We start from the raw sequence: 122,115 nt of genomic DNA on the forward strand, positions 1-122,115 counted from the left end.
TTCTTAAATTTTACAATTTTTGAAACTAAACTCTGTATATGATTATCTTAATCGTCCTGTTACTTGTGTAAACATTTTGAAAGTGTTTTTCAATCCAGAAGTATAAAGGCTTTTAAAGCTGATTCTGTTAATAACACATACAAGAATTAATAGCCCAACTTCTTCAAAATCCTAGTTCAGAAATTCACACAATTTGTAAAAATTTTTAAAGTATCTTATTTTCTGAGTGCTGCTTGAAACAACAATTGAATAACTTCTCACCATGTTCCTAAGATGCTCATAAAAAATGAGGGACACAGTAATCACTTCACAGCATATACCTGTATCAAATCATTATGCACACCTTAAACCAATACAATATTACATGTCAATTTTTTTTTTGGTAAAAGTGGGGAAAAAATGAGGATGGAGTGATTGGTTGACTGGTGCTATTTCTCTGTCAACATCAGAGCTGCCAGCCCTGAAGGCTCACTACTGGTTCGGAATCTCTGAATATGTTCCTTTAAGGGTCGTTGCCCTGGGAGTCTCCAATGCATCTAATTGTCTAATAGGGAGAAATCGCTCCTTTGCCAAGGGAAGCGGGGGTGCTGAGGAACCTCATGCAGCATTAATATATCGATCGCCTAAGGAGTTAGAACTGTGTGATTTGCCTGAAATGCCAGAATACAACTTTCTTCAACAAAGACAAGATTTAAAAAATTGGTTCATGGTGAAAACTCTGGAAAATAATAGGACAGAGTCCCAGGGCTACAAAAATGACCCTCAGTTTGATCTGAAAGAAGGCAATTGGTAGACATGGGGGACCTCATTTAATGTAACTGTGGGTGGAAGCATGAAAGATTAGGGAAGGGGAGGGATTCTTCTCATGTATAAATAATAATAATAACAATAATAAATCACTTAGGAAAGTGCGTAATTGCTTGGCATTTAGGTAATTATGCATGCAAATTAGAAGAGCATATGTATATATGAGCAAACAAAACAAAGACAATTGTTAGCACATTCTAGAGCCACCATGACAGTCACACCACCAGTTCCAGCTGCTCAGATGTAAGTACCAGCAGTGACATGGTTTCCAATTGTTTGATGCTCTGCTAGTCATGTGTGGATGCGAGAATGTTTTATTTAGAGTGTATTTTGAATGAAGAAAAATTCTGATGGAGTCTTTTCCAGTGGACTTTATATTCTCCCACACTAAAACAGCATGACATTTAATAAATATAGCCCTAAGTAAGTTTTTAAAATAATTCTCATTCTCAATGTTAATATTAAGTGAGAGCTCTAGAATTCTTCTAACTTTGAAAGAATTGAAAGCTCTTCAAGCCTTCTAAGCAACAAGCAGATGAGAAAAGGAGCAAAGAGAAATGAGTCTCTCCCTCCCTTTTTCCAAAATCTTATGTTAGAAAGTGATATTTTCATAGTAATGTTTTGTACCTGTATCAGTCTGTTGTCTGGAACAGCTTCTGTTCACTCTCAGATTCATATTTCACAGTATTTCAGGAGAAGAGCCTCTATTTTTAGAGCTCCCAATCTCTCTTATTTCTCTTGAGCTTCAAAATGATGACTCTTAGATGGCCACAATGAAAAACCATCATTTCAGGTCTTTGAATTCTGTAAGGGTGAATGGAAATGTTCTCAATTGTTTACAGATTTTTAAAATCAATAAGTGACACGAGAAAATTGAACCTGGAACAGAATGTATGAGTTTAATAAAATAAAAATAATTAAGATACAGTTCCTGCTTCACTGGGTTAGCCATCTAGCGAGGGGAGAAATGTAATGTTAATGAAAAGTGCAGTGAAGAATTAGTTCTAGGTGCCATGGGAAAGGTCTGTTTGGGTAGACTGGGGCTTGAGGGAGGGTGTCATCTGTCAGGGATGACTCACACGGGGAGGGGTCAGGAAAGTCTTCACATGCAAAGTGAGGGGAGCTGAGTTTTTAGAATGAAACTCTTGTCTTTAAAAGGTTTACAATCAAGAAGTTGACAATCTCACTAGAGACTCCAAATTTAAAAATACATGAAAAAATAATGATCAATTTGGTATCAAATTAAAAGCTTTTGGAGAAGTAGGGCAGTAGCTTGGAGAAGGTCCAAAGGGAAGTATAAAGGAAGTAAAGCTGAGCCAAGCCTTAGGATGAGCAGGATGTAGGCAAGCACAGCGCAGGGGATGGGGGAGCACAAGGGCTGAGCAAAGGCAGGGACGCTGAGGAAAGCTACAGACGGGGCTGGGTTTGGAGGGAAAAGAGAGTCATATCAAGATGGGACTTTAGAAGTAGGCCGTCTGGGGATTGATGTAGAAGGTGGTGCGCTGACTCACGGATTACTGATGCTGGAAGTCATATGCTTAAAGCAATACTTCAGGAAAACAAGTCTAGTTTCCTTTTCGAAAAAGGGACTCGGAAGAGCTTAGAGTCTGCTGCAATCCTCCAAGAGGGAGGAGTTGTGAGAAGGGGCAGCAGGAAAGAGCTGGATGGGAAGGGACAGTGTCAGTCACTGTGATGATGAATTATTACATTTGTATTTCATGCTTTTCAGAAGGATGCATCATCATATATGTCATATAAGTAGGTCAAGCAGCTTTATCTCTTCTGATCCATCAGAGAGGCTGAGTGGCTTTTCAAAGGACACAGAGTTAGCAGTTAAGTGGAGCCTGTCTCAGAATCCAGGTTCTCTCACTCCAAATCACTCTAATACAGGATTTGTCAACCTCAGCACCACTGACATTTGGGACCAAGTAATTCTTTGTTGTGGGGAGTTGTAGGGCTTCAGCAGCATCTCTGACCCTACAGTAGATGCCAGTAATACTCACTGTCCCCCAGTGGTGACAGTGAAAAATGTCTCCAGACTTAGTCAAATGTCCCTGGGGACAGCAGAATGGTTGAGAACCACTGCTCTGACAGAGCACACAGTTTAATTTTTGTAACATCTCCTCCTATGCACCAACTAGGCAGACACATGTCATTGCTTCCTCTTGTAAACCTCAGGCTAGTGATACTCAGACACTGAGTCTTTGCAGGATGAAAAGAACGGAAACATCAGGGTCACTGTTTTTGTGATCAATTCATTTTGGAAAAGATGGCTAAAATTTATCTTCAGTGAAAGTTTCTCGCCCTTGCAGCACCCTTTCAAGGTGTCTCACCATGGCACCCCAGTTTCATCCGGAACTTTGGGAATGATCAACGTGATGCTGTAGTCCTAGACCTTTTTTCTGTTGCCGAGAGCCCATTCTGGGCCCTGTGATCTTGCTCTTGGGAAGTGTCCTTCTTGTCCACTGACCTCTTCTTAACTTCCAGTCTCTTCCAAGTCAGTCCCACTCAACTCAGCTTCATGCAACAGCCTTATTTACTATAGGACCTCTGAAACCCTTATTAACGTCACCAAAATTTCCTAGGCAGTTGCAGACTATGAGAGCTCCTTTCCCTTTAACCAAAAACTGATTTTGTCCTCACTACCCAAATTTCCCCCTTGACCAGAAGTGGTGGCCCCTTCTTATGCTGACCTGGCCCCTTTGACCTTGGAGTCCCAGGACGCTTAGGTATTGGCACTCAACTCAGCCTCCACATCCACTTCTAGACCACTTTTCTGGCTTCCTCTCTTCAGTACCCACTTCTTTAAAAGTCCTCTTCTGGACATTCATGTTGCCTTCCCTTTTCATTGTCTATAAACCCATGACACTTGCTTATAGAAAAGGGCCTGGGTCAGACCTCAGTAGAAAAATCTCTCTGAATTCTAATTCTAATAATAATGTACATAAAGTAAATACAGAAAATACCAAAAAGCAGGTAGAATGAGGGAAAGATGAATTGAAATGAAAATAGTTTCTCTTTTTTTGTTTTTTGTCTCCATTTTTCTTTCTTTTCTTTTTTCTTTTTTTTAATTGAAGTACAGTCAGTTACAATGCATCAATTTCTGGTGTACAGCACAGTGTCCCAGTCATGCATATACATACACATATTCGTTTCTATATTCTTTTTCATTAAAGGTTATTGCAAAATATTGAATATAGTTCCCTGTGCTATACAGAAGAAACTTTTTTTAAATATATTTTTATATATCATGAATGACATTTGCAATCTCAAACTCCCAAATTTATCCCGCCCCATCCCCTTCCCTCCATAACCATAAGATTATTTACTATGTGTGTGAGTCTGTTCGTTTTGTAGGTGAGTTAATTAGTGTCCCCTTTTTTCTTTTTTTTTAGATTCCACATATGAGTGATATCATGTGGTGTTTTTCTTTCTCTTTCTTGCTTGCTTCACTTAGAATGACAATCTCCAGGTCCATCCATGTTGCTGCAAATGGCATTATTTTATTCTTTTTTATGGCTGAGTAGTATTCCATTGTATAAATGTACCACAGCTTCTTTATCCAGTCATCTGTTGATGGACATTGAGATTGTTTCCATGTCTTGGCGATTGTAAATAGTGCTGCTGTGAACATTGGGGTGCATGTATCTTTTTGAATTAGAGTTCCCTGTGGATATATGCCCAGGAGTGGGATTGCTGGATCATATGGTAAGTCTATTTTTAGTTTTTTCAGAAATCTCTGTTCTGTTTTCCACAATGGCTGCACCAAACTACATTCCTACCAACCATGTAGGAGGATTCCCTTTTCTCGACACCCTCTCCAGCATTTATCTTTCATGGACTTTTGAACGATGCTCATTCTGACTGGTGTGAGGCGATACCTTATTGTAGTTTTGATTTGCATTTCTCTGATAATTAGTGATATTGAGCATTTTTTCATGTGCCTAACGGACATTTGTATGTCTTCCTAGGAGAATTGCTTGTTTAGGTCTTCTGCCCATTTTTGGATTGGGTTGTTTGGTTGTTATTAAGTTGTGTGAGCTCTTTATATATTCTGGAAATTAAGCCTTTGTCACTCACATAAAATTTGCAAATATTTTCTCCCATTCCATAGGTTGTCATTTTGTTTTGCCATGGTTTCCTTTGCTGTGCAAAAGCTTATGGTTTTAATTAGGTCCCATTTGTTTATTTTGCTCTTATTTCTATCGCCTGGGTAGACTGGCCTAGGAGAACATTGTTAAGATTTATATCAGAGAATATTTTGCCCATGTTTTCTTCTAGGAGGTTTATCATGTCTTGTCTTAAGCCATTTTAAGTTTATTTTTGTGTATGGTGTAAGGGAGTGTTCTAACTTCATTGATTTATATGCTGCTTTCCAGTTTTCCCTGCACCGCTTGTTGAAGAGACTGTCTTTTCTCCATGGTGTATTCTTGCCTCCTTTGTCAAAGATTAATTGACCATAGGCCTATGGATTTATTTCTGGGCTCTCTGTTCTGTTCCATTGGTCCTTATGTCTGCTTTTATGCCAATACCATGTTGTTTGGATTACTGCTGCTTTTTAGTATTGTCTGAAGTCTGGGAGGGTTATTCCTCTAGCTTCATTCTTTTTCTTCAATATTGTTATGGCAATTCTGGGTCTTTTGTGGTTCCATATAAATTTTAAGATTCTTTGTTCTAGTTCTGTGAAAAAGGCCCTGGGTAATTTGGTAGAGATCACATTAAATCTGTAGATTGTCTTGAGCAGTATGATCATTTTAACAATATCCACTTTTCCAACCCAACAGCATGGGATATCTTTCCATTTATTTAAGTCATCTTTAATTTCCTTAATCAATGTTTTGTAGTTTTCCACGTATAATCTTTCACCTCCTTGGTCAGATATATTCCTAAGTATTTTATTGTTTTGGATGCAATTTTAAAAGGGATTGTTTCTTTACTTTCTTTTCCTGCCAATTCATTGTTATTGTAAAGAAATGCCACTGATTTTTGTATGTTAATTTGTATCCTGTTACCTTGTCGAATTCTTTTGTCAGCTCTAGAATTTTTTGTGTGGAGCTTTTAGGATTTTCTATAAAGAGTATCATGTCATCAGCATATAGTGACAATTTTACCTCTTCTTTTCCAATTTGGATCCCTTTTACTTCTTTTTGTTGCCTGATTGCTGTGGCTAGGACTTCCAAGACTGTGTTGAATAGAAGTGGTGAGAGTGGGCAGCCTTGTCTTGTTCCAGATTTTAGTGGGAAGGCTTTCAGCTTTTCACTATTGAGTATTAGGCTGGCTGTGGGTTTGTCATAAACAGCTTTTATTATATTGAAATATGTTCACTGTATACTCACTTTGGTAAGAGTTTTTATCATAAATGGGTGTTGAATATTATTCGATGCTTTTTCTGCATCTATTGAGATGATCATGTGATTTATGTCTTTTGTTGATGTGATGTATGTATCACATTGATTTATTTGCATATGTTGAACCATCCTTTTGTCCCTGGGATGAATCTAACTTGATCATGGTATATGATCCTTTTTATGTGCTGTTGGATTCTGTTTGCTAATATTTTGTTGAGGATTTTTGCATCTATGTTCATCAGTGATACTGGCCTCTAATTTTCTATTTTGGTAGTGTCTTTGGCTGGTTTTAGTAGCCGGGTGATGGTGGCTTCATAGAATGAGTTTGAGAGTACTCCCTCCTTTTCTACCTTTTAGAAGAGTTTTAGGACCAGTATGAGTTCTTTGTATATTTGGTAGAATTCCCCAGTGAAGCTATCTGGTCCTGGACTTTTGTTTGTAGGGAGGTTTTTTATTACCAATTCTATTTCAACCCCACCTCCTCCTGGGAGCCACCCACCAGCAAATATGGTGGATATGGCCGAGCCCCACTTCTCTTCTCCTGAGGACACACCAGCGATGGTGCCACAGGTCTACAGAGACAGAGGCTACGGTGCAGCCGTGTTGCGCCTCTCCCTACGATGCACACCAGCAATGTCGCTTGCTTTCTTTCTTTCCTGTTTTTATGGGGGACCCAGGCTATTCTGTTTTGTATACACTCCCAGCCACAGCCCATGGCACACTCCAGCCCCCTGAGGCTACCTCTGCACAGTCGACCCCAGCCCTCCTCCCATTTCTGGGAGTCCCAGCCCACCCCACCCCCAGCTTGCACCCAGGGTTGGGGATCGCAGTGACCCCTTGGGCAAGTTTCTCTTAGTTCTGTTGGCCAAGGGCTGCTGTGCACTCCTCCAAGCCTCGGGGGATCCCCCTCCATCCCAGCTGACCTCTCCTTTGGTGAGGGAGTCTCCCAACATAACAGCACTATGACTCCTTTGTCACTCTCTCCTCATAGGACAGGTCCCGCACTAAGTTCCTTTTACTTCTTCTTTTTTTCCCTCCTACCAGATTTCTGAGGAATTTTGTCTTCTGAAGAAGGCAATGTTCTGTCAAAGTTCAGCAGGTGTTCTGAGTGAATGGGTGGGTCCATGGCTGTCTCTCTTGGTGTATTTGTGGGAGAGGGTGAGTTAAGAGCATCCTTCTACTCCACCATCTTGGCTGCTCCCAGGTTCTCTTTAATCAGCAAAAATATTCATCCTTTCTCTCAATTAAATGCAGCAAAAATAACTGCCTACCTCCAAAAATTAGTCTAAAATAGATCAATTACCATCAGAACTTCTTCTTTTCTGTCTAGACCATTAGGTACATATCAAAATGCATATTTACTTATGGCTAATAACCATGTTATGTTTCCCTAATATCATTCCAGAATCCCAGCCATCTTTCCCCTTAAATCTCTCAAACTGGCAATCACTCCTTCTAGAAACAGGCTTTCTTTCCTCCACGTCAATCCCTAAGGAAGTGTTGCTCCTTATGGTTATCAGGTCTTACTAGGAACGGCTCCCTCTACCCTCAAGTGGAGATTATATTTGTTCCAACATTCAAAGTCATATGGAGCAAACAGGCTATAAGTCAGAATGGAGCAGCTGTGCCCTGTGTTTACAATGCCTTTGACTTAATGCTGTCTTGTTGGACTAAACTTAAGCTTCACATTTTGAGAAAATTGAGTTTATAACGACATTATGTTTGATATACTGAGTTTACATTTGGATGAGTTCCTAGACGACTGAGGTGAAAAGGGAGAGGTTTACAATTTTATCAACATGGACAATTGAAAAAATTTTTTATTCAACTGAAATTCACAGAACATGAAATTAACCATTTTAAAGTGAACAGTTCAGTGGCGATTAGTACAAACTGTGTTGTACAAATACCACCTTTGTTTAGTTCCAAAACATTTTCAGCACCACAAAGGAAGCCATACCCATTGAAATATGATTTTTAAACCAATCTGGGAAATTATATATGGTTTGCACAGTATTTTCAGTAGGCATTAGGATCTATTTTCTTCCTTTAAAAAAATTTTTTTTCTTGTTTTTCTTTGGGGGGAGTAATTAGGTTTATTTATTTATTTGTTTATTAATTAATTTATTTATTTTAATGGCGGTACTGGGGATTGAACCCAAGACCTGGTGAGTGGTAAGCACCGTCTCTACCACTGAGCTATACCCTCCCCCCGGCTTCCTATCAGTACCTTGTGACACACTTTGTAATACAGGACAGCTTTAGTGAAGTGGGAGTCTAAGTACAACAGAGAGTAACAGAAGAAACCCATCTAGCCTCGGTAACCTGCCCCTCTGGAAAACTGCTGGGTAACATAGATTTATATAGAATGCACTCTTCAAAAAGAGAGCTGTAAGATGTTGGGGCAAATAATTGCTCAAAATGACCAACTGGGAATTTGGAGAAAATTAAACTAAAAAGAGAAACTAGAATTAAGATGTAAAGAGCAGTGCCTGGCACATGGCAGGTGCTCGATAAATATTTATTGAACGAATGTGTGAACAAAGATAACCTTAAATGAATTAATGAATCAACCCAGAATGAATGGGTAGACGCATGTGTTGGAAATGAGTACCGGATGTAAAGAGTAGTGTTTCAAGTGGGCAATGTGATAAGCTGTGAGGAGAAGCACACTGAATGATTAACTGTGTCATTGCAGTTGGACCAGCCTTAAAAACAAATAGAAAAGAGATATAAAGACCCCATCATTTTGTGTTCAAATATTTACACTTCAGGAAAAAAGATAAACATTTCCATAGCTTTTGCTGTCATCATAAAGATTTAAAAGTATGAGGACCCTTTATATCCAGAGAAAACAGCTTTGAAGAAAAAATATTGATTGAATTTCAGTACTTAAGATTTTAAAAAAAGAGGGCCCAGAAGCAGAAGGACATCTATTATTATATAAATTGTTGTTTATAAGCTTGGATTGCTCTTCATGTGGTCATAAGTTTACACGATCATTTCTTAGTCAGTCTTGGGGATACTACTCCTAGTTTATATTTCTTTATATGTCAAGTCATTTTCTCTCCTATGACTATTAGTTGAAGTATGCTGTTAATTTTTAAAAATAGTCTCTCAGGTAAACCCCTTGTGTAGAAAAACATCTAATACATACCATCATGTGATTGTTAGTATTATAACACAGACTTAATTAAAGCACTGGCACGTTTTCATCTACACAACAATTAGTTTAATAGGATCTAGCAAGACCTGGAAGTTACTCTATTCCAAGATAGCACTCATTTCAGCTCAATTATATTCAAGTTAGACAGTCTAACTCAGGGATGATAACGTATGTGGCATATTTTCATCTTCTGCAGGAATATTCTATTAACTGCAGGAAGCCCCTCTGTTGCAGACAATTCTTTCCCACCCACAGGCTCAGCTAGAGGATTTAGCACGCTTCTCAATGCGCATCAGCAATTTTCTGTGTTCTTTCAACTGCTCATATCTAGAAGCTTATGTATCATTATACCGTTTGAAGACACTTGATAGCATTGTACTGTCATCCAACATGTTACTTGACAATTGTCTTAGCCTGTTCAGGCTGCTATGACAAAACACCATAGGCTGGGGACTTTGAAACAACAGAAATTTAGTTCTCGTTGTGCTGGAGTCTGGAAAGTCCAAGATCAAAGTGTCAGCAGACTCAGTGTCTGGTGAGGACCACGTCTTAGTTCATGGACTGCCATCTTCTCTCTGACCCTACAAGGTGGAAAAGTCTAGGGAGCTCTGCAGGGGCCCTTTCCCTGAGCACTAATTCCATTCATGAGGGCTTCACCCTCAGGACTTTATCACCCCGCAAAGGTCCCACCTCCTAATACCATCACATTGGGGCATAGTTTTCAACATATAAATTTTGAGGGGACACAAACTTTAAATTTTTAGCCACAATAACCCTCCAACCATATAAAACAACAAATATAATCAGGGGAAGCAATCAGGGTGCCACAGCAAAGTGACGGCTTGAATCCTGAAGTTTGTGTGGTTTAAGGACTATTTGAGGCACATCCCATGAATTAGAGCAAGTGATGAGTAAAGGCAGAGAAGGACCAAAAGTACTTTAAATATATCCAGATTAAGTTATGGGGGTTAATTGGGGAGGGCTTAATTATTTTGATTTGCTTAAAGTCTTCCAACTAGATGCAAGCTTGGTCCTGGTAATGAATTTAGAAACAAGAAATGAAATTACCAAATTCTACTTTACGGAAATTTGCCTGCTTAAATCACAGTGTAAGTATTGAAGGACCAAGGTCTTGGTTCTATTCTAGTGATTCTAAACAGATAACAATTTTATCTAGTTTACAACCCAGGTTCTTGAATCAAAAAAAAAAAAAAAGAAGAAGAAGAAATCCAAGTATATTAATAAACTTTCTTTAAAATGTACAGAGGGTGTGTATATACATTTATCTAAATCCATCAAATTGTACATCAAAAATATGTGCAGTTTACTGTACAGGAAACATACCACAATAAAGATGTTAAAAAATTGTATAGAGAAAGACACCTTCCTGTTTAGTCTGAGCCACCATTGGATTTGATGTCAGTCTGTATTAATTAACCATAATGGTTCAGTTAATTACAGGTTGCAAAGAGGCTGTTGTGCACCAGCGGATGGGAGAGGAAGATGCAGTTCTCAGTCTTGCTTGTTTCAGGCTGAGTGGGTATTTCTCCCCAGCTTGGAAGGAGCTGAGCTCAGTTTTCTGTATCAGGGTTCTCCTTCACTCTTTCCGTCCCACTTTCCCCACCTTTCCAGGCAATAAAGCAGGGCAGGCATAGAAGAGTCTTCTCTTTTCTTCTCACTTCCCTCATACTTTCCAAGTTACCCAGGTAGCAATCTCCTGGACTCAAAGAGTAAAATCAAGTTTGATAGATTAGTACCATGGAAGCAAACAAATATAAGCCTCCGATTTTAAAGAAGTGAATCTAAGTAGTCATGTAATATATTACTACCTTTGATTTGCTGGCACTTTTCTTAGGAGTTTTTTTCCCTATGTTTATAGTCACAGGGGAAATTGTCCTGTGTTTTTCGGTTTGTGTGTTTGTTTACTGACCCAGTTCTTTCAGGTGTTGCTCTCAGGATCACAATAGGTCCATATAACGCCCTGGGAAATGTTTTACCTCTTTTTTGAGTTTTGGAGCAGAGTGCTGGGTGTTGGTACGAATCTCAGAGTCCACCACGTCCCTCCTTCATCTTTCAGGTGGAGTGGGAACACTGAAAGCCCTTCCGTGAAGATGTGAGATGAAGCATAGAGTTTAGGGCTAGGATGAATAGTAAGTCTGTGTATTGTTTAGTTCCTTGATTTGGCAGGTGTTGGGGGCTTTGTCTGCTAGATTTTGAAATACAGAGCCCACATGTACTGAATTCTGACACAAAAGAACAGGAAGTTTTGTTCCCCTTGCCTTATACGATACTTTAGGTTTCAGAATCATACTTCTGCTGTCTGTCACAGCAGGGCTCAGTGACAATCCAGAAGTCTTTATGAATCTTGCATGATGCTTCTGTTACTCAAAGGGCCATGATACCTCATTATCCTAGGGAGGGCTAATGCAGCCATATGAAGGGATATTATAGAAAATTACTTAATATAATGCCATATATTAGATATAAATGGAATGGGGACATATAAGGATATAAATTAAAATATTTAAAAATACAAGTAGTTATAGTCAGATGATAGATTATTAATACTTCTTTTCTATTTTCAATATATTTTTACACAATGAACATTATTGCGGGGAACTACCATCCCCTCACTTTTCTGTGGGGGAACATCCATGACTGAAGGAACTTCCCATCCTCTCCACCTGATCCTTGCTTATTCCTTCTCAGGGTAGACGGAGGAGGAAGTCATCTGATAAGAGGATGGTAAGGGTATGGAATTCCTCGATCCATGCCTTTTGACTGGATCGGACTGATCTATTAAAAAGCTTGAAGCACTTGATGGGCATTCTCCCTACCAGCTTCCTAGCACCAATTACATCTGCTCCCCAGATCCAGGTCTCCCTGTGGTGCTCTGCCCTAAGGACTGGATGGACTTGAAAGGGGCGGGACTAGTGAGCCCACATGGCTGCAGAACTAAGCCACATTCTTCCATTTGCTTACCAGGAATAAAGCTGAGATTTTGATCTCCATCTGGTTTTTTCCTATGTTTTCTTTTTTCGATTTTCCCCAAGCCCCGATAAATAGGTAGTACTTTTGTAGCCAGAGAAAATGTCACTTTTAAAATAGTCGCCTGCTCTGTGCATGAACATTATTACTGGGTGCCATTTATTGAGCATCGACCTTGTTAACAGCTTTACATACATCCCAGTGAATTTTTAAATAATCGTACACGATTGGTTCTATTATTATCATTTTTATTTCTATAAACATAAAAGAAAAACAAACAAAAAACTAACATTCAGAGAGTTTAAGCTGCTGTTCTAATCTTTGCTCCATAATTGCAGATTCAGGACGAACCATAAAGGGAGTTTCCTACCTAGATGGGCCAAGCTATTCACTGCACAACTAGAAAAGTGAAAACTGAAATAAACAACTGTGTGAACTCCCTGCGCAAACTCCCTTCTCAGAATTTTCCATCTCTTGTTTACTAATAAAGGCCTGTTACTGCATCTTACATTTAAGCCAACTCGTATTTGCTTGTTTAACTGAAAACTCTCACCCAAACCCACCCATAGCCTGCTGTTGGAAGACGAGATACCTCTGTGTAAAACCCAACCCCACAGTCTACAGAGATGATTTGCAATGGCTTACTGGGGGCATAAGTGACTTTAGGTGATAAAAATTCAGACATTCAAGCAAGTATTGTGATCAGCATTTCTCTTGGCTGGATGAACTGTCAAAGAAGGAAAAAAAAAAACCTAAGCTTTCCTCTGGGGATTTGGAAACAGACTGGAGAAAACAGGAGACTATGGGAGATTTTGAAAGATGGTAGCTGTCCATCTAGCTGTTACTATTAAAAATCAAACTGATGAGCGTCTCTAGCCAGGAGGCTGGGCAGGAGGTTGCCAGGTTTACCAGATACCAAGAATGAAACTGGCTGCTTGTAGCTGGCTGAATGAGATCATAAAACAACCCTTTGAGATTTATTTTTACTTTAAAAGCACTAAGTTTAGAGCCCCATAGAAACTGCCTGTATGGTTTCCAGGGCAACCCCAATGCCCTGTAACTTTCTCAGTATAAAACCTCAGTATAGAAATTTCTCAGTCACATGCCCGTTGTGCAGCAGCCCAGGGCTGAAGCATGCCTGGGAGCTGAGGTCCATCCAAGGTGGTCATTCAAGGTTCTGAACACAGCCTCTACTCTGTAACAGAACCCTTCGCTCTGGCCATCTTATGCAGTCTCAGTATTTTGACAATCATCTTTAAGTAGATGACTTCCAAATATACTCCTCCGTCCCTGTTTCAAGATTTTCAAGTCCCACATTTTCCACTTTTGCTGAATATCTCCATGTGGATAAACTGCAGGTGCCTCCAACTCTTTATGTCTAAAACTGAGCTCCTGATCTTTTCATAAGCCAGATGCTTCTCCTATTATCAAAGAGACCATTTCTCCTTTCAGACACTTCTCTTGAAACCTTGCATCATCTTTGTGCCTCTTTCTTTCCTAGCCCTCATATCATGCAGTGAGTTACCCAGTCAAGCCAATATCTCTGGACTCAAACCCTCTTTTCTATTCCCACTCCCCCTGGTTCAGTTCAGGTCCTCCTTCCCCTTTGTCCTGCATCGGTATTCCAACACAGTGATGTCCTTGCCCCCATCCTCGCCCTTCTCTTCCTTATCTGCTGCTGCCAGAATCGTCACCTTAATGTTCAGCTCCAGCTTTACTGCTGTCATTTTTAAGATCTGTATTGACCCCTCACTGCTTACACAGGGGAGTCCTGATTCTTCATTTATAGCCAGGGCTCAGCCTTATTCACTCTTTACATGTCTTGTGCACTACCCCAGTGTTTTTCAATCTTTTTTATTATTGTCCCTGCAAGGGGCCTTTTAAAGTATTTTTTTGTTTCCTTAATCATCCATCTCATGAAAATCTAATGCTGCGAATATGCTGCATATCTGTTTATGTACTGTGTGTATGTCTGAATTTCATTTAAGAAGTAAGATGCTTTTACCCGCCAAGAACCAATGTTTCCTCCACTAGAGGCAATATTACCCCTATTTGGAATGCATACTCTAGCCTAAACACATCATTTACCAATCCCTGAAGATCCCCTGTATTTTCTAGCATCCATTTTACTCACTTGGCCATTAGTCAGAGGAGTTGAGGGATTATGAGAAGATTTCTAGAGTGTACTTCTGCTGTTCAATGCACTGTTTCCCTGGCCTAGAATAGACTCCCACATCTCTTCTCGCTACCCTCCATTTCTTCCTGTTGAAATCTGACCCCTCATGTTGCAACACAAATACCATTTCCTTCCCCTGAACCACTCAGCTGGAACTAACGTCTTCCTTCTGTGCTCTAGAACTTTTTTCACACTTTGATTATGTTATTCTATAGTCATTTTTCTATTTGTGTTATCTCCTCCACTGTATGATAAACTTCCTAAAGACAAGGACTTTCTTTTTCAGTGCTTTCATATAGGAGGCATTATCATACGTTAGTTGAAACCAATTCACTGATACACCAGGAACAAGATAAGAGCCTCCCAGTGCCGACATTAAAAAGTTCCATATGTAACGCCATTTGCAGCAACGTGGATGGCCTTGAAGTATGTCATTCTAAGTGAAGTGAGCCGGAAAGAGAAAGAAAAATACCGCATGGTAGCACTCATATGTGGAATCTAAAAAAAAAAAAAAAAAAAGACAAATGAACTTATACATAAAAGAGAAACAGACTCACAGACATAGAATACAGACTTGTGGTTGCCAGTGCGGGGAGGCAGGAGGGAAGGGTTAAACTGGGAGCTGGAGATTTGCAGATACTGACTGGTACATATAAAATAGATAAACAAGTTTATCCTGTATACCACAGGGAAATACATTCAATATCTTGTAGTAGCTCATGGTGAAAAAGAACATGAAAATGAATATATGTATGTTCCTGTATGACTGAAGCGTTGTGCTGTACACCAGAAATTGACACAACATTGTGAACTGACTATACTTCAATTTAAAAAAAAGTTCCATATGTATGCTGAATAAATGAACACACTAAAAAATAGGAAAAAATGAACATCATATATACGAGACACTCCCAAACCATCATTAATGCAGAGATTACTTATAAAGAAGTTCTGTGTGTTGTACAACATTGTTGAACTGAATTGGTTCTTGCTTCATAGAAATAACAAACAGACACCTACGGAAAGTTATTTGAATGGCTACCTGCCTAGACGTGTCTTAAATAACTGTGATCAAGATGAATAGTGAATCCAGAGGCCAAAACATAAGTTGCCATTTTTGACACATGTTTTTGTTACAGATGCAAAATCTTTATTGGGCTTATTTGCCATTAAAAGCGATGATACCCGTGGACGTACGTTTTAGATGTTAGTAACCATCACCACTACATAAGAAGTGACCAAATTGAGGCTATGGGGCAAGAAAGTTGATCTGACAAAGTTATTTTTGCATGTGGAATGAAGCCAAAAGAAACAAAATGTTTTCTGAAAAAGTCTTGATAACTTTTTAAATGTATATATATATATATATGTGAATGTATTTAGAAGTTCCCATCACATCTTGGAATAACACTTTCTAGGAAAACTGTTTCCGTGGTTTCATAGGATTACATTTTGCTTGAGTCACAGGATTAAGTGTTTTAAAGTGGCACTTTTATTACTTCTCTTTATTAAGATTAGCAAATCTTACGGAAAACTACAAACAGTTTTCCATCCTTTGGGCATCTCTTCTCTTAAAACACCATAAACGGTTTTGTGTTTGTTTCATTTTCCTCAAGTCTGAGCTTGATTTTGTGGGACAGTGAGTTGGGGGCACCTGAGGGATGGGAGACTCAGCAAAGAATTCATTTCCAAGGATACGGTAAATTCAGCCTTGGGGTGGATCTGCCCGCAGCCAGCTGTATCATGACTTCAGCTCTTCCAGGTCTTCTAAGCATAATTCTATTTCCTATAGGCTCTTTATTGAAAAGGAGGATTCGTCGTGAGACTCTCCTTTTCACTCCTTCTACTAGTCAGACTCAAGTTTTGAGAGCAAACAGCAACAGCCAAAACAAATACGCTGGAACCAACACTTAAGCCTTGGCCTCACTTGGGGCCAGAATGACGTAAGGTTGTTGGTTTAACAAGTCCGATGGGGGTGGGGGAGGGGAGAGAGGGAGGGTCGTGGAAGGGCCCGCCCCTTGGAATGGGATTGGTTCCCTTTTTCCCTTCAGCGATTCATTTTGCTTCTCGGTTGGATAGGTTGAGAGAAGTATGTCATTAAGGTGTTGTCAAAATCAGCCCGGTAGGTGTGGGCCGTTCCCTAGGTTTGTGGTTTTAGATTTTCAAAGGGGCGGACTTATCATTGGTTAATGGATCAAGGTCCCGAAACTGGGCTTCGACAGCTTGAAAAATGTCACTGTAACAGGAGGCGCCAAGGAGCTTAAGTGTAACTCACACAGTAGAGAAAATGACGAAAATCCCTCAGGGGTTTGATTTCAGTTTCTTAACTGATGAAGAAGCCAGGAAGATCCTTCAGGTGCTGGAAAGAAATGAGGAGCTCCAGAGGGCAGAGAAGGACAGGATCAGGTACAGAGCTGACGCCTTTCCCCCTGGGTCGGGTCCGCAGAGGCGGGCGTCCGCGGCGCCCCCGGAGCAGGGAGCGCGCGGAGGGAGGCGCAGAGCTTTCCCGCGGCACCTGCGCGGGGCTCGGGGACGCGCGGCATCCGGCCGGAGCGCGCAGCCCGGCAAGGGGGACTCTTCAGTGAGTCTGGCTCTTAAGGACTTCGGGAGGCCTGGCTGGGCTTCCTTCCAGCCACCGCGTTCCAGGCCGGCTTGCCCGCGAGCTCTGGTCGCGCTGTGTGGGGCGCGCCCCTGCCACTGCCGCGGGGGCGCGTTCCTCGGCAAGTTTCTCTCCAGTGGGTCCTGCGGCCGCTGCCCCAGCCCCGGCCGGGACACGTGGGCGGCGATCGGCCGCAGGGGGTCCAGGCTGGGTGGCGGCGCGCTCAGGTGGCTCCCCAGACGTCGCGCGCTTGGGCCAGGCGGGCGGGTGAAATGGGGCAGGGAGCGCAGTCCTGGCCCGCGCGCACCCACGTGCTCAGAGGCCTCCGGCCGGTCCACCCTCGCCCAGTGCACTCCCTCTCTGCCCCAGAGACACCTCTCCACCCCACGCCTGCTGTCAGTGAGGCCCGGGAGAGCTGGCACCTCACTGGCGGTTTAGTGTTTCCCACTGCAAGGGCTGGAGCTCGAGGAACTTGCAAATTGTGTGGAGTGAACCTGGCTGGGACTGGAACGCGTCGGGTGGTTAGAATGTCTGGGTCCCTTTGCGTGTGGTGCTGTGGGTTAGAAGTGGCGGCGGAATTTCGCCTTTGACCTTTCTCCGTAGTATTATAGGTGAGGGATCATTACCAGAGAATGAAATCAAGATAATTGCCTGACATGTCAATTAACCAGTTTTTCTGCTGGGGAAGTTTGGGATAAGTGCTGGAATGAATTAAAGACTTTCTCACCAGTCCTGGAATAAACGCCACTCAAGGCCTTCTCCAGTGGACTGTGGAAGAAAATTCAGGGCGTCACTCTCAGACCAAAAAGTATAGCGTTGATTGGAATTTAGAAAGCCATTTGGTTTGTGGGCAGCTTCTAGGTTTCCACTTCCTTCCAGGCATCCCACTATCCACCTGCACCCCTCGCCGGCCCACCACCCCACCCCCACCACACCTGTCTACCCAGATATGGCTCTTGTGGGGAGAAATGAATACCTGAAGTTTGAGGATGTGTATTTCACACAATCATACTCTGCCTTTAGAAAAATAGGCTCCATCATTTCCTCAAATGGTGCAAAACTGCCTCAGGAGCACAGTCCACGCCCACACACACCCAGGTGTGTACCCACACGTGTGCACGTGCAGTGTACACAGGCACACCCAGCCTTGGGAAGGAGAGCTTTAGAGCTGCATGCAGTTTGTCTTAACACATCCTCCAGGAGGACTAAGAGGCTGTGGTTGCTCGCAATGTGTGTTCTTGGGAGTGTTTTTTGTCTCCGGAGAAGATGGAGCTTCTTAAGTGGATCCAGTATAGTTCAGGGGAAATTGAGGGCAGAATTAGTCAATAGTAGGAGGGAGGGAGGCTTCCACTTGGGATGCTGGCAACATCCTATTAACTTCTCATGAACTGTAGTTCTTAGAAATAGTAATATCATTTATTTTAATTTTCCTTCCAGGGAATTTTGACTTTTTATATTTGACCTGATGCTTGCCTTGTTGTGTAACCCCCCTGGGCTAGGCCTCAGAAGGAAGGCTAAAACACATTTTCTGGTTTCGCGGCCCTCATATCCTAACTGGAGCATCAACAGAAGAAGCCATCATGCTAAGACAAAATCAACGCTGTTAACTATTAAACAAACTATGAAAAATAATTACACCAACAATGTAAGAAAATGTCACCATTAAAATATAAAAATGATTTTAGGAAAGCAGACCCTTGAGCTAAATTACTTCTAGTACTTTATTTTCCCCTGGTTGATTGCTGGGTCCCACCGTCAGATACCCATCACTAGAGAGCAGTTCTGCTCACCGGCAGGTACTGGCGTGAAGAAAAGGCCTGTGATGACGTGTCAGCTTGGCTCTTCTGCTCGTTTTTGGTCATCATATTTTCCTAATCAAAAATCAGGACACATGACTTACCATCTGAGAGTATTACTTGGGAGAAAGTGCAGCAGGCTTGTCTGAAAGCCTCTTGGAGGCCTTTATGCTAAACTGAGAAGCAGCCTCCAGATCTCTCGCTGGGACAGTAAGGGAGGGGGCTGGATGCAGAGGGTTTGAAGGTTTGCTGGTTGGGGCCTGTCTATGATGGCCTTGATCTGTCTGCAAGACAACTCGGAAGACGTAGCCTGCAGTTAGAAATATAGTATCAGGCAAGACCAGAGGTGTTCGGAGATGGGTGTCAACGGCACAAAACTAGTTGAGCTCACCATGCAAGGACCTCTAGGAATGCTCCTGAACACACCGAGCTCTCCCCTGATCCTCCCTCATGGCTCCAGCTTACTGGGAAAGTATTTGCATTAAATATTATAATGTTTCCAACATATAAAGAGTGTATTCAAATGTTTAAGAAAAACACCAAGATTCAAATGGATAAATAGGCAGGAGATAGAAATAAATCTTTCACTCTAGAAGATACCCAAACAGGAAACAAAACATATTGGAAAATAGAAAAGTAATAAACTAGAAACGAAAACAGAAGTAACCTCAAGCTCCCATGTTTAAGCTTTAAAAATAACAGAAAAACTGTGGGTGAGGGTTGGAGTGAAATGGACAGATTCTTCATGGTGGCACTGTAAGTTGAAAATCATCCTTTTGGTGAACAATATGGCAACACCTATAAAGATATAACTTTCCCTTGACCCAGTTGTCCAGTTCTTGGCTATTTCTCACTAGTGGGAGATTGAGGTGGAGAAGATGACCACACCAACATTTATTAAGTGCTGCCTTTTTATGTAATAATAGTAATTACTGTGATAATAATATAGCTAACATTTATTGGTCCCTTACTGTATCCTAGGCACTGTATTAAACATGTTATATGTATATTTAATTATAATTAATCCTCCCAATAACCTCATTAGGTATACACATTAATTTCCATTTCACAGAGAAAGAAACAACTTAAAAATGTTGAGTGTCTTGTCCAAGATAAGCAGCAAAGCTAGAATTCAAATCCAGACCCATCTCAAAGTTACTTCACCCACCATTGAACAGTCCTTGCAACAGTCCCTTGGATGAGTATTGTTAACGACTTTGCACAGAAGGGAAACTGAAATCTAGCAAGATTAAGGAGCTTGCCCAAGGTCACATAGCTCATAAGTGGCAGAGCTAGAATTTGAACCCACATCCATCTGGCTCTAAAACCTATATTCTTTCCACTATACCATATTTTTCCCTGAGGAAACAATTTAATAGAGGAAAAACAAGACATATACTCCTGGGTACTGTGGTATTGCCTTGAATAGCAAAATAGTGGGAAATCAAATCCGAGTAAGAATGGAGTCGTTACAAAGGACCATTATGAAGACATCATTATGTCCCATCCAGTAGGATATTTTAGTTCTGTATTTCTGACTACCTTGGTTGTTCTGTAGACTCCTCAAGCTTATCGCGGATGCAATGGGGGAAAACTGTATGAGGCATTATTCTGTGAAAAAGCAGCACACAAAATAGTACCTAGGTTATTATTTCAGTTTCTTCAGGGCATCTGGGCATGCGCACAGCAACTAGAAGCGAAAAAGCAAAAATCTATGCTTCTCCTTTCCATGAACCGCTAAGGCCTTCCGCAGCTCCTGGCCCATAGTGAGCATCTGGTGAATGTTTGCTGAAAGGCATGAGCTTGCCCTGACAGCTGGGGGCTGGGCTCTGCTGCCCGCAAGCTGGACATCACCAGGAGAGGAAGTCAGACCTGGGGGTAGGGATGCATGGTAACCTGGGCAGGAATGCTGGGCACATGCCACCTCTTGAGGCTGTAGGAAGGCAGATGAGGGGACGGGTGTAGGGTTTCATGGCTTAGAGGAGAGGGACACCATGGATGCAAGGTGCCTGCCTGTATGGGCCCCCTGTAAGTACTAGATGGAGGAATTAATGGTCTGCACTGGCTGGAGTCAGAGGCTTCCGCAGCCCCTAGTTTCTGTCCCCACTTCTCAATCTCTTTTTCTTTCCACCTTCCTCTCAGTCCCCAATACCCTCCTCCCAGCCAAACAGGATTTCTCCCTCCTTTGAACCCTGTAACTCACTATAATCTCTGTGTTACATTTACCCTCTTTTGTCCCGTGAGTCTGGGATCTGAGCTGCAGAAGTACTTGGAGAGTCAGTTAATTATGACTAAATTTCCCATCTGTCAGTTATGGAAAGGAATTTTCCCGGAAGTGTTTACTTGGGTGTGACTTCTCAGGCCTCGCACAGTTGGTAGATCTAGCTGCGGTGAAGAAAAATGGCTAAGAGTTTGAATCACAACTTATTGGTGGGTGAAAAACTCCCCCATACTTCTCTGACACCTTGGAGGAAATATGTATGCAGGCGCGCATGTGTGTATGTGTGTTTGTATACATATGTTCACAAATACTGTAGATAAATAGATAGTATAAAATCTGAAAAGCATCTTCCTTTCTACAAGTCTTTGAAAAACACAGCTACCTACCTGTCACCCCCACCACCCCATCTCATAAATGTAACCGAAATGGAAGGTGCCAAGAAATTATGTCAACTAGTCGGCCACAGAAGTGACACCAATACATCCGAAAGTGCTTATTTTTCCTGTTGCAGAAAATTCATAAAGTGTAAGATGTCACAACACCTGGTGTAATCAAGTTGAAAAACGGCATGCCTGGATTTTGACTATCTTTGCTCAGTGACAAGATTGCAGCCCCGGAAGGCTTTCCAGAGCTTAGCTGTTTTGATTTACACTAGTGTCCTTGAGCTGCGGCTCGGTGCTGAGGGGCACTGTGTATATCAGGGTGGCGAAGTGGGGGTGGAAGCTGCAGCACCCTGTGGAGATTAAAAGCCAGATGCACAAGTCTCCTGCCTCTCCGAGGCTTTCTGCCTGCCCTCTCCTCTCCTAGTTGGTAAATCTGCCTCTGGCTAGGATAGCCTTTCCAGAAACATCAGGCACCTGTTAATTGGGCATTTGCTATGGGCCAGACACTGTGCTGGCCCCGAGAATACAGCAGAGAAATTCTGTCCCAAATGGCTTCAGTTTATGAAAGTTTTTGGTTGGTGTCTACATCCTATAAGATGAAGAGTTCAAGTAAGTGTAGCTTGCCCTCAGGGAGCCCTGTGTGGCTGGGGAAGGGACCCTGAGAACTGCCTGGAGGTCACAGGAGGGTTCCGTTACTGTAACAAGGTATAGGATCAACACCACGGATCTCAGAGTTGTCTGCACTTTTTTGATAACATCCAATTCAGTTAATTCCCTTAAGCCGAGGGGAGCGCTTTCTCTCAGACACACTCTCCTGTCTAGTTACTGTTTTGATTGGTCTCCGTGGCAGGGCATGTGTAATTACTGTAATGTTGCAGTTCCACATCCCAAGGCTGGGGAGCAGTGTTCTTAGGCTTTGTGACATGATTACTCTTTTAGCTTTTAAAGTCTTTCATGTCTGTTCGTTTTATCCTCATCCTAATCTGATAAAGCAAGTATTTTTTTTTAATCTTTTTCAAAAGCGAGTAGCAACAGTAATAATAGCTCACATTCATTGAGCATCTGCCCTGTGCCAAACTCTTCATGTGCGTTACCTCATTTAATTATTTCTCACAACAACTTAATGAATTAAGAGAGACTTTTAATCTGCATCCTACAGAAGAAATTTAGAGGGATAGGTAACCTGACTGAGACGATACTGCTAGGGGACTGGTGAACTCCGCCATCACTTAATCACGGAGCAGCTCTGTCTCCTACAATGAAGTTAAAGTGCCTACCCGCCCATTGCCCACCCAGCCGGTAACAGAGCGAGCACTGACATCTGTTTACTTTAAAGCTCTTGCTATTCACCGACCACGAAAATAAAGCACATGCACTTCTAGGGAGTCATATGCCCAACTAAAAGTTAGGGATGTTATTATTAAGGAAAAGGATCTAATGGATATTGGGAGACCACTATAGGAAAAATTACAGGTAACTGTTTTGGTTTTTAAAGAGGCATATATGAGGGGGAGGGTATAGCTCAGTGGTAGAGCAAGTGCTTAGCATGCACAAGGTCCTGGGTTCAATCCCCAGTATCTCCATTAAATAAATAAATAAACCTAATTACCTCCCCCCGAAAACAATTTTTTTAATTTTTTAAAAAATAAAATTAAAATTAAAAAATAAAGAGGCACATATGCATTTTTTAAGGCTATACTCCAAACTGTTAAGATGGTTGTCTCTTGGATGTGGTATTTAAAGGCATTGTAACCATTTCAGTATTATTTTCTCAAAATTGCCATAGACTATTTTTAAAATAATGACTATTTCTTTTGATCATAAACACATGCAAAATGACTATTTGTTTCCCTTCATAGATATGACTTCTCAAACACTTGTTTTAAAAAATATCTGAATGTCTTCCTGCCCTTTTCTTCATAACATTTTGTAACGTTAATATATTCATGGGGAAGTTGGTTTCAGCACATCAGTCTCAAGTTCCTTGTGATCAAGGATTGTGTTAGGGATGGAAAGCCTCACGCATCTAGTAGGTACTCAGCTCCTAATTAAGTGGACCTTAACTTACTTCCGTGAGGGTGCGCAAAGCAAGGAAGGACGGATCTACGGAAACCACGTGACAGACAAGGTCAGGTTAAGTTTAGTCAGAAGATACGTTTCTTCCTGTTAGTACACTTGGGTTTGAAAACTGAGAACCAGCTGGCTACCTGAGAACCTGGCGTGATTCAGGTCTGCTTTTCTGCAGTCAGTAACTGCACAGGTCATAAAATTGAGAGCCCTGGGCTCACTTCACTCCCCTTCTCAGGAATGTTTCCTTGTTTGCTTTGCCCTTGGTCCTGTTTACAGGTTGTACTCAAAATACCAACTTGGCATATACCACAGGAGCCAGCTTCCCCCTTCCTCTGTGTGTTAGGCTTTCCAATGATGAGAGAGGAATTTTAGAGGCTGCTGTGACCACCAGACTCCCCACTTCCCAAAGAAACGTTGTGCGGTTTTATGTTTATATCAAGTTTGCCTTGGTTTCGGCTTTAAAACAGTGCATGTCATAGCAGTTGAAGGAGGGAGGGGACCGGCGGGGTGAGGAGAGAGTAACTTGGCAACCACTGCTCTGTTCTCCAGGTCAAAAGATCTGCCTCCAGGTGTCAGGAAGGGCCACGCTCCCTCAGAAGGCACTTGGGAAGAACAGGTTCCAGGCCTCTCCCAACTTCTGGTGGTTCCTGGGCACATGGTAGTGTGACTCCAATCTTCACGAGGCAAGCTTCCTGTGTGCATTTCTGCCACTGGTCTCCAAATTTTGCCCTTTTCATAAGGACATTAATCATACTGAATCAGAACCCATCCTCATGTCCTCACTTTAACTTGTTTACCTCTGTAAAGACCCCAACTCCAAATAAGGTCATACTCAGAGGCACTGGGGATTAGGACACCAACATATCTTTCTTGGAGGACACAATTTAACACATAACAGTAAAGCTGATCGATATTTTTAAATAATTGACTGTAAACCGCTATAACAGGAGTCTCTATATTTACTATTCTTTTACATTTCATGATTACAAATGATCTGTTTATACCTTTGCCCATTTGTATTTCAGATTTTATGTTCAGAATGCTTCCTGTCACAAATAACAGATCTAATCATGGCTTTAACAAATTGGGAATACATTTTTCTGACATGACAAGACATTTGGTGGAGCACAAGGGATTTTTAGGGCAATGAAAGTATTCTATAGGATACTATAGTGGTGGCTACATGTCATTATGCATTTGTCAAAACCCATAGAATGTACAACATTAAGAGTGAGCCCTAATATAAATTATGGGCTTTGGTTGATAATAATGTGCCCATGTTGGTTCATCGATTGTACCAAATGTGCCGCACTGATGAGGGACGTTGAGGGTAGGGGAGTATGTATGTGTGAGTAGGGAGGGCTGTGTGTGAACTCTCTATTTTCTGCTCAGTTCTGCTGTGAACCTGAAACTCCTTTAAAAAAAGTAAAGTCTATTGAAAGAAAAAAGAAAAAAAAATGAAAAGGCAAGCTTCAGACTGGAAGAAAATATTCACAAATCATATGCTTAACAAAAGATTTTGTAAAGAACTACAACTCAAAAAAAAAAAAGACATTTGGAAGTAGGCAGTTGCTGGCTGGGTTAGTGGTTTAGGGTGTCAGGATGCAGCAATGAAAGATGGCTGCAGCTGCTCCAAATATCACATCCATGTTCAAGGCAGGAAGAGAGGGGAGAGGGTGGAGCCAACTGTGGCTATTCCTTTTATTATAGAAGTAAAAGCTTTAACAACTGCTGTCCTCGCCTATTTCCTCTTATGTCTCACTGACCAGACCCAGGTCATAAGGCCACCCTTTGCTGCAAGGGTATTGAGAAATCAGATAATAGAATTCAAATGTTGGGCTTAAATTATTCATGATCCATCCCCTGGGACTGCACACTTTGATGCCCACAACAAAACCAGAAAAGAGGGCAACTAGGGAGAATGGAGTCTACGTGGCAAACAGACTCCCTGACACAGAGTCTCGGTGTGGTGTTCTCTTATTGCTTTGTATGTTTCTCTGTACACTAAGGAAATTGACTTTTGTCCTATTTATTACAAATATATTCCTCAGTTTTCAGTTTGCACTTAACTTCTATTCACCTGAGAATAGAGTTTGTTTTCCTTTTTCATTTTAATATAATGAAATGTACCGAGTTTTCTTTTTGTTTTTAAGATGAGAAAGTACTCCCATTTAGAAATTAGTTTAACATTTACCTCTAGTCTTTAAAATATGTTTTAAAATTTAACTTTTCATTAGATCCGATGTATATTTTGCCTACAAGGTAGGATAATTATGGAAGTTGATTCTTTTCCCCCCAAATAGCTAGAAATTGTCCTGGAACCACTTATTTTCATCTGCTGCCGGGGTCCATGATTATTCCTTTTAGAGAAAGGGCTGTGGAACAGCCAGACTATACCACCAACAACAAAGAGCTGATGAGGCAGAGCTTTCATGAAACTTAAGAAGGAAGTTGCAGGGAAAAGGCTTTTGTACAGAGAAGAGTGGTTGTCTGTTATACATATGTTAGTGCACATAGATCGTGGATTGTGTTTCAGTTTTCTTCCTCTTCCCATCTTCGATGCCAGGTAGCAAATCCAGCTGAGGGTAGACTGTTCATCTTGAGATCTCCCCGTCAAGTAACCTGATTGTCTTTTAGATCTGGTTCTTCACCTGGTCAAATCAATACCCTGCTAGGGTGGTATACATTTTTAACTTCTAGCGAAACTAATTTGCTTTAAAAATTACTTAGTCACAGGGATAAGCGATGAACAGAATTACTAGACAAACCAGCAAACAAAATTAAAACCACGCATGTTGTAGATTTAATGTTTACCGCTCCCAGGGGAACAGGGAAGACGCTTCAAGGGGATCATTGCTTATCACTCAGGGTCCCACCAGGAAAACATAAATTACTAGGTATTTAAAACAGAGTGTAGTGCAATGAATTGGTTACATGGGTGATAAAAAGAGGGAGAGAAACCGATCAGGGGACAGCGAGGCAACTGGAGATGGGAGATGGGTGGATAGGCAGCTACAGGAAGCCTGCAGGCAGGGGAGTGCTGGTAACTGACTCTCCTGGAGAAAAAGCCTTGATCTGCAGCATTGGCCAATCTTAAGTGAGCAACAGTTTAACAAGCAGCTCACAACGTTCCTGAATATTTACATATTCTGCTCTTGTAAACCAGTGCAAGCCAGCTCGAACACACTACTGGTTAGAGAGAAAAGGGGAGCAGGTGGTGTTATCCAAGCCATACTGGGTAGGATCCTCCAAGAGGAACTGGGACCGTGGCCTGCCTGCATGGGGTTTAGAGACCTGGGAGAGACAGTCACTGCCAGAAGCTCTGTATGAGGCAGAGGGAGGAGGAGAAGCACCCCGACTTCTCCCTTCTCGCCCTCCAGTGTCCTGCCAGCGCCCGGCTGAAGCCAGCTGGAAGCAGCGAACCGGCTTAAGGGTGGGCGTCAGCTCCCAGTAGCACGGAGCACAGCAGGGAAAGGACAGTTTCTTGTCCTCTTGTCCTCTTGTGTCATCCTTTAGAGACTGCTTTTTCTCACTGCCCAGTCTTCTGTTGCTGAGGCTTTGCTTCCCTGCCAGAAAATTCTCATGAGTTTTCTTTCCAGTTATCCTGTACTATTTACTGTTCATGCCCACTCTGCTCTGTTGTTACCCCAAAAGGGGAAGGGAAAAGACCCCAGTTCTTATCTTACCCGAAAGATAAGAATATAGTCGGGAGACACAGTGCATTGTGCAGCGAAAGATTTTAAAGGATTTATTTAGGAAAGGATTTATTAGGAAAGGAAAAGTACACCTCCAAGAACGGGAGGAAAAGCAGTGGCCTTTGTTTGTCCCTCCTTTTATCCCCTCGCTTAGAGGTGGTCTTTTGATTGATTGACAGTTCTTGACCCTGGAATGCTTAGTGGTGTTTGCCCCCTTTGCACATGTCCTTACCCATGGCGTACCCAGAAAAGCCCACGGTGGGGGCTAAACCCCAATGGTAATTATAACACAATGAGCATCGGCTCATGCCTGGTTAGTTTCTCGCTACTGCGCAGTTGCGTCTGTCGGGTTCTAAGTGGTTTATTGCTGGCACGCGTTTAGAGGAAGTAAAGCCCCTTTATGCTGGAGGCGGGCACAACGCCATCTTCCAGACCATGCTCCCTCTCCTCCACCCATCTGCCCGGTGCCCCCACTTATCTAACTACCTAACACTTTAACAGTTTCTGTCTCTTGCTTCTGCACCTTTTGGGAGTTGTCCTATTCTGCTTTTGCTTTTCTATGCTGCGGCTTCTCCCCATCTTTCTGGACATCCTTCCTATGCCATGGTCTGTCTCCATCATGCCTGCGTGGGTCAGGGTCTTTGGGTGGAGAAGAAGAGTCTTACTCAGGGCACCTTAAACAGAGAGGGCTTTGCAGAAAGGTTACATGTAGACTGGAATTTAAAGGACTTCTTGGGGAACCAAGACCAGTCTAAGGACCAGCTACTCTGCTTGCCTGTCACAGTCCTCACTGTCCTTCTAGGATGCCTTTGATTCCCTGACCTTTCGCTGCTGCATTTTCCAACTAGCTGACTCTTTCCACATTCTCTGTCCAGATTCCAATGCTCACGGCCATTATGCTGGGTCACCTGATGCATCTCTAGCCAGTCTGTGAATGGGCTGCCCTAGGATCAGGCATCCAATCTGTAGCACCTCCCGAGGGAAACTTATTGGTGGATTTTCTAAGCAGGGGCTGTGGACCATCCAGATCAGCTCAAGGTGACATACTGTTGGCATGGCAATCACTGAGAGTCACCTTAACAGGAGGAGATGGCACTTTTATCTGTACTCACCCTGCTTCTCCTCTCTGTATGTCTACCTGTGCCCTAAGATACATTTGATGTGACTGCCTGGCTTCCGTGATGACAAGTCTTGGGCTGCAGTTTCTGCCAAGACCGAGATTCTCAACCCTGGCTGAAATGACAGCCACCTGGAGAACTCTCAGAACTCCCCATGTCGTGCCCCACCCTGACGTTCCAGCTGAATGGGTCTCTGATCAGGCTGGGCATGGGTGTTTTTTAAAACTCCCAGATGACTCTAATATGCAGTAAGGGATCCTGTCCCGGCTTCCTGGGCACTGGGTCGTGACTTCACCTGTCACATCTTTCCTACATGCCACTCCTTTACCTGAGTTGAGAGACCTTTTATTTCTCAGGAAATCCTGTGGTTTGGGAAGGGAGAGCCTGGAGTCCTAGTTAAGGACAGTTGAGAAGGCTATGCCTGGCACAAATGTAACATGTCTTGTTTCTAGTACTTTCCCACTTGGAAGTCGCTTGGCAGGATCAAAAGGACCTTCTGCCCTCGGAGCTGTTTAGTCGGGCAAGTGGAAGAATTGCTTTTCATGTTTTGTCGTTTTTGTTTTATTTTACTGCCCACTAAGTGTGGTTCCACATAAACAGAGATGCTATAAGTATCCAGGAGGTGATTCGACCCTGGCTTTGAACTCGCTTCCTTGAACCAAACCCTGGTTATTCACATTGGCTGTTGAGTGCTCATATTTGATGTGAGAAAATAGGACATGGCTAAAGACGGACAACGTGGAAACCTGGAGAGTTTCTGAAAGGGTGATGCAGCCCGGATTCGCTACAAACTGGTCAAAAGAAAGAGGAGTTAGATCTGCGTCTTTGCTGATTCTGTTATTATTCGGGAATATGTGACTGGTGACTTTTTAAATGTCTGCCGTACTTTAAAGCTTACCATGTTCACTGGATCTTCTCGAATATCCTTTAATGTAGAAAGAGCAGCTATTATGATCCTTACTTTCCCAGATGAGGTATCATTATCCTTATGTCTCTGTTTTCTCAAAATGCCTCAAGACCATAGTAACGCCAGGAGCGGGCGTGAGACTAACGCAGGACTCTTTCCCAGGTGGCACTTGTACAGCGTGTCCTGTGGCTCTGCGGATGTCTGATCCAGAGACAAGATGATGGAGGTGTGTGGCAATGTGTGGATTGGAAGGGACGCTAATTCCTTAGCTTTAAGGGAGTTGGATAGCAGTTGAGAGGACGTGGGAATGGCGATCACAGATTGCTATGATGCACGAGGGTCAGCTCGAGACCCCCTGTGATCTCCATCAGCTCAGCCCCCACAGCCACACCAAATCGGCTCACAGGCTAGGCGAGACCCAAAGGCTGCCCATGGGACCCAGCTTCGTGACAAGACCCCCCTTTCCTGCTGCTGACCGCTTGCTGTTCTTCAGCCCCTCGCTGAGCCTCGCGGAGGTGCTGCTGGGATACAGGCGGGAGCGACCCAGGGACGGAGGGGTCCTGCGGGCAGAGTCCGCAAAGCCTCCGGGGTGGCCTGAGGAGAATCCCGGGGGTCTTAATTAAATCCCCTCAACAGCCAGCATTTTGGTGTAAATTGTGTCAGAGCCCAGACTACAGCAATGTAGGTTTTTTCTTTTTTTCATTTTTAAGCTTTTAAACTGCAGGACTTTTTATAGCCTATTTTAAACATTTCTGTCATGTGTTTTATGTGTGGTCCTCTTCCTTTCTTCCGGATGCCATAAGGTAGATAAGCATGACTTTTGGATCGTCACACTTGAGGGCTGGTCTTGTTAGAGTCCAGACTCCTCCTGCTCTTTGCATAACAGGCCAGTAAATTGGGAGATGAGGTGTTGGGGGCAAAGAATAGCAACTTTATTCAGAAAGCTAGCAGACCGAGGGGATGGCAGACTAATGTCCTGGAGAACCATCCTACCAAAGTCAGAATTTAGGCTCCTTTTATACTGAAAAGGGGAGGGGGTGTGCTTGGTTGTTGCAAACTTCTTGGTGACAGAATTCTTTGTTCTTGGAATTCTTTGTTCTTGCAGCTGTCCACGTGGGTCAGGTCATGGTGTCCCTGTAAATCCTCCAACAAAACAAGTGTTATTTTCTTTTCTGCAACTTGTTATCTTTAGATGAATGGAAAAGTGTTAATATCCTTAAAGGTCAGAGCCTTGAGAATAGGCTCTCCTGTAGATTTCAGGCTAAAGGCAACATTGCTTTATGAAAGGTGTGGAACTAGCAAGACTGAGCCTAGGAAACAGGGCACAGGGTTAAAGCCAAAGGATCAGATCTAATATGGAGTCAGATTTGTTCTTTTCTGTTACAGTATGAGTCTCTGAAGCCCTGCATTAGCACTTGAGCCTGCACTTTGCAGCCCCCTTCAGGATCACCTGAAGGCCAAGTGGGAACGCCGTCTGTTGGAAGTCGTCCCCTAGTAGTGGGTGTTGGGTGCTTCACTCCTTAGGGTAGGCACAGCGCTGTGGCTCAGCAGGGGGACTGAGGACCGTGGTCTTCCCCATGGGGGGGCGTCTGTTATGGAGGATCTGGCCACCCTCCATGTGGCCTGCTTGCTGGTGACTTCTTCCTCAAGGACCTCAGTTTCTTCCCTATTCCCAGCAACCCCCCACCTCGCACCCCACCGAACACGTTCTTAGTTAGTTGTAGGTTAGGCTACGGCAACGGCTCCACCAAAGACAACAGGAAAGGCCAGTAAATTAGGTCACGTCTGTCCACAGCTGTTTAATTGCCTTGCCACTGCCATCCGGGCAACACTCTTTAGAAGGTTTATGAGTAACATGTTCCCTCCAGGGTAGCTGTCTCCACCTTACGAGCCGCACGGACCCCACCCTCACCTAGCTCTGCCTGGCCCTTGGTACACCCAGTTCCACTGAGCTCTGGCTTCCGCCTCTTCCCCAGCTTTTTTCACGTACCCCGCGTGACAACTTGTAACATCTTGCTCTGGGACTCCCAGAGCCTTAAGCAGCAGTTCAAGGGAAACGAAATGATACATAAATGTAAATGTTTTATTACAAACAATTTTCACGTGTCTAAAAGCCAACTAACAGTGTGGTAAATGTCACAATTTCCAAAGAGTGCTGCAAACCAATTCTAGTTTCATCATCCAAGTGATGAGAATACTTTTCTTAGCTCCTCTGAGCTTCATCGCTGAGGTGCTGTGGGCCCTCCTGGGTGGCAGCCCCTAAAGATGGAAGATTCTACCCCTCCAGGAGTCCGGGTCTCTTGGGGAGGTGAGCCCGGCTCCCGCTACCCCTTCGGCTTGGATCTGCCTTCCTTCCGAGGAGGTAGGTTGTCATCAACCATCAAAGTTAAGTTTTGGGGTAGCATTGCAACTTCACCTCTTTCTCTTGGACCTGCCGGTTATGACAAGACCTCCTCCATTTGCAGCATTAGGGCAACTGTCTTTAGAACCTGTCACTGCCTCAGGACCCTCCTGAGAGTGCCTCACAGCATCCGGGGTCAGGGGCTGGCAGTTGGGTACCTCTGTCTTCCTCTTGAGAGTGAAAGCCCCATAAGACAGATTTTTTTTTCCCCAATGTGTTGACTAAACAACACTTCTGTTAAGTAGCAAACACCCATTTATTTCACAAATATACTTGAGAGCCCACCGCAAACCTAGTACCAGAGATACCAAAATGCTCTCCAGTCTCTCAGCGTAGTGCAGGAGATGGATTTGGAAACAATATATTCGCTGTAATGTGGCAGATGATAAGACAGTTACACACAGGGACACGGAGCTTCACTCAACCCTATGTGTGATCTCAGGGAAGACTTGCTGGAGGAGGTGAACTGAGTCTTGAAGGAGGTGTGGGGTGAATAAAGGTGGGACGGGCCTTCCAGACGGAGTGAACAGCATCAGGTAAAGCACAAAGGTGTGAAAGACTGCCAGAGTCGCAGCACCATCAGCAGTGGCTGTCATTAGAAAACAAAGTGAGAGCCAGGGGCCTGCAAGAGAGGGCTTGGTACGACGGGAGGTGAGGAGGAGCCGTTGCAGTGCTCAGCAACAGACTGACAGCATCACATCTGCCTTTTGGGTGGATGCCTCTGGGCGAAAGGTGAAGCCCAAATTAGAAGACGGATATGCTAGGGGTCTTGACTAGGGATGAAGAGAAGCGGAGAGATTCGGGACATATTTGCAGAGTTAAATTAGCAGGATTTGGTGACTGATTGGCTGGAGGAGGAGGAGGATGGAGCATTTATACGAACTCACGTTTCTGGCTTTGATGAGTTTTTGGCATTTGACCTACTGTTTACACCGAATCTGGTAGATTCAAGTGGACGCTACACTTTGTGAGTCCTGAGTGAGGTCATAAATCTGAATGTTAAGAGACATCAATTCCTCCATCAACTTTTTAACATTTAGATACGTTATCTCTTGATAAATATTATCTCTTAGCAATGACGTTCATCTTAGGCCTGTGACCAAGATGGAGCGGGCGGGGGGCGATGAAGGGAGGAATAGGCAGATTTCAAAGCAGAATTCAAAGGGAGATTGAAGCTTGTCCCCTAGCTCCAGATGGCCTGGTAGAGGACTCCTGGGGAGAAGCTGAAAGCAGCCACCTGACAGAGAGGAGGGGACTGAGTGGCCCACAGGAACCACCCCACGGGCAAGCCGAGGTGAACAGCCTGCCAGGCAGCAGGTGCCCAGGCAGCCAGAGGACACTGCGGAGAGCTTCACTTCCTTCCTTTCAGCTTTGGGCTTCTGTCAGGAGCTTTATCTCTCTGCTATTCAAAGCAAAAATAATTAAGACCAACTGATCATTAAAACACCTTTCCCCCCTTCAAAAAAAGGGGAGACATTTCATTTCAAGTGCTGTCTCTCTCCATAAGTGGCGGCACACTGCTCCTCAGCCGCATCCTTCTCTTCGGGGCGGCTCACAGAGCGTATTTCACCTTCAGCAGGGACGGGGGTCCCCCTCTCTTCGCTGTCCCTGCCCACAGCCTAGGGCGTTGGCGATCTTGTCCAGAGTCACTGAAGAGAGAGGCACAGCCATCATTCTACCTTGCGCTACCCAGCACCCATCAGGTAAGCGGCTGGGCACCAGGGTGAAGCCACTGGCAGACCGTTTGGCCCTGGTGTTCCAGAATTTGCCTGAATATGCTGAATGCACACTTCTGGGTTCAGAGCAGCAAGGCTGAGAACGGTATCTTCAGTAAAAGCGATGATAAAAGGGAAAGATACCCCTTTCCGAGTGTACAATGTGGGAGGTGACTTAAATAAATCTCAACATGCTGGGGAACAAGATTAGTGATATTTTCTTTTTTATTAAAATGAGAAATAGTTGACAGATATTTTGAGGACCTACTATTTGTATGGGCTGTGCAAATGGCTATGGTAAATGCAAAGTGTAGAACTCAAGAAACTGACAGTCCACTTGGGCGGACAGGTTGTGAAAATTTGAATACCATTTGAAGGTTGTCCATGACAAAGTACCTAATGGGTGGTACAGACGGTAGGATTTTGGAGTGAGAGAAATGATGGATGGAAGCTGAAATTATTAGGAAAGTCTTCATAAAGAAACTGGCCTTGAAGGGTGGTTGGATGTAGATAAGTGAAAGACGGAAAAGGGGAGGATGACTTCCAACTGTGTCTTATTAATGCGTCCCTTGAATCAGTCTACGTAACACACTTATGGAACTTTAATTACCAGTTGGAATGTGTAAATCTTCAGTTCAGGAAGGTTTTTCATGTCAATATTAGGAACCAAAGTCCTAAAGAAAAATGCTAGCATTTATTTATTGTGGGAAACTGCTGGCTTGCTAGAGCATTTCTCACTTCTGAATACCTTCTTCCTCCTCCCCAGGGGTCCGTTCACCTTCAGTGCCATCTTCTTAATGTTCACTAATTTTAAGCAATCTTCCCCAAAGACAATGAGATTTAGGTTAACTGTTCATTTTTTTTCTGTAAATGATAAATAGTGGAGCATCACAAAATCATTTCTGATAAAATAGAAATTAACTCTGTGTTAAAGGGTTATGTGGCACCTTTATCTATATCTCAGGCTTTCAGTCAAATCTGCTGAAATCAGGGAGCAGTCACCAGCTGTGTGAGTGACAGGCATGAGGCCACAGAAAGACATCTTTAGCTTTCTCTCCAAGCCCTGTTCTTTACCTGAGAACAGAGGCGCCTCCAGAAGAATTACATGATCTTAGTATTGAAACTTCTGTGTATATGTACCTTAGTATCGAAATTTCTGTGTATATGTTCCAAAGAATTGAGAGAACTTCACAGTTTCTGGGGCTCTTATTTATAACCCAATGACCAGAGCAGTATTGAAAACATGAATAGATAATTGTCGACCTCCACGAGTAAAGTTGGGCAGTTTCTCTTGATGCCAGGCCAGCCAACGTAAATTTCCTCTAATCACTTGAAACAAGAACAAAAGCAAGTTCATTACGCTCCTACTTCACTTCCTTTGCTCATAACACTGTCTGCTGCTGATGGCTGCACGCATCCCCCCATATCACACACACACACACACACACACACACACACACACATACACACACGCACACCCCCATACCTACTTTCCAAATCATTCCATCGTTCACTGGGAGGAGCAATGGTGGACTCAGACTCTGCCCTATTGGGGCTCATACTCCAGTGAGTCTATTCTACCCGTCCTGTAAGACCCCTCTTCAGGAATGTTTTCTCAGACTTCAACCAGAATTAATGTTATCCATCTTTATGATCCCAAACAGACTCACAGACATAGAATACAAACTTGTGGTTGCCGGCGAGAGGAGGGTGGGAAGGGACAGACTGGGAGTTCGAAATTTGTAGACACTGACAGGTGTATGTAGAATAGATAAACAAAATTATACTGTATAGCACAAGGAAATGCATACAAGATCTTGTGGTAGCTCACAGCAAAAAAGAATGCGACAATGAATATATGTGTATTCATGTACGACTGAAAAATTGTGCTCTACACTGGAAATTGACACAACACTGTAGAATGACTATAACTCAATGAAAAAAACAAGAGTGCTGATTTTCTATTATGTGATTGTGATATAATAAGAAATACATATATGTATATATATATTTGGTCTTCATCCCTGTTCCTGGCATAGAACTTCCAACACCCTTGATATTTCCCGAGTGGTAGAGATGAGAGGAATGTCTTGTTATTCATTATAAGCACCTTTTAACCACCTGAGTTTACACTAATGAGGTGACTCTTGGAGGTTGTGGGTTGGTTGCCAGAGGAAACAATCATGTGATTAGAGGGTTGGAAAATTTTAGCCACCCCCCAACTAACCCCGCCCCCCACCAACTTAATCACCAGTGGCCTGAGAGTTAGTCAATCATGCCTACATAATGAAGCCTCCATAAAAACAATAAACAACACAGTTTAGAGAGCTTCTGGGTTGGTGAACAAGAATGCCTCTGTGCCAGGAGGTGGCGTACCCCAAACTCCACAGGGACAGAAACTCCTGTGCTCAGGACCCTTCTGGATCTTGTCATGTGTGTATCCTTTAAAATATCCTTTGTGAGCTGTTCTACCAAATTATCAGCTCTGAAGAGGGGGGTCACGGGAATGCCCAATTTATAGCCAGTCAGTCAGAAGTACTGGAGGCCCGGACTTGAGGCTTGTGTCTGACATGGGTTCGCTTTTGTAGGACTGAGCCCTTACCCTGTGGGGTCTGCCCTAACTCTGGGTAGTTAGTATCAGAAAGGTTGTGGATGGAGAATCTGTTTTTCATAATGATCTATCATGTCCTGTGTTATAGCACAGCTATTTTGTACGTATCTTTTCCCACTGTTAGATCTTAAATTTCCTAATGTCTTTACATCGTCCTTAGAATTTTAAATGCTCATTATAGTTTAACTGAGTTCTTTTTTTTTTTTTTAACTCAAAGAGCATTTTTCAATCCTTTAGCTACGTGCAAGCACTGACTTAATCATGGGACAAAGAATGTGTAACAAAGGGCATGGCAAACAGGAGGAAAACTTGGAGGAGGTCCTAGAGTGCATGGCAAAGAGTTTGGGATGGTTGGCACCAAGGGTTTAAATGAGAGGGTCACGGGAAACAAGCCCAGATAGGTAAGCATGGGGTCAGGTTATGAAAAGCCCCAGTTTTACAGGTGAGGAAAGTGATACACATGGACATTACCTGACCAGCCCTAGGAACAAAAGGATTAGAACCCATCATCTGATTGTCCGCACCATCCAGGCCCAGCAACCTACTGGCAACCATGCCAGTCTGGGGCAGTTGGCTGGGAAAAGATGAAGATAGCACTAGAGAGTGTCGTGGACAATAGTGTCTGTGCACTCAGGCAACATGATGCGTCTCTTTAGACTTAACTGCTGCAGCCTGGACAGAGGCAAACAACCAAGAAAATCAGGTGCACCGAAGACAACATCTAGCACTGCTCTGTAGCATGTCACAGTGGCCAACCTTAGCCCCCGCCTAGGGACACCCAGGCCGGTCTGTGAGCTACACTGTGAAGCAAATACCAAGCATTGCCAGCTTCGCCATTCTTTTGGCCCTTTGCCTTGAGATTCAAAGAACTAATATTTTCAGTGAAAAAGAATATGAAAACAAATACATGTGTGTGTATATATATACACACACACACACACATGACTGGGACATTATGCTGTACACCAGAAATTGACACAATTGACACATTGTAACTGACTATACTTCAATCTAAAAAAAAAAGTTAAAAACAGAACTAATATTTTCAATGACAACTGGGCTACAATAATAAGCAAAGGTGTTGAGAGGTAAGTCATTAAAAAAATGACACATATTTGTAAATACTGACAAGTATATATAGAATAGATAAACAAATTTGTACTGTATAGCACAGGGAAATATATACAAGATCTTGTAGTAGCTCATGGTGAAAAAAGAATATGAAAGAAGAATATGAAAATGAATATATGCATATTCATGTATGACTGAAAAATTGTACTGTACACCAGATATTGACACAACATTGTAAACTGACTATAACTTAATTAATTAATTAATTAACTTATAGCCTATAAACATATAAAATATTGTCCAACCTCACCAGTAATCAAAGAAATTTTTTAATGGAAAGAAAAAGTTTTTGCTTCTTAGATATCAGATTGACAAAAATTAATAAAAAGAAAAATAACTAATGTTGGCAAACATACAGGGAAATTGGCACATACATAGAATCTGCTGGTTGGAGAAAACTTTGGTCTAAGATTTCTACAGAGCAATTTGTCAATGTATTTCATCAGCCATTAAAACAGGATCTATTCTGACAATTCTGCTTCAAGGAAATTTATCCTAAGGAATTCATCAGAGAGGTACACAATGCTAGGTTGGAACTATGTTCATTTCAACATCATGGCTCTGAAAAATTAGTAACTACTCATGTATCTAATAATAGGAGAGTAAGCACATATACTATGGCACAAAGATACAATGGTAAAAGCATGCTGATGTAGCACAGAATTCTCAATATAATGCTAAGTGGGAAATGCTAGCTGCAAAACAATATTTATAGTTCAAAAGCATTCTGAAAAATGCACACACGTACAACTGGCATGTTGAGCAATCAGGACTCATGGGATATAATCAGAAAGCATCTTTAGTTTTGCCTTTAAATGCCACTGGATAAAAATGCAGGCTGTCCCATGACTTTTCTACTCACTCTCTTATAATAAAAGTCTTTTGGACACTTGTAGACACAAAACACATTCTCAATTCACTGCAGTACTTAGCTTGTCCAGTCCGTGATAAAGTCCAGCACCTTTCAGAGCAGCAGCCATTTCCCCTCATACAGGCACAGACCCCTACAGCTCTCTTTGCTTTCTTTTTCTTTCTTTCCTTCCTTCCTTCCATTCATTCTTTCTCTTTCTTTCTTCTCTTTCTTTCTTTCTGTTGAAATATAATGAGTTTACAATGTTGTGTCAGTTTCTGGTGTACAGCATAATAGTTCAGTCAAACATATACATACATATATTCATTTTCATATTCTTTTTCATTGTAGGTTACTACAAGATATTGAATGTAGTTCCCTGTGCTATGCAGTAGAAACTTGCTGTTTATCTATTTTCTATATAGTAGTTAGTATCTGGAAATCTTGAATTCCCAATTTATCCCTTCCTACCCCTGTAACCATAAATTTGTTTTCTATGTCTGTGAGTCTGTTTCTATTTTGTAAATAAATTCACTTGTCCTTTTCTTTTTTTTTTTTTTGGTTTCACGTATAAGTGATACCATATGGTATTTTTCTTTCTCTTTCTGGCTTACTTCACTTAGAATGATGATCTCTAGGTCCATCCACGTTGCTGCAAATGGCATTATTTTATCATTTTTAATCGCTGAGTAGTATTCCATGGTATAAACATACCAAACGTCTTTATCTAGTCATCTGTCGATGGACATTGAGGTTGTTTCCATGTCTTGGCTATTATAAATAGTGCTGCTATGAACATTGGGGCGCAGGTGTCATTTTGAATTAAGGTTTCCTCTGGATATATCCCCAGAGTGAGATTTCTGAATCATATGGTAAATCTATGTTTGGTCTTTTGAGGAGTCTCCATACTGTTTTCCATAGTGGCTGCACCAAACTACATTCCCACCAGCACTGAAGGAGGTTTCCCTTTTCTCTACACCCTCTCCAGCATTTATCGTTCATGGACTTTTGAATGATGGCCATTCTGACTGGTATGAAGTGATACCTCATTGTAGTTTTGCAGTTCTTTTGATGCGATGGTGTGCTCTCCCTGACTCTCTGCCAGCCCCTCCACATCCCTAGGGATCCTCTGATTCACTCATAGTCTTTCTACTAAGGTTTCTTCACATTTTGAGTCAGCTCTTATGACATGAACTAAGAGAACTCCACATCCCCTCAGCCTCTCCTGTGGTCTATGTTGTGTCCATGGGATATATGGAGACATGTTTGTGCCTGAGAAACTCTGGAAGAGAGAACTGACTCCTTTCAATCTCCCTTCACTCCTCTTACTATGGGCTGGCTGAGCCTGGTTTCTCAAACTTTTGCTTCTTGGGCAGGAGTTAGACACCAGCTGGCCTTTCCCCAAAACTAACGGATCTATTTTAAGCTCTTTCAGTGGTATTGAAGCCCCTTTCTCTAAAAAAATATACTCTCTGAACCAATGTGGGTAAGGGGACTTGTTACTCTAACATGAGATCCACACTCTTAACAGATTTTTCAGTGCACAGTATACAGCATTATTATCTATAGGCACAATATTGTATGACAGATCTCTAGAATTTCTTTGATGCATAAATGAAATTTTATACCTGTTAATTTGCAACTCCTCATTTGCCCCTCCTCCAACCCCTGGCAACCAGTATTCTATACTTTTCTTCTACGAGTGTGACTGTTTTAGAAATTTCATATAATTGGAATCATGACATATTTGTCCTTCTGTGGCTGGCTTATTTCCTTTGGCATAATGTCCTCAGAGTCCATCCATGTTGTTGTATATTGCAGGATTTCCTTCTTTTTCATGGCTGAACATTATTCTAATGTGTGTGTGTGTGTGTGTGTGTGTGTGTGTACACACACACATATATACATATATATACACATAAACCACTTTTTTTTTAACCAGTTTGTCTATTGATGGGCATTATGTTGTTTCTACATTTTGGCCATTGTGAATAATGCTGCAGTGAACATGGGGTTGCTAAAGTCTTTTCTAGATTCTGATTTCAGTTCTTTTGGATAATTACCCAGAAGTGGGATTGGTAGATCACACGGTAATTTTATTTTTAATTTTTTGAGGAACCTCCATGCTCTTGTCCATAGTAACTGCACCATTTTGTATTCCCATCAACAGTGTAAAAGGGTTCAAATTTCTCTACATCCTTTCCAAGACTTATCTTTTATTATTATTATTATTATTATTATTATTATTATTATTATTATTATACAGTGGCCATCCTAACAGGCATGAGATGGTATCTCATTGTGGTTTTAATTTGCATTTCCCTGGTCATTATTGACAAATGAGCATCTTTTAATATATCTACAGGCCATTTGTATGCCTTCTTTGGAGAAATATCTATTCAAGTCCTTAACCCATTTTTAAATTAGGTTATTAGGGTATTTTGCTTTTGAGTTGTGGGAGTTCCTTATGTATCTTAGAAATTAACCCCCTTTATCAGAAGTATAGTTTGCATATATTTTCTCCTGTTCCATAGGTTGCCTTCTCACCCTACTGATTGTTTCCTTTGCTGTGCAGAAGCTTTTTAGCTTAATTTAGTCCCACTTGTCTACTTTTGCTTTTATTGCCTGCACTTTTGGTGTCATATTCATGAAATCACATCACGCTTCCTGATGTCAAAATATATTACAAAGCTACAGTAATTGAAACTGTATGATACTGGCATAAAGATAGATATACAGAACAATAGAACAGAACAGTGAATCCAGAAATAAATTCATGCATATAGATCAACTAATCTTTGCCAAGGTTGCTGAGAATGCACAGTGTACAAAGGAGAGTCTATTCAACAAATAGTGCGGGGACAACTGGATATCCACATGCAAAAGGATGAAACTGGACGCTTATCTTATCCCATACACAAAAATCAACTCAAAATAAGTTAAAGACTTAAACATAAGACTGGAAACTGTGAAAGTAGAAGAAAACACAGGGTAAAGGCTTTGGGTTTTTTGCTGTTGTTTGTTTTTATAAATCCTCCCAAGCAAATTCTCCTTATTGGTCTTCTCACAATTTGCTTGGGTGTGTGGAATCTCTTGCTCTCATGCCTCAGCTGAAACTGAGCAGGCTGGATCCCAGTGTAACATCCTGTTACCCCTGCTTTAAAATGCTTGGTGGACATGCACACACAGCAGTATCTCTGGTTGTGGATTATGAGCAACTTTCATTTTCAAGCTTTTCTGCAATTTCCAAGTCTTCTGTATTGAGTGTAATTTCACTTTAATAACTAGAAAAAAGAAATTTTAAAATTGTATAACGGCACATCAAAGTCAGTTTTGTTGACATTTGAAATTTCCCATCCCCACCCTGAAGCATTCCTTTGCAAACAGATTCCTACATGTCGCTATGGCTGGCTATTCATTATGCTCTTTCAGACGACAAGGGACACGCACTAGTTTACCTCAAGTGATGGGTGGCACTCTATTATGAGTCTGCATTGAGGAAGTAAGGGAACACAGGAGACAGTCTCAGCCTGCACAACCAGTCCTTGGGAAGTGGAACAGTGACCACACCACAGCAACATCCTGGTGCCCATCAACCAGGCTGGCAATCTACCAGCCTTGTGGCTCAACTGCTCTGCTCTGCTTTTCCCTGTTTGCTTCCATGGCCACAGTTGATTTTCCTCTTGCAACTTTCCTCTCTGCCCCATGGCTTCTGGCTGTTCACGACTCTGTTGCCTCATGGCTTCTACTCATGGTACTGCTTCGTGCCTTCTCATTGTATATCTCAGCCACTGTGTCACTTTAATTTGTCTTACTTGTCATCATGACTTCAAGACATAGCAAGAGGAAGGATGGGATTAAGTTGTTAATAACCTTCCAAAATAGAGCACATCAGACAGGCAGCATTCTTGCTTATGTTTAGCTTTTGGGTCAAGGATGAAGCCCCGGCTCAGCTGATTAGGGCCAGGAATGTGAACAATTTTGGATCATGTGACCCGAAGCACAGCAACTACCCGTGACCACTTTGCTATGAGTGGAACAGGCTCCCAGCACATCACGGACTGCCTGTATGCTAGACAGGTGGCCCATGTCTCTCTGACAGGCAAACCACCATGTTTAATTCATTACTTCTATGGCTTAATTGAGTCGTGTTTTTGGATACCAGTAAAGGGGCCAGAATTTACAAAAACCAAACAAAACGGAAGGACTCAGCTATACAGATTTATTTTTCTATGCTGTACATTACTCCACCAGATCCTGCTGGAAAGAGAACAAACATTTTTACAAAGAACGCTAATGTGATTCAAAACCAAATAGATGATGACTTTTGAAATCTAAGGTCATTGTTAATAAAGAATGGGCCACACCCACGTACGTACAATACCGAGTAGCGGTTCTTTTCATTTCCACTTTCCTTCTGTAAAATACACCTGGCATTACTGCTTCGTTATATTGACATTTCTTTTCATTTTTGAGAAATGGGATGATTGTTTACAGATTGAACACAGTTCTGTACCTCTTCTTGATACACTGAGACATTCATGTAAAGTACATAATAGTTGCTGATGTTACATTGTCATTTTTATTGTGTAACAAAAACTTCATTTCAGCCTTTTCTCCAAAGATCCATTGAGATTTTATGATAAAGCATTTTTTGATAAAGCGTTTAATACATTATAAAGAATGATCACAATTTTTTTGTTATTTATTAGGAAGAACTTAGATACTAGAATCTAAAAGTTAAAATGATAGTAAACAATAACATATAGCAACAATATGACAGTAAAATATCTTTCGCATACATGTAAAGTTCCCATAAATAAGTTACATCATTTGGAGTAGAGACAAGCATTAGGATTGCTGGCATTACTTCATTTCACCCCAGGGACTGATTATTCACTCTAGGAGTATTTCTCAGGAGTATATTTGGGTAAATAAATGTAACTACATCTGAAGACAAAACTTTATAAGCTCTTCTGGATGAGGTAATACCATATGAAAACAGTTGGGGATACCTGATCAGAAGAGTAATAATTCTAATGGTACCATTTAGCACAAGGATCCAAAGGGAAATGTTCAAAGCAAAGTCCTGTAGGATGTGATTCGGCAGCAGTTTCTCGGGAGGTGGCGTATTGGTTCGTCAGGTTAGTAGATGGAGAAAAGCAGTTTAAACTCAAGTTGATCATTGCAAGGCAGGTTTGCCAGAGGACTTGGAAAACGCAGCAGCTGTTTGCATAAGGGTTACTTCAAGGGTTCTCTTTTCTTTTTCTTTTTGAAAATATGTTACAAATTGTAATCCAAACCAATGAGCTTTAACTGATGTCCACGGTGAACTTTCTTTGAATCCTGCAGTGGGTTATGGTTTGCAAGTCATGGACTTTCTGAACCTTCATCTGATGGGCACCCAAGGGCAGTACATTCATGGTGGTGGCATTTAGAAAGCCTCAAGCCTTTTCTCAACGTTCTGTGTTCTGAAGCAAAGACCAAGTAGCCATTTGAGAACTCTTTCTTTCCCCACAGCTTACATATTTGGTCGGTGTGTGGACAGGGAATTTGGGGAGGGAGTCTTAAATTGCAACATTAAGTTCCTTAAAGTTAAAGCCACCTTCCAAATGTTGGATTTGAGTTGATTTTCTAACATCTTTATGTTTTCATGATACAGAGAGGGAATTAAGTTGAGAATGAGAATTGCGGGTATTGACATAGTCTTGTGACCTTTCTGCCTGGAGCGGGAATGAAACTCCGGAAGCTTCACTTTCCTTCAACCCTGTGGAATTGCCTGGGCGCCCCTGAGCCTTTCTCCTTCTGTATTTTTTTTTCCTGTCAGACACATTAGAAGGATTAGCACTAAATTGCCTGAATATGAGAGAGAGAACATGCTCTACGTTCTTACTCACGAAAATGAAGGAGGGGTGCATTCGATTTGCACAAGTACAGTTGTCTTGCTACCTAAGTACATAACTAGTGGTCAGAATTTAGGTTGCACTAGTCTTGTGGAAAGAATAAGGTAATAAACAAATCCAAGATGTTGCGATCATATACTTTATCTACTGATCAGAACTTATCAGCTCTAACCTGCTTTGCAGTTGCGCTAATAACAGCCTTACAAGAGGCACACGTATCCAATTCTGTAGCTCTGAGCAGCTTCCCTACACTTGTAAAATCCTAACATCCAACTTAAATTAACTAACCCTTGCCCTACAAATTTCAGTGGAAGTTGTCTGAGCATCTGTATAAAGAGCGTAAGTGAGAAGCAAGCCTAAAAACTCCAGTTTTTAATTCTTTTGTTTTCCTTTGTTGGGCTTTTCAACAAGTATTTAGTCACTGTTTATCATGTGTTCAGAATGTCTGGCACTCTGCTTAGGGAGCTGGCGATCCCGTGACAAGACACCTAGCATGAAAAAAGCTCAGGACAAGTAAGTGTTGACTAATTCAGGGAAATAATCTGAAAATACCTGTACTCTCTCCACACGTGTTGCCATGCTGGGTGGTGAGAATCTGAGGGCCAGTGGAAATCTAACACTTTCCTCTCTATAACCACAGGCGTGTTTTTTCATGTTTTATGGTTTCAATTCCTTTTACTCTAAAATGAGTATAAGAATGCCTACCGTGCTGGGCGCCCGTGGTGAGTAAATGACATGATGAATGTGGAAGCCCCTAGCACGGCGGCTGTCACACAACACGCGCTCAACATTTAACTCCAGGGGCACATCCCGCGTCCCTCAGGGAGGGGTGGGCTGTGGCAGGCGCACGGTTGCCGTAATGTTCAGCAGCCTCGTGAAGGTACGGGATGAAGACGGAGTACTGTCTTCATCTTCCGTAGAGTGACTGTCAGGTTGAACTCGGACTCACAGATCCTCTTCTGGTCGTTTTGTTTTAATCACATGATGGATCCAGGGTGAAGCAGCAGAAGAACAGGGCGAAGGGAGTGAAAGGGCAGTTGGCACACGTGAGAATAGTATGAATGATTGGGACTTGGGCTGAGGTACAAAGGCCCAAGGGAGACAGAGCCGGACGCTTACGAGCTCTCAGAACTAGAGATGGATTTGTAAACTGTTAAGGGTGTATATCCCTTGAAATATTAGCAAAAGCAATCTTAGAATGACAAAATGCAGGAGCGCACCCTTGAGAGCTTCTAGTTCAACCCCCTCATGCTGTAGATGAAGGAATTCTAGTCCAGGGAGAAGAGTTGCCTGAATTCACACGATGTGCTCACCCAGGGCTTACTGACCCCCTGCTGTGGGTCAGACATCGTTCCACAAGACAGGACAGGCGAGGTCTTTGTTCTTGTGGATTATATTTTAATCAGTGGAAGAGTAAAGAAACGAAGATGATTTCATAAGATGATTAATGAGGCTAAGAAAAGTAAACCAAGCAACCTGATAGAGAGTGACTGTAGTTCCCTGTAGAGGGTCACGGGAGGCCACTCTAATGATGGGGCATTTTCGCTAAGGCCAAAATGATACAAAGGAATGGCCATGTGACAAAACAGGGAAGGGCATTCCAGGTGGAGGAGACGGCAGGTGCAAAGCCAAGTGCGAACCAGCTTGGCTGGTTGGAGGGACAGAAAGACGGCCAAGTGCTGAGTGGTGGGGAGAGACAGACGAGAAGAGTGGTGGGAAAGGCAGAGGGCAGACACTGCACAGACTTGAGGACCATCGAGTTTGGAATTCTGAGCATGACTGGAAGCACCTGAGAGATTTAAGCAAGGCCGTGGGACGCCTGCCGTAACTTACATTTTTAAAATGTCTCTCTGACTTCTGTGTGGAGCCTGGATGGAAGGGGGATCAGAGTGGAAGCAGGCAGACAAGTAAGGTTCCTGTGCTTGTCCAGGTGAGAGATGGTGGTGGTTTGGGCCAAATCAGTGCCCGTGGAAATACGGATATTTGCAAGTCTACACGCTCCAGGAAGACTTGGCGCTGTCTCTTTTGTGCACTGAGGTATTCCAAGCTTCCAGAACAGTGCCTAGAACATAGTAAGTACTCAAAAAAAAATTCATTGACTCCATGAGTGAATAGTTATTTTTTAAACTTAGACTGGAATCAGATTTCAGATAAATAAAAGTGTAAGTGCTCAGTTCACGTATATTTGCCTTAGAGTTTACAACAGTAAATGTTTTTGAGGTCTTTTACTAAAATAAGTTCCGTATCCTTAGCAACCATGTACCCAACCCCTGGCATCTGCCAGTGCATTCGGGGCAGCATGGGGGCCAGTGCAGTGACGGCAATGAGCCTGACCCAGTCTCTCCCCATCTTGAGTGTGGCATTCAGGCAGTGTTTGTGAAATCGGCACTGTCAAGTCTGGTTTTCTCACAATCTTGCTGTTAATTTAAGTACAACTTGGAGATCCAACAGGGGTGGGTAGCCCACACTGAACAATGAATGCGTGTGAGTTTCTCAGGAAAAGGAAAAGCCTTAGGGTGATTCCCTTTACTGCCCGCCACCCACTTCTGTTGTGCTGGGGAAGGAAACACACAAGTTCCCAGCCCGCTCTCCATCCATCCGCCTCTTTACCACCTGTCCTGTGCATTTCACAGATCACAATCAGCACTTCATTCATGCCAGAACAGGTGTATGGGCCTTACACGCACTAACTCACTTAATCCTCACCCCAAAAAACATGAAATATTGTTATTACTCTTATTCCTACTTGATGGATAAGGAAACAGAGGCACAGAGAGGATTAATCACACAGTTAATAAAGATCAGTGGCAGCATTCAAACGAGTCTGTCCGACAGTGATTCAGCCTCTCAGCATTTTAATTTCCTCATTGGTAGAATGGAATAAAAATACCTACCTCATAGAGTTGTTGTAAAGATTCAGTTGGCTGATGGACATAATCATGCCTGGCTTAGGATCAGCACCATACAAACCTTAGCTCTGACCAGCTTTCCTAAGGAAATTACTTTTTACAAACATGATTTTTATGGGTGCAGGATCACCCCTCTCTCTTACGTCCAATATTGACTGAATGGCTTCACAGTGATGAATGGAGAACTCATTCATTATCCCCAAAGTTGAGCAAATACGTATTGATTGACCCTGGGTCAGAGACGGTGCGAGGCTCTCAGGTCACCAAGAGAAATGAGACGTGGTATTTGTCCTCAGAAGGCTGACAGTTGGTGGAACAAACAGGTACATGACAAGTGATTCAATACAGTTTGGCAAATGCAGAGGTGACCCTGGATGCTTTCCCAGGTGGTTTGGGTAACAGCTATAAATAGATTAAGAAAGAGATAAGACAAACCTAGGAAGACAGAAAGCCCTGTGGCCAGATGAGGGGCTGGCACTTAAACTCTAAGTTTGGCCTCAGTGTGAACAGCTCATCTTTGCTGTGGCACCTTCCTTATGTTACCAAAGAGTAGGTTCCTGTCTCATTGCAGAAAGAATTCAGAGACAAGATGTGGAGGTCAGGAAAGCAAAGCAAAGATTTATTAAGCAACAGTACACTCTCAAGGGGAGAGCGGGCAGACTCAGGTGAGTAGCTGCCCTGAGTTTCTTTGGCAAGCTGGTTTTATGGGGTGTAAAAATGAATGGATATATATTGAGGAGGGAGTGATTTAGGGTTGTATTCCCTGATTTTCATGCCAACTCCACCTTCCCAAAGGGAGGAGGGATTTTTGTCCCTGTTTAGTCTGGATCAGAAGTGTCATGACATCGGTGCATGATGTGTATTTCTTATCTGCAAGGCTAATTTTATTGTAATGAGGGCATAATGAGCAAAAAGGTTACATTCGGATATGCCAGAGATTCCTGCTTTCTTTGTCTTCCTCTAGGATCCTTGTCACCCCAAAAATCTGTGATTTCCTGTCAGTCTGGAGGTTCTTGCTTTTCTTTGCCCAAGGACCCCCCATGGTTGACAAAATGTGTGGTTTCCTGCCATTTGGCCCATGCCCCCCTTTCTCTGCTTATACCTGGCTGTCTGCCTGCTCTAACACTCAGGGTGACTGATCAGTAAGAAATGACTGGCTGTGATCTGAACCAGTATGGGAATGACACATCTTTCATGTTACTTAATTTTTGTTTTCCTTTTGTTGTGACTTTATGTCAGAAGAGAATAAACAGCCAAGAAGACAGTACTAGTCAATTTAAAACATGTAGAAAAAGTTGTCTTTTATTTTAGGTTGGGCAAACTCAATCACTGTCATTCAAGGAGATTAAATAGACTAACTTGCCTCTAATGCTGGTGCCTTTATTCATTGCCACCTTTTGAGTTCCAAGTTTTATTGTTTTTGTTATCTCTTGCCTGCTATAGTTCATCACTTTTCCTTAACTGAGCGTCCCTTCCTCCAGACTTCCTTCTATGATTAACTTTACTACTATCAAAAGAACACATTTTTTTTTCAATATATCTGCTTGCTTTTTTCTAATCCCTGCTCCTTCCTGAATTTCAGCTGTGGGCTGAGCCAAAAAATAGGCTTTGATATCAGGGGCAATGGCAGTCAAAAAACAGTCCTTTCAATAGTTAACAATCTTATAGTTACCAGGAGAAAGGGGCTGGGAATGGCTTTGGGAGTTTGAGATTTGCAAATGCTAACCACAATATATAAAAATAGATAAAAAGCAAATTTCTTCTGTATAGCACACAGAACTATATTCAGTACCTTGTAATAACCTTTAATGACAAAGAATATGAAAACAAATGTATGCATGTATATGCATGACTGGGGCATTATACTGTACACCAGAAATTGACACAATGTAACTGATTAAACTTCAATAAAGAAAAGAAAGAAAAGGAAAAATTAAAACAAGCAAAAAAATTTAATGGCAAACAAAACATAACAAAAACAGTGCTTTCAGAAGTGCAAACAGGGAGAGGAGAGGCCAGGCCCTGGATTGTTAAGCTGCCTGTGCAGCCACTGAACAAGGGCTTTTGCATTCTTTACTCTGCCCTTCCTGGCTGATAACTCACCGCAGTTGTCCTAAAGCCTTCCCTGGAGTATGAGCGATAGGGAACCTAGACCTGGAAGTGTCACCTTTCTGGAACAGGAAAACAAAGGCACAACCCTGTCCCAAGATGCTGAGTTTCCCTGAGGGTTCCAGGGATTGAAAGGTCCTTGCTTGGACAGATTGATCCTGCATCTGCTATGACACTAATTCAATGTTTAGGCTCTGACACAGTTCCCGCCCCATGCACTCATATGTGCTTTTCTGTGTGTTGTGGTTGCTAGGCAATATAAAACCAAAAAAATGTGTTTGAATTCCTGTGTAGGAACATTTTAATGCTGCTTTAATTTCCTACAATTCAAGTAACAAATCCACTTTTGCAGGATTCAGTGTAATGGAACAATTCGTTATAGGGTTCCCTGATGACTGAAACTGTAAGACTAGGGTAGGGTGGGGGATTTGGGGGACATTTGGTCCTTGAAGCCAAGAGGAGAGGGTTGATAGAGATCATGAGTTTTAGCTGCCTGGAAGGCAGAAGAAGGTGTAATAAGATGGGTCATGTACTGGAAGGCCAGCTGTGAAAGCAGACAGATACATTTATGGAAGCCAAGAAAATAAGAAAAGTGGAGGAAACAAAATGTGAGTTGAGGAGATGAAAAGGGAGGTGAGAATAGCAAAAAGAGGACCTGATGCCCTCGGCAAGGAGAGCTGGGAAGCGAACTATTTTGAGAAATTGGAGATTTTTCAGACAAGAAAATGGAAACTATAATTCCTATTTTCTGGCTTAGAGGCCTTGTTTGCTTTCAACATGTCTAACTGCTCTCTCTTCAATCACATTTAAAGGATCATTGCCACCTTTTTAATTGGCAAAAGCCATTTTGAGCTTAGATCAATTGCAATGTTTATTTAAAAAAATTTTTTTAATTGAGGTATATAGTCAGTTACAATGTGTCAATTTCTGGTGTACAGCATAATGTCCCAGTCATGCATATATATACATATATTTGTTTTCATATTCTTTTTCATTAAAGGTTATTACAAGATATTGAATACAGTTCCCTGTGCTCTACAGAAATGTTTTTTAATCTGCTTTTATATATAGTGGTTATCATTTGCAAATCTCAGACTCCGAAATTTATCCCTTCCCACCCTCTTTCCAAACAATTGCATTGTTTATTTAATGGGATTAGTAGTCCCCAGAGACAGTGAGATGTGTCCGGAGGCTTTAGAATGAGGCTTGATTTCTCATCCCAGCTCTCCATCCCAGACAGCTCCCTCCTGTTGGTCTCTGTAAGCGAGGACACCACATCTGGGCAGCATTATGACTGCAGAATCCTAGGAGATGGTGGCTGCTCCATGCATAGTGTCTGCCCTCATTTGTTATTGTTTTTATTTCACCTGAAGACAAGAGGATTGACCTGATTATGCTTTGAGCCTCATTTTAGTTTCTATAAGATTTCTCAGTGATTTAATTCTGATGTGAGAATGATGAGTCCTTTGACCATCCATTTCAGACCAGAAGGTTATCTTTCAGATAATCTCATCTGTGTCCATTTCTTAAAATTGTGCATAACAAACCATCCCAAAGCTTAAAGGCTTCAGATGACTTATATCATTAGCCCGCAGTTCTCAGCTGGGATCGCCCGGGGTCACTCATCTGGCTCCAGCCGTCTGCGGGCTGCACGGTGGCCGGATGGTCTGAGACGGCTTCACCCACGTCCAGCAGTTGGTGACGGCGCTCGGCTAGGCCCCTCCCTCTATGACCCATCCTCTCGGAGGCTAGCCCATGCTTCTTCACACCAGAGGATCCAGATTCCGAGAGGGAGACGGCAGGAGCTGCCAGGCTTCTTGAGGCCTGGGCTGGGAACTCTCACAGGCTCACGTCATCACTTTCAGGTGCTCTAAGCAAGCCCAAGGCCAGGGGGCAGCAGAGGGACAAAATCACCGCACAGAGCGGGGTACCTTCAGCCGGAATCGTGGGGGCACCTTCAGCCGGAATCGTGGGGGCCTGCTTTGTAAACAGTCTCCCGCATCATTTAACCCTCTTTCACAAATGAGGAAAACAAAGCCAATAAAGTTAAACACTTGGCCAGGATCACCCAGCTTAGAGCCTGACCCCTGTCCAGTGCACTTTCTGCTACCTGATGGCAACTCCACAGCAGGCCAGGTTGTGGTTCTTGGGGAGCAGACAGGTGGGGCCAAAGACTGGAAGACAGAGAGACAACCGCATATCATTTACTGAGCACATTCTCAGTGGTTAATGCATAATTAATTAGTAATGAAAACAGAGATGGGGACAGAGACCTGCTCAGAATAAAGGTGGACCAAAAAAAAAAAATAGTGAGAAGCAAAGGTCAATGAGGGCTGGGGGCACAGCAGGGAGGACAAGGAAGAGGAGAGGGGAGGCGGGTTCAGTCCTCAAGGATGGAAAATAAAGAAAAACAAATTTAAGTCAGGAGGAGGAACCTCAGGGGACAGACTCATTCGGCAGGTGCTGGAATGGAACTGAAGGCAGGACACAGCCGACTATGATTTCTGTGAAAGAAGAAAGAGCAGAGCATTTTGACATGGAGCAGAGAGGACTGGTGCTCAGCAAGAAAGGACCTGATTTGGTTTTGTCAAGTTAATCAGCCTTGGGGGAAGAGCAAATCACAGGTGTAGACAGCAGGCCCTCGTGACGTGCTGAGTCAAGCTGGACTAATGGAGCAGACAAGCTCTGTGCTGGCAGTTTGTGTCTCTGTGTGTATACACATATGTCCTTTGTCACCCCGAGGTTCTTCTCACGGGCAGGAAGTGGACTGCATGCTTTAAATGACTGGCTGAGTGTATAATAAACCGAAGTAGATTGGGAAGAGCCCTGTGCAGGCTGGCCGTGAACTTGAATTTCACTCAGCGAGAAAATGTTCTCTCTTGTCAGACTGAGGCCAGCTGAAACTTAACACTGATTTCTTAAGTTTCACACATCAAGGCACCCCTACTTAATGTCCTGATTTTTTTAATTTTACTCACAGTAAAATTTATTTTCATTGATTTCATTTAACATAATTTCAAAGTAGGTCTGTGGCCCTAAGATGAGCAAAAGAACAAATGTGCTAAATCTCATTAAGAGATGTTTTTCATACTGTTCCTCTGAGTAGGTTTCAGGGGCCCCAATGGTGATACCTAACATTTTACCCCCGGAGACTTTATGCACAGACACAGGAAGAAGAGAGACCACCACCATACAAGAACCAAACTGTATGAAGGTACTAATGACAAGCAGCTCTCGTGTTATACTCTGTCCAACTCTTAGTGTCATAACGATTATGACTGATCTTTTTCTCCGTAAAGTTCAGTTTTTTTTGTTTGTTTTAAGTAAAATGTCAGAATAAGTGAAAATGCTGTACTTATTTATCTTAAGACACTAAAAATAGTGGAAGTTTAAACATTCGTCAAGTCCAAGCTGGGCCATGACTACTACTGATGGGGTTTACCCAACACACTAATTCCAAGTTTGGCGACCATCAGCAAACTGGCACCCGCAATTAAGCCTGCAGGCATAAACTTTCCAGAGTGGTAGAATCTCATCCCCATGATGCCAGCCAAGGTTCCAGATGTAGCTAAGAAAACCCAAATGTTCCTTGGATCCTGAGACAGCTGATAGGCACCCAGGCCCGCTAAACCCCCGAAGAAGAGCCCAGCAGCCAGGGATGGGACACTACCTGCTTTTGCATAGCCAATGATCCCACCGGAAGCAACCAGTGCTGCATAGCCAAAGCCAATCCAATGTAAAGGCACTAGTGGGCCAGAGTCCTTCTGCATTGTGCCCTTTCACTCTGTCCAGACAGAACGTTGCACCAGGCCTGCACCTCCTTCTAGAAGGTCTGCACAGGCCAAGGAGAGCACACAAGCCGTCTTAATGTTCTGATTTTGTTTTTCTTTTTTTGCTAGTGTTTAGCTGATTTGATATTTTGGGGTTTTGGGGGGTTTTTTAGCCTAAACCACTGGTTTTGCAATTGTTGTGCTCTTTTTGGTACTAGAAGCTTGGTCAACCACTATGAGTGACAGGCTGTATTTATTCTATAGTGCTTGGGGCTTTTATATATAAGATTAAGGAGGTAAGTTACTGTTACCCAGAGTATTTAGACTTTTATGTCATTCATAGTATCTCTCCCTAGGGTTATCCTTACTCCAAGGGCCAGAACTATTTGTTACTTCTTTAGTGCTAAGTAAACACAGTGCCATTTCTGACTGCCTTACCCTTGAATTTTCTCACTCTTGTCTGTGCGTGTTCACCCCCTTTCTTGAAAACCTTGGATTATTTCTGCTTTAAAAGCCACTGAATTTCTTCAAAATCTTGCCCTTTCATTTATCTACATACAACCACTCTCTGCATTTCATTTCTCATTGTCTTCAGGAGACAAATGAACATAAACTACAGATTAATTATGTTTTACCCACCGTAGACCTCATCAGAATGAGGTTTCTATGACTCAGTGTTCAGAATTTAATCAGAATAAAAGAAGCCTGGGGAAAATAATTAGAGCAAATAAGAAAAATAGTGAGTTTCTTTTTTTTGAATGACTTTATTCTTTTAGAACAGTTTCAGGTTCCCAACAGAATTGAGCAGAAAATACAGAGAGTTCACACACAGCCCTCCCCACCCACCCACACTCCCTTACCCTCAACACCTCTCATCAGTGCGGCATATTTGGCACAATCGATGAACCAACATGGGCACATTATTATCAACCAAAGTCCACAGTTTACATTAGGGCTCACTCTTGATGTTGTACATTCTATGGGTTTTGACAAATGCATAACGACATGTAGCCACCACTATAGTATCCTACAGAATACTTTCATTGCCCTAAAAATCCCTTGTGCTGCATCTATTCATTCCTTCCTCCCTCTCCCCAAGCCCCTGGAAACCATGATCTTTTTATTGTTTCCGTAGCTGTGCCTATTCCAGAATGTCATTTGGTTCGAATCGTAGTTTGTAGCCTTTTCAGACTGGCTTCTTTCATTTAAGTAATATGTCTTTTAAGTTTCTTCCATGTCTGTTATGGCTTCATAGATCTTTTTTTTTTTACCGTACATTTATTTTTTAATTTGCATATATGTACTGTTCATTCTTTCTAAGAATGTTTAGAGCTTTAGCTTTTTAAGCTTACATAGTTACCAAAGGAATAAAGCCAATATTAAACATACCAATTCCAATGAAAAACTCTAAGGCATTGACTTACAAACTGATAAAATGTACAATTACCAAAACATAAAATATAATTGGTAAACAGACATATGGGAAGGTGTTCAAACATCATCACTTACCAAAGAAATGTAGCATATTTTTTTAAGAAAAGGAAACAAAAATTCTTAGAAGAAACAAAGCTGCCCACAGTTATACACATGCCTTGAAAGTGTTACATTCAGAACATAGAAATACTCAAAATGATAATATTTACTCTTCCAAGTGCGTACACTGCTGGCATGAGTAACATTGCTATAGCCATCTTGAGAAGCATTGTGGTCATGTGTATAAAGAATCACAAAAATGTTTTGACTCTCTGAGGCAATAATTCTACTTCAGTGTCTGTCAGAGTCACTGTGAAAATAGAAAATGTGCACTGATGTTCATTACAGCAATATTTATTAGGGAAAATCACAATGTTCTGCACCAGAGTTTATTTAGTAAATAAATCATGGAAATCATAGCAGTTTGAATATTATGCAAATATTTAATGATTGCTCCAAAGATGAGTAATGTTGTAGGTATTTTGTGTATAATTTTTTGAAGATTATATACCCATTATCTGAATGAATGGCATCTTCTATGCACCTATGGAAATCAGAAATTGCGGAATCTTCCTTGACGTGTCTCTGTCCTTAACCTTCCAAAGTTACTTCATCACTTGGTGCACAGTTTTAACCGCTAAGTAGCTCTGAAACGCTTTCTACTTTTCCTCCACTTCACCACCACCGTCCTGGTCCAAGCAAACCCCTCGCTCTCCTAGACCCTGTAAGTACCCTGACTACTCTCTCCTGTTTTCCGCTGGAATCTTGTCTCCACCTGATGCTAGGATGATCTTTAAAAAAAAAACACAAAAAAAACCCATAACTTATTGAGGTATATTTGACATTATTCTTTAGTTTACAAACTTTTTAAAAAATTATTTTACAGCATTAGTTTCAGGTGTACAACATAATATTCAATATTTTTATATATTGTGAAATGATCACCACAATAAGTGTAGTTAACATCCATTATTACCACACATGGTTACAAAATGTTTTTTCTTGTGATGAGGACTTGTAAGATCTCTGCTCTATTAGTGATTTTGAAATATTCAGTACAGTATTATTAACTATAGTCACCATGCTGTACATTCCGTCCCCATGGCTTGATTATTTTGTAACTAGAATTTTGTACCTTTTGACCGTGTTCACTGATTTGTCCCACCCCGTCTCCCCCTACTCCTGGCAGTCACCAGTCTGTTCTCTATATCTATCAGCTTGTTTGTGTTGTTGTTTAAATCTCACATATAAATGAGGTCGTATATTTGTCTTTGTCTAACTTATTTCATTTAGCATAATGCCCTCGAGGTCTATCCATGTTGTCACAAATGGCAAGATTTCATCATTTTTTGTGGCTGAATAGTATTCCATTATATACACACACATATATTCCTTCATATATGTGTATATATTTTGCATCTTCTTTTTCTATTCATTCATTGATGGACACTTAGGTTGTTTCCATATCTCAGCTATTGAAAATAATGCTGCAGTGCATACAAGAGTGCACATATCTTTTTGAATTAGTGTTTTCATTTTCTTCAGATAAATACCCAGAATTGAAATTGCTGGATCAAATGGTAGTTCTATTTTTAATTTTTTGAGGAGCCTGTATACTGTTTTCCACAGTGGCTGCACCAAGTTACATTCCGACCAACACTGCACGAGAGTTCCCTTCTCTTCTTGTCTCTGCCAACACTTGTTCTTTCTCATCTTTTTGATAGTAGGCATTCTGACAGGTCTGAAGTGATATCTCATTGTGGTTTGATTTGCATTTCCCTGATCATCAGTGATGCTGAGCATCTTTTCATGTGCCTGTTGGCCATCTATATGTTTTCTTTGGAAAAATGTCTGTTCAAATCTTCTGCCAATTTTTTAATCAAATTGTTTGGATTTTTTGCTATTGAAGTTTATGAATTTTTAAATATGTTTTGGTAATTTACCCCTTATCAGATAATGTGATTTGCAAATATTTTCTCCCCTACAGTTGGTTGCCTTTTCATTTAGTTGATCTCCTTTGCCGTGCAGACGCTTTTTAGTCTAGGATGATCTTTTGAAAGTGCAAATCTCATATGTCATGCCCCTGCCAAGTCATAAATGCTTTCTCATTGCTCCAGGACTAAAGGTCAAATTGCTTAACCCAACCCCAAATATTGCATGATGTAGCAGCTAGCTGCCTTTCTGCTCCCTGCCCCCCTCACCAGTTAGTCTTCTCCACGTCCACATTCCAGCCAGGCCAGCCTCGTTTCAGTTCCTCGCTTCTTTCCTTGGGACGCACTTGCTCCATAGCTGCTTCTCTTCTGCCTGGAAAACTCTCTCCCAGAACCATCTACCCACTACCTTTTTGCTTCATCCCTCATCCTTCAGGCCATGTGTTACCTTCTTAGGGAAGTCTTTGCTTCTGCTTCACGTAACCAGGTCCCCTTGTTATATGTTCTCATAGCATTTTATATACATATTTTTTCCCCAATTTAATTTTTTATTATTTGCCCCCACTCCTACGCCAGCAGAATGAATGTAAATTCCATGAGGGCCAGGACTTGACTGGTTCACTGCTCTTTGTCCAGAGTCCAAACGTGTGTTGAATGAATAAATCGTGCTTACCACTCTTTGTTACTTACATTTTCATCATTACTGGACTCATATCTGTCTCTCCAATTAGCTGGTAAGCTCTCTAGGGTAAGAGCTTATATCTGCTCCGCTCACCATTGTATCGCTGCGTCTTCTCTGTAGGAGGCCTTCCACAAATGTATATTTCATAAATTTTATTACAGTCATGTGAAAAATGCAGAAGAAAAATAAAGTAATATTGATTGCTTCAGGATTGTGAAAATATGACTGATATTTTCTCTATAAGAAAAATTATAATAAAACTAATATAAATTTAAAAGTCACAATTAAACAAAAAGAAAAAATAGGTCCACATATTGTCCTTATGGAATAAAAATAATTTTTAAAAAGCTAGAAATGGGATTGATGCCTGTAATTATTTTACTCTAACAGATGAGGGGTTTTGATTTTTTTCCCTAGTGTGTCCAGGAGGGTATATCATTTTCACATAGCTACAAACATAGATAAAATGTTGTCTTTTGTTTTTTTCTGCTTCATTTTATATCACTTGCATTTTTCCAAGACGCTGCATTACCTGAGTAATTATTTTTAGCAACTGCTTAATGTTCAGTTAATGTACTTTGCAGGGGGCAGGGAGGCGTTTCTTAAGTTTTATTTCCTAAAGTAGAATTCACACACTGTGTGAGTATTCACATAGAGGTACAGATTTCTGACCTCACTGGCCAGACGTTAAAAAAGAAACTGGTGGTGACGGATGTGATGCAAGAATGGAATGAGTGAGATGAAATTAAACGGAGTGTGATTACTGTAAAAGAGAGTCAATGTTACATCGTGCCGTTAGCAAAAGAATAAGAAAGTTATGTTTACTAGTATGTTCCTAAGTCAGGTAGCTCGACTGTCCTCTGAAATGACAAGGGTGCGTGGAGGAGTAGGTGGGCTGGATGGTCCTGAATGTTGGAGTCGGACGATTTGGGAGGGTTTTGAGAAAGCAGAAGTCATGTCCAAATGAGGGGCATTAACACGTGAGGAGCTGGTAAGTCGGCGGCAGCGAGTGCTGGCTAGAAGCGGGTGTTTGTGGTCTCTTAGTCTGTCAGCAAGAGCAGTAGCTGTCAAGACAGGAGTGACCTGCACAGGGGTGGTGGAGGCATAAGGGGAGGCACCAATGCAAAGTGTGTGGCCCAGACGTGATGACTGCTTTTCAAAATGCAAGTCTGGGCAGGAAGGCCTCTGGCTTCCCTCTCAATTATTTTCTAAAATGACAGTATCATAGCCCCAAGCAGGAGCCGGACTTGCAACCACCACAGTTCACTGCCCTTAACCCCAAATGAGCCACTCTGCAGCTGTCTGGCTCACCGCTTTCTTAGTAACACCAAGTCTCCAACACTTGAGCTTCCCAGAGGACCCTGGGTAAAGGGCGCCCGTGGAGTCACATGAAATTCTTTCCAAAACAGCAGAACTTCGCGAGCTGGGAGCCCAGCAACCAGCCTGGCTCTTTTGTCAGAGCTTTGTCAAGCTGGCCGCTGGCTGAGACGTGCCATTATGTTCTCCAGACTCCCCTTTCTGCTCTGTTGGCCTCAGTCCAGGGCTGTCTCCCTCTGGATTTAACATCTCTCATTTCCAGACAGATCTAGGGTCCTTTTGAATGGAGCAAAATGATCTGCTTTAAAAAAAAAAATCAAAACCAATGATTTAATTAAGGGCTTAGAGCAGCATATTCATTTGAGAGAAGATTAAGCGAGAAGGGGCAGGGAAGAAGGAAAAAGAAATAATGGCAGAATTGTGGTTCTGACGTTCTGGAAGCCTGGGTCGGTCACATCTTGCTTAGGCTGGCTTTTCCTGTCCATCTCAAAGTACACTGTCCCTCACTGCTGAGCATTAGCTGCGCCCTCATTCATGGGCTTTTGTGGTGTTGTGTTTAAAGAATTCCACGATCTAAGACCATTGCATTCAACAGTTTCTTTTCTGCATGGAAGCTTTGATCTTTGACCACGGGATGGGCAAGTAAGGGCCCTGGCTGTTACAGTCAGTTACTAGTGAATCCCCATTGCCTAAGCAGGGGCCTGCTGATAAACATTGCTCAGTAAACAATGAAAGAATGAATGGATGAATGGATGAATGAATGAGTAATCAGAACTTGAATACTCTAGTTTCTCCATGTCATTAAAATATCTATCATTCAAATGCATTATTAGGTCAAATTGGCACTATGCTCAACCCACGATGTCCTCAGCGACTTGATAATTTCAACTACTAGCAAAGACTTTTAAATTGTCATTATATTTATATGAATACAGCCAAGATATATATACACAGTGGTAAAAAGGAAACTCCAGCTACATCCAGTTTTCCCCCTGGACTCAGAGTTCACACAGCGCCTCCACTAGGCAAAGTTTGGCCCATCACATGAGTTTGCACTTGATGTGAAGAAATTTAAAGGGTGCATTACTTTTGTTTGATTTCAGCAAACTCCAGAAGACAAAGAGAGATATCAGATGGCTTCAAGGAGTGACTGGTGAATGGTTTGAAGAAATTCAAAGAAAAAAGTTTTGCAATGAAGCAGATGTTAGCCAGATGTTAAAGCAACCACTTGCATACAGGCTGAGGAAGGGGATGGCAGAAAATGGTAAGAAAAAAAATAATTAGATCTACATTTTTTTCCCTTATAGCATCTCATTGTAGATAAGGGCTCAATGGGTTCTCCAAATTAATCAATCAATGTTTAGGACTTTTTAAATCATAAGGGATGGAAGTTTTATAACACAATGCACAATAAAAAGAGTAAACTGAAAATGACTGTAATGTCTTGGGGGTATGTTTTTATAATCAGGCAAGATAGCGTAGTGGTTAAGAACACAGGCGTCAGTATCCAAAAGGGCCTGGATTCAAATCTCCACTCTGTCTATACATTCTCTATTCTATCAGAATTCATGTGACTCTTTTCAAGTTATTTATTCCCTATAAGCCTCAATTTTCTCATCTTTAAATGGGTATGATAATACCTACCTCAGGGAGGATATGAGAATTGAATAAGATTATATGTATAAAGTACTGAGCTCTAAGACAGTAAGCACTTAAATGGGATGATGATACAGAAGGAGGGGGTGACAGAGAAGAGAAGGGGAGGGAGGGGGAAAGTGGTAGGGGAGCCACCACCCTTCTGGTACTTTGGTAACTTAAGCCCCATAAATGAGTTCAAACAAATGCCCTCCTGGGACATTCCAACTCTGTGACTTTCAGCATTTCTCTTACCTTCAAAAATCATTTATTTTTTTTTAACCTATAAATGAGGATAATAAAACCTGCTTTCTCAAGACTATTTGAGAATAACAAAGTACATTAGAAATTTAAAATACTGTAACAATATAAAGTATTGTTTCTGCTGATAGAGTCACATTGACTGCTTTTGTTATATGTTACTAACTTTAGTAACATCAAGAAACATGTAACAATATTTCTAAATTTATGTGTTGGCAATATTTTGCAACTCCCATAATAAAGAAATGTATCTAAAAAGATTCACAAGTCAGATTTTTAGATTCACCCCATATATAGCATGGTGACTTTCCCTTTACCTTGAATTCCTCAAACGTTTATAAACTTAGTATGTCTAAAAGTATTACAGTGTGATGGACTTGGTATATGTTGATCTTGTCTTAGGATTTTTAATACTCATATTTTTTTCATTGATGACCAATTTTTTTTAATTGAAGTATAGTCAGTTTACAAATGTTGTATCAATTTCTGGTGTACAGCACAATGCTTCAGTCGTACATGAATATACATACATTTGTTTTCATATTCTTTTTCACCATAAGCTACTACAAGATATCAAATACAGTTCCCTATGCTATATAGTATAGATTTGTTTATCTGTTTTATATATACCAGTCAGTATCTGCAAATCTTGAACTCCCAATTTATCCCTTCCCACCCCTTCTCCCCCTGGTAACCACAAGTTTGTTTTTTATGTCTGTGAGTCTGTTTCTGTTTCATACATAAGTTCATTTGTCTTTTTTTTTTGTTTTTTAGATTCCACATATGAGTGATATCATATGGTATTTTTCTTTCTCTTTCTGGCTTACTTCACTTAGAATGACATTCTCCAGGGCCATCCATGTTGCTGCAAATGGTGTTATTTTATTATTTTTTATGGCTGAGTAGTATTCCATTAATACTCATATATTAAATGGTATGTTATCTATACATACATATTATGCAGATCTCTGTTATGTGCATACCCACATATAAACCATATATGTAGCAAACGCATATACACAGAGCTAGATTTTTGATGGGAATAAAGAACACTCTCAAAGGCTTTATTTCCTTTTCCTTTACTTCCTTTGGTATAAAAAGTTACATTATCTATCAGTATGGTTTTAAAGGCACCAAAACAAAAATTTCTGAAGTACAGGGTAGTTAAGAACAGCATGAGAATTGAATGAGGTCCCTGACACCTTACCTTTGGCTTTGGATAGCCTTGGGGAAGACACATTGAGAAAAATCTCACCGCTGGTGTGAGGGGAGGGACATTCTACAGAACCGCAGCACACAGTATGTACTGAAAGGTTCCCTCCCCTTTGTGAGGGTTTTCTCCACTCAGCAGAACCTTCAGAGGCAGAGGACTCGCCCTGATTCCTAATGTCTTCACGTGGGGATGCCTGTTGAACTTCCAGTTTCTATAGGGGGCAGGGGTGGGAGGCCTTAGTCCTCCGAGATATATTTACCTGCAAATATTTTTTTTTGCAACATTTTATGACAAAAAATTTCAAACATCAAGAGAAATTGAAATGATATCACCATCTAGATTCTACAAATAACATATTGTTATATTTGCTTTATCACATATCTATCCATGCATCCATCCATACTTAATCCACCTTTTTTTTTATTGAGGTAGTCAGTTTACAGTGTTGTGTCAATTTCTGATGTACAGAACAATTTTTCAGTCATACACTAATATACATATATTCGTGAAAATATTTTAATCTTGCAAAATGTTTGCAATTTTCTTTTAGAGCCGACAGAATTACAAACATCAAGATCGAAAAATACCCCTAATCCGAGAAACCCAACATCCGTGCCTTCTGGGCAGAGCTACAGATCATCATTTGCTTCCCTGTTCTCATTCAGAAAATCCAGAAAGGAAACTTCAAAGCTTCAATCACTGGGACAGAAAGGGTGAGTTAAATTTCGATCATGTGACAGCTAATTCGTTATCTGATACCAGAGGCCAGCAGCCTGTTTTGTGTTCAGAATGTTTAATGTTTGTTCTTAGAGTTTAATTTCAGATAGTAACAAAGGAAACAGGACTGAGCAAAGTTCTTAAGAAACCATAAAACCGGGCTAATTTGAATTGCAACTTCTAAGCAACTGCACAGGTCTCAGGAAGTGGCCTTGGTGAGCGATGGGTTAAATGTTGGGAAATAATTACTGACAGATTCTCCTTTGCCCCAAGACCCTGGTCTATGCCCTGGTTGGGAAGATACATTTAAATTGAAACTACTCCTTCTTTGGGGAGTATATGTGTCAGGAGAGATGGGATATAAAGAGTAAACGAGTGTAAATGAGATGAGCAGAGAGTAGAGAAAAACTGAATTTGGAAACAGAGAGGAAAAAATATTACCACCATTAGAAATATTGAGGGCAGCCGTTCTGATGTAGCTGCCCAGAATTTAAACTGAAGGTGGAGGAGGAGAAACTTTGGGGGCAATGGAGGCATCGTTCCAGATGGCTCCCAGTTGAGAACTGTGTAAATCAGTTCATCTTGACTCATTACGTTGTTGGATTGTTTTGTGAAAAACGAACAAGGCTTTGCTTCCAGTCAAGCTGACTGCTAAATATTTTCAGCCTGTCTTCCTGGTTGAAAAGCTTCCCACCCTCTTAAGGTGTTGGCTTGGCACGTGACGTGTTCTGTGTGTGCCATTAAGCGTGCATTGCAGCGCTAAATAAAAGGGGTTGGAGGTCACTCTTGCTGAAAAACAGTAGGCAGCCAGCAGCTGGTGAGGCTTATAATGAGGCTCCCGGACTTGGAGCCCAGCTCTGTCCTTCCCTCTTGCAGAAATGGAAGGGTTTTTGCTTCCAGTTTTCCCCTGAGGCTGTTTTTGTCTTTGATGAAATAATGAACAGCTGAACAAAATGTAGATTTATGTGATTGTTTCTACCAGAGTCACTTCCAAGGAAATATTCTTCAAATAGGTGAGTTGTTTTTCTTTGTAAAAAAGAAAAAGGAAAAAAATGTTTTGAAACACTAGTAATTCTCTCATTTGGGAAGTTAAACTTGAGGAGTATTTCCTTTATAGGAAATATTTTTTTAAGGAGAAAACAGACATTCCTAACGTGCGGGGAGCTGGGACTTAGGATGTAATTTGTGTTTCAGGTGATTTTCTCTAAGGCAGAGTTTTTTATATATAGCTGAACAATCTAACATTAGACAAGTGTAGAAAAAGTTGTGGAAACTGTTGACTTTATTGACAAATTATTTCCAAGCTCATATTGCAAATTGCTGCAAAAGTGGACCAAAGAAGATAAAAGATCTATAATCTTCATTCAAGGTATCATGTATTTTGGTTATAGACCAAATGGAAAAAATTGAAACTCTTGCAAAATTCTGTTCAGCCACTGTTCTTCTGTAACAAAATTACTTGTAGCTGTCTTTTAACCAGACACAGCATGCAAAAATGAGACAAATGTAAGCATATGTGTGTGTGTTTAGCACTTTTTAGAATGTGTCATCTTTAAATACATTTTTTTAAAGGGATTGAGACGATCCTTTTATTTTATTTTACTTTATTTTGGGAGGGGGGAGGTAATCAGGCTTATTTATTTTAATGGAGATATTGGGGATTGAACCCAGTACCTCGTGCATGCTAAGCACTCAATCTACCACTGAGCTATACCCTTCCCCTCCAATACATTTTATGTTCAAACCATAAGTGGGAGTAATTGTGCTGGTGCCGAATATAACGAAGGCACTGGGTTGTTTTTGTTTTTGTTTTTGTTTATTTATTTATTTATTTATTTATTTATTTATTTATTTATTTTTGCTGCTAAGAGGTTTCAGAAGATAAAACGTAAAAGTACACCCTTTTTTATTTTAAAATATGAGTATGACCTAAATATCTGGGTATAAATCCGGAACGTGACTATGTGCGTGTTGGACCGGGAGGGGAGGGTTGTTATACTATGGGTACTACGGTAGGAATTTAACTCGCGTGTCACACGTTCGGAGGGGCTCTCTTCCCTAAAGCAGAGCCTAACTTTCTTTGGCAGTTCTGATCTTTTCGAAATACACAATCAAGCTTCAGAATACAGACTCGGTTCAGGAGCTCCTCCTTGCCCATAAGCGCAGCGGGAGGGGCTGACAAAGGGCCCCGGGGAAAGCACAGTCATCCTGTGTCAGGCAGCAGTCAGGTTTCTACTTGCTGAAGCCATCAAGGCTGGATTTTGTCACACTCGGTGCTCCGGAGGACGAGTCAGCAAGGCGGTTTAGAGGCTGCTCTGGAAATCACAGCGAGAGAGCCAACCCCTCCTGGCAAAAAGCCTCTATTCAGCCCTAAAGGACTTGAGTATCAGAGAAATTTCTTTACTATTGTCTTTTTCTTTTCCTCTTTTAAGCTATGATTTAACTGAGAAATGACACTGGACAATGGGTAACTCTCCTCAAAAGAAAAGAGACCATTATTTCACCAGATATACGTATTCACTTTAGAAAGGCCCAGCCAATATAAGTGTACGGTATGTTGAAGCTTCGATTTTCTATTATCAGTGGATAGGAAGCCATAGGATCATAGTGACTTCATTAATTCATAAAAAGGCAATATGTTTTGTTATTTCTGATTCACATATGACTGATTTCTCCTCCCAAATTTATGCACTTCCCAAATTTTCCCATTATTATTTTAAATCTATTTGTAAATGATTGAACTGCACCCTCTGTAACTCTACCCTAACCCCAGAACAAAGAAAAATTTCCATGAATGTTTTAATTTACTTACTGTTACGCAATAAAGTCAAGAAAAGTACACATAGGGAAGGAGGTGGTAGAGTGCATGCTTAGCATGCTTGAGGTCCCGGGTTCAATCCCCAGTCCCTCCATTAAAATAAATAAGTAAATAAATAAACCTAATTACCTCCCCCAAAACAAAAAGACAACAATAACAATAAATAAATAAACAAAATATTTTAAAAGAATTTTTTTAAAAAATATTAAAAAGAAAAGAAAAGTACGCCATGTACAATTCTATCTTCATATCTGCGGGGCATTGGTTGTGGGACGCCCCCCATCCCCAGGGATACCAAAACCCACAGAAGCTTAAGTATCTTATACAAAATGTACAGTTAGCCCTCCGTATCTGCGGATTCAGCCAACTAGCGGTTCTGTCCGCGGTGAGTTGACTCCTGGAGCCCTCGGGTATTGAGGTCTGGATCGCGTATATATTTCCCCCAACATTTCCCTGTATGTCTTGTTTCCTCGTGCCTTGTTTTGGGGCATTTACTGCCTGAGTCCTATGGTGCTCAGTCCATACCACAGAATTTCTGTAACTCCATTGCCTCACAAATGCCTTCCACAGAGTTCAGCAATTTCAGCAATTGCCTAATAGTGTACGTCATGAGCTTATAAATGCAGCCTTCCTGGCTGTCAAGTAGCACCTACAGTTATTTTTTTTTTCTTATTCCAGACCCGCATTATTCCACCGATGCCCTCCCCACCATGAATGGGTGATGTGACAGACACCCTCTGATCCATGCTCCAACACACTCCACAGTGAAGTCGTCCCTGCAAGGGGGCCACTCACTCCCATGTCCTCACACGTCCTCAGAGCTGTGAAGCCATGTGCCACCAGTTCAATATGGTGACTTTGGGGATATGGACTTTTCCCTCCTCTACTCTTTCCTTTGTTGGAGTCCCAGAGTGAAAGCAAAAGAGAACTAGTTCATCAGGCTCATGAGTAGCATGGACAGTTAAATTCAAGTTGGCGTCTTTCTTTTGAGGACCATCACAGTGCATAGTACATAGCAAGTGCTCACTGCAGAGCTGTGGCCAGAGAGTGAGTGTGTGTCTGTACCCTACCCTGTTCCTTTAGGATGATTTTTTTACCTCCAGATGCAAAGAGTTTTGGTAGGTCCACCTCGCTGCTCTTCAAGACACAGGAAAATGGGGCATGAGAAGATGGCTATGTCCCAGGTCTCAGCTGAGTCCCTGGGACGCACCCCACCAAGTGTGGGTCCTTGACTTTGCACAGGAAGGAATTCAAGGGTGAGCCGCATTTGAGTAAAAGTAGACTTATTCAGAGAGATACACTCCACAGACAGAGTGCAGGCTGTCCCAGAAGGCAAGAGAAGGTCACAAGGTGTGGGGGTTGTTAGTTTTTATGGACCCGGTAAGTTCATATGCTAACAAGCAGGAAGACCATTCCAGCTACTCTGGGGAAAAGGCTGGGTTTCATTCCCAGGAACTGGGCCACCACCCACTTTGTGACCTTTTATGATCAGCCTCGGAACCGTCATGGCACCTGTGGGAGTGTCATTCCCCACGCTGATGTGTTACAGAGAGCCTGTAATGAAGCGCGAGGTCCACTGGAAGTCACATCTCCCACCATCTTGGGCCTCAAGGTCTGTTGGGAGTTGAATTGTCCGCCACCTTGGTGTTAATTGCTGGGTCATTCCTTGAATGGCAGTGCCCTGTCCCCTTCCCTCCGGTCTCATTCAGACATGCCCAGATTTGCCTGATCTGTCATAGGCTGTACACAGCTGAAGCAGCCCAGCTTCGACCTGAGTTTACATGACCAAAAAGGTCAAATACTATTTTGGAGTTAAAAAAGCAGATTTTTTTTTTCCTGGATTCCATGCTCTCTCTCTGTCTCTCTCTCCCCCGCCTCTCTCCCTTTTCCTCTCCCTCTCCCTCCCCACCTCTTTCCAAATGTCCCACTATATCATCTTCCTTTCTCCTGCTTGAGAGCCTAGGCATGAGTTGGACGGCACAGGAATGCAAGACACCTAGGTAGAAGGAGAAATCAGAGGAAGCAAGATCCTTGTTTGGAAGTGCTCCTCCAGCGATCCCAGGCGTGGTGTCCCCGGATCGACAGTAGGGTTGTGGTGACAGGAGGAGACGCAAGGCAAAGGGAGTGGTTCCCGGTTGAGCTGGTTGATCATTATTAGAATCTCATCAACATTTTAAAATAATGATACATTACCAGTCCCCAGCCTTGTGATTCTGATTCAGGTCTGAAGTGGGGCGCTTTAGGTTTAAATCTCCAGGATGTCTGGATGCTCATCCAGGCTCGGGAACCTGGGTGGCATAGCTTCTTACCCCCACAGTGGGGAGGGCCGTCAGAATTCCTGACATGGTTCTAATAGCTGAGGAGATAGCTTCTCTTTCATTTATTTATCAAAGTCTAATCCGGATTTGATACCGTGTCTCTTGGTAGAGATAAAATTGTGAAAATAAGGCAAAGTCCCTGCCTGGAGGACTTTAGAATCTAGGAGGGACACCTGATGCTGTGTGTGGTCGGGCAGGAGGTGCACCACGGAACTCTGGGAAGTGCCGAGCACATCATGGTCTCCATGGATTCTTATGTTCGTGGTGGCGATTTTCTGGCAAATGACAGTAAGGATCTTGAGGAAAGGCTTCTCTGTAGAATTCACATGGGGATGCCATCTGTCCTGGCCAACATCCGAGGACTCTGATGATTGTGGTATAGGGTGGTGAGTACTGTGGTCAATACATGGTACTCCTGCCAGGAGAACAGCGGAGGAGAAGCACTTAACTCAGGCTGGCGGATCCAGAAACCTTTCTGGAAAAGGAGAGCCGATTTCTGAAGGCCACAGAGGACTGAGTTAGGGAACTAAAAGTCAGGAGATTGCACCCAGCAGATAGAATGACACAGCAAAGACACAGAGACTGGAAAAAAAGCAGGAACTCATGTGGGTCACCGAGGTTCTGTGACCCTGCGTAAGGTGAGACTGAAAGGAGGTGGGGTGGCAGCAGCTGGCAGAGGCCAGAGCTTGGGGACCTTGTACGTGCAATTAAGGAGCTTTGACTTGGGCTTGTAGACAGCGGGGAGCCTTTAATCGCTTTTCCAAATAATACCATTCTTTTCCTTATTATCTATATCATATTTCATATACATAAGCATATTTCTTTATTATATAATACACATATCAGATAAAAATCACTCCCAGCCCACTGACCTGGGCAAACATTAATATTTTGGTGTATTTCATGCCTGTGTGTATGTGTGTATTGTATATAATTTTTCCATTAAACAAAGAAGTGACGTAATCAGATTTTAATTTTAGAAAAAGGACTTTAGCTTAGTGGCTCTCAACCAGGGGCATTTTTGCCCCCGAAAAGACATTTGAGAATGTCTGAAGACATTTCTGGTTTTCACAGCTGAAAGGTGGGTGCTATTTGCATGTAGTGAGTAGGGTCAGAGATGATGCTAGATGTCACCTAATGCATGTGACAAACCACTACACTGAAGACATGCCAGCAGTGCCGAGGCTGAGAAGCTGCTCTGCCCACCGCTGGAGAAGTGGGAGTGCGTGTGAGAGATGTTCACGGTGTGGTATCAGCAGGACTTGAGAGCAGACGCAGGAGAGATAGCTTTGTGTCCCTTGCAATCACCAAGCCCAGAGGACTTTAACCAGCATACCTTTCATGATTGCACTGTTGTTTTTATTCACTCTGCAAGTGGAAGCCATTCATGTCAGACACATAGATTAACTTTAAGGCAAGAGACTCTAGGCCTCCAAGCCTCCTGAGTCCTACACCTGCTACCGAAATCCACATGGCACCCTTGGCCTTGCACGCTGTTAGGGAGCGGGCTTCCTTCCTCACAGCACACCCTCGCACTTGGTGACGCTCTGTCCCTGTTGTTCTGAGCATCCTCTAAAGTTGCACCTTCCAGCCTCCTGCCACCCTCAGAAGCTGATTCCTGCCCTCCTCAGCCTACTGCCTTCTCTCCAAGTCAGATGGGGGGCCTGGTGAGCTGATGAGAGTGTTGAGCTGTGTGGGGGCACCCTGAGGCCGGCAGCCCCACAGGGCTCTGGAAAGAATCTGTGCCATCTGGCACACTCTCTTGGCTCCAGGCTAACTGAATTACTTGCCAATTCATAGCCTCCCTCCCTCTTTCTCACTCCAGGCTTGTGCTCAGGCTGTTCTTTGCCCCCTCACCTTCCCTGTTCATCCCCAGGAAGTGCTCACCGGCCCCTCTGCATTTTCAGCGTATCTTACTTACACCTCTGTGTTGTCCTTACCACGTAGCGGTACCACGTCGTGGCTGGCGTTTTGGCTGTTTATCTAATGTTTCCTACAGTAAAGCCTCCACAGGGTCGCCGTCTCGGTCATACTTTTTTCCTCCAAAGCACTCAAAACGGTGCCTGGTGTACTGAAGGCACGCAGGCTCAGTAAAGCTGTATGGAAAGGACGAACACAGATAAAAGCTGTCTCGAAATTCTAAATATGATGAGCATAGAGATGGTATTTCAGAATAATATGAAAAAACTCATATTAATTTTAATTTGTTTAAATGTTGAGCTAAACTATAAAATGCATGTGGGTTATCTTTTAAAAATATTGTTTGACCTCCCAGGTATTTTGCTCAACTTTCATGAACCATGATGCAACTAGGATTTTGAAGGAAGGCAAATTGCATCTTGCCACTTTTCATTGATCTGACCAAATTCCCAGCTTTTTAAATTCTTGATTCCCTTTTGCGGTTCTCTTAGTGAAGGAGAGGACTTGATGTCATTCAGAACTCTGAGTCATCACAGTCTATTAAGTCTTAAACTGTAATTCAGGCAGGGCACCCTTGCATAGGAATATAGATTTAAAAGATCAGCATTTATCTCAATTTTAGGCCTATGTCTTGTAAATTTATCACCTTCTACTGAACTTTAGAGAAGCAGCATAAATAGAAAGGCATGGTTGTTCTCTTCCAAGATGATTTCAGAATAAAAAGGCATATGTTATAAAAATAAACATCCTAAAGCCATTTTTATAGGGTTTGCTTTTTTTAAAAAAAAATCCGTTCATGGATTATTGAGTCTGGTTCTGCCTTAATCTCTCTTTAAAATAAAGATGTACAGAGGCAGAAAATCTGTTTCCCGTTTGCAAGAAGACTCTGTGTGCCGTGCTGATTAAGGACAGCCCAAGATCAGTCAGCCGGCAGCCACTAGCTGTGTACCTTGGGCAGTGTCTTCTAACTTCTCTGCACCTCCATCCTCTGATCTGTAAAGTGAGAGCTGTCACAGTGTCCACTTCTCAAGAGTGATGTATCTAAATGAGGGCACATGCCCGTGGAGTGTGAGAACACTGGTAAACACTCAACAAATGCGACTATTTCTGTTACTGTGTCTTCATGCTGTGTTCAAGTACGAATCAAAAGTTACAAGTTTTGTAACTTTTTTCTCGGCTATCTGAGTGACAAAGATGTAAAACATCGATCCTAAGCAAGCACAGGAAAAGGTTTCTGAAAGATTTTTCAGCAATGCACCGAGCAAGAAATGTCTCCCTACTGAGCATCAGAAACATATCTTCTCAAGATGTCAAGATATAATGGCAAACGTGCTGTTGATTTTCCAAAAGTCAGGCACTTCTTCAAAGAAGTTGTTTCAAATTCTTTTCACAGATGTGACGGCCACACACCTCCTGTGTCTGTGAAGGGAACCGCTTTGGTAAGTAGCCAGAGAACTAAAGGTCGCGCTAAAGAATTCAGAATTAATGTAATTCCTGGTTGGTTACCTATTTAAATAGAATTCTCCATGGCTCAGTTTTATATTTACTTGAGAAGCATAGATTTCTCCTAAAAAGCTCCAGATTTCCCAGTTGTGATGGATTTCCAGTTGGCTGTGGTACTGAAGTGCTCAAATAGCAGACTGCCAGGAAGGAGTGAGGCCATGATGTGTCCACTGAGACCCTCATTAGCATCTCTGACGTTTTACCACGTGGCACTCCCGTAGGGCTGCAAAGCGCTGGGCAGAGGAAGAGTTTATTTGGGAATAGCAGAGGAATTGCAATTTGGGACACAAACTGTAGCTAGCTGCAGGCAATTTCACTGAGGGTTTGGGGTGGGCTGTATTTGGGCAGGGAATGTCAAGAGAAGAGAGTTCAGTTAAAATCTGTTAAAATCAAAAACAAATGGAGACCAGCTTTGAAAATTTCCAGATAAACCTGCAGACCAGTGTGGGTCTAGGCTAGGCCTCTTCTGGGTAAGATCATCATTTGTATTCAAAGAGGAAGCCACTGATAGGTGAGATGCATTTGGACAGAACAAGTTCATTTGGGGGACTGACCCAACATGACCCTCCACTTAAAGGGCTTCAATTTAAATCTATCTCTGTGTTCATATACTAACAAGATTGAGAAGCTGTAAGTTTTCTTGCTTATTTGCAGTCACGACTTTTGATCTGTGTACACCTCTGTCTTTCTGAGTCACTCATGTGGTTTGGAGATGAAAGAAAAACGGAGTTTTGGAAGGGACCTAAGTGTGCAGGAGGAGGGTAGAGGCATATTTCAATTGACTGTGCCCTCAGTACTAACACCTTCCTTTCTTCTTGTACAAAAAGCATGGGGTAGAATTCTGGTGAAGAGTGCATAAAAACAGAGGTTCTTTACTCCCCAAACAAAAGTGAGCCTCCTTTCCTCTTCAGAGTAATGCTACTTCTTTCTAGATCACATGGAACCCTCTCTCTCTCCTTTATACGCTTGAGAACTGACATGATGCCAGCCCCGACAACTGCCACATGCTAGCGGAGAACCTGCTACCATCCAAGCACCTGACACTGATCATTTCATGTAATCCCCTGAGGTAATTTATGAAGTAGGCACTGTTATTATTCCCATTTAAAGATGAAGAAGCTGAGGTTCAGAGAATTTAAAGATCACGCGCAAGGTCACACTGGTAAATGGCAACAGTCGGGACTGGAAGACCCAGTTGTCTGTAACTCCACGCCCAGAGTCAGAAACGCCTACATCTCCATCAGCCCCGAAGCCCGTTTTTTGCTTATGAGCCCCAGCTGCTCGCTACCTGCAGACTCTCCTTTAACTGAAAGGGCACAACGCAGCTTTGGTCCCTGAAAGAACAGAGCCCTGCTCCGGGATGCCTCTGTACGTTTCCTCGGAGAGGTGCTCAGAGCTAACAATTCTCTACCATTTAAGAGCTAGGAAGTCTGAAACAGATGAGGAACTTAAAAAGAAAGACAGGCACCTAGAAGTTAGAACACAGGAGAGCTAATTTGGAGTCCCTGCAAGTTCAGAGTCCAGTATGCGGGTGAGTGGATATCCTTCTGTGACACTCTCTTTTTTTTTTTAAATTTTCTTTTGTTTTGGCAGAGGGGGAAGGGTGGTATTTAGGTTTTTATTTATTTATTCTAATTTTTTTTAATGGAGGGACTGGGGATTGAACCCAGGACCTCATGCATGCTAAGCACACGCTCCACCACTGAGCTATACCATCCACCCTCTTTGGTTCCTAATTGCTTTCCTTTAACCATTTCACTGCTCAGAGCACATCAATCTAAAAGGTAAGAACTATGTATATAAATGAAACTCAAGCCAGTGACAGTTACCCCCAGTTAATAACTACTATAAAAAGTAGGAGATGCAGATACTAACTACTATATATAAAATAGATAAACAGCAGGTTTCTGCTGTATAGCACAGGGAGCTATATTCAATATTTTGTAGTAACCTATAATAAAAAAATATGAAAACAAATATATGTATGTATGTATATGACTGAAGCACTGTGCTGTGCACAAGAAATTGACACAACATTGTAAACTGACTAGACCTCAATAAATTTTTTTTTCTTAAAGACAATGGGAAAAAAAAAGCAGGAGAGAGAAAATAATGAAGCCACTGTTGAAAACAAGGGTTCTGTATAACATATAGATTTCCATTACTTACCCGTGAAAGTCCTGTCCCCTCAGCCTGCAGAGAGATGGGAGGTGGCCATTGATGCCACAGGGATTCTTGCCGAGATTTTAAGATCGTGAACTTCCTCTCACCTGGTTGGCAGCCTAGCAGGGATGGTACAAAGGGGATCCCAACATTTTGCTGGAGGTTGTACTACATGTTTTGGCTGACCTTCCATTCAACAGAGAAGGAAGCTGCTATTTAAACATTTACATCAGCTTGAAAGAAGCAAAGGGTTTCAGAAAACAGAAATTTTAGAGCTAGAGAGCATGAAAGAATTTCGATCTGAAATGAAACTCGAGGATATAAAATGGAAAATCTCATGTGTGTTTTTTGAGGAAGACAAAGCTTAAGGATCCAAAGACTGGTTTGCTATAAATGCCTGATTTACAGAAAACTGATAATAATATTGGAATTTTCTCAAATGATAGGGAATTGGTCAGGAGTTGCCTCTCATCAGTTTTGGGAAGTTTTGCTTATGGTTTCCGGAGGCATGAACAAGAAATGACCTGGGTCAGGTTGGCTTCACAGAATAAGCTGGTTTGAGCTTGTTTGTAAGACTGGACTGGGTTTTATTTTGCTCAGAAAATTTTCCAAGCTGGTCTCCATTTGTTTTTGGTTTTAACAGACTCTAACTGAACTCTCCCCTCTTGACATTCTCTGCCCAAAAACAGCCAACCCCAAACCCTCAGCGGACGTGCCTACAGCTAGCTACAGTTTCCGTGTCCCAAATTGTAACTCCTCTGTTATTCCCAAACACACTCATCGCTTGAGCTTGCCTCAGTTTACCCCTTTATTTCGGTTGGGAGAAACTTAGAGATCTTCTCACTCGCTGCTTCTTTCCACCCCGGCACTGTGACATTTTGGGCTGAGTAATCCATTGTGTGGGGCTGTCCTGTGTACCATAGGATGTTTGGTGGCATCCCTGACCTCTACCTACCAGATGCCAGCAGTTCCCCTCCACTAAATTGTGACGATCAAAAATATCTCCGGGAATTGCCAAAGGTTCCTTGAGGGGCAAGTTGCTCCCCAGTTGAGAACCATCTCCTTATAGGAGAGGAATCCAGAGAAAGTAGTCACCATCTCTGGGGGGAGACAAACCATATGGCCTTGGCAGTTCTTGGTCACTCCTCATCTCTGAGAAAATTCTGGCTGGGTCTGCTGTTAGGTGACACGCCAGCTGTGCACCCCTGGAAACGTACCTCCACTGTGGCACTAGCCACATGGGCTGGTGTGAGCTCCCTGAGGCTGGGGCTGCGTCTGCTCACCCGTGATCCCCACTGCCTGGCACGATGTGAGTCCTCAGATATTGAAAGAAGAAATTAATGTATTGTTTTAAGCCACACGGTGAAATGCTGGATGTGACCTTTGCAGGAAAGCAGGTACAGGATAAATTCAAGAACACCTTGGAAAATTAACTTGTTGACTTAAGCCAAGGCATTTGATGACCTCGGTGAGCTTAGGGTTCCGCTCCGACAGCTGCCCTACAGGTTTGGCTGCCCTGGAAGTTCTCAGGTGGTCTGAGGTTACGCTGTGACCAAGGTTTGTTTGTCGCCTCATGTCAGAATTGCAGACACTGTCAGTACAGTGACTTGGGGGTGCGGAAAGCCTAATTTTGCTCAGCGGATTCTATGTACCATGTTTAAGATGTAACTGAGACCTTAAAGCCGGCATCCTCCGACCCTGGCCCCTAGTTCTGTGGGACACTTTTCTAACTCATAGGTGGCCAGCATCCGCAGGAATCCTCCAGGGTTCTCTATAACCACAGAAGAACAGCAACAGCTCACAACAAGGACTTACTAAGGGCTGGATACCCTTCTAAAGTGTTTCACAACTATTAATTCGTTTAATCCTCACAGTAACACTACGAGGTGAGGGGTGTTATTGTTTTGTTTTTGTTTGGTTGGTTTTTTTTACATATATTTACTTTTTAATTTTTTTTTTTATTTTTAATTTTCCCCTTAATGGAGGTACTGGGGATTGAACCCAGGACCTTGTGCATGCCAAGCACACACTCTACCACCGAGCTATATCCCCCACCCCCGAGGGGCGTTATTGTTGCTGTTAAATTTTTTTCATTTTTTCAAGAAAGAAACTAAGGTACAGAAAAGTTAAACTTGTCCAAAGCTGTACAGGTATTAAGGAGCAGAACCAGGATTTGGACGTGTGTAGAATTCATGTGCTTAACCATTATGCTTTCCTGCCTCAGACATGTTTTAATGTATTAATCCTAATATAGTCAATATTCATGTCTCAATTTCTGTAATAATCTTCACTGAAAGTGATCTTATATATGTAATTTTATACCTTAGTGTAGCAAAAATCAATCCATAAATGTGTGCCTGGAATGTTTAAAGCAAGGTTCTCCTGTCTTCAGAGAGTTTACCACCTAACTGAAGATACGTATGTTAATAAAAGAACAATTAAGAACAATGTAGTGGAGAAAACAGGATGAAGGAATCAGACCATATGAGAGTCAGTAGCCAGTGTCTCCTTTTATTATTCCTGTGACTTGAGTAAGATACTTATCTGAGACTCAGTTTTTCCATCTGCAAAGTGGGAATGATAAGCCCTGCCTATTTCAAAATTTGTTTTAAGGCTCAAATGAAAGAAGATATATTTTTTTAATTTTTTAATGGAGGTACTGGGGGTGGAACCCATGACCCCATGCATGCTAAGCATGGTGGAGGTATACCCCCACCCCCAAGATATTTTCAAAGTATAATAAAAACTGAATAAATGGATAATTTTGTTCAAATATAAGACAGTACAGAAAAAAGTATATAAAAATGCATTGGAGAAATTCAGAAGTGGGAAATGTTATTGTGGGAAGCATACGTGGGAGTTCAGTTCGGTAAATATGAATTAATCCCTTATATGCTGATGCTGTGCTAGGTCCTCAGGATACAAAGGAGAGTACCATGCTCTCTTGGTTATTTTAGAAGTTGGTCCACTTCCAGGCTCTTTCTTCATGGGTCCTGGAATCCCTGGTTTCCTAGATCAGAGTGGAGATTGAAATGTGTGATTCAGGGAGGAAGGGGGAGTCTAGTGGTAAAGTAAGAGTGGAAAGAATGTACACAACTTTGATGTGACATGGTAGGTACCATACCAGAGGTGCATAAAAAATATGGTGGTGAATAATTCTTCCTGGGAGAACAGAGAGTGTGATATAGGAACCGGACTCTGAAGGATGAGTTGATACTTTCCAGAAGATGAGGAGAAAGAGCAAAGATCAGGAGCAGAGATGCAGAGGCCTCAGAAAAATTGCACAGCATTTTAGTGCATTGTGTGTAGGGAGCTTGGAGCGTGGGTACTGAAGAGAGCTGGGGAGGAAAGGCTTACATCAAAAACTGGAAAAGGATTTTGACACGGTTTTGCTGCACGAAGGTGTTTGAGCCTTATCCTCCAGGCCAGAAATGGGAAATAGGCGTCATCTTTTATGGTGACTTTATGGCATGGAACCTTATTTGGAGGAAGACTCTTAGGTGCAAGACTGAGCCCTGACCCAGGATCTGTGTGTGCTCTGAGCCCAGGAGGGGTTTAACCTCTGCTCTCGGTGACAAGAAACTTCAGAGTCTTCCCAGCAGCTCTAAACCTGTGTTTGGCCTCAGCCGGTGCCCCCAGCGGGGATACAGTGCACTGATAAACTGATGAAAAAGTCCAACAGGGTGATTCAACATGGGTTCTGGAAAATGACAAACTGGGAATGAGTCCTTCCCTCCACCAGTGTGACCTGAAGCAAAAAAATGACCTGGCCTCTTGAAACCTCCCTTTTCTCAAGTGTGGTTTTCTCTAAGTGGGAATAATAATACTACCAGCCTCATAGGGTTGTTAAAATAATGAAATAAAGTAACACATATAAAGCCCTTAACACATTGCCTAGAATAATCAATGTGTATTTACTGCTGCTGATAGAAGTAATAATAATATAATGACAGTATCTCACGTAGCTTAAACCAAAGCTTGAGGTCTAGGGATGGATGAGTCATGTGTTCGATCTTCATTATGTCAGATGCCTACCATTGACTAGCAGTTACTTTTTCAGACGGTTCTATTACTGGAAAAAAAAATCCTAACAGAGGTGAAGTTGAACTCTCCTTATTATCTCTTAGCCATATAATTCCTATCTCTCTGTGTTGGAAGCATCCTTAATATGTTAGGTGAATAGGGTTGGCCTTGAAGCAGAAGATCTGGACAGAAATATAACCCAAGGAACTTACATTCAGGGCCTCTGGGTGGTAGATACCCTTCCCAGCCTAGAGAGGTTCATCTCTTCACCTGAGTCTTCAGTTCATGTACTTTTCATTTCATTATAAATGTATTATAAAAGAATGTGATCCAGGAGGCTAAAAAGGAATGTACTCTGGTCTACATAGAGGACATCTGAAGTTTGTTTGGATATTAAAATGTTTGGGAGACAGTGATGCCTACTATTCTCTTAATCAAATGTATCTACCATGCACCAACTACCAAAACTGCAAGTTTGGGAAGAATGGACTTAGATGGTCTATGGCCAATGGTTATTTGCACAAATAAAGACGTGGAGAAACGGTAGGTAGGGTGCAAAAGAGAACACCCTGATGCACTTCAGAGAGAAAAGAATTTAGCTGTAACTGATCTGATTTCTCAAATGATTAGTTTCCTGTTTTATTACCTCCAACTGGTATACCCCTATAGTTGTGTTTTGCTTCTAATATTTGCTTACTTCTAAATTTAATATGTGTATTAAATTATATCCAATAACCAATAACTTATCATTGAATTATTTCTTTCTTATTAATAAACCTCCTTGGTATGTATTCAGTTACGACTTGCGCACAGACCTGGAAAGGCTGAGTCAGTGAAATTTGGACAGGGCTTCTAGGAGGAAAAACTAACCTAGATCTTGAGAAAGAAAACAGGCAGGTGTAAAAATACTAGATTGTGAGGGATGCAAGGATTAAAAGAACCTGGGCTTTAGGATTGGACAGACTTGGGATGGAGAAGTTAAAAAGCTGGAACTTTGGAAAGATTAGAGATTTGGTCTTAAGCACTCAAGATGAGACAAAACGTGATGGCAAACATCAAATGAAAAGAGAAAACCTGGGGAAAAGAGTGATTCAGGAGGCGAGGACTCGGTAGCAAGTGAGCTGAAAATAAAGCGACTGGAATGGGGAGTGGCTGCTAGCCTTGTTCAGGGAGAGGGTGCAGGACGAGTTGAAGTGGAGTCATGAGCGACAGAGCCAGTTTGACGGAGGAAATGCAAATGGCGTTTTGGCAAAAGAAAGTGAAGGTGTGGGAGTGGATAATTCCGCCAAGGTTATGAAGGCAAATTAAAGCTTAAAAGTAGGACAGTGATGAATTTTTTGAAATCAAGATAAAATTTGCTAGTAAAGGAAGGAAAAGAACTCTGGCTCTACATAGTTCTCAATCTTATAAAACTAGCAATGTTTCAAAAAACAAACATTTATAAGGGCATGCTTTTCAGCACCTTTGTTTCAGATCAGTTCCTTATGTGTGTCTGGGAGGTACCACCATTCTACATCAGCTCTGTGGATAGAAATACTTTTTTTTCCCCTAAACCCATCGAGATCACAAATCTTAAGGACCACCGCAAGCTACAGCTAACTGCCTTTTGATAGAAAAGAGGCACAATGTTAAGAAATCTAAAATTACAGCCTTTGGGGCCAGGAAGACAACACTACCAACTCAAAAGAGGTCAATGTTTTTCCCTCTTTTCCAAGAAACTCCGTAAGGTTTGTGTAGTGCTGTGTAAGGTTGTAGGAACCTTCGGCAGAGAGAGGCTCAATGTCTTGCCCGAAGGCACATACTGAAAGGAATTAACGCAGGGATGGAGAAGCTTTTTGATCACTTGGAAATTGCGAAAAAACAACAAAACATTACAACTGGAGAAACGCATGTTAGGAAAATTGTTTGCTGTCCTTGGACTAGGACTTTTAAGCTTGGAACATTTTGTGGGAACACGTCGGCTGGAGAAGGTCCAGAAATAATATTACATTTTCTATTTTTAAATTAGCAGGCAAAAATACACAGTTCATCTCCGGAAAATCAACCTGTTAACGGTGCGTTTGTTCCCAAGCCAGCAGGTATGAGGGAGGGAAGCAGCCTGACTTCGTGGGATACTTCACTGTTAGAAGATGAATTTTTCCAAGGTAAGCCTGTGCATTAAATTGCCTTTGGAACTCCCAGGACTAAAGGAAAGCAAATAATAATTACAGTTTGTATTAAAGTGATCAAATCATATCCAACTTTGCACTTTATTTTTGAAATCCTCTTGTTTACTGAAGAGCATGTGGTTATCTGCTTTTAACACAAAAATTAAAGACTCTTGTATTTAAGTATAATCTAAGCAAAGATTCTGTGATCAAGGCCTGATAAATCTATGGAATGATAATAATGTTTAATATTTAACCTCAGGTAAAAGAGAAAAATAAGTCTTAAGGGAATATATCTGTAAAGTTTACTGTTCTCAGTAGACTTTTATTGTTCCTGGTTAGGACCTAACTGCACTGTGATGCAATCTAAATTGTCGTTAAACAATTAACCTTCTACAGTAGATAAACAATAAGACTAAAATGGATTCCCAAAGTACCGTATACACACGGATCTTATCATATAAACATAGCTCACCTGGACGTAGATTACTGTGTATTAAAGTAAGCCCGGCCATTTGAAAAATGAAGTCTGAACTCATTCACCAGCTCCATCCTGAGGAACTAAATTCAGTTTGCAAAGGCAATGACATCACCTCAGCCCCACAGTTAGGACAGGGGTGTAGTCACTGAGAGACACCCAGCTGGATGGTCAGCCCAGGAATGCCTTCCAGTAAGGTGGTTCCTGGCAGAGAACTTGCTTCAGAGAAAAGAGACCCAGAGGAAAACCTCTGTCCCAAAACAGTTTTGCTGGTAGAGGAGAGATACTATTTATGAAATGAAAAAAAAAAATTACTTGACCTCTCTAAAAATAAAAAGGAGAAGCAAAACAGGAATTTGTTTTGATCTCCAGAGTAGTTGTTACTTTGAGATTCAAAGTGACTTTGAATCATTTAAAGTCCTGCTGTAGGGCTGTTGAGAGCAGTTGTCTCTGGAAAGATGTTGGGTGATTTTAACCTTGTCTATTATACTTTCCTGTGTTTTCTATTATAACCATTTATTGCTTTTGTAGTCAGCAAAAGATTTCATATAAGGAGAAAAAAAAACTATTAACAGCTTGAAAGGGAAAACAGAAATCAAAGAGATTTCATTGTAATTTGTTTTACAGGCAGATTTATATAGTTTGTTTTCTTTTTGCCCTGCCTTATATTTTGGCATTGCTTGATACTTTCTTTATGGATATAGGGAGAACATTATTTCAGAGACTGAGGGTAAAGAATTTTTTTCATTACAACAATGACAGGATGATTCCCTGAAGAATTCCTTAGTTGCAGATCCTTAATGCTCAAGACTATTTCTTTTGCTGGCTGTGCCAACTTACAAATAAAATAAAATAGGATAGGGAAAACCCAGAGCTGACATCCAAAACCCTTTCAGCCCCTGCCCTAACATAATCGGCATATTACAAGTCCATCTCACTCCCATTCAGATACTGATGTACCTCACCTCCTCTGTTGTCGAAGAGTTACAAATCACAATTTTTAATGACAAGTAATTTTAAGTAACCTAAGAGGGTGCACCATTTTATGTAACTCAGAAGGAAAGGTTTCTGTAAACCAAAATCTTCTTCAGCAATTTAAATGATCTCCTAACTTATTTTTCATGTTAGATTTGATTTTTAATGACCATTTCTTCAAAGAATACACAATCTGCTCATATTTATTGTGATATGAATATGATAAAATGTATCTGTTACAAGGCATCTTAAAACCTTAAAAGATGATGGTTCTATTTAAATCCCGACAGATTTTTATTGAGGGAAAGATGTCAGATGTGACTTAGTAAATATAATTAAAATAAATACCAACCAACTAAAAATACCCTGTGGCTTTTCTGAGGTCACAGGGACGGTGGTCCTAGTAAGCATGAGCCCTGGGTCTTGGGGGGGGCCCAGGTCCTTGGTATAACAGGGAGGGCACCGGGGCCTGACTGACACTTACGCTCTGACCTTGGTACTGAGAAAGTATTCTTCAACAGCAGCAACTTCACATCCTCGTAACATTATGAGCTCACAGTGAAATCATCTTTAGTTCATTAAAAGGAAAAATAGGAAGTGACTTTCATGGCACAGTGGTTGCACGTGTGGACTCAGGAGACAGACTGCCTGGATTCACCTAGTTGGTGTGAGACCGACCCGGGCAACTTCCTTAATCTCTTCATGCCTCAGTTTCCTCATTTACAATGTGAGAATAGTAACAGTACCAAACCTACAAGGTTATGTAGCACAGTTCTAATCCAATTAAATATGTTTGTAAATTGGGTGCTAAACTTTTGGCAGTAATTCTGTTTTCTTAATGGTACAACTGAGAAGTCACATGTCATTTACAGACTTTCATTTCTATTACCATCGCCCATCGCCTGAGGTAAACATAATTGGAAATATTACACCTACCTAGTGATACAAAAAATTCACTGAAAGAATCCATGGTTAAAATTCATTGTTAGGGAAAAAAATGTAGCTTTATGATCTTAAGGCATTATGGAAGGTTAACTTTGAAAAAAGTATGATTTGAAAAAGTATGAAAAAGAAACTTCCATTATAGCCTTGTGAAAGTAAAGCTATCTTAAAAACACAATCAGAACTAATGTCATCACTTTTATGATAATATGATTTAAAAATTATAAGTGATTATGTTTCTTCAAGAGGGGCTTCAACAACTCAAAATAGTATTAGATGGTAAAATCCTATACTAAAAAAAATGACTTGTATTCTCCTTTTAGTTTTAGATGATTTGGATAGCAAACTGGCTCAGGAACAATTTCCAAGCCTAGTGGATACCAGAACACCTCTCAACTATGGATCAAGAACACAGTCCGGTCCTTTTTACTCCAGTGGGAACAGACACAGTAATATCACAGGAAGGCACAAAAATTGCTACAATGATACCTCTAATATGTCTATCTATGACATCTTAAGACCAAGAACCCCTAGGGAAGGTTTTAAAACCTTTTCTCCTAGAACGAGGACCATTTATGATATGTACAGGACAAGGGAGCCCAGAGTCTTAGAAGAAGATTACGTGCAAAAGAGTGCTTTTGGTAGCACTTCTCTGTGTTTTGACAGCAGGGAACGATCAGCCTTGCCAGCTACAGGGTATTTCACAACAAGAAGCTTACATTTTCCAGCCACAACTCAGACCAAGTGTGGGTTTACACCACCAAGCCACAAGCAAAGCCCAAAGAGAACTCCTTTATCCTCTATCATATGGAATAGACCAGATTCTTCTAGAGATAGGCAGAACCAGGAAGAGTTCCTGAGGGCACCATCACCAATGGAAGTTGACCCTGCTGACCAGTATGTGTACCCCAGGTGTTTTCAAGAGAAGAGGAGGTATGAATTTTATCGTTCACAGAGTGTTTACCCAAGTGTTGGTTTAAATGTCTCCATGGATAATGCAATGAGTCCTGACCCATTTGAGAACTCAGAGAATATGCCATTCTACCATGAAGAGAACTCATTTACTAGGCCTTTCTCCAGCAATACCTTTGGACGAAACAGGGAACAGAGATTTGGACAAAGTCCCTTCTGGGGCCAACAGGAAGAACATTATTCCTGGTCTGGATTTCATCAAAGCAGGAAATCATTCACTTCTTCTGACAGAGACTTTGAAATGATCTCCGTTGAAGCAAATAGTACACGGGCTGGTCATGGCCATCGTGTTCCTTCTCAACACTGGGGCTCATTTTCTCCCAGTTACAGAGCAAATATTTCCCGAGACCAGGAAGAGCCACGTGCCTGGCAGTTTGATTCTCAGACATCCACACTGGAGGGCACGGAGGTGTCCCAAGGTAGTAGGAGCCAGTCGGCTCATTTCAGCACCCCAGATGTTTGCTCCATGGCTGGTTCAAGCTATCACAGCAAATCTGGTGTGTCAGCTTCTCAACAGCACAGCTCTCCTACAGAAGTACTTGTAAACAGAGAACCTTACTCACTCGGCATTACCCAGACTCTAGCATCCTCATTCAGAACTTCCTTCCCTCAGAATCCCGATGACAGAGGGAATCCTCAGAGTCCCACCTTTCAGAATCCCTCAGTCACTCTGCAGAAAATTAAGCCTGCGTCTCTCCCAACAAGAAGCTGTACGGAAGTCACCGTGACCAACAGTGATTCAGTGGACTGCCCACCCCTCACTGAAAGCCGCCCCAATATCTTGGTCACAGGAGTGAATAATGAGAAAGACTTGAATGAATCTATTTTGCAAAAGGACAAACAACTAAACAAGATGGATCAGACAGACATGGCGGGTGAAATATGTGAACTTGTTTCACAGACAGTGATTTCTACCCCTTTCCCTGATTTTCAAAATCCCCTCTCCCAGGACTCAGCCCAGAGTAGCAGATTTGTTTTTAATGCATCTAACACAGTAAGTTCAAAAAGGTTGCCTGGAGTCATTTCCGGGAGAGATGGCTCCAAAAGTCATAAAGCCAACGAACAAAGAAAAGAGAAGAGTTATACTGGGGACAGAAAATTTGCCTCCGCCATTTCCCTTCCTTTCATTCAGGACAGCAGGCCATCAGCTTTTCCCAGCCCAGATCAAGGTTGTCACCAGGAATTAGCAGTAAGTGATGACGATATTTCCAGCATTATTAAAAATAACCACTGGAGTACTGATAATCAAAATGCAGAGTCTCCAGGAAAGCCTGCTATTTCAGATACCAAAGAAGAACAATGTGTCACAACTTACTCCACCAACTGTAGCAAGTCGGCTGACCACAGTATGCCACGTGCTTCTTCAGATCTGTCCTCAGGTACAGTGCCAGATTCCTCGCCATCAAATGATTCTCGCCTTGGTGCTCTGGTGATTCCTTCTACTACAGCGTTCTCCCAGAAATTTCCTTCAGGCAAAGCTCCATCTCTGGGAGAAAGAGAAGAAAAAGAGAATGATTGTAAGAACCAAAATAGTCAGTTTTCCCTGAGCCTCTCAGAAAACCCAAAGAGTAATGTTAATCGTGTGCCTGTAGATGGAGTGGTGGATGTTGTCAAAGGCCACTCACACCCTCTTTGCGGGGATGGAAAGGGGAAAGGAAAAGTGAGACGACATATATCCTATATTGAAAAGTTAAGCAAAACAGAAAGTTGTTCAACACCCACAAGTGACGGCCATCACCTGGAGGAGAACCAAAGCCATTCCAAGGCTCCTGAGCTTCACACAGTTTATTGCACCTTACCGAGGAAATTGGCCAGTTTTCTCATCAATAGCAGGAAGTCTGAAAGTGAGCTGGCAGCTTCTTCATTTAGGAGTGAGCCACTTCCATTCCAGACCAACAAGATCGTGGAGGACCCAGCAGGGAAGTGCACGCCAAACAAATTCAGTCCCGGCTCTTGTGAGTTGGAAAGCAAATGTTGTGAAGTAGTGTCAGACTCAGTCTCAGTGGCACCTGAAGCCTCAGAGGGGACGACAGGTGCGACGAACACTGGGTCTGCTTCTGTTAGAAAAGGACCACTTCCGGTCATCATCAAGAGGGCTGCGTCCTGCCCCTCGGGGGTACCGTACCCCTCAGCTGGGAGAGAGGAGAGAGGAGACACAGATGCTTCTGCCGTAACACAAAGGCCTTGGGAGAGACTCATTCGCCCTCTGGGAAGCGACTCAGCTGTCCTGGGTGGTTCTTCAAGCAAAAGACACCACCAAAAGGAATACTTTCAAGAAGGCACTGAAAAGAATGGTAAGATTGCTGGCTCCAGAACAGGCATGTTTTCCCATCCAAATGGACGCCCTTTTCCTGTTTCCTCAGACATGTCAGGAAAAGAAGGTGGGAAAACATTACACAAATTAAAGACTACCAGTGTACTTTCTGTTTCTGGTGATGAAGATAATGTGAAATGTCTTGAGGTGGTTTCAATATATTATACTCTGCCGAGGAAGCACAGCAAAACATTCTGTAACCTTCTTCAAAAGTACACACAAAGCATCGAGTCACTTACAGAATCAACGAAAGTGGGGACTGAAACATCACCTAAAGCTTTAGAAAAAGAAAAACTAAATTACTCTACACAAGCGCAGCCAGGAACACCTTCATCTAAAGATCTGAAGATGCCGGTCAGCTCTGCTCAGGAGAACAGTCACTGTCTTTCTCGCACCACTGAAGACATGACTGCTTCACACTCACCAAGCATTGGACCCTCCCAACCTATATTACAGGCAGTGGCTTCCACTGAGGCAGATGCCTCTCTTCATAAAGAGGAATCTAAAACGAGAGAGATTTCCCCACACAACGTGGCTAAAACACCTCCCTGTGATCCACAAAGCAAGACAGAGAAAGGGAAAAAATTGCAAAGTGAAATGCTGCGTACATCATCAATGCTTCAGGGGGAAAACGTTACGAAAGAGAAATTGGAAAATTGTCAGCTATCCATTAAATCAGGTAACAGCGGTTTTTCTAACCTCCCAGCCCACTCGGAAGAGGATGTTGAAAACTCCCAAATCCTAAGAAGTCCTGGGGGGTGTGCAGGTCGTGGCCTAGCTTTTACAGCTACTGGCAGTCTTCAGAAAGATGTCACAGGCATGGCTGAGGGTGATGGTGCCAATGGACTGCAGCCTTGGGAAGCCAAAGGGGAAATTAGAACAGATTTCCCCAAAAAACCTGATAAACCACTTTCTGGCCCAGAAAGCCAAGCCTCTGCTCTTACTCCAGCCCTGTATAAACTGCAGCTTGATGAGGAAGCCTGTTCAGGTGAACGAGACTTAGACAGTCTGCAGTCTGAACCCAGAGGGCTAACTCAACAAAGTCAGGAGGTGAACACGACAGAGATCAAGGCTGAAGATGAAATGCAGACGCTGGCATGGGATCAGCCTTCACTTCCTGGAGGAAGTAATAAAAATAAAACCAGCTTGGGTGACCCAGAAAAGGGGAAAAACAGATCTTCAGCTAAACACCGACTGGCAGCCATGTCCAAAGCAAGCAGAAAGTGTCCAGCTAAAGATTTAAGCCCCAGAAGACACGTGGCTACCATCTTTCCTCAAAGTGGGAACAGTTCTGGCTTCAGCACCTCACGAGAGTGCCACTCACTGTCCCCCGAGCCTACTTTAAAATCCGCAGAATCGACAGATGCACGCAGGTTGAATAATGATGGAATGACTGTGGAAGAATCTGAGAACCGCCCCCAGGTTACTATCTCCAACAGAGAAGCTTCTACACACTTGAGGAATCAAAAGTCAAACAGCATTTTACAACCACATCACAACGAGTTAAAAAATATCTCAGAATCACAAGCAAAGTACCACGAGAATTCTAACGATGTAACCGCAGCTCAGATTTTGGAAAGAGAGTCAGGGGCCCTGGCCCAACCCACATGGATCAGCCTCAGGGAAGCCGACTTCCCTGACCATCAGAGGAGGCTGAACCCTCCTCTTCAACTGGAGCCCACAGAGAACTCTACAGTGAGCATCCCACTGGCCAGCTGTCTGCAGCAACAAAGGAGCGCGTCATCGCTGGAGTGGGAACCTGAGCCACAGCCCTACCGTTCAAAGAGTTTAAAAAGCATCAATGTACACGGTGATCTGCTGCGCAAAAGTCACCCTCCGAAAGTCAGGGGGCGCCATTTTTCTGAAAGCGTTTCTATTGACAATGCCCTGAGTCGACTGACTCTGGGGGGTGAATTCTCTAGCGACAATGGGTACAGTCGAAGATTCAAATCTTTTTCTGAACTTCCCTCCAGTGAGGAAGATGAAAGGTGGGCTTTGTACAGCGACAGGACAAAAATGGGTCCCAGGTCTGCAACATCTATATCCAGACCTATTGACTACGGGATTTTTGGGAAAGAGCAACAGCTGGCTTTCTTGGAGAATGTAAAGAGGTCACTCACACAAGGAAGATTATGGAAACCAAGTTTTCTCAAGAACCCTGGCTTCCTGAAAGACGATATAATTAACCCTCCTAACCCAACAGTGTCAGCAAGTTCAAATTCTCCTAGTAATCAGATGCCACAAGAGGGTTTATCTCCAAGTGCACCACTTAACATCTATGAAGAGGATCCAGTAGACTCAGACTGTGACACAGACACAACCACAGACGATGAATACTACCTGGATGAAAATGACAAGGAGTCAGAACTGTGAGGCGTTCCCAGTAAACTGCGTGACCTCCTCCACCAACAGTTTGTAATGTGAATAAAGTGTAAATAAGTGTGTCCATGGAAAGGACAGGTATATATTTTTTTTAAAATCTAGTCTGGGCAAATTCTCTCTCTCTTTTTTTTTTTCTCCTCCACACTCTGTATCTAGATTTCCTGAATCCGTGGGCAACAAATTCTTGTTTAGAGCATTCCTCTGCTGTTTTCTTCCTCTGTGTATGTCCTTGGCCTTCTGCCCCTCAGCCCCAACTGAATCTCTGATTTTTTTCACTGCCCAGTTTTTACTTTCTGCTCTACATTCCCCTCAACTTTTTTTTTTATACCTTTCATTGCTATTTACAACTCTAATATCTCAGCACAACAGCAAAGCTCGTATTGCCTCTTCCAGTCCATACCCCATACTCATAACATTAAATTAAATGTAGGGGTGATGATGATGAAGCAAATATTACTATCCTGTTTGACTCATCAACATTTAGGAAGTTCAGAGTTTGGGCTTTTTTATTTTCTTTCAAATAGAAACGGGTTTTCATAAGGACATCCTGTTATCTCCATGATGGAGCCAAGGAGACACATGTTTGAAGAGCTTGTTGAAATTTTAGGTGAGGAGCTGAATCCCTAGTAAGCCAAAGAACATTAGTACTCCTAGGAGTGCCTTTGAAATAGTTTGTAGGATGGTATGGAGGGTGGCTTGGCTGCAGAATTTCTGCTTAGGAAGGGAACATGACTGGGGAGACATCCTTACATCTAAGGATTTCTTCCATTTCTCCAGAGCCTTCTATTTTAAAATTTTCTTTATTTTAAGGCTAGAACACTTTTTCCATATGAGAGAGACACTTCAGTCACAAGTGGTAGCCTTGGTCAGGTCCCTAAAGTACTACCAAGTCAGATCTGACACCTTGGTATTCGCAGGCTTCTTCACCAGATGATTTACCAAATCCTTGGAAATTACAAGGCAGAGCTTCTAAAGGCTTGTCATTGTGGTTCCTTCAATAACTGATCTAGACTAAATAGCCCATCATATACACTGATAACTTGGGTTTCCTAACTGTTTTGTTGCCGTGCAGAACTTCTGGGGGTTTCTCTCCTAATCGAGATAAAGACCAATAACTAGGTGGCAGTGAAGCTAATTTGCCAGAACTACAGAAATCATGTCGTCCTGAACCTTGGTACTGTGAGGGTCAACATGAGTGGATTTCGTCTTGTTTGGTTTATATTAGCTTCCTGGTCTAATTCGAGTTTCCATTTTTCTCACCTAGTGTGTTTCACCCATATAAATTAAGGATAATGGTAGGTGTTGGGGAAGGGTACAGAGATCTGATAGAAATCCAAGAAAGGACTACATTATTATTATCCTCTGAATCATCGCCTTGCCTGGAAGCAAAATGCCAGGGCTAGCTTACATTTTCCCACGAAACTCAAAACTAATGAAAATGTGGTAAATAACATGAAAGCTATTTCTTAAGTCCATAAATTTTCTTAAAATTCAAGCTCTGACCAATCCTGAGCTCAAAGAGACTGATAATAGAATTTTAAATCAACCGTTCTAAACACTTCCATTCAAATTTGTATGGTAGAAAAAATAAATAACATTTTATTCTTTGTTTCATGTATGTTTGTAAATTCTACCTTCCTTTTTTTCTATTTATCTGATTATTTAGGTAAAATTTCATAAACCATGACCTATGTTTTCTGTGTAAGTCTGAAATATTCAAAGCTAATGTTGTAGTGTTAAGATTCTTGGTTTTTTAAATGATCAGCTTGCAAGATCTCTTTTGGTAAATGCTCTTGAGTCTGCATGTATGTTACAGTAGTGAAATGAAGTTAGATTAAATTTCACTGAATTTGGGCTATATCAACAATTAGGTAAGTTAAGGTAAGGATAAACAACTACTTTGGGGCCCTATTTCTCTGCACTAGAATCTAATATCTGAATTCAATAATAATTGGTGGCCAATGTTCACTTGCACCGTTTGTAAGGTTTGCTTGTTGGTCTGGCTCAAGAATCAAGAAAACAGGAAATTCATGAAAATAGCCCCTTCTATAGTTTTATACTTTTATAAGACACTTCGTTAAAGAAGTACAGCAAATATCTATGTATTTTAACATACAAACTGCTGCTTTTTAATATTCATTTTGGTATCGCTATAGTAATTTATAATAGTAATTTTTATACCCATAACTTCTTTTCTAAAAGATATAATCATCGTTTAAAGTAAATATTCACGTAAATGGGGTAAGTCATGAGGGAATCAATACTAATAAGTAGGTGATAAGTTATTAACTTGTTTAGATAATGGACTTCTATATCCATAAATTTTACATGTAAAATCCACTTGAAATGAAAATAATGAGATAATGAGATTATTTTAATTTTTGGAGTCTTCCCTCTAAATAATTTACCCCTTTTCATTGTAAATACAGTGTTGTTAATAAAACTCCAACTGCTACTAACAAGGTTTTGACTGATGATAAGCTAATAAAAGCTACTTTGTTTACGAGATACATGTGTGCCTGTGCTGGGGGTGGTGCAAGGAAGTCCACTAAGGTTGTGGGGAAGATAGGAATTACACTGGAAAACCCACATCTCTGTAAAAGTAATACACTCTGCTGAGTGCCAGAGGGTCAAAGAGGCCTTACTGCTGAAAATGTACTGTTAGGAATAATGCTTCAGAATATCCCATTGAAAGGTACAGTGTAAGTATGTCAATGTTTCATCTTGATGCTCTTTGTGGCTGGCCTTTCTGTGTTTCTGAAACCTACAATAAGCCGTAAGCGCTTTTGTTAAACTGTTTCCAATAATCCTTTATGTCCTTATTCTCAGACGTGTTCTCTAGATATGAAGCGTGTTAGACAAGGTTCAAATGCAAAACAATGCCTGTGTTAAAATAAATGATTTAAATCGTTGCGGTGTTTGACTTGGCTTTTACTCTCATCCTCAAAAAGATTATTTTTAAGTGTGAAAGTTTCAGGAAAAATACAAAAAGGAGAGTCGGGTGGGCAAAATTATTCAAGCAAATCTCTCTGGTGGCTATTGAGTAAGATCAGACCGATGAGCGGTTTTAAAAAACAATGACTCCTTCTCTCTTCTCTTTCCATTTGTACCAAAAAGCAACCACCCAACAAGTGGATATCAACGTCCTTGGCAGCACAAGAGAGGGAGAATGAGGAGGGTCTGGCATTTCTCTCTGAGAGTTCCCACGTTTATAGAGGGAGCTCCGTGGAGTTAGGGCATCTACTGCCCAGGAGCACTTATGAAAGATAAGCAGGTGTTTCCACTTGAAATGTAAGCCATGCATTGTTCATTCCTGCTAAACAAATCAGTAGATTTGTACGAATCTTTCATCTCTTCTAAAAAAGGAACCCAAAGCCATCTCTCTACCAGGAGACTTTCATCTTGAATATGGGCAGTATTTTATTCAAAATAGTTTTACTATCCTTTACTAAAATTGAAAATACATTAGATCACCTAGGATTAGTAGTTGTAGAAATACAATTCTCTCAGGTGGTTCAGGTAGGAACGCATTTATCAGAGTGTATATACTTTGCTCAGAAACACATTGGTAGGAAATAGATATTAGGCTGAAATTCCAGATCCAATCCCTAAAACACCACAGAACTGGGCTGCCATGGGACCTTCTGTCCCTGTTATGACCAGGAAGATGCAAAATCAGGATGTTGAGTGAACCAATAAACCCAATCACCATAGTCATTTGCCCCAGAAATCACTCCAATAGAAATAAAAGCACTAATGTGTATGGACTCATGCACAACAATTTTTATTGCTGCAATGTTTGTTGTGGCTAAAACTGGAAATAAAGTGAATAGCTAATAAGAAATTTTTCAATATATGATAGAACATCCATATATGTAATATTATGAAACTATTAAAAACTAAAATAGAACTATATAAGTTGACTTAGAAGAATTTACATGTGGTACTGTTGAGTGAGGAAAACAAAACTTCATTCTTTGTAAAGCATTAAGCAGGAAACCTGCATAAGCATTGTACAAGTGGAAAGATACATACTAGGCTATTAATGTTGGTTGCTTTGTGTCCAGGTGGTGGCTGGGAAGGTATGTTCAAGAACAGCAGAAAAGAGAAAGGAGGGGTAGCCAAGATCCCCTCCAAAGAAGAAACTATAAATTTCACACAGAAATCTACGTGTGTGTTTCATTATGACTATATGCGTGTGCTCAGAATGTTACATCAGTGGGTAAAACAGATAAAAAATTAAAGACAATTTTTGAAAAGATTTACTGTCCAGGAGAATAATCAGTTATTTTCTTTTAGAAAATTAATATTTGTACTTGATTCTATGAAAAATTATGTGGTTTTTTTTTTCAGTCTTATGGAGATAGAATCGAGATCCAGAACTGTGTAAGTTTAAGGTATACAGCATAATGGCATGACTTACTTATACTGCAAAATGATTACCATAATGTTCCGTTAACATTCATCATCTCACACAGATTCAAAAAGAAGAAAGAGGAGAAGAGAAAGGGGAGAAGGAGAAGAAAATCTTTTTTCCTTGTGCTGAGAACTTTTGGGAAACATTGTGTTTTAATAAAATAAATGCTGGTATTCATTTTCCCTCTGAGCCCATGCTTTCTACCCTACCCATCCTTTTCAGGTTATGCTGTAATTCCAGGCTAGAGAAAATAAAAAATACTTCTAGAAATATTTTAGAGGTATGCAGTGGTTGCTGATACAATTGTCTTCCCAGTAGACACTTTTATCTTTTCTTTGGTAACTCCATTCTCCAACTGACACCCCGCTCCACCACCATCACATGTTCACCGTGGAAGAATCAACATTCTTACACGACCCTAAGAGTCTGAGCCAGTTGATTGGTTCAGGGATGAGTGCATGACTCAGACTGGACCAAAGACTGGTTGTATTTTAGGAGGAAATAGCCTTATATTATGAGATTTTAAATGAAGTTAATATTTAAACCTCAAAATCTAAAACTTACCCTTGGAATTGTACTATATGGGAGGACAGGCAGTGAGTTTATATCCCCAACACCTTGCAGAATGTAAAAAGTGGGTGCTAAGTAAATATTATCAAAATAACTTAAAAATAATTTTTATGAATTTTAGAAGATCTAAGCTTGCCTAAGCCAATGTAAGGTTTTTATTAATAACATTAAAAACGAGACAATTCTCTAACGTTATAAGATGAATTTATTATAATGATACAGGGATATCCCAGAAACCAAAGCAGAGATGCCGCTTATGAAGTGTATCCAGCATCTGTAGTGCACTGTAGAGGAAACTGTAAGAGTTTTCTATATTTCTCCTCCATTTTCAGTCGAAAAGACAAAAAACAAAACAAAAAACTTAGATATTTACATTGCTTCTGTTTAAGAGAACAGCTACAAATTGAAATCTCTTAACCCTGATTTTAAACTCCCAAGGAAAAGATTCTGATTGGTTCAGTATGAGGCAGGTCCTAAACCACGGACCAATCACAATGGCTGTGGGTTAAGGTCACGTTTGGCAAAGCCTCATTGTTAACGGTGGATTGTGTAGTTGAAAAAAAAAAAAAGGACCGTTTTTTAGAAAAAGCAGAGAAGTTCTGAACTGAGTGGACAATCAACAGCTGTGAGTTTTACACAGGTTTAATGTGAAGATTCCAGGGGCCAGTGCAATTCATAAAAGCACATGTATTAAATGTAGACCTTCCAGAGTCACACACAGACTATAATTTGATGTGTCTGAGATGATTGTGAAAAGGAACAGAAAACTTTTTGGAGTGTGTCATTTATTTCAAGTTTCGTGTGGGACGTTTCTTCTGCCTGGAATGCCCTTCTCCCCCTCTTCCTGCGGCAGGTTCCTTTTTGACCTTCATGATCCAGCACGGATGTCACCTCTCTCAGAAAAAGCCTCTCGATGCTCCCAAGGCTGGGTTAACTGGGTCTCACATGGTAGGTATACTTATGTTGGGAGAGGCAATTGGCCATCGGCTCTGAACATACCAGAACATATTTGCTGGGTATGCCAAGAATGTGAGTCCTTGACCAGTCTTTACCCATGCCATTTCTCAGGGCGTGTTTGCAGCAAGCATCCTTGAGGGAGGAGAGAACACCTCTCCGCCGAGGAAGAGCAGATGTAATTCCCCTTACTCTAAAAGTAGCAAGACCCTCAATTTAGAGACGTCTCTCTCATGATGTGACTCACTTCAGGCATCGTGAAAGGATGAAAGGCCTTTCGCTTCGTCCCCACTGGACTTCGGGGGGTGTGGAGTCGAGGGAGTGGTATGCCTCTGCTAGAACTGATGTAACAGAACACCATGAACTGGGTGGCTTAAACAACAGCATTTATTTTTCCCACATTTCTGTAGGCTAGACGTCGAAGATCAAGATGTCAGCAGGTCTGATTTCTCCTGAGCCCTCTCTCCTAGGATTGCAGGTGGCTGCATCCTCACATGGCCTTTCTTCTGTGCCCAAGCATCCCCAGTGTCCCAGTGTGTGCCCAAATGTCCTCTTCTTATGAGGATACTGGTTAGATTGGATTAGGGCCTACTTTTACCTTAATCATCTCTTTATAGGCCCTGTCCCCAAGCACAGTCACATTCTGAGGTGCTGGGGTTAGCATTTGTACATATGAATTACGGAGGAATTCAATTCAGCCCATAACAAGGGACACGGGGATCCAACACAACCAACATGAAGCTCTGGCTACCGCTTTTGCTGTGCATAAAAAACTCCTTTATCTCTGAACCAAGAATCTTGTGTCTCTTGACAACATCCATGTAACAGTAACAGACTAATTTCTTAGCCTGTAAGTAGGGTAAAATCCCAGACCCTACCGAGCTCCTGACACCCTGACACACCTTAACACTATCACACTATTTACGTTGCCTCTTTGTCTTTCTTTTCCACTAACCGCAGGGACCTGTGAAGTCAAAGTAGAATGTCTGAAACCTAATAGGCATGGAATAAACATTTGTTGAGCAAATGAAATTTGATTTATCGTAAAGAATCTAATCAAGGCATTGGCTGATGTGAAGAGAGACTTTTTTGAAGATATGGGTTAAGATGAGAAAGAAAACAGGTTGGTACAGACTCAGTATTGCTAAACAAGTGTTCAGATACAATTATATGGCTTCCTTGATACGTTCTCAAAAATACCACAAGCATTATATAATTTATTAGGTCATATTTTACTACCATCCAGTACCAGCTAAACCTCAGATTATTTCTCTGGAAAAAATTTTAATTTTGATTTTGCAAAAATGCAAACAAAACGCGTTCCAGACAATTTTTAAGTGATAGAACAAAGCAAAGCTTTCCATTTAAAGTATGTACTCACAAGAGATAAACTTCAGCCTTGAAAGTAACACAAAACAATGCTACAGTTTAGCCCTACAATTTATCAGTGATTTACCACCAGTTCCTGAAAATCTTTCCAAAGTACAAAGAACACTGTCTACAAACTCTGCTCAGCATTACTAAAATAGGTGAAAACATGGGAAAGATTTTGCCCTGGTAAAATCACAGCAGGAAAGCTGAGCAGCCCAAATTAAGCCAGGTGGCTGCTCAGGGCCTGATTCTGGCCTCTCTGGATTCAGAAGGAGGTTGCAGAAACCCTCCGTCCATCCGGGATGTGACTTTCCCCTAGCTCACCCAGCCTGTAAAGAATTTTTATTTCCTCTGAATCGATTCAAACCATAAGCAGAGAAAAGAAGGAAAAATAATTAATCAATGTAGATAAAGTGGTCAGAAAAGAGAGGCAGACAGTGGCTCCAAGCGATCAGGGCCCATGCCAATCTCTTCCCAGATCCAACTTCCAGCATCTGGAGACTAATCAAGACCAATTACTCCTCATCCATGACAAGGGACAGGAGTTTCTGACTTTGAGGTGACGCTCACCCACCCCCCAGGCTCAACCCTGACTTCTGCTACTCCCGTGCCCAGCTCCGGGCTCCTTGCCTGAGGCTTGGCCCGAGCTCTGTGGGTGCTCAGCAAACACTTGTTGAAAGAAGGGAAATGTGGGGGGTTAGGGGATTAGGGGGCACAGTCCAGCGAGGGAGGCTGCGGAGCAGAAAACAGAGAAGACACGCAATAAATTTGGTGCTGGTATGAACGCAGGGACTGGGAGAGTTGGCCTTGGAGGGGAGGAGGGGCGTGACATCTGCTCTGCGTCTTGCAAACCCAGAGCAATTCCGTGTTTGAAGGCATTTCCTTAAACCCTTCGAGGTTCTCCGCCGCTCGGCCTTTTCCCTCGTCCCACAGCAATCACCACCGTGTCTGCGGTTTCCTCTGAACAGTGGTGAGACTCCAGCAAGCGGAGGCGGGGGCCGGCCGCAGCAGCCCCGCACACCCCGATCTCCCGGATCCCGCGCGGCTGGCGGGGGAGTGACGCGTGCCCCGCGGCCCCCGGCGGCGCCCTCGCGCTCCGGCGGGGGAGCGAGCCGGGGAGGGGCCGGCGGGCGGCGGCGCGCGGCCCGCCCGGGGGTGGGCCCAGCCCCGGGCCGCCGCGCTCCCGGCCCCGCCCCGCCGCTCCCCGCCGGCCCGCCGCCCGCCGCCGCCGCCCGCCGCCGAGCCGGACCGCCGCGGCCCGGCCACCATGCGCCGCCTCCCGCGGGCCGCGCTGCTGCCGCTGCAGCTCGCCCTGCTGGTGGCCGCGGGGGCCCCCGAGGCGCCGGTCAGCGCGCCGCGGAGCCTGGTGTGGGGGCCCGGGCTGCGCGCGGGCGCCGTGCTGCCCGTCCGCTATTTCTACCTGCAGGCCGTCAGCTCCGAGGGCCGAAACCTCACTCGCTCGCCCCCAGGTAGCGTTGGGCCGCCGGCCTCCCTCGCCCGGCTGCGCGCTCCCCTCCGTCCTCCTGGCGTCCTTCCCAGCCCCCACCCGCGGCGGCAGTGCCCTTCCCCGGGGTCTGGTCGCCTCCTCTCCTCTCGCCCTCCCCGGACCCGGAGGCGGGAGGGACTTGCAACAAGAGTCTGCTGTTTGAATGAATGAATGAACGGATGGATGGATGAACGAACTCCGAGGGCCGGTCCTCAGTTAACGTGCAGGGACGGGTACTCCGAACGGATGGCGCCCAGCACGTTAATGCCGCGTGAGTCACGAGTTGGAGATGGTCTTTCCACCCCGACTTGTCCGAGATGTTACAGCATGCAGGGAGCGCCTTCACGCGTTGAGTCATCAAGCCCAAGAACTGGGTAGGGTTACATCGCTTAGGCGGGGTGGGTTTGGACGAGCTCCCTCCTACTCAAAGGAAACGTCGGAGCGGTGGGCAGACAGGAGGAAGTTTTGCACGCTGGATTTTTGTTGTCTTGGAGTTTTGAGTTCTTGGGAGCAGATTGCAGGAATTGGTGAAACCCGGAATTCCTTAGGTTTTCTCTCCGCAGAGGGTGGATCTTGTCCCGAATCCTTTCTGCCCAGTCGTCCTCCCACGTTCTCCTTGACATCTTACTTTCGCAACTTCTTACAACTTGTTCTGCTAGTTTCAAGTTGTTGCCAGTCAGGATTTGCGAATTTCTGTCTAATTTATGTCCTGCCAACTGGCACCCTTTTCAACAGAAACAATCAGAACACTCAGTGCTCCTTCCACAGCCTGTGGAAAACTCTGAGTACTTTTGTTAATTTTAGAAAGATCCACAGCCCTAAGGATCAGAGTAAGATTCTTAAACCCAGATTCAGTCTTTCACTATGGGGTGTATTTTCTTCTTTATAGTTTTGTTTTCTAACATTAATTTTATAATTAGGGGGACTTTAGAAAGAAAAGAAGATGGAAAACTAAGGGAAAAATTAATTTATACACGAAAAAGTAAAATTCCATGATCCAAAGTGAAATACTGTTAATCTTACTTTTAATGAGAGAACTATAAATTTGAATAAAATTTCATTTTTTAATCTAAAAATAATGGCAAGTATTTTTTAAGTGGTAGTACGCAAAGCTGTTAAGGGAGCAATGGGATTCTCTCAGACAATGGCCTTCATCCTCTGCTGGGGTGGGGGGGTGTTAGTGGATAGAGAGAGCCCCAAATTGGAAAGCCCACCAAAAGTCTGGGTCCTTGCCACCACCCTCATCCCCCAGGTGGAGGAAGAATTCTCAGCAGAGGCAGAGGAACAGATTGAAAGGCTGCTTTATTGCTCCAAAGGGGAAAAGGCAAGAAAGCCCTTGAATGGGGAGCATCAGCCAAGATGGCTGGTTGAGAAAGCTCCACTCTAGGTCAGGCCACGTGGGCTTTCGTTGGAGACTTTGCCATCATATTCTCTTTCTGGGTATGCTGGAGCCAATTACTGTTTTTCCAGTCCTTGTATACACTGTTCTGGTTGTTGTCATGGCAATCATCAACTGTCAAGGTGCTGGTAGGTATGTCATTTAGCATCCTAATGAGTTACAGTGAGCATATTGTGAGGCTCAAGGTCTACTGGAGGTCAAATCCTCCACCATCTTGAGCCTAGTTGGTTGTAACCAGTTCTTTTTTTCCCGCTGTGCAGCTTCCTCCTGAGACTTAGATAGGAGTAATTGGTTTCCAAGTGAGGGAGGGACAAGGGTATGATCCCGGGGACAACTGCCCCAGTAACAGTTTGCAAGATAGCTGAAGGGGAAACTAGAGGAGAGACCTGGTCATCGCCCAGTTTAGCTCTTCCCCTCTGGTGGCGGTTACAATATCTGTAAAAACACCTCAGGATGTGCATCAGACAGTGAGTCTGTGACTCTGTGGTTCTCATCATCCACTGCTTCAGCCTGCTCTTTTTTGACTCAGGGAGGCCTGGGAGACTTCAATTTTTCTTTAAACAGGAGGGGTTGGGGGGTGCCCCACAGGGTCCTGCTTGGTCTCAGGAGCACAAATGATCAAATGTTTCTGGAAAGTAATTTTCCAAACATATCAAGAGTCTTAAACGTTTCAAACCTAATGTGCAAAAATATGAGTTCCCACAGTTAGAAAATATAATTAAAAAATAATTTATGAAAAATGTCTATGCCCTTTAATCTGGGAATCTGACTTCTAGTCCTGAGAAAATGATCAGAATGTGGTCAAAGATTTATGGGCAAGGATATTCTTGCAGGATTATGATTATTTATTACAGTAAGTTTAAATAGCCAACTGTAAAGTGATTGCTTAACGAAGTATAGTACATTCATGCGATGGAATATTTAACAACCTTTAAAAGTAATATTTTTGATTCCACTGATAGGAGATATCTAAAATACTCAAATTCATAGAAACAGGAAGTAGAATGGGGGTTGCCAGGGGCTGATGGAAGAGGGAAGAGAGAAGTTGTTGAATGGGTACAGAGTTTCAGTTCTGCAAAATGAAAAAGGTCTAGAGAGTCCTTGCACAGACGTGTGAATATACTTGGCACTACTAAACTGTACACTTAAAAATGGTGAAGATGGTCAATTTTATGTGTTTTTTTCCCCACAATCAAAATTTTAAAAAATTTAAAGTTGTGTTTTAAAAGATTGTTTAACAATGCTTGTACTGGGTTAAGGATGGAACAGGAAACAAATTATATAGTTTCACTCCAACTTTAACATAGATAAATAAACCTGTACCTCATTCATCGATGTTATCAGTGGTCATAGCAAGAGAGAGAGTGATACATTTTTTTTCACTCTTCTTTTTTTCCCCCCAAAATCTTCCCCCAAAATGATCATAATGTTTTTATAATCAGGAGAAAAGGCATAAGGAATAAATGAACAGACTAAAGACTTTCACCAAGTCTTTTCAGACAACCTCATTTTCATTCCTTTAGATTCTCCTCATTTCTTTTCAGGACACTTGATTTCTAGCTTCCATTTAAAAAGCTGCCCTGGGGGAGGGTATAGCTCAAGTGGTAGAGCGCTTGTTTAGCATGCACGAGGTCCTAGGCTCAATCCCCAGTCCCTCCTCTAAAAATAAATAAACCTAGTTACCTCTCCCCACCAAAATAAAATAATTAAGTAATACAATGATAAACAAAGCTTAAAGCTACTTAAAAAAAAAAAGCTACCCTTTACTTCTGAAAATCTCACTCAATCAGTTTCTTACATTTTCTGCCACCATCATGCACTTGCAAATTCTGAAAAATTTCTTTCTCCAAGAACTAATTGAAAAGAGTCAAATTTTTCTCAAGCTATAGACCATCTTACATGACTTACCAAGATTCCCTTATTAATTACCACTCCCATTTAACAGTATTGCATTTATCTGAACACTATTATTATGCTGCTTATCTCCAGGTACCTAGGTAACAAACGTGTGAACTTGAAAGCTATGAAACAGGATTTCAAACAAGGGTCCACAGACAAAAACTCGGTGGTCTGTGACCTTGGATGCGGAAAAAAAATCTATGTCTTCATTTTCACTAACCTCTGACTTAAATTGAGTACTGCCTTCTATTATTAATGTAGGCAGAATCTGTTGACACTGTTGTATACCCAGCGTCTAACACGATGCCTGGCAGTGACGCTCAGTGGATACTGTAGAAGAAAAGAAAGAAGGGATGGATGGAGGGTGACTGGCGTATGTCAAGATTTTACAGTACAAGTACTCATGTTCTACTCAGTTCTCTACCTTTATCAGGAATGACATCTTCATAAAATTACCTACAGTTGTGTAGCACTTTAGTGTTTTCAACTGTGCGCTGTTTAATTTGTTCTCCTCAATCATCTTGTAAGGCAGGTAGGATAGATACTATTCTCTTCACTTTTCTCATAAGAAACAAGGTTGGTGAAAATAAATGTCTTTCCTGTGGCCCACAGCTGTTAAGTGTCAGAGCCAAGACCAGACGCTTGACCGTTTTAATACCGAGTTCAATGCTCTTTACCTTTTATTAAGTTGCTAGTAATATGATTATTGTGAACCAGCTTTCAGTGGGATCCTGGAGAGTGTACGTGGCTAGCAGGCAGCCAGACATTTGGGAGGATTTGCCATTTAGCCTCAAGGCACAACAGGTTATCCTTATGGGACTCCATTCCCTTGGCCAGGTGGAGTCGACACTTTTGTTGCAGCTGTAGAGGGCCTTAATAGACTTCTGAACAACAAGGGAGGTGCTGACTCCATGGTACCGGCAGTGCCAAAGGTTATTCTTCCAACTATGAATTCTGGGAACTTACATGTTAACGTTACCAACGTAATGAGTTGGATTCAGAATGGGCTTTGAAAGAAGAAAGACTCAAGCTGTGTGCAGATTTTGGCTATGCTGCTCAGAGGTATGAAACCTTGGGCAAGTTGCTTAACTTGTTCAAGGGAGCCTTGGCTTCCCGATCTGTAAAATGGGGTGACAAATACCTACCTCAGAAGTTCCCGGAGGAAATAAATAAGAGAAAATGCATATGAAAATCTCAAGCTCAGGGACTGGCACAGTCTCCCTGGCTAAGTAAGTGAATTTAAATGTATTTGACTTCTTTTCAAATCAAAAGCCTTCAACATTTCTGGTTCCAATGATGTAAGACTTTGATACTGCCAGGCTTTTCTCTCCTTAGTCACAGCATTCTCTTTCCATTGGCTGTCTTTCCTAAAGAAGTCTGAATCTGGGGAGTAGAAAAACTCAAGCTGAGCTTTGATTCTGTTCCATTTTATTACCCCCCAAGGCAAATGAGAATTCACATTCTTTCCCTTTGAAGCAATTTGAAATTTCACTCTTTTCATTTTCTCTTTTATGTTGTTAGAATTATTTCTATTTCAGTCCTGATCATTATTATTTTGCATTGATTCTAACATTAATTTCATGCCAACAAGGAGAGAGACATGAAAGATCACAATAAAAATAATGGAACATTTAAAAATGTATTTCCAATGGCTATGTTTTTATACACACATTTTGAATAATTTAAATGCAACTTCAGAAACAAAAAAAGTTATAACTGAAAGAGACCACAGAGATCTAATGCAATATTTTCAATTTTAAAAAATAAATTAAAATAATGAAATAAAAATAATAAAAAGTTTTAAAAATAAGTGTTTGGAGATAGTTTTCTTCTGCACATCCAATTCTTTCCAAAAAAATCACATAGTCATTAATACGCTTGTCTTCTATCTGTTTTATTTATTTAAAATGGTAAACATACGGAGAATAGCATTATTTAATCAGGAGACAAGAAAACTTTTCTGTCCTGTTTCAGTTTAGGGAGACCACTGATGGAAATAGCTTTTTAGTCCCCAGCTCTGCCTTCCTGAATTTTCAGTCTACCGCACCACATTGCCTTTCTGAAACCAAGTGGAAATAACATAAAGCAATAAGTGTTTCATGAAGCATTTCAGTAATTGGCCAATATTTATGATAATTTCACGTTTAATTATTACTTTTTTTTTTACAACTTCCCTTACATTTATCTATTATAATTCATTTATTTTAGCAAATTTCTTTCATAATTTCACCACACTTGTTTCAAGAATCCTGAAATGTATGTGTTTGGTACTTAATTATTTAGCAGCAAGATGTCAGATACTGTATCACTATTACTAAGTTGAAGAGACTCAGAAACATTTCTTTTGACCCACAAGAAAAAGTGAAACCCATGAAGATCAAAAGAAAGATCACTCACTAGATTTAGAAACCAAAAATTGGAGAAACAAACTGTTTTCTTCAGTAATTTCAAAAATGTGTATTAAATATGCTTGATATTGAATATTATGAAATATGATAAGATGAGATGAAAGAATACCCTGATCACAGCTCATTGTTACTAGGGCTGTGTGTTTCGCAAGATTCGCCACTTTTTTTTTAAACATTTCCCTTTGATACGGTGATTAACTGTGCTGAGAACATGAACTGATCTTTATTTGTCAAGCTCCTGAGGGTCAGATCTGCACTGGGTGCAGGTACCTCCACCGTCCTCTCTGAAGAAAGAAGTCCCAACATTTATTCCAGCAACAGTATTGATTCAAAGCCTAAAAAGTTAGCTAATATACTGCCAAGAGAAGGGAAAATTTGCTAAGTTAGGTATGCTTTATCCTGGAACAGAAAACCCACAGAATTTTGGAGCTGAAAGGGATCTTAGATCATCCTAGGATAACATTTAATTTCATCTTGAGGAAACAAGCTTAGAGAAGTAAACTCTGGTATTTACAAAGGTACATATGAGTGTGTGTGTTTGTGTGTGTGTGTGTGTTCTATTTGTAGAGTCTAGCAACTAGCTGTAATCTCTCTCTACTTAAGGAAATGGACTTAGGAATATAACTTGAAATTTGGGTTTATAAAAGGGAGATTTCCTCAGAGTTAAGGGTTGTTGGGTATTAAAATGATTTACAAAGAAAACTTATGCATATTTTACAAGGAGAAAGTTAGATTGCCTTAGTGTGCTGTCGTTCTAAAAATTTATGGATTTTTAATTACCTGAGCTTTAAACCCACACAAAGGAGAAGACGTCAAATAGGCAAAAAGTTTGTCTCTCCCTTGCTTTTTAAAAATTTTTTTTTATTCAATGATTTTGTTCAATCAATAAATCTTTACTGACTGACTAAGGAATCAAATGTTGAATCAGATCCTTGGTTTTGAAGACATAAACCAAACATAGTTCCTGGCCTCAAGGATCTTCCAAACTGAAATAATTTTACCACCGATGGTAAAGAAAAAAGTAACTTCTGTGTAGAGACAACTATCCAATAATTGGTAAAACAAAATAACTATGAAATAGTAGAATCACTTATAATTTTTTTTCTTTCAGGTCAAACGCTATTCAAAGTAGTAATCAAATCTCTCTCGCCCAAAGAGTTAGTTCGGATTCACGTCCCTAAACCTTTGGACAGGAATGATGGGACATTTTTGATGCGATATAGAATGTATGAAAGTGTCAATGAAGGGCTGAAGATAGAGGTCCTTTATGGTGATGAACATGTCGCTCAGTCTCCCTATATTTTGAAAGGTGAGTAATTATTATGTAATCAAGAGCCAGCCTTAGGGGTGGACCCCATGGCTTTCACAGTGACCTCAAAGTCAATGTGCACCAGGGGAACATGATATATGTACCTCCTGGAGCTCAGTTTAACTTGATATTTTTAAGGGAAAGAAACACTTGGTAATTTAAAGAGATTCAAATGAGCAAAAAACAAATCTTGTGTATTTACCCAGGTAGCTACCATTTCCAGTATTCTTCATTCTTTTGCATAGATACATATTTTCATCTAATATCATTTACCGTCTACCTAAAAGATTCCCATTAATCTTTCTTTTAATGTGGGAATGCTGGTGATTAGTTCTTCCAGCTTTTGAGAGTCTGAAAAAGTCTTTATTTTTGCCTTCATTTGTGAAAGACATTTTTACCAGGTAGAAGTATAGGTTAACAGTTTTTTGTTTTGTTTTGTTTTCTAGTACTTGACATATTCTGTTCCACTGTCTTCTTGCTCGCATTATTTCCAGTGATAAGTCTGCCATCATCCCTATCTTTGTTCCTCCGTGAGCTGAAGGCTTTCTCATTGGTTGCTTTGAGCAATTTGATTAGTATGTGCTTTGGGGCAGGTTTCTTCACATTTCTTGTGCTTGGGGTTTGTGGAATTTCTTGGATCTTTGGGTTTATAGCTCTCATTAAATGTAGAAAAATTTTGGCCATTATTCCTTCAAATATTTTTTTCTATTCTACCCCAGCTCCCCTCCAAGAATTGTAATTACCCATATATTAGGCTTGAAATTATCCCACAACTCAATTATCCTCTTTTCATTTTAAAAAACTGGTTTTTTTCCCCATTTCATTTTGTATAGTTTCTATTGCTCTATCTTTAATTTCACTAATCTTTTCTTCTGCAATGTCCAATTTGTCATTAATTCCATCCAGCGTATTCTTCACTGCCTGATGTTTTCTTATCCTCTTGAGCTTTTTCTCTAAGGTGCAGTTGAGTTACTTGGAAATAGTTTAATCTTCAAATTTTCTTTTATGACTTATTAGGCAAACCTGGAGCCATGTTTAGTCTAGGGCTGTTTATTCCTTACTAATCAGGCAATACTTCTCTGCATACGCTACCCAATCCCTGTGAATTAGGCTGCTTTCCAGTCTGGCTTGTAGGAATAGGCACCATTCCCAGCCCTGTATGAACAATGGGTACTGTTGCCTCTAACCTTTCTGGATGGTTCTTTCTCTGCCTTGGATAATTTCCTCTCTCTCTCTTTCTATATATATATGAACTCCCTTAGACAGTGAGCTTCAGTTATTGTAGGGTTCACCTCATTTGCTTCTCATCTCTCAGACTCACTGTCCGTTGCCTAATGTCTAGTGTCTTAAAAAAAAAAAAAGATATGTTTTGTTTTTTGGTAGTTTTTCATATGTTTTGTTTTTTGGTAGTTTCAGGTAGGAGGGTAAATTGATCCCTATTACCTGTCATGGTCTGAAGTAAAAATCCTCAAGAAAATAAAATAACTTTTAAAAATTATTTTATATTAAAATAAATATGGATATATTTTGAAATAAGACATAACTTTGATGTAAATTCTTTTTTAAACGAGTCTTCAGAATAGTTTTATACATATGTCTGGCCACTTTCAAATTACACTGCAAGATGCCCCTGGGTTTCATACTTCCTCTTTGAGATGTGCTGATGGAGATGATTTTAGGGACTCAGAGGAAGAGACCCCATCTTGTTTCAACAAATCACCAGCCCTACTACATAATAATGCCTGAAAAGTAATAGATTCTCTTTTTCCTGGTTAAAAGGTAAGTTGTCTTATGTTCATTAGTCATTTATAACTCCTTAGAAATGAATGTTTCGGTGAACTAACTGAGAGTGTGGCATATTGGGAGAGAGCAGGTCCTGTCCTAGGTGATGTGGGGTGGAGTGAGAGGGGGGCAGAAGGCAGGAGCACAAGTCTCTGACATAACTACCTTTACCACTGATTTGTTCAGGGCAGATTAGCCCTGTCTGGATAATCTTAGGATTTACCAAGAGGTCATTCCACGTCCACAGCAGGGGCAGAAACAACTCCCTGTGCTGCAGTGCTTGTCGGTGGAGCCTGGCAGTGTACATATTTTGCTTTTCCCAGGACCGGTGTACCATGAGTACTGTGAGTGCCCAGAAGAGGAGCCCCAGGCCTGGCAGAAAACTCTGTCCTGTCCAGCCAATGAGCCACAGATTGCAAAAGATTTTGCGTCTTTCCCCAGCATCAATCTCCAGCAGATGCTAAACGAAGTTCCGGAAAGGTTTGGGGATGAGAGGGGCGCCATTGTTCATTACACAGTGCTCAAGAACCACATCTACCGGCGATCTTTAGGGAAATACACAGACTTCAAAATGTTCTCAGATGAAATTTTGCTGTCACTGGCAAGAAAGGTATGAGAATGAATTCACTGATTCCAATAACAATAGAGTTTAATTATGTATTTGTAACATTTAATTCCTTAAAAAAATTTTTTTTCCATTTCTTTTTTTTTTTTTAACTTTTTACTTAATCTATTTTTTTGGAGTGGGGGAGGGAGGTAATGAGGTATATTTATTTATTTATTTTAATGGCGGTACTAGGGATTGAACCCAGGGCCTCATGCATGCCAAGCACACACTCTACCACTGAGCTATACCCTCCCCCTAACACTTAATTCTTAGAATAATAATAGTAAAAGACAGAAATGGATTCCAGGCTTGAAAATGTGCACTTGGCGACTACTTGAGTGTTCATACAGTTCTTTACTTTTATGTCTCTCTCTTTCCTTTAATATTTAACTTAAATGGCTTGACCCCCCACCCCAGGTCAGGAGGCCAGGTAATATACTGCCAAGGTTTCTACGAACTCCCAGGCATTTACAGCTGCAAGGTGACTTCTTGAAGTTCTCCATTCCTGCTGAATACATTCAGTTTTCACTTTCGACACCAGTTTTCTTCTTGTCACTCAAAATAAGTTGAGCTTAGAACAACTTTTCCTTGTTTTATCCTAAGTGCTCTAAGAAATAGTGTGATTGGAGCACTTTGCTGAATGTTGGCGTGACAGAGAGAGGTTGTTTGATGCCAGTGCACAGTACGCAAAACCAAACCAAACAGAAATCCTAACATTTGAAAATAGACACCCCTGTGTTAATCAGACTCTCCGTTATCCTTGCCTCTGGGAATTTTCCCCTGGACCTCAGGTCTTGGTCCTCAGGTCTTGGCTTCTTACGAAACATGACGGGGCCTCCTTGCTTTCAGAAGACTTCTCCACATCCCCAGCAACTCCCCCCGACCCCGCCCATCCCTCTGTTCAGCCCCTCTTTCCCCATGTGCCAAACTCTATAAGTTCCTTTTCAGCAGAGCAATTCAAACTGCGTTCTGTTCTTCCTTCTTCCTGATCATGCAGAGTAAAGGGTGAGGATGGGCATTTGTTACCTTTCTCACCCAGAAAGGTCATCAAGGTAGTTTTCTAAACCAAAAGCCAACTTTCCTGCTGTGAGTTATACAATTTCCCAAGTACATGGAACGGCGGGCAGCAGTCAGTTCTTATTTTAAATAGCAGTTGCCTCCCACCTTCCCTGCAGCCCGCCTGACGAGCAGATTATGGGCCATCTGATCCTAAAGGTGGCTCTTTCTTACTGGGCTACCACCAGTCCACTCTGCCCTGTATTTCTGAATCTTAACAACAAGATAAATGAGACTCGCCTCTGGTCTTTGAACAGCTCACTCTGGTGGGACTTGTTTTTGTTATTCAGAACTGAGGACAAGATGTGAATACAAACCAGTCCACAACATGATAGGTCTGTCAGAAGAGGAGGTACCCAGGGTTAAAATGCCTGCAGAAGGTGGGTCCTAGGGGAGGTAACAGATCTGGGTGTGAAGGGTGAGAAAGGAGATGGCCAAGTGAACAATAGGAGAGCATTCCAAGTGGAGAGAATTACATATTAAAAGGGGCAGCATTTTCAGTCACCTAAAGTTTACTGGTACATGAGCAGGTGGAAGATGGGACTCAGCTCCCACTAGGAGCTGAAGCAAGATTGTAGGGCCTGAATTCCAGTCGGAGAGTTTAGACCTTGTCTCTTAGGCTTAAGGTCCTGTTGAGCTTAATAGTAACATTAATTTGGGTTTTTAGAAACTTGGGCAGCAATGTGGAGGACAGATTAGAGTGATGAGAGGCTAGAATCAAACATCTAGTGAGGAATGACTATTGCAACAATCTAGGTAAGATATGATGAAAGTCTAACCTAAGACATTGACCATGGAGTAGAAATGCAGTAGTGGGTCCCTGAGACAAACACAGATGTTATAAACAAGTTTGATAGTGAAGGAAAGCAAGATTCTCACTTCAGCAGCTGGCAGCAAGAGTGCTTAAAGCCACACGTTCACCCCTTTCTACCCAGTTTCCACCTCTACAATGCAGAACAATTTTAAATACCACCTCTAAGCAGAGGTGGCTAATGTCTAGTTAAGTGAATTGTCATATGCCATCCTCACCCTTGACTTTTTTTTTTATTGAAGTACAGTCAATTACAACGTGTCAATTTCTGGTATACAGCACAGTGTCCCAGTCATGCATATGCATACATATATTCGTTTTCTTTTTCTTTTTTTTTTTTTTTTGGTCTTCTGATACTGCAGATGACTGAGAGGCATCCTTCTCTCTTCTTCTACTATTTTCAAATTTCAGAAATATTTTTTTAAAAGCCAATGAAGTGAAGCATTTACTACCAAAGACTGAGGTCTTCCCAGCACTGATAAACATTCTTTTGTTTATTTAGGTCCTTCTCCCGGATTTGGAATTTTACGTTAATCTTGGAGACTGGCCTTTGGAGCATCGAAAAGTCAATGAAACCCCTGGCCCTTTGCCTATCATTTCCTGGTGTGGCTCTCTGGATTCACGAGACATTATCCTTCCCACATACGACATCACCCACTCCACACTTGAAGCTATGAGGGGTGTTACAAATGATCTCCTCTCTATTCAGGGAAATACAGGTGAAGTTCATTCTCTAGGAAGAAGCTCAGAAGTAAGGAAGGTGGAGGGGATGTTCAATCAAAGAGAGTCTGTGTATATATTTAAAAATACTTTAAATTCTTATTTTCTAACCAAGAAAAAGGAAAAACAGCACTCTAAACTCTAAAGTGGTTTGTTTAGGATTCTTCTAATCCAAAAATTAAAGATGTGTGGGTTGGGCTAGTAATGTCCAAACCTACCGTAACTGAGTCTCCTTTGAGTTCCTCACTTGTAGATACCATTTGAAAACACGTATTTGGTAAAACTATCACTTACTTTAATTCTGACTCCAGTGCCTTTATATTGCTGGATGAAATGAGAGAAGATTCTGAAAAATATGAAATATTCATATGTAAGAGAATTGTGGTAACAATCATTTGGATATTAGTACCTCCAGCACTTTGTAAGAAATTCTCCTCTTCACTCTTTCTGCCTCTCTTGATCCTTTACAATTTGAATTCCTTTCCTCCTGTTTGATGGCTTTAGGTTTATGATACTACACACCTTTTTTTATTATTATTATTATTAAACTGAACTCCCTGAGTAGAAAAACTCTGTCTTGTCTTTATAGCCTCAGTTTCTGGTTACAGCAGTTCAGTGGGCTTATTTAGTAAGACAAGACTCCTTATAAACTATCTAAAGATAATGTGAAATGAAAACTGACCTACTTTTTATCTGATAACAGTAATGCCTGAAAAGTGTACTAAAAATAAAGAGATTGACCCTCTCCATTTTCTGTCGTTTATGAATTTAATGATCCCTTAGAACACAGACAGATGTTAACTAATGACCACCTTTTAGAACAACAGAAAGAGATTTAAATGAATTCTTCCAGATTATTTCCCTCCCAGGAAAGACAGGATATAAATATATACATATACATAGTCAAGTTATACATATGTATTTGCATTTAACAGAATATTAGAAAAATTCTTCACTGGATTCAAAAGTGATGTACTCAAAATTCTGAGCAACCTGGGTGTTAAAGACATGTGGGTGTTACTTAGTTGTATAGTTTGTTCTAGTCACTCTGTCTAAGAATGAAAGTTCATTTTTTACTGTGAAGCACAGAAGATGGAAGAAGGTAGTGCCTTGGTGAGTGAGCCGAGTCATTATTTCAGTGGGCTCTCACTAGTACACAAAAGGATAAAATTAGAGCTTTTTTTTTTTTAAGTAGTATTTACTTTAGAAGATGGGTTGATGGCAAAAGAGTTTTAACATCTTAAATGACAATGGTAGATTAAAGATGATTATACTTTCCATATAAAAATGTCAGTTTTTTTTCTTTTTTTAATTGAGGTATAGCAGTTACAATGTGTCAATTTCAGGTGTACAGCATAATGTTTCAGTTATACATATATTTGTTTTCATATTCTTTTTCATTATAGGTTAATATAAGATAATGAATATAATTCCTTGTGGTATACAGAAGAAAGTTGTATTTTTATCTATTTTATATATAAGAGTATTTGCACATCTCAAACTGCCAGTTTATCCCTTTGCACCCCCTTTCCCCCTGGTAACCATAAGTTTGTTTACTATGTCTGTGAGTCTATTTCTGTTTTATAGGTAAGTTCATTAGTGTCTTCTTTTTTCTTTTCTTTTCTTTTTTTTTTTTAGATTTCACATTTGAATGATATCATATGGTATTTTTCTTTCTGGCTTACTTCACTTAGAATGATGATCTCCAGGTCCATCCATGTTGCTGCAAATGGCATTTTATTCTTTTTTATGGCTAAGTAGTATTCCATTGTATACATATACCACAACTTCTTTATCCATCATCTGTCAATGAACAGGTTGTTTCCATGTCTTGTCTATGGTATATAGTGCTGCTTAAAAATGTCAAATTTATAATCAGATTTTTCATGTTTCAAACTTCTAGGGCCTTCCTGGATCAATAAAACAGAGAAAGCTTTCTTCAGAGGTAGAGACAGCCGAGAGGAGAGGCTCCAGCTGGTGCAGCTGTCCAAGGAAAACCCCCAGCTACTAGATGCAGGAATTACAGGATATTTCTTCTTCCAAGAGAAAGAAAAGGAGCTTGGAAAAGCTAAGTTGATAGGTTTCTTTGACTTCTTTAAGGTATGCATTTGAGTCTTCCTGGATAGATATGAAGTGATAAACTTGTGGTAAAAGTCAACCAAGTAGCTGGGCTTGGGCAAATATCTCCTATCTTGTGACCTGACATGCACTTTCTTATCAGGCATAGGGAATTACAAAACTCACGTGGTTTCTTTTTTGTTGTTGTTGTTAACTTTGTTTACCACACATAGCTCAGAATCGTATTCAATACTCAAAATATAGTACAAGGATTAAACTAGGATTTTGGTATATTTTTCTATTTTCCTCTTTTCTGGATGTGTTTTAATAAACTGGGGATATAAATTTTTTAATATAAAAAGAATATAAATTGCATACAAGTCAATTGGGGTTCAAGTTCTGCCTCCAGTCCTGCTTCTGCTGGATAACTTAAGGACTTCATCTCTTGGTGCCTCTAGCCTCTAAATACATGTGACAACTGCCTGGCTTCTTCAGAGCGTGTATGAGGTTCAAAGGAGACAGAGATGTGAACTATGTGACAAAATCTGTTGGCTGGCAAACTCCTTGGTACCAATTATTTAAGAAAAAAATAATTACCAAATCTGTGAGTAAATCCTGTTCCTCTCAGTGTGATATAATGAATAAAGCATAGGATTTGAACTCAGAGAACAGAGGTTTAGAAGTATCTCTGAAACCAATGAAAGCAATATAAGAGACCTATGGGATAATGTAAAGCATGCCAATCTACACATAATAGGGGATCCAGAAGGGGAAGAAAGAACAAAGGGAATTGAAAAGGTATTTGAAGAAATCATGACTGAAATCTTCCCAAAACTAAAGAAGGAATCAGATATCCAAGTACAGGAAGCACATAGGGTCCCAAACAGGAAGAACCCAAACAGACCCACACCAAGACATATCATAATCAAGATGGCCAGAGTCAAGGATAAAGAAATGATTCTAAAGGCAGCAAGAGAAAAGCAAAGAGTGAGTTACAAGGGAACCCCCATAAGGCTCTCAGCTGATTTCTCAACACAAATACTATAGGCCAGAAGGGAGTGGCAAGATATATTCCAAGTCCTGAGTGAGAACAAGCTGCAGCCTAGGACACTCTATCCGGCAAGGCTATCCTTTAGAACAGAAGGAAAGATAAAGAATTTCCCAGACAAGCAAAAACTAAAAAAATTCAGCAATACTAAACCTATGCTAAAAGAAATATTGAAAGTTCAACTCTGAATAGAAAAGAAGCAGGACACTACAGAAAGGAGAAACCCTTAAGTGGAAATGTGGTAACTACAATGAGTTGCAGTAAACATGAAGATGTAAAAGAGGACATCAAAAACATCTTCAAAACAAGTTTTATCATTTGTTAAGAAAAGGGGGGAGGGATAATAATGGCTTCACATTATTATAATTGAATGAAAAGTGATTTTGACATGTAAATCAAAGTTTATTCACCCAACAAACACGTCAGCAGTAGACATACTATGTCACCAGCATCACATCAGTCCTCAGTCTTCTCCTGATTGTTTTCTCCTCAACTCTAAAGCTGAACTTTGAGACAATGCCTTCCTTTTTCATACCTACATGGGTGTAAGGAACAAATGAAATAATGTATAAATGAAAGTGTATAAACTGTTGTCAACATTAAGCTTTAATAAATATAGAGCTTTGGAAAATAGTTTTCTTACCTGGTTACAGAAATCTAAGTTCTCCATTCCATAGACATATTTGAAATAGGTATTACTACTTCCTAAAATTATTTATCATCTTGTCTTTAAATTTGTTATATTTCTTAAAATTGACCTGCTAAATGCTGCTAATGATTATAATACAAAGAGATGTGTGTTATAAAATAATATATAAAATTTATAAATACTAAAGTTGGAAAGTGGAAAATAATTTTATTTTATTATTAATTATTATATTATAAATATTAATTATTATAATTGACCTGCTAAATGCCAGTAACGATTGTAGTACAAAGAGATGTGTGTTACAAAATAAAATATAAAACTTGTAAAAATGGAAAATAATTTATTTTATTATAATTAATTATTGTGAATATTATTTTATTAATTAATATATTATTATTATTTTATATTTAAGTATTACGATGTTGACAAGAAGAAGAAGTGAAGCAAGTGACTGTTAAAATTTTTGTTTATGTTTGTTTTAATCTTTTAGTACAAGTATCAAGTGAATGTGGATGGGACCGTGGCTGCTTATAGGTACCCATATCTCATGCTGGGTGACAGTCTGGTTCTGAAGCAGGACTCGCCATATTATGAACATTTCTATACGGCATTAAAGCCTTGGAAACATTATGTTCCAATTAAAAGAAATCTTAGTGATCTACTAGAGAAAGTTGAATGGGCCAAGGTATGCTTTCTGCACTTTTAGCTTCTTTAGGCAGTAACAAATACATGAGTTCCATCATGACACAATTTAATCTGACATAATTTAGTCAAAAGAAACGTTATTTTGTGAAATTTTTGTTCCCTTGAAATATCTGGAGAATCATCATCAGGACAATTTTGAATACTCTCTATCAATATTTTTGAGGATTTTTAGAAGATGTTAAGTCCAGTTGTTACATAGAATAAAGATTTTTTTTAAAGGGATGACTATTCATGCACACACACCAGGCAAGAACATACCAAGTGCAAATTACAGGTTGAAGAGAAAAGGTTAAAGTGCTTTACGCACAAAAAAACATTTAAAGCAATTATGTTACCCTTTTCTTTTCCCCAGTCAGGAAAAAAGGCACAAGTTCTCAATGAAGTCATGCTGTACAACATCCCAAAAATCATGAGTTTCTCATAAAACAAGAATTCTTTTTTTTAAGGAAAAGTATTAAAAGAATTTGTGGGGTTTTTTGGTGAAATTATAAAATTGACCCTTCCATTGTAAAACTTTATTCTGTTTCCGAGAAGCCATATGGCCATGGAAATAACTGGGTGCCTGAGGCAGAAATATTCCAGTGACCCTTTATAAAGGGTCAGAACTGCTTGCATATGGCTTTTCCTGTGGGCAGCATGATAGAATAGTAGCGATTTTTAAAAAGCATAATTAGGAACAACTAATAACTGGCTTTTTGATTACAGCAATCACAGTCTTTCACAGGTACCACTTGATAGCAACTTCCCCTAGCCTGGTTCTTAAGTTATGTTTTCATCATGTTGCACCTCTCCCGTGCTGTTCGCAATCAACCCTCCATCTGTCCTACTCACACTCACACTACGCTTTCTTTGGGGGTCACAGAAGGAATTTCCATTCATTGTTTCTTTTTAAACCTTTCAGGAAAATGATGAAGAAGCAGAGAAGATTGCCAAGGAAGGGCAGTTGACTGCGAGGGAGCTGCTCCAGCCCCACCGGCTTTACTGCTACTATTACAGTGTCCTGCAGGTCAGTCCCGAGCATCCGTCCTGCTTGGTTGGATGGAACAAGTGCATGGATGGCCTGAATGTCTTGCTTCCTGCAGGGGCTGAAGTCAGCCTGTGGCACTCTGGCTAAGCTGAGGCACCAGCCTATATAGAAAGATAGTGCTGAGTCCTCTGTGGCCACCACATTTTTGTCTCCATTCAGTATTATGGAAAACAATGCTTAGCTCCCTCACAGCTAGAGATTAAAAGCTCCTCCCGTCTTGTCAGTGCTGTCTGTTCTTAGATGCCTCAGGGAGTTCCTTGAACCTCAGAGAACAGCATCTTTCCTCATCTGGAAAATAAGAGGGTTGGACCAGAGGTCATTCACCTCTCTTTCTGCGGAAAGTATCTGCCTTTTTGTTCTATCTACTTAGGACCCATGCTTTTGCTATCAGTACAGGATGGAAAGCAAATATTTAACTTGCTGTATAAAACATAGACAAATGAAAAATACAGTTGACCCTTGAACAACATGTTTGACGTGCACAGGTCCACTGATACGTGGATTTCTTTTTTAGTAGGAAATTCTACAGTACTACACAATCTGAAGTGAGGAATCACATACATGGAGGGCAAACTATACGTCATGCACAGGTTTTCAGCTGCGCAGAGGGTCTGCGCCCTGACCCCCCACATTGTTCAAGGGACAGCTATATTTATCATCTAACCTATATCTAATCTAAGCTATATTTATAATCAGCCTTAGGGCTGAATTCTGAAATGTAGGCGCTTACTGGGAATCCAAAGATCGGTTCTTTGAGTCTTTCATTACCTTGGATCTTAGTAACATTTAACCAGGAAGAGAAAAATAAGAAATTATGTTTCTGATTTTAACCTAAACTTATTTTTCTGTGGGCAGAAAAAAAAATTTCTCAGATGCCTGTGGCTACTACCCTCTCACAGAAAAATGAAAGTGATAAATCCCACCATTTATTGGAAGCAGCCTTTCCCTTAAATGAATTCCCTTCCCTCTGCTAGTTTAGCTGTAATGTTAATGATAGGAATGTCTCCCTCTGAGATACTAATTAGGCTCTTGTACACGTGTCAGTATTTGGTTGGGTTTGGCCCAGGACCAGGAATGTACAGCTAAATGTACGTGGAACCACTGAACTGAAATAGTCAATGTGTAGGAATATTTCAGTCAGCGGCCAAAGGAGGGACATTCACAGGCCTTTACAAAAACAGATGTGACTACAGGCTTAAAGGGAAGGGTGCATAAAACCACTAGCTTTACTTTGAGATGCTTATCATCTTTGTTTGCTGATTTGACTATTCAGGAAAGTTAATGATTCATTAATGATTCATTCATCCTTTCGTTAATAATTCTTTAATCCATTCATTAATAATTTTTCCTCCTCACGTGGAGGATAAATTTGAGATATGCTGCTGTTCAGCTTGGGACACTTGGCTGGACATCCCTTCACAAGAAGCTTCTTATCTACACATAAAAGAGTGGGTTGGAGTTCCTTGTTAGATGATGAAACATCACACTAGTGCCTATTATAAGAGCTAAAGTTAAAATGTAACTTTAGGGCTGGGATCAACCAGACCTTCAGTTTCAGTCTGGAAGATACCCGGCAACTAGAAACAATAGCCTGAGGGTAGGGAGGAGGATTCAGTGGAATGAAACTTGGACTAATCTTTCCATTGCATTCCAACACATTCCAGAAATACGCTGAGCGCCAGTCCAGCAAACCCGAAATACGTGATGGAATGGAAGTCGTTCCTCAGCCAGATGACAGTGCGTCTCTCTGCCGGTGCCAAAGGAAAAGGACTGTAAGAGAAGAGCTTTAAGTCAGCCCAGAGTCACACTCCCGGGTGTGCCGGCAACATCTTTAATGGCAGCATTCAGATGGAGGCTAAGCTCCGAAGGCTGGGAAGACAGCCTGAAGGCTGTGTGCAAGCAGACTGCTCCTCTGGGTGGCTTTCTATGATGTGGATCGGTACAGCAGTATTAGAGCAAGCATTACCAAATATCTTAGGATGTTAATTTCTTTTGAGGAAAAACTGCTATTAGCAGCATGATAGTTTTCTCTAAAACAGAAAACGGGATCGTAGTAGATAGAGAGGCTAGCCAAAATATAAATAACTCTCTATGAAACTATCTGCATTGTATTTATTGGTTTGTTTCCATCCCTTGTTCACTTTCCCTCTTCCCCTTCCAATTATGAAGGAAAAATATTTTTGCAGGACTCTTTTTCCCCCTCCCTGCATCAGTTCTCCTCCAACAAGCTGCTTTTGGCATTCAGTGTTAGCAAGCTGCTTCTTAGAAGGTCTGATAAGAATAATTAAGGAAGCTGAGGAAGACTCTGTTATTAAAGGCAGCTTGGAGACTATGGAGGGAAATTTTTTTAACTAAAAAGATGTGAACTTAGTTAAGTTTTACCAAGGCCTGAGACAAAATTAAGGAGAGATTGTGCCTTAAGCTAGTAATTCCCAATCTGTCTGAGTCAGACACCCATCAAGGACAACACAGTTATTAAAGTAGATGAGAGCATCTTATGGGTTCCTTCATTATCTGTATATTGAATAGGTAAATGATAAGTGTAGTCACATGGGAATCTTTAATTCTTTTTAATCTTTAAAAGGGATACTTGAAAACCTTGGCAACAAGCTGCAGGAGGCCTGGGATCTTGGGATTCACTCATAAGCTCACAACAAAAGCAAGTATCTATTCTTCACGGCACCCCCTCTTCTATTTCACTGCGTTGTATTGCTACGATTAAAACTTTGGAAATTTCCTCTGCCTCTTAGTATAGGGTGAAGACTTCAGACTTACAGCCCAGAAATTCATTACACACTCCTTGTAACACCAGCAATCCAAGATTCAGTTCACTAAAGAACACACTCCCCAAACAAGAAATAGCCACACTCCCAATTTAAAGGTATTTATTCCCCTAATTGAAATGCTTACCTAACCTGGAAAACATGTACCCACTTTAAAGTAGTCATTTCTATTGTTTACTGAAGATCAATAAAGGACACAGAATTTTTTTTTAACTAGACAAAAGCAATGGCACATTTAGGAACAGGGTAATCAAAGCCAAGTATTCATGGAAAACTCTAATCCCCACCAGTTGTTCAAAAGCACAAGTGCACAGGTGTGAAATAAAGGGCAAGCTGTACAGAGACCAGAGCATAAGGAGGAGACGGATATAAGGATGTGCAAGCTAATATAATGACTGCATTTGTCAAAATAAGCTATCAACATTTTCTTACAGCGTTGTATTTTTATTAATAAAATGTTGGAAATGCCTTAAATAGCCATCATGAGGGAACTGGCTAAATAGATGTCAATACATCAAGAAATACAGTACAACCATTAACAAGAAAGAAGTAGCTCTAAATGTGTTATCATGAAAGATTTCCATGACAGTGTTCGGCGAAGAAAGCAAGTTACAGAATAGCATGAGTAACAGAGAAAGCGTTCATATAAAAACAACATATATCCATGCGGTTGAAAGTTTGGAAGGATGTTCACCCGTATCTGCGGAAGGGATGGAGAGAAGGGAATTTTTACTTTTGCCTTAGAGCTGTCTATGGCACTTGAAATGTTTTTACTGTAAGTATGAATCACATTGGATGACGAAGAAAAATGCGAACCTAGGAAAAGACAACAAATGCACAAATGATGCACGTAGGAAAAGTGGGTATTTATATTCTTGTTTGTGCTATTTTTAAATCTATGTCTAGAATTTTGTACCATGGGACGTACTACTTTTTAAATAAAGTCAACTTTCTAAATAAGATTTTGAAAAAGACAAATTTCATTTTTTAAGAAAGAGGATTGTAACCACCTATAGTCCTGATGCTTTTGTAACTGGAGGAGAAGGTGGAGGAGAAGGAGGTGGAGGAGGAGGAGGAGGAGCTGGAGGAGGAGGTGGAGGAGGACTTGGAGGAGGAGGAGGTGGAGGAGGAGTAGTTGGAAGAGGACTAGAAGAAGGAGGAGGTGGAGGAGGAGGAGGTGGAGGAGGAGGTGGAGGAGGAGGAGGTGGAGGAGGAGGACGTGGAGGAGGAGGACGTGGAGGAGGAGGAGGACGTGGAGGAGGAGGAGGAGGAGGAGGTGGAGGAGGAGGTGGAGGAGGAGTAGGTGGAGGAGGAGAAGGTGGAGGAGGAGGAGCTGAGGAGGAGGAGATGGAGGAGGACTTGGAGGAGGAGGAGGTGGAGGAGGTGTAGGAGGAGGAGGAGGAGGAGGTGGAGGAGGAGGTGGAGGAGGAGGAGGTGGAGGAGGAGGAGGAGGAGGTGGAGGAGGAGGAGGTGGAGGAGGAGGAGGAGGTGGAGGAGGAGGTGGAGGAGGTCGAGGTGGAAGAGGAGGAGATGGAGGAGGAGGAGGTGGAGGAAGAGGTGGAGGAGCTGTAGGAGGAGGAGTTGGAGGAGGAGGAGGAGGTGGTGGAGGAGGACTTGGAGGAGGAGGTGGAGGAGGAGGAGGTGGAGGAGGAGGAGGTGGAGGAGGAGGTGGAGGAGGAGGAGGAGGTGGAGGAGGAGGAGGTGGAGGAGGACTTGGAGAAGGAGGTGGAGGAGGAGGTGGAGGAGGAGGAGGTGGAGGAGGAGTTGGAAGAGGACTTGGAGAAGGAGGAGTTGGAGGAGGAGGAGTTGGCAGAGGAGTTGGAGGAGGAGGAGGTGGAGGAGGTGGAGGAGGAGGTGGAGGAGGAGGTGGAGGAGGTGGAGGAGGTGGAGGAGGAGGAGGTGGAGGAGGAGGAGGAGGTGGAGGAGGAGGAGGTGGAGGAGGAGGAGGTGGAGGAGGAGGAGGTGGAGGAGGTGGAGGAGGAGGTGGAGGAGGAGTTGGAGGAGGAGGAGTTGGAGGAGGATGAGGTGGAGGAGGAGGAGGAGGTGGATGAGTAGTTGGAAGAGCACTTGGAGAAGGAGGAGTTGGAGGAGGAGGAGTTGGCAGAGGAGTTGGAGGAGGAGGAGGTGGAGGAGGAGGAGGTGGAGGAGGAGGAGGTGGAGGAGGAGGAGGTTTCTAATTTTAGTTCTCTTATGTCTTCGTGAATAAATGAATCAAAACTTCTATCACCAACACTAAATTCCTAGTGGGTAGAAATTTAGGTTAAAGGAAAAGATACTCGGGCTTGACACCGTTATTTTCTGTTATTTCAGGTAGAAATACAGTAAGTGCAGTGTCTTAATTTGTGTCACCACCATGACAAATATGTCATAGGTCGGGTGGCTTTGACAGCAAGTGTGTGTTTCTTTTTATTTTTTCATGTTTTGATTTATTTCTTAAATTTTTAAATTTTTTATTTATTTTTATTTTTAAAAAAATTTAACACCTTTATTGTGGTAAGCAAAATATTTGTTTCTCACAGTTCTGGAGGCTGGACGTCCAAGAATCTGAGGTCTGATGAGAGCCCATTTCCTAGTTTGCAGACTGATGCTGTTTCATCGTATTCTCACGCGGCAGAAAGCAAAGGGAGAGGAAGCAAACTTTCTCCTGCCTCTTCTTACAAAAGGGCACTAATCCCATCAGGAGGACTCCACCCTCATGAGCTAATTACCTCTCAAAGGCCCCCGTTCTCCAAACACCATCACACTGAGGATAGGGTTTCAATGTATTAATTTGGAATGTGGGGTGTGGACAAATTTTCAGTCTATAGCAGGCAGGGAGAGGAAAAATTCTCCCCTAGCATAAGGCCAAGCTTAGAAGAACTAAGAAAAAAATTTTTATTTCATTATTATTGCTATTTTTTTTTCAGAGGTACTAGGGATCAAACCCAGGACCTCGTGCATGCTAAGCATGTGCCCTACCACTGAGCTATTTCCCTCCCCACTGAATTTCTTATTTGGCGGGAAAGGAAGTCATCCTTGTGTTGGTGAGGTATGTTTGACTTCAAATAGTTGATAAAATTAACCAGACTGTAAAAATCCCTCTTTTATGCACAGAACCAGTTTACCGTATTCTAACCACTGCTGCCCCCACCCCACACCATCCTCTTAGGGAGCTATTCCAGTCACTGAGATCAGACTTGTCTCTTTTAAGCCAAGTTCTCTCTGCACAGTTGTGCAGAAGAGGAAGCCACACTAAACTTTGATAACCACACGGCAGCATTTCTTAGACACAAGAAAAAGAAAAGACTGGAGTTTATTTATTCTATGGGAAGAAACAGCAAATCCTGGAAGTGGGCAGCGGGAGGGAAGGGGGTGGCCTATGAAGAGGGAGTTAGGGCAGCCAGAAGTGAGGGGAGGAGGGACAAGAGTTAGAAAAAAAGAAGTATTTTCATAAGCTACCTTTTTTGTTTCACCCCAACTGGGTGTATGTACTTCAGTACACTTTGATGCTGACCACCCAGATTTAGCATCAGAGTCCACAGGCTTAGGGCTCGGTGTCCCACAAGGCTGCCTTTACAGACACCAGGCATAAGTGAGGTTCCCAGGCTACCCACACTTCTGACCAACTGGCTACAAATTCAAGGGTATCCACGATGCCCTCCAGCTTCAGTAATTCTCTAGAACAACTCGCAAGACCCAGGAAAATGCTACACTTCACTACTACAGTTTCATCTCAAAGGATACCCATAAAGCAAGGCCTGGAAGGGAGCACAAAGCGCCCATGCTCTCTCCCTGGGGGCCAGGACACGTCACCCTCATGTACATCAGTCAGGAAGCCACACTGAGCTTTGATGTCCAGAGTTCTGAGGGAGTCTCATTAGGCATCCAGGAGTGACTAAATCACTGGCCACGTGACTGAACTTAATCTCCAGCTCCCTTCCCCTCCCAGGTGTTTGGACAGCTAACGTCCCAGTCCTCGAAGGATGTGCTTGGTCTTTGTTGGTGACCAGCCTCATTCTGAAGCTACCTAGGAGCCCCACCAGGAATACTTCATTAGCATAAAAGTCACTCAGGAAATTCTAAGGGTTTTTGAAACGCTGTACCAGGAACCAGAGACAAAGATCAGATACATCCTTTATAATATCACAACCCCTCTGAGGGCCTGGGAACTGAGGACCACCTGAGTCACGAGGCTTGATTCAAGGGCATGAGGTAGCAAGATCACCCGCACTCCAGGAGGTTTGGGACAAATACCTGAGCCTTACAGTTAAGTTATGCATTTACCAAATTCCAGCTAATTCAGTTCAAAGCATATAGTAAGGGGATATTTTAAACAGGCAGAGCATAAGCCTCTCTCTATGATTTCTAAGGGTTTTTATCCACATCTTTAATGTGAACCAGCAGACAGCAAGAAGTAACATTCTTCAGATGACAATGAACCAGCTAGAGAAATATGAAGACTGTTTCCCCTTCACACCCCACGCCACCCCCTTAACTCTCTCCTCCCCAAAGTGTAACCAGAACCCTCTATAAGCCACCTATGTCACTAGTACCACTAACATGGCAGCTATGAAACAGGGACTTGTCACCTGGGTGGGCTAAGTGAGTCCTCCAAGGAAAATGGCTTGTCTTCTGCCCACGTTCTTGTCATTTAAAATTGGGGTGATTCACCAAGTGATTCCCTGATTTGGAATAGTTTGGGGTGACATGCAATAGTTTTGGGGAGAATGTTATGGCAAGATTCTGTTCTGGTTGCCGCAATGAAAGTTTTCTGTTCCCTCTGAAAACTCTAGAGTGTATGTTAAGTGTAAGACACAATTTAGATTTACACAGCTATCCCATCTGACACCAAATAGAAAGGAAGGAAATATTTTTGCAAAACCACCCAGAAGTTTCTCTGAGTTCTGTTTCCTAGTAAACTCTTCCTAGATTTAAGCAGGTGCATATAAAGAAAGAAATAGAAAACCTGATGGTTTTTAGCCTTACTGATCCTTTGTGGATACTTTAAAGATACTTTCTCTTTTTTAAAAATTATAGTTTTACCTGTATTATTAGTGCAGCAGAAAAAAGGTCTGAGCCTTTTACTAAGAAATTACTGAATTCTTCTGGATCAGGTTAAAGGTAAAATAATACATGCTCAAACAGTAACCATCATAATCTTTTTTTTTTTTTTAGTAATTCAGACTGGCACTTCATTAAAAATATGTAGGGCGTATTTTTAAAGTAATATATAAACAGAAAGTACAAGTACACATACTATTTCCATGACTATAGTTTATAGTTTATTTTTCAGAGCTACTATGTATTAATGCATCAAGTAACTACACGAAAGGGAACTAAAGCTCACACCTCCTGCTTACTTTGGTTTGTGATAACGATTTTAGAGAACTCTGAAAGCTCAGTGAGTCAATGAATTAGCCTTTAGGCAAGTTCTTCTGTACAATTCTGTATTACACAGAGAACATTTTCTTCAGGTGTTTTCTCCTAGACGTTAATCTTCCTTACAAACTAATTGTAATACATATATGACCATAGGAGGGAAACAGCAGAACCGGGCAGTTTCTGAACAAGATTATTTGGCATAGCAATAAGTGACAAACTAAAGCATTGCCAAGTCTGAGTTATTCAGAATTCAAGCAAATCAAACTTACTTTAGATCTGCAGTATTTGTGTAAAGTTACCTGGGAATTCAATTAAGAAGTCACCTGTTTTCACTTAAAAACTGGTTTAGGTTTTATCAACTGAAGAACTTAAGTTTAGAAATAGCATTGGGCTGCAGTCACGTGTCACTTGTTCTTTGATCCCGCGCAGGCTCTGTCAAATCGCCAGGAGGGTCCGGTTATTTTATTTACAAACGAATATATTAATTCAATAGAAAGGAATTCACCACATTTCTCCAGCATCTTTAAAGTCCTTGGTTGAAGTAGTCGGGCTTTATAACATATTGAGCACAATTTCGCAGAAAGTCACTTCGGTTTCCCTTCCAAAACCCTTTGTCTGGAAGCCACCGACAAACGCGGTGGGAGCCTCCGACACATCCAACCACGTTTGCGTTGCTTCAAGCGGGAGGGCGGGGCTGAAAACTCGCAGCCGAGGGGCGGGGCCGAGGGGCGGGGCCAACGGGGCCGAACCGGTCCAACGAAGCGGAACTAGCATTGCGTCATTTCCGTCTGCGGTGTTACCAAGGGCACAAGCGGGTTCTGGGCCGGCGGCGATTGGC

The 122,115-nt window shown here is 41.6% G+C and overlaps 4 protein-coding genes, 1 long non-coding RNA gene and 1 other non-coding gene across 17 annotated transcripts in view; 4 read left to right on the plus strand and 2 right to left on the minus strand.

The window, feature by feature from the left end:
- The first annotated feature begins 1,015 nt into the window (after positions 1–1,015).
- Positions 1,016–89,769, plus strand: EXPH5 (exophilin 5). Of its 8 annotated transcripts, none has more exons than XM_072954035.1 (6): positions 1,016–1,050; positions 59,180–59,340; positions 61,736–61,898; positions 70,352–70,397; positions 78,656–78,791; positions 81,513–89,769. In XM_072954035.1, exons 1-6 carry the CDS (start codon positions 1,016–1,018, stop codon positions 86,846–86,848), a joined length of 5,877 nt encoding a protein of 1,958 aa, XP_072810136.1. In that variant the 3' UTR covers positions 86,849–89,769. The 8 variants fall into 8 exon arrangements, with proteins under 8 accessions (XP_072810136.1, XP_006217421.1, XP_031531387.1 ...); XM_006217359.4 differs by lacking the exon at positions 1,016–1,050 and adding an exon at positions 15,676–16,891; XM_031675527.2 differs by lacking the exon at positions 1,016–1,050 and adding an exon at positions 15,676–16,891 and having other exon boundaries at positions 78,659–78,791.
- On the plus strand, positions 10,336–12,817 carry LOC140691169 (uncharacterized). The gene is made up of 2 exons (XR_012066692.1): positions 10,336–10,430; positions 12,648–12,817. It is a non-coding gene; the product is annotated as an uncharacterized lncRNA (long non-coding RNA).
- On the minus strand, positions 52,215–52,760 carry LOC102526673 (transmembrane protein 14C). The gene has a single exon (XM_015250461.3). It carries the CDS (start codon positions 52,671–52,673, stop codon positions 52,329–52,331), a length of 345 nt encoding a protein of 114 aa, XP_015105947.1. The 5' UTR covers positions 52,674–52,760; the 3' UTR covers positions 52,215–52,328.
- TRNAA-GGC (transfer RNA alanine (anticodon GGC)) lies at positions 74,605–74,676 on the minus strand. Its single transcript has one exon. It is a non-coding gene; the product is annotated as a tRNA-Ala (tRNA).
- Positions 89,770–94,393: 4,624 nt separating the features above from the next.
- On the plus strand, positions 94,394–116,878 carry POGLUT3 (protein O-glucosyltransferase 3). Its single transcript, XM_006217364.4, has 8 exons — positions 94,394–95,638; positions 102,473–102,670; positions 104,776–105,062; positions 107,429–107,645; positions 109,550–109,746; positions 111,892–112,086; positions 113,008–113,112; positions 114,798–116,878. Exons 1-8 carry the CDS (start codon positions 95,437–95,439, stop codon positions 114,921–114,923), a joined length of 1,527 nt encoding a protein of 508 aa, XP_006217426.4. The 5' UTR covers positions 94,394–95,436; the 3' UTR covers positions 114,924–116,878.
- Positions 116,879–122,071: 5,193 nt separating this feature from the next.
- LOC140691170 (protein MFI-like) overlaps positions 122,072–122,115 on the plus strand; it is a 36,381-nt gene continuing 36,337 nt past the window's right edge. For all 5 annotated transcript variants that reach the window (XM_072954039.1, XM_072954045.1, XM_072954041.1 and 2 more), the window contains exon 1: positions 122,072–122,115. This exon is cut by the window's right edge. The gene's annotated coding sequence lies outside the window, so the exon portion shown is untranslated.

The sequence above is a fragment of the Vicugna pacos genome, chromosome 33, assembly GCF_048564905.1.
Source record: "Vicugna pacos chromosome 33, VicPac4, whole genome shotgun sequence".
Lineage (NCBI taxonomy): Eukaryota > Metazoa > Chordata > Mammalia > Artiodactyla > Camelidae > Vicugna > Vicugna pacos.

Bases quoted from the DNA above. Each gene is read 5' to 3' on its own strand.
- POGLUT3 (XM_006217364.4), top strand. From the start codon at position 95,437: ATGCGCCGCCTCCCGCGGGCCGCGCTGCTGCCGCTGCAGCTCGCCCTG. The intron at 95,639-102,472 runs GTAGCGTTGGGC...TTTTTCTTTCAG, and splicing joins CCTCACTCGCTCGCCCCCAG to GTCAAACGCTATTCAAAGTA. The intron at 107,646-109,549 runs GTGAAGTTCATT...TCAAACTTCTAG, and splicing joins CTCTATTCAGGGAAATACAG to GGCCTTCCTGGATCAATAAA.
- LOC102526673 (XM_015250461.3), bottom strand. From the start codon at position 52,673: ATGCAGAAGGACTCTGGCCCACTAGTGCCTTTACATTGGATTGGCTTT.
- EXPH5 (XM_006217359.4), top strand. From the start codon at position 16,773: ATGACGAAAATCCCTCAGGGGTTTGATTTCAGTTTCTTAACTGATGAA. The intron at 59,341-61,735 runs GTAAGAAAAAAA...ATTTTCTTTTAG, and splicing joins GAAGGGGATGGCAGAAAATG to AGCCGACAGAATTACAAACA. The intron at 70,398-78,655 runs GTAAGTAGCCAG...TTTTTAAATTAG, and splicing joins CTGTGAAGGGAACCGCTTTG to CAGGCAAAAATACACAGTTC.